This window comes from Rana temporaria, chromosome 4 (genome assembly GCF_905171775.1).
Source record: "Rana temporaria chromosome 4, aRanTem1.1, whole genome shotgun sequence".
In the NCBI taxonomy this organism is placed as follows: domain Eukaryota; kingdom Metazoa; phylum Chordata; class Amphibia; order Anura; family Ranidae; genus Rana; species Rana temporaria.
The window spans coordinates 426,595,275-426,739,453 of NC_053492.1; the positions used below are offsets into that span (position 1 = coordinate 426,595,275).

The window sequence follows — 144,179 nt, forward strand, 5'->3', positions numbered from 1 at the left end:
CTGGGGCAACATGACAGGCGGCTCAGCCACCTGACGTGTCGCGTCCCATTCAATGCAATGGAACCGTTCTAATAGGAGCGACGCAAGTCGCTCCGACTTAGAAAAAGGTTCCTGTACGACTTCGGGGGCGGCTCGGGGCGACCTGCATTGACTTCTATACAGAAGTTGTTTTGCAAATCGCCTCTGAAGTCGTCCTCAGGACGACTTGCAGAGTCACCCCCGAAGTCGTGCCGCTGCAGTGTGAACCGACTCTAACTTGCTCCATGCCATGTTTTCCACTTTAGGGTGATGCTATTCAGCTTTAATTTGAAAAAACTAGGCACTGTAACCAAAATCATTTCTAATTGACTGTGCAAAAGGCCAAAATCAACCAGCCAGCTTGTGTTTGGGCTTGGTTCACACCTGTGCGGCTGTATTCTGAGTGTAGGACAGCCCATTTATTTAAAAAGAAGTCCATGACCCTTTTTTTTTAACGCACCGCAGGGAACTGCAATGTGGAAGTTTTGGTGATATGTGGGGGTGCCATCAGGAAAATGGAATCCTCATGTCTGCTAAAGAGTAGCGAGTTTCTCTAGCAATTGTATGTGTGTTCCCGACATGCTATACTGTGAATCTAGACTTAGAAAACAAAGAATTAGGGCTAGGTGACATCTGAATCACACAGGTCTGCATTTGAATGGGCTGAAATCGAGCTGGATCGCACCAAAGTAGTGTATGCACTACTTTTCAAAAACACATTGCACTAATTCGCATGGCTCTGTGCAGGCCCGGATTTACTCCCATTGCCGCCCCAAGGCCGGGTCCTTCAATGCCGCCCCCCGCCTGCGCAGTACAGGGGGGACATTATCTGCCGGGGGACTATTTCGGCAACACACGAAGGAGGTGGGGGGGGTTTGCTGCCGAATATGACGTTGAGAGGCGGGGGGGTGCTGCTGCCGAAAATTAAGAAGCAGGGAGGGTGACATTGAACATTGGGGGGGTCTGACAAAATGACATTGAGAACCGGGGGGAGGGGGGGTTGCTGCTCCGGAATATTACATTGAGAGCCATCTCACCTCCTCTTCCCTCCGTTTTCTCTCCTCTCACCATCCGTGATATGACAGGGGGGAACTTTGGAAAGGAAAGTGAAAGTGTCCTCTCCTCTCAGCCGCAGTGCCGCCCCTGCACCCACTGCCACCCCAAGGCCTGGCCTTGTTGGCCTTGTCTGGAATCTGGCCCTGGCTCTGTGGTACCAATGCAAGCTGGTCCAGGCAAATGAGATCTGCATATCGGGTGTCATTAAGAATAAATTAACACTTACAGCAGATTGCACATCCAGTGCGTTTTGAACGTGGAGCTGGGAGCGCACCTTTCTGGTGTGGACCGACCCATAGTCTTGTATTTCTTACTAGCATTCTTTAACAATGTAAGAGTGTTTACTCAAAAGTGTAACAATTAAAGTAAACTCATAACTTGCAAATAACAAGTGAAGCAAGTTCATAAAACCCATGCAACTATTTTAGAAGGAAACAGAAAAATAAAAACATTTGGACAGACCTGACATTTGACATTCATAATTTCTTGCTTCATGACAGCTTCATGCATGCGCTCAGGCAGGATTATATAAAGAATACCTGTAGTCATGGAAAGGTAAACTTGTTTAAAGAATGGAATGCAAGCATAATAAGTTTCCTTCAAAAACCTTCATTGGTCTTCTCTACTCAAATAACCTTTAATGTTCTTCTCAAATAACCTTCACTGGTTTCTTCAAGTTCCCGGGATTTCTAAAACAAGGGGCATCTAACATGCACAGCTTATTTCTAGAATGCCAGGAGGCCCGTTCTACCACCTTGTTCCTTTTTTGGTCATGGAGGCCACCCTTCACAAGGACCAATATTAAGTTGTAAGAGGGGGTGCTTTTATCTCTCCTTTCTGTAGGTGATTAGTTATAAGTTTGCTATGAGTGTTACAGGCTCCTGGGGTTTTTGGTTTTGTTTAGTCTGTCCCCTGCTGGTCACAAGATGTCCATAAAGCAAAGAAAAAGCCAAATTTTTATAGAAATTACACCATGGCAGAGCAGAATTCCTTTCACAGAGGCCTCCAATCAAGCACCCTCTCCATGCAGCTTCTCAGGTAGGTTTCTCAATCTTTAGGGCCACATTGCCCTGTCAGTGTGCTGAACTCTATGAGCTTACTCACTCCTCGAAGGAAGTTGATTACATGCCAAACCACCCCTGTCACCTACGTCTAATGCCTTGTACACACGGCGGTAAAAAGACTGCCTGGAAAACCAAGGGGAAAACTGAGAACCTGCTTTGGAAGCTTTTTCCCCCCTACACACGGCCGGGTTTCCCGCCAAGAAAACTGCCATGAGAGCTTTGGTCAGGAAACCCGGCAATGTGTATGGTCCACCACAGGTTTTCCCCATAGGTAAACTGGCAGCTTAAAAATCGCAGGGAAGATGTTCTCGTTTTTCCCGCTGGGGTTCCCAGCGTTTTTCCTGTTAGGAAAACTGCGATGGAGCATACACACGGCCGGTTTTCCCGGCCAAAAGCTGTCATGGCAGTTTTCCCGACATGTGTATGTGACCTTCCGTCCGTGCAGGCTTCAATATTGGGTCGAACGAAAGGAGCTAGGTTGGGTGAACATGTTAATAACATAAAAAAGGGGTGAAAAAAGCAAAACCTTTCAAATCATTTTAGGCAGCACCACAATATGGATCCAAAACAATTACCCCTTTGTGGAAGAGATACAATTGATAAGCATTGGAAAGGTATAGATTTGAGAACGGTTATATCTCAAAACAAAACCTGATGGATTTATGAGTTAGGTACTCTAAATCCGGATGGTTTAAATATTGATATTTTTAATCTAATTATTGAAAGTTTATCTATATTTATAAATTGTATATATTTATTGATTATTTGGAGTTTTATATATATATATATATATATATATATATATACATATATATATATATATATATATATATATCGGTGCATTGTACACTTTGGTAATAATAGAGTATTAGCAATTCTATTTGGTATTATAATTTATTTATAAATTTAACATGTTTATATTTATATTTAACATGGAATGTACATTTATAATGCATATTCACCTTTAGCCTCTAGATGGAGTTTTTTCAGATGCATAATGCAGTGACAACGTATTTTTATTTTAATATTTTATATTAAAAAAAAAAAAATTTATTTGCATTGATTTATTTATTAAGGCATATGGTTCTTTATATTACATTAACTTGCATTCTAGGGGGCAGATCCACAAAGATCAGAGATACGCTACGCCGCCGTAACTTACTTGTGTTATCTTCGAATCCTTAAAGATTTTGCGCTGTAAGTTACGGCGGCATAGTCTATCTCTGGCGGCGGAATTCAAATTGGCGATTAGGGGGCGTGTTTCATTTAAATGAAGCACGTCCCGCGCCGAATGAACTGCGCATGCGCCGTCCCTAAATTTCCCGCCGTGCATTGCGCTAAATGACGTCGCTAGGACGTCATTTTTTTTAACATAGACGTGAATTACATCCATCCCGATTCACGGACGACTTACGCAAAAAAAAAAAAAATCAAATTAAACGCGGGAACGACGGCCATACTTAACATGGCAAGTCTAACTATACGCCGCAAAACACCAGCTTTAACTATACGCCGGAAAAAGCCGACTAGAGACGACGTAAAAGAATGCGACGGCCGCGCGTACGTTCGTGGATCGTCGGAAATAGCTAATTTGCATACCCGACGCGTAAAATGACGCAAACTCCACCCAGCGGACGCCGAAGTATTGCATCTAAGATCCGAAGGCGTACGAAGCCGTACGCCTGTCGGATCTAACCCAGATGCCGTCGTATCTTGGTTTGAGGATTCAAACTAAAGATACGACGCGGGAAATTTGAAAGTACGCCAGCGTATCAGTAGATACGCCGGCGTACTCTCTCTGTGGATCTGCCCCTAGGTCTTTTAGCTATTTATATGCCACACTGCGATCTATTATATGCTCCATTGCTTGTAAATATGGCAGCTGATAACATTGGGTGTAGTGGAGTGTACATGGAGGGGTTGACTTCTAGGGAGGTTGAGGATAGCTGGGTAAAGGGTTCAAGGAGGCAGAATCACAGAGACACATTTTTCAAACAGTGATGTAAGAAATATCTCCATAGTTAATTAAACAGCATAACCTTGGTGAGTAGCACAATAAGCAATGGAGCCAGTAACAGCCAAGTAATGGGTATTTTTTAGAAAGAGTTCACCCTCTGGCCTTCTTTTAGCTCATAGTATTGGTTCCCTTTAAGCATTCTAAAAATAAATAGCTCTGTAATGAGAAGCATAAATAGAGGAACAGATCTGTAACAATGAGTGCTGTAATGAATGAAAGCATAATACTATAGAAGAGGATGGATCGATATTTGTGAACCATAATACAATTACTTTCTCTCTCCCTCCCACACAGGAACTATATGAATTCTCAATGTTATCCTTAGGACTTCAGTCCTCAGGACAATCAGAGCTCTCAACAACACTCACATTGGCCAAGGACCTCACGTCTCTGGAGGGCCCCTGATCCCGCTGGCTGGTCAAGAAATCTGTGACCCCTGCTCTGCATCCCCAATGATATTGTTGCTACCCTGGGGCAAGGGTCACCAGAAGTCTCATTCACCCCCCTCACCTTCTTCTGTTTACTTCAATAGATATTTTCTGTCAAGGCAGAACATTGCTGACCATGGGCCAGATTCAGATACAATTACGTTGCTCCACGGCAGCGTAACGTATCTGATTTACGTTACACCGTCGCAGCGTAAGTGCCTGATTCTCAAAACTTTTACCTGTAAACTTGCAGCGGTGTAACGTAAATGCGCTCGGCGCAAGCCCGCCCAATTCAAATGGGGCGGGCACCATTTAAATTAGGCGCGTTCCCGCGCCGAACGTACTGCGCATGCTCCGTCGGGTAAATTACCCGACGTGCATTGCGCTAAATGACGTCGCACGGACGTCATTTGTTTCGACGTTAACGTAAATGGCGTCCAGCGCCATTCACGGACGACTTACGCAAACGATGTGTTTTTTTAAATTTTGACGCGGGAACGACGGCCATACTTAACATGGCTTAGAACAACTAGGGCTCAGCCCTAATTTTATGCAGCGTAACTCGACGGAAACGATGTAAAGTTAGATCGACGGGCAGCGCGGACGTTCGGGGATCGCCGTAACTAGTCATTTGCATATTCTACGCTGACCGCAATGGCCTCGCCACCTAGTGGCCGGCCTAGAATTGCATCCTTAAGATCCGACAGTGTAATTCAATTACACCTGTCGGATCTTAGGGCTAGCTATGCGTAACTGATTCTATGAATCAGTCGCATAGTTAGGACGGCCGTAACACAGAGATACGACGGCGTATCAGGAGATACGCCGTCGTATCTCTTTTGTGAATCTGGCCCAATGTTCCTGACTCCTAAGCTGGCCATATATAGATTTTCTTTTGAGCAATTATAAAAAAAAATCAGAAAAAACATTGCTCATGCAAAGGTTTTAGACAGGTGTTAAGAAATGCTGTAATATAAGGATGTTTTTAAAAATATATCTTTAATTATTATTTGTTTTTATCAATTTACAAAATGCAAAGTGAGCAAACAGAAGAAAAATATAAATCTAATCAATATTTGGTGTGAATACCCTTTGACTTCAAACTAGCATCAATTCTTATGCCGCGTACACACGATCGTTTTTCGGCATGAAAAAAAACATCGTTTTTCAGCATGTCCAAAAAAACAAAGTTTTTCCAACTTCATCATTAAAAACGATGTTGCCCACACACCATTGTTTTAGAAAAATTATGAACAAAGCGCGGTGACGTACAACACGTATGACAGCACTCTAAAGGGGAAGTTCTATTCGCCTTTGGGCTGCTTTTAGCTGATTCCTTGTTAGTAAAAGACGATTTGCGCTTTTTTGTCTGTTACAGCGTGATGAATGTGCTTACTCCATTATGAATGGTAGTTTTACCTGAACGAGCGCTCCCGTCTCATAACTTGCTTCTGGGCATGCGCGGGTTTAAAACGTTGTTTTTGCCCACACATGATCATTTTTTACAACCCAAAAACTACATTTTTTAAAACGACGTTAAAAAATGCAGCATGTTCGAATTTTTTTTTGGTCGTTTTTCAGAAGCCGAAAAACGATATGAAGCCCCCACACGATCATTTTAAATGACGTTTTTAAAAACTTCGTTTTTTTTCATGCCGAAAAATGACCGTGTGTACGCGACATTACACTTGCACACTTTGTACACTTGCACAAAAGCAGGAATTTTGTAGGATTAGAGTCAGGTGTATGACTAACTAATTATACTAACCAATTATACCAATCGCGTCACGAGTAGCCGAAAGAAGCCGACCGTCGGTGCGGCTCTATACGGCGCCTGCGCACCGACGTTCGGCTACTTTCGGAAAATCGTTACGCGATGTATGTGACCGTCGGAAGCCTGTCAATCAAATAGGAATGCCCAGTCCCGCAGCCCATACCCGGAAGCGGCGGAGAAGATCTATATCTAAAACGGTACAGCTTCGATTTAAAAAAAAAAAAATACCCGATTCCCCTTGACAAAATGAGCCTCAATCTAATGTTAAAAATTACGTTTTTGGGTGAACCTCCACTTTAATGCATTAAAGTGAAGAACCTTGAGACTTTACAACCCCTTAACAACATGAGATGGTTGGGTTGAATTTTGAAAATCAATGGTGGCACCATTAGATTACAAAACGCACAAATTTTCGATTGACAAATTATTTGAAATTTGACCCATGTATGGCAGGGATAAGGCTTCTTTCACACTGATCCATTTTTCTTCTGCTTTTGAGTTTAAAAAAGCCAAAGAAAAACGCATGACCATGAAATCCAATGTTTAACGGAACGTCCCACACTCCGCTTGAGGGCTTCCATCATATACCTCTTCCTTCAGTCTGAATACAGATATTAGAGCCCCATATTACAACCATGAACTAGGCAGGACTCATATGCAGTGGCGGTTCGTCCAATGAGGGCGCTGGAGCGCCGCCCCCTCTGGCTCTCACCGCCCTTGAGTCTAATAACATAGATTCATGCATTGCACGAATCTATGTTATTATCGCCGCTGCCGCTGTTCTATTCAGATGGTCGGCGCTCATGTCCGGCCATCTGAATAACGGCAGCTGGTTGGCTGTACGGAAGTGCGGCTCTGATAGGCTTTTCCGAGTACAGCCCTTGGGTCCCGGAAGCTTATACAAGGAACGCACTAGGGATGCGCTCCTTGTATAAGACTGACAGGCGTCTCAGCCAATCAGGTTGGCCTATTCTGGCTACCGGTAACCTGATTGGCTGAGACGCCTGTCAGTCATCGAGGGCGGTAGAAGACATCGAGGGACGTGGATGGCTGACTCCAGTAAAGGTAAGTGCCGGGTGGGGGGGGGGGTAAAGGGGCACTTTACAGGGCACAGCGGCGATATCAATGGGCACAGTGGCGACAATAGGCACAGTGGGGACAATCGGCACAGTGGGGACAATTAAAGGGCACAGCGGCGACAATTAAAGGGCACAGCGGTGACAATTAAAGGGCACAGTGGTGACAATTGATGGCACAGTGTTTGATGGCATGGCACAGTGGCTGCGTTTGATGGCATGGCACAGTGGTAACAATTGATGGCACAGTGGCTGCGTTTGATGGCATGGCACAGTGGTAACAATTGATGGCACAGTGGCTGCGTTTGATGGCATTGCACAGTGGCTGCGTTTAATGGCATGGCACAGTGGTGACAATTGATGGCACAGTGGCTGCATTTGATGGGCACAGTGAGGCTGCAATTTTATTTTTAGTTTGTGCCCCCCCAAAAATTTTGAGCACCAGCCGCCACTGCTCATATGGCTGCAAAGCTGGAACATGAACTGTTTATTTGAACAAAGGCACACACATATACACTCAGGGGACAATACCCCCTTCTTTGCATAATGTCAGGGCAGTAGTATGACACAGGTGTATTCAAACTCATCAGTAGACTGTCTTTGCGAGGGGCTGCTGGAGAAATCCCCCCCCCCCCATCCCCTTCTACAGCTAATCCACAGAGACATGTATATCCCATAATAGGTTGCTCTTAAGGCAGACAGACACGATAGAACATTGGGATACCTCAAATGATCTAGTAAAGAGTCTACAACAGTATATGAGATAATATACACAGTGAAACCTCGGATTGCTAGTAACGCGGTTAACGAGCGTTTGCAATACGAGCATTTATTTATTTTTTTAATTCTGACTCGGTTTGCGATTGTTGTCTCGCAAAATGAGCAGGATTCAAGCCTCTGCGGTGTGCAGTACCGCATTTGGCCAGAGGGGCAGGGGCACTGGAGCCGATCAGAACCGATTGGAGCTGATCGGAGCCGTTCAAAAATACCTGAAAATACTCCGTTCCTGGGCATTTTCTAGGGTTTCTTAAGTTCAGCCGAGCTGTTCCCGAGTATGTCCGATGCTCTCTGGCGCCCTGGATAGAAGAAGATCCTGGACTGCTGCACTCCTTAAACACTGGGCTAGATTCAGAAAGCCCGCCGTAAGTTTGTGCGGGCGTAGCGTATTTCAGATACGCTACGCCGCCGTAACTTAGTGAGGCTGGGGGTTGGATTCACAAAGAACCTGCGCCCTAAGTTACGGCGGCGTAGCGTAACTCTGTCAGCATAAGCGCGCCGAATTCAAATTGAGAAGAGGTGGGCGTGTTTTATGTAAATAAAACATGACCCCACGTAAATGACGTCTCTAACGAACGGCGCATGCGCCGTCCGTGAACGTATCCCAGTGTGCATGCTCCTAATCACGTCGCAAATAGTCAATGCTTTTGACGTGAACGTAATTTACGCAAGGCCCTATTCGCGAACGATCTTACGCAAACGACGTAAAATTTTCAAAATTCGACGCGGGAACGACGTCCATATTTAACATTGGCTATGCCTCATATAGCAGGAGTAACGTTACGCCGGAAAAAGCCTTACGCAAATGATGTAAAAAAATCTGCCGGGCGCACGTACGTTTCTGAATCGGCGTATCCAGCTCATTTGCATATTCTACGCTGAAATCGACAGAAGCGCCACCTAGCGGCCAGCATAAATATGCAACTAAGATACGACGGCGTAAGAGACTTACGCCAGTCGGATCTTATGCCGCGTACAGACGGTCGTTTTTTGTGATGAAATAAAATGACGTTTTATATCATGAAACAAAACGACGTTTTTGAAACTTCAATTTTAAAAAACGACGTTGCCTACACACCATCGTTTTTTCAAAATGCTCTAGCAAAGCGCGGTTACGTTCAGCACTCTTTTCCATTGAAGCTCGCTTCATACCTTGCTTCTAAGCATGCGCGGGTTTAAAAACGTTGTTTTAAACGTCGTTTTAGCTACACACGGTGATTTTTTATGACATAAAAAACGACGTTTTGAAAAACGACACAAAAAATTGAAGCATGCTCGAATTTTTTTTTTGTCGTTTTTCAGAAGACATAAAACGACGTTTTCCCCCACACACGGTCACTTTAAATTACGTTTTTAAAAACGTCGTTTTTTTTCATCACATAAAGCGACCGTGTGTACATAAGCCTAATTTAGGCGTATCTTGCTTTCTGAATACAGAAAGAAGATACGCCGGCGCAGCTTTGAATTTACGTGGCGTATCAATAGATACGCCGTCATAAATTCTTGCTGAATCTAGCCCAATGTCTTTATTGTACAAATGAAATAAAAAAAAACAACCAAAGCGATGCAGTCAAAATTAAGTGAACAGCAGGAAAAAGGTGGCTGACATGTTTCACATCATGTGATGCTTACTTATAGCTCTCTGGCGCCCCCCACCTCTGGCCACACGCAGTATTGCATGCCATAGAAATGCGGAACGTATTATTTTTGTTTCCATTGACTTCTATGGGGAAACTCGCTTTGATATGCGAGTGCTTATCCTGGAGCGGATTATGCTCGTAATCCAAGGTTCCACTGTATATGTATATACAGTATTCCAGTGTGGTTGTACGGTGAGTCTGGTTACGGTAGATCAGACTGGGGGGGGATTGCCCCTAATGACACAAGGTGATTTACACATATGAGGGGCCTGGGGAGCTGAACAAGTAGATTCCAATGCTCTCCAAGGTAAGCCCCTCCGCCCAAAGTGACTCCTATCACACTATGGAACTCTTCACACCGATCAGTTGCAGATCTGATTGCATTTGAAAAATAATACCCACCAAAAACGCACCTTATCAGTGAAATAAATGGAAACCGCATCAAAAACGCATAAAAAACTTCCTTAATTGCATTTTTGATGCAGTTTTTGAGTTAAGTGTCTTTTTTTCCCAGGTGCAAACTCAAAATGCACCAGAAACGCAGTAAAAGATGTCAATAAAGCATATGCATTTCTAGCGTGGTTTTGCAATGGAACAGTGGGGGTAATTTACGAAAGACAAATCCATTTTGCACTGCAAGTTCCGAAAATCGGAGGTTCACTTTTTGTGTGGACCTCTGCTTTAAGAAGTTGGAGGTCCAACCCCCCCCCCAAAAAAAAATTGTAAAGTCAGCAGCTACAAATACTGTAGCTGCTGACTTTAAATATTTGGACACTTACATGTCCAGGGATCCCGTGATGTTGTCAACCCAGACAATTTTTCCATCAGCTCTCTGGTGATGCCTGAGAGAGAAGATCACCGCTCAAGGTAGGTCTATTGAAGGGTCGTTTCAAAAATATAGGACTCCAAGGGTGCAGGCAATGCACTAAGGCAAATATTGGTAAAAAGATGAGGGATGGACAGCCGCACTCCAAACCAAACAGGTTGTCTTTATTCAAATCAACAGCAAGAACACAGCAGATCACAGCAATAGGAACAGGAGAATACCGACGTTTCGCACTGGCTGTTGATTTGAATAAAGACAACCTGTTTGGTTTGGAGTGCGGCTGTCCATCCCTCATCTTTTTACCAATCTCTGGTGATGCCGTTGCCTTGCAGCTTCACAGCCGGTTCCCTACTGTGGAAGTGTGAAGTGTGCTGCGCTTTGTGAATGATGCATTGGTGGGGGACAGAGGAGGGGGGCCGAACTTCTGGGGGACCTTGCTTCTCCCAGAAGCGGGTAGAGGTACCTGTCAAAACCAGGCACCCAATTCCCCCTCCCCCCTATTTTTATGTGATTGGCCAGGCTTCATTCACTATTGTGTGATTGGCCAGGCTTCATTCACTATTGTGTGATTGGCCAGGCTTCATTCACTATTGTGTGATTGGCCAGGCTTCATTCACTATTGTGTGATTGGCCAGGCTTCATTCACTATTGTTCTGTGATTGGCCAGGCTTCATTCACTATTGTGTGATTGATCAGGCTTCATTCACTACTGTGTAATTGGCCAGGCTATATTCACTATTGTGTGATTGGCCAGGCTTCATTCACTATTGTTCTGTGATTGGCCAGGCTTCATTCACTATTGTTCTGTGATTGGCCAGGCTTCATTCACTATTGTTCTGTGATTGGCCAGGCTTCATTCACTATTGTGTAATTGGTCAGGCTTCATTCACTATTGTTCTGTGATTGGCCAGGCTTCATTTGCTATTGTGTAATTGGCCAGGCTTCATTCACTATTGTGTGATTGGCCAGGCTTCATTCACTATTGTGTGATTGGTCAGGCTTCATTCACTATTGTGTAATTGGCCAGGCTTCATTCACTATTGTTCTGTGATTGGCCAGGCTTCATTCACTAATGTTCTGTGAACAGCCAGCATTAGGCTGGCCAATTTCTTATTCAATTTCCTTTAACTTTGTAATGCAATGACCTACCTGATTGCATACATATTGAAAGTGTTTAGGTGCGACCATATGGTCTTGGTAAATCTAAAGACAAATTGTACAAGAAAACTGTGTAATGTATGGTCAGCCTCAGATCGTTCATTTATCATCACATGTACAGCGATCCTGATTGCTCTGTGTATGGTCAGTCCCGCGTCCTCCATCCATCCTCCAGGTAAATAAATAGCAAGCAGCTGCCTCTCTCCGGCTCGGTCTGGCTGATGAGTGACGTCCCTGATTGGCTGACAATGACATCAGCACCCCCGTCCTAGAGAACCCAGCGGCTCGCTCCGTACACTGCCCAGGCCACGCCCCCCCAATGCTCCAACCAATCCAACCCCACCGGGAGCCAGCCGTCCCCTCCCCTCCCCGCCCCTCGCACTGTTCTAGCCCAGCGTCAGTCACCTCCGCGGACACGCCCATTCCGAATCTTTTCATTACTCTGTGCAAAAAAGAAAGTAAGTGTGTTGCAGCTGCACATGAATGGAGCCGAGTGAATGGAAGCTGGAGAGATAAATCAATAGGGGCAGGAAGAGAGCCAGCGGCTGGAGGAAGCTCTCCCAACAGTAAGTGCCTGCAGGAGGAGGAGGGGAGGAGGGAGAAGGAGGGGGGTTATCCTTTAAATGCTTCCCCAGGCACCTGATTGATTGTGGGAAGTCCTCTGCCAGCCTGTGGCTCTTCCAGCTGTTGTGGCACTACAAGTCCCAGCAGGTGATGAGGAGACCTGGCACAGCTGGCAGAGGAGAGTGTCTGTACTTCCAAGGGGTGTGCTCAGGCTGTGGGCAGCATGCTGCTGTTGTCTTATGTCTGCTGCAGTGGGAGTGAGATTATTAGAAATCTTGGATTTCTCTTACTTCACAGCCTGCTTTGCATTCATAGAATGGCGCAAATCGCCCGCCAGCTCATTTATTCTAATAATTCTTTTTTTTCCCCCCTTTAACCAAGATATATGGCAGCTGCAATATTCCGATCAGGACCATCCAGGCTGCTCCTGCTGCATGAATGCGGATATTTTCTGCCTTACTTTTGACAAGGGATCTGCTGGGAACTTAACCGCCGCCTGGCCGGAGGGATGCCATGCATTTAATGTGTTAATCAAAAGCTGCCCTTGTGGGTCACATGAGCACCATTTGCAATGCACATTAATCCGTGCGCTGGAAGGGAATGTTAACATGCATGGAGGGACATGGGACTGTCAGGGACTTGAGGGAAGGTCAGCTCGCCTGTCTGCATAGCTTAACTTTCACTGAGAAAAATCAGCCTATTCTAGGCTTTGATGCCTCGGCGGAATGTCTTCTGCAAGAGATTTCCGGAAAAAAAAAATATTGGCCTCTACGCTGATGTTATTCCGCTTTAACCGAAGAACTCCTTATAACCTGCAGATCTGTAGCAGAAACATAGACCCCTCGCTGCCCATTCGTGGCCAATATTTATCAGATCTGTAGCAGAAACATAGACCCCTCGCTGCCCATTCGTGGCCAATATTTATCAGATCTGTAGCAGAAACATAGACCCCCCCCGCTGCCCATTCGTGGCCAATATTTATCAGATCTGTAGCAGAAACATAGACCCCCCGCTGCCCATTCAGATCTGTAGCAGAAACATAGACCCCCCGCTGCCCATTCGTGGCCAATATTTATCAGATCTGTTGCAGACACATAGACCCCCCCGCTGCCCATTCGTGGCCAATATTTATCAGATCTGTTGCAGACACATAGACCCCCGCTGCCCATTCGTGGCCAATATTTATCAGATCTGTAGCAGAAACATAGACCCCCGCTGCCCATTCGTGGCCAATATTTATCAGATCTGTAGCAGAAACCTAAACCCCCCCGCTGCCCATTCGTGGCCAATATTTATCAGATCTGTAGCAGAAACATAGACCCCCCCCGCTGCCCATTCGTGGCCAATATTTATCAGATCTGTAGCAGACTTATAGACCCCCCGCTGCCCATTCGTGGCCAATATTTATCAGATCTGTAGCAGACTCATAGACCCCCCGCTGCCCATTCGTGGCCAATATTTATCAGATCTGTAGCAGAAACATAGACCCCTCGCTGCCCATTCGTGGCCAATATTTATCAGATCTGTAGCAGAAACCTAAACCCCCCCACTGCCCATTCGTGGCCAATATTTATCAGATCTGTAGCAGACTTATAGACCCCCCACTGCCCATTCGTGGCCAATATTTATCAGATCTGTAGCAGACTCATAGACCCCCCGCTGCCCATTCGTGGCCAATATTTATCAGATCTGTAGCAGAAACATAGACCCCCGCTGCCCATTCGTGGCCAATATTTATCAGATCTGTAGCAGAAACCTAAACCCCCCCACTGCCCATTCGTGGCCAATATTTATCAGATCTGTAGCAGAAACATAGACCCCTCGCTGCCCATTCGTGGCCAATATTAATCAGATCTGTAGCAGAAACATAGACCCCCCCCCCCCGCTGTCAATTCGTGGCCAATATTTATCAGATCTGTAGCAGAAACATAGACCCCCGCTGCCCATTCGTGGCAAATATTTATCAGATCTGTAGCAGAAACATAGAAACCCCGCTGCCCATTCGTGGCCAATATTTATCAGATCTGTAGCAGACACATAGACCCCCGCTGCCCATTCGTGGCCAATATTTATCAGATCTGTAGCAGAAACATAGACCCCCCGCTGCCCATTCGTGGCCAATATTTATCAGATCTGTAGCAGAAACATAGACCCCTCGCTGCCCATTCGTGGCCAATATTTATCAGATCTGTAGCAGAAACATAGACCCCCGCTGTCCATTCGTGGCCAATATTTATCAGATCTGTAGCAGAAACATAGACCCCCGCTGTCCATTCGTGGCCAATATTTATCAGATCTGTAGCAGAAACATAGACCCCCCGCTGTCCATTCGTGGCCAATATTTATCAGATCTGTAGCAGACACATAGACCCCCCTGTTGCCCATTCGTGGCCAATATTTATCAGATCTGTAGCAGACACATAGACCCCCCGCTGCCCATTCGTGGCCAATATTTATCAGATCTGTTGCAGACACATAGACCCCCGCTGTCCATTCGTGGCCAATATTTATCAGATCTGTAGCAGAAACATAGACCCCCCGCTGCCCATTCGTGGCCAATATTTATCAGATCTGTAGCAGACACATAGACCCCTCCGCTGCCCATTCATAGCCAATATTTATCAGATCTGTAGATGGGAACGTTGCTGATGCGGAGATGGAGGTCTGGTAAGGGTCGTTTTATTCCAGCTAGCATGACAGGGGCTGCAGAGCACGTCCGCTGATGATATTTTTAGCAGCTGTATATCCTTACCATAAAAAAAACCTGTGTCATTAGTTATCTCTCCGCTTGCGTTGAATGTTGAAAAAAGACTTGGTTAAGTTGAATAAACCGTGAGAAATCTCCGACTTACGTCACAGAAGAAAACTTCAAACATTTTCAGGTCTGGCATCGTATATAGATAGATAGATATAGAGAGATTTATATAGATATATATATGTGTGTGTGTGTGTATATATATGTGTGTGTGTGTGTGTGTGTGTGTGTGTGTATGTATATATATATATGTATGTATTTTTCTTACATACGCAGAATACTTTCTTAATCCCAAAAGGACTTAACAAAGTGTGTCAGAAAACATAAATGGTATGTAAATTTATATATATGAAAATGTTGTGTGTGTGTGTGTGTGTGTGTGTGTATATGTATATGTGTGTGTGTGTGTGTGTGTGTGTGTGTGTGTGTGTGTGTGTGTGTGTATATATATATATATATATATATATATATATATATATATATATATTAGAATTATTTTTTGTTAAATATATATTTTTATATATATTAAAATTGCGTATATATTATATACCTCCTCTCCTTTATCTTTTATGGAGCAGTGTCAAGGTGGGCTCCCAATAATCCACCAATATTCAGTAGAAAAAAAAACAACGACAGGACACATTCTCCAATGCAAATAATTTACTATTATAAAACATTTTGTCTTTGAAGAAGCAACCAGTAAATTTGCATTGGAGAATGTTTCCCGTCATTTTTTTCTTCTGAATATTGGTGGATTATTGGGAGCCCACCCTGACACTGCTCCAGAAAAGATAAAGGAGAGGAGGAAGTATTATATATATATATATATATATATATATATATATATATATATATATATATATATATATATATATATATATATATATATATATATATATATATATATATATATATATATATATATATATATATATATATATATATTTATGTATATATATATATTTATGTATTTATTTTAACATAATATTTTTTTAAATTAAATTATATATAATTTTTTTATTTATTATATATATTTTTATGTGCTTTCACTATCTTTTATATATATATATATATATATATATATATATATATATATATATATATATATATATATATATATACATACACATATACACACACACACACACTGTGGATGGATACCATTTCTGGCTCACCCAGTTAAAATCTAAACCATGGGTGCTCAACCTGTGGCCCTCCAGCTGTTGCAGAACTACAACTTCCATCATGCCTCTGCCTTTGGGTGTCATGCTTGTAACTGTCAGCAGCTTGCAATGCCTCATGGAACTTGTAGTTCTGCAACAGCTGGGGGGGGCACAGATTGAGGGCCATGATCTAAACCATACACAATACTGTCTATAGTGCACAATGTAATATTCCCTTTTTGGCCCCGTTCACACCTAGGCGTATATACGCCTGTAGTGTGAACGCCGCTGCCGCCCCGACACGCCAGAGGGATGCTTTAGCATTGCCCTCTATGGAGATGGTTCACATCTCCACGCCGGACGCCTGAAAAAAGGTCCCGGACCTTTTTTTCAGGCATCTTTCGGCGTTCGGCTAGGAGATGTGAACCATCTCCATAGAGGGGGTCACAGGCTGCATTCACAATCGCTGCGTTTTGTCACCGCGAATCGCGGTACAAAACGCCGCTATTTGCCGCCGCAATTCGCGTGACAAAATGCCGCGATTCAATACGCTATAGTGTGAATGCAGCCTTAGTGTGCGTCATTTAGATAATATTCATATCTCTATAATTTTTTTTATTTATTTTTCTCATTCGCATGTTTTTGCATTTTATTCCACTTTTTGGGTAAACATCATAAAGGACAGTTTTATAATAAAATAATACTGATGAACTTATCTTGTTTCTCTGTGCCTTTAATGATGGCCATGCACCCTTCAAATTTTTCTATTTGATCAAATCGACTGAATGGGCAACCTATCAAATAGGTTGCCCATTCAGTCGATTTGATCAAATAGTGACTTCCCCTTCTGTCGATTCGGATCAGATTCGATCAAACTCAATTCAACTCAACTGGCCAGGGTGGAAAATGATGGATCTAGTTGCATCAATCACTTAGATGTTTTGCTCATGAACTTCATTTTTGTTCAATCCAAATATGAGGCTGCAGATTCGCTAACTTTTGATTGTATCTTCCAACGATCAGTCAAAATCCACTTCCCACTGTGTGTCTTATCACATGGAATGGGTTGTGGACTACAGATCAATTATCCTTATCAAGGGAGATTGATCGGAAAAGCAAATCATTATTTATTGAAGCGTGTATAGATACCTCATGGTTTGATGATCGCTCAGAAATGATCCGACCACCCTTGAAACGTTCGTTCAGTTTTCTAACAATTGGAGGAGAGAAATCGATGATGATTTTTACATTTTGTGAGCTGAAAAATCAAAGGAGATCGGAATTTGCTTCTTAAAGGAGTTGTAAAGGAAATTTTTTTTTTGCTGAAATGACTGTTTACAGAGTATAGAGACATAATAGTTAACTGATTCCTTTTAAAAATGATATAAAAAATAGATAAAAATCAATCATATAATGTACCTGCAGTTCTAGTTTCGTTTTTGCATGTTGTTTCCTGCCTCTGTGCTGTACAGAGCCAATACAGGGCAGTGATGGTTTGGAAAACGAAACTGATTGGTGCTGTGGGGTTTTAAACACACAGTAATCACACCTCCTTGAGGTGACCACAGAGAGAAAGCTCCCAGTACTGTGGTTATCAGGAAACAGACAACCAGGAAGTGTGCAGATCAGAGAAGAATTACAGCAACTTGAGAGCAAAAACGAACAATGAGGACATGAAAACAGCACTGCATTAAGGTAAAGGAAGCCATTAAGATGAAAAAAAAAAATCCTTTACAAACCCTTTAACTAAAATTCTACAGCTGTCAATACGCCTAGTGAATTTTGTCCCCCGTCCCTGATGAACCATCCTAAATTTGAGCCATGGGGGGGGGGGGGCGGGGCAATGTTGACCCCCCTCCATCCAAGATCCTTTGATCTGAAAACTGTTCGAGGAATTGATTGATTTCTCTCAATCATCACACAGGGATCAATGAGCAAAATCTTACAGTGTATGAAAAATCGAAGTTATTACAGTGCGCATGGACATGGTCATGAACATTCGTTTGTTTGAATCGGGTCTCCAAACTTTTTAAACACAGGGCCTTTTTATACCGCATTCACACCTAGACGTATGTTACCGCGGCGTATTTTGCCGCGACAAATTGCGGCGTTTTGTCCCGCGATTTGCCGTGACAAAACGCGGTAAAATACGCCGCTGTAACATACACAGGAGGGGTGACAAAATTGTCAGCTATGGCCGAACGCCGCCTGAAAAAAAGGTCCGGGACTTGTTTTGGGCTTCAGGCGTTTCGGCATGGAGATGTGAACCATCTCCATAGCCGACGATGTAAACTCACCCCTCCAGCGTATCAGGGGCTGCTGCGGCGTCGCGCTACAGGCGTATATACCCTTAGGTGTGAATGGGCACTAACTGTCGTTCAAATGTTAGGGAGGCTGGACTGTGCCCAGTGAGAGTAAACAATGCCCCACCTGTGGTATTAGGGGGGTGAATAGTGCCCGATTGTTGGTGTCAGTGTAAGGAACTTTGAACCATTGTTGGTGTCAGTTGAAGGAATTATGTCCCATTGTTGGTGCCAGTGTAAGGTATTATGTTGCATTGTTGGTGTCAGTGGGAGGAGTTATGTCCCATTGTTGGTGTCAGTGGGAGGGGTTATTTCCCATTGTTGGTGCCAGTGGGAGGAGTTATGTCCCATTGTTGGTGTCAGTGGGAGGAATAGTGCCATATTTTTGGTGTCAGTGGCAGGATTAATGCCTCAAGGGCCGGATAAGTTTAGAGATCACTGATTTTAAATGAAGGTGTATGGTATAGGAATGTATAAAAAAAAATGCATAGAAAGGTTTGTGTAAAATATAGAAGTATATGTATAAATAGATTTATCAGTACTTTATATTCTAGTATACTTCAATATATCCATGATAACCCCATGGCTCCATATACAGACAACTTACATATACAGGCTCTTGAATCAACTTCTAGATCCAGATTGGAATGTTCAAGTCTTGGATGTGAATGTCTCAGTACATTTGTCTTCAGACACATAAACACAGGATCACATGTACTACAGACCAGATGGCATTAGGCAAGATTGGACACTATGGGCTCACACTAGTGCGATCACAGACATTGCATGTTATTCGCATTGCTGTGCAGATCACATGCGATGTCTGTGCGATGTGAATTCAGCCATAGCCATATCATGATTAAGCACTGACCGCAGTGTGAAACGCGTAGGCTGCTATCTCCACTGTTTTGCTGTACTTTGTAGTGCATTTGCCACCTCTTTAAAATAAAGACAACCTAAGGTTTTTTTGGAAGTGCGGCTGTCCATTCTTCTAGCCTTTACAATTTGCCTGTATGGCTAAAGTCGCATCGCATTCGCACCCTTGTTTTGGTCCACTCTGGAATCGGATTGCATTGGTGTTCACATCTATAAGATCTGATTTCACAGTTCGCATTGCAATCTGCCAACCGATCTGAGGGTATCATTAGCTTTCTATTGACATCCGCAGCAGTTCGCAGACGTCAGTGTGAACCGTCTGCAATTAGGCTGCATTCACACCTTGGCGTACAAAATCGCTGCGTTTTGTCCCGCGAATTGCGGCGACAAATTGCAGTGTTTTGTACCGCGATTTGCGGCGACAAAACGCTGTGATTGTGAATGCAGCCTTACCCCCTCTATGGAGATGGTTCACATCTCCTATGCCGAACGCCGAAAGCCACCTGAAAAAAAGGTCCGGGACTTGTTTTCAGGCGGCAGGCGTACGGCGTTCAGCGTGGAGATGTGAACCATCTCCATAGAGGGCAATGTGAAATCATCCCTCCAGCGTCTCAGGGGCGGCTGCGGCGTCGCACTACAGGCGTATATACGCCTAGGTGTGAACGGGGGCTTAAGGTGCGATGCTGGAACCTGCACAGGATTCGCAGGGTTTACCGCATTGGACCAGTGTGAACCCAGCCTATAATTATTTGATTGCCCTCAGAGTAATAAAACCCAATTTCCGTCTGTCTACTCTGTATTTATAACATTTTTCAGCATGGCGAGTGACGTCTGAAAAAAGCCAGAACTGCTGGCCAGAGTGCTTGTTATGGGTCAGCGACTCACCAGGTAGTGAACACAGGATCGGATGACAGATGATTGGCTGACGGATCCAATGAACCTGTACCTTTAACAATATCACCTGTCACAGCTCTCTTATCTCTGGTGCCACAGGTTCTCTCTAATGCTGAACTTTGCCACAAAAACTATTGTGCACTGCAAAACAAAATCCACACCAATGAAGGTGTCCCGTCCCGTGTGTCCAGGCTGCAGCGTTATGTACAACTGACTTTTATTCCCCCCCCCCCCCGCACAGTGCAGTCAACGCCCAACAATCTTTGCTAAAAGTTACAGATCTGGTTGGAGTTCTCAGATCCCAGTGGGTTGCTCACACTCCAGCTCCTCCATTCATTAAATGTCTTGCATTCTTTTCAATGAATGCATGGTGCTCTGTGATTGGAGGAGGGGAGATCATGACATTCATCTGCTCCTCCTCCAGTCTATGAAAAGAATGCAAGACATTTACTGAATGGAGGAGCTGGAGTGTGAGCAATCCACTGGGATTGGAGTAGTCCAGCTGGAACTCTCAGGCCCTGTACACACGTCCGAGAAACTTGACGAGCAAAACACATCGTTTTGCTCGTCGAGTTCCTTGTGAAGCCACCGAGGATCTCGGCGAGCCAAGTTTCTTCATTGACTAACGAGGAAATAGAGAACATGTTCTCTATTTGGCCCGACGAGATCCTCGTCGGTTTCCTCGGCCAAAAGTGTACACACGACTGGGTTTCTCGGCAGAATACGGCTCTGATCGAGTTTCTGGCTGAATTCTGCCTTATTCATACATGTGAGAGTTCCATGTTGAAACGATTTTCAGAGGCCTTTTAGCAAAAAATATAATTTGATATTTTTAGAGGAGGGGGGCCCTGTCAGGTAGGCTGTACGGGGCGCGTGATTTCTATCAGCAGCCCTGCAAGTCTGACAACACTGCTTGGGATTTCAGTGTAGTGTGGTCAGCTCAAACAGGGAGTTAGGAGCTCACTGGATTTCTGGCAGATTAACAGGTATTTTTATGCACTTGTGATGTATTTAAATGGATGCAACCAGGGGGAAATGTGTGTGTGTGTGTGTGTGTGTGTTAGATAAATACACTAAATATTTTTTTCTTATTTTATTTTGCCTTGACATACACTATATATGCTTTTTCTTTTTTTTTTTAACATAGTTTTTATTGGTTTTAATATTGAGCAGTACAAAATATGCATTCAAGAAGTGTAGCGGAAAAAGAAAAAACAAACATATATGTAATATCAAAAATGCATGGTCAAGTATCTATCTATCTATCTATCTATCTATCTATCTATCTATCTATCTATCTATCTATCTATCTATCTATCTATCTATCTATCTATCTATCTATCTATCTATCTATCTATCTATCTATCTATCTATCGAATGCAGTAATCACATACTTATGAATTTTCAGGCAAAACTGATCACACTACTACCTGCAAGATCATATTCATAGATAAAATATTAAGGAAGAATTATAACCCACTATATGCTTTTTAGTGATACTTGGATATTATATAACAGGATAATTAAACAGTAAGCTCCTCAGGGGCAAAGGGCCATTATAAGCTAGGCTCCTCGGGGGAGGTGACTCATGTGAATGGTCTTATGTTCTCTGTAAAATGTTGCAGAACTTATTGGTGTTCTATAAATGGATAATAATAATAACATAATTCTATGTTTTCCAGCCCATGACCTACCATTCTACTTGACTTGGCAGTCCTCTGGGGTTACTCATGCCTCCATCGCCCTTAGACGATAGGGTTATTGTGGCATTAAACAGACCCGTGAGACCGCAGGAACTTAACCTCTGCATAGACTCTTCCTTCCTTGATTGCGCCACGGTGAGTGGCAGCTGCAAGTCCCTACTCAGCGCAAGTGTTGCCTCCTTAAACGCAGCCAATCTGACGTATATGCCCTCTTCCAACGGGTCTGCACGCTCTTTGGGTTGCGGATGTAGCAGTGCAAGTTGTTGCAGTGTGGCATCGTATGACAAGGACACTCAGAGCCAGGCCGTCAGCAACACCACTCTTACCAGCAGTGTCGCCGGACCCTCCGCTGCTTCCTCGTCCAACCAAATGGTCAACAATAATGAGAACAGCGCCAGTCTAAGCCCATCTGGTGGAGTTAGCAGTCCAGTGTCTAGCACTACCAAACAGTTTGCCAACATTAAGATCATCTATCCTAATGACTTGGCCAAGAAGATAGTAAAATGCAGCAAAACCCACCTGCCCAACCAGGGCCCCATCATCATTGACTGCCGACCTTTCATGGAGTACAATAAAAGCCATATTCAGGGAGCCGTTCACATTAATTGCTCCGACAAGATCAGCAGGAGGAGGCTACAACAGGGCAAAATCACGGTGTTGGATTTAATATCATGCAGGGAAGGCAAGGACTCATTCAAGAGGATATTTTCCAAAGAGATCATCGTTTACGATGACAATACCAATGAACCAAGTCGGGTTATACCCTCCCAGCCGCTCCATACTGTTTTGGAGTCACTGAAAAGGGAAGGCAAAGAACCTCTGGTGCTAAAAGGTAATGTGATAGGTGTTTATGAGTTGCTTTATGTTGAAATCGGCCATTTTTAAAGGGATTTTTTCAGGGGAACGCAGAGGCCTTCGTCATTGACTTCTTATTCTGCAAATGCTAACTGCTTGGTTGTCGGGATAATTCTGTTGTTGTATTACTTTGGTTCAGTTACCCAGAAATAATATGCAGATAAGGACTTGTGACTTTTCTCTGACTTTCCTGGCTGGACCTGAGTTAGTTACTCAACCCACTCAAGTTGGAAAGTCAGTAGAAGAGGCATACAAATAGCATTCAAGAGAAGGCGGCAGTAGTAGCAGCCTCCTTGTTTTTCTTAAAGGTTTAATTTAAATAGACCTTCCATGAAAATTGACATTGTCTACAGTAGCATCCTGTCTGCACGGCTGCCATCAGGGGGGTACAGCCGATACAACTGTAAGGGGCCCCGGGGACCAAGGGGCCCACCAGGGCTAGAAGAAGGCAGGACGGATGAAGGGGAGCCGTGTTGTGCACTATAGAAACAATCTTGCAGCTTCTGCTGCCTCTCTGTGTCATTGAGATCAGACATTCAGCTCTTTACTGCCACCTCTGGCTACTATGCACATGTGCACCCCTCATGTGAGCTGCCTATACTGTGCTTATCTGTGTCAGCAACATGTCAGCTTTGTGAAAACAAGCTGGGACCAGGTAGGAAGATTTCCTTTACAAGTAGGGGCTGTGAAGGATAGGGTGGGGGCTGTTTGTGTACAGGGAGGGGCCAGAGGCTTGTGTTTACAGATTTGTGTATGTGTGGGGCTGACATATATACTGTGTGTGTGTGTGTGTGTGTGTATATATATATATATATATATATATATATATATATATATATATATATATATATATATATATATATATATATACACAGGTGTGGAGGGGGTGACATATATACACAGGTGTGGAGGGGGTGACATATATACAGGTGTGTAGGGGGCTGGCATATATACAAGGGTGAGGGGGGCTGGCATATATACAGGTGTGGGGGGGGCTGACATATATACAGGGGTGAGGGGGGCTGGCATATATACAAGGGTGAGGGGGGCTGGCATATATACAGGTGTGGGGGGCTGACATATATATACAGGTGTGGGGGGGGCTGGCATATATACAGGGGTGAGGGGGGCTGACATATATACAGGTGTGAGGGGCTGGCATATATACAGGATTGAGGAGGGGGCTGACATATATACATGATTGGGGGGGGGGGGGGGCTGATTGCATACAGGCGAGATGGCTGGTGTGCGAATTCGGAGGCATAGCCCATGGGCAAGCCCTGGGGAATGTTGGTGGTCAGGCTGGGGGGGGGGGCCCAGGTCTAAAGCTGTGTAAGGGGTCTAAAATGTTCTGATGGCTGCCCTGCCTGTCTGTGTACCGCAATTGAAACAAACACTAGAACAAACACCATAATATAAGGTCCTCTAAGGCAGCAGTCGACAACCAGAGGTCCGTAAGAAAATTTTGGTGGTCCCCAGGGGTTCTGCCGCAAATCAACATTGTGGTGGATGTATTGTTTCCAGTGTTGTTCTCAATGTGTGCTGACAGTCAATACTGACATTGCGCATTGATAAATGATGCCTGCTCTGTAATTCAAGCTCCTGTGAACTCAGAGGGAGGCAACGGGAGTAGTGCATAGAGTGGGAAATGAAGAAGGAGGGGACTTCCAACGGCAGCGCTAATCACAGCCTGTGGGAGGGAGCACAGAGCTTCATAAGGATGTGAGATTCAATGATGAGTCTGTGTAAGGCAGCAGTGTGATGCAAAGTGCAGGGGGGGGGGGGGGGCAGAGCTGCAGCATTGTGTGTGTATAAGGCATGTAAAATTCATGTTAGTGGTCTGCAGGATTCAAGATTGTGAGTTTAGTGGCCTGTGGTCCAAAATGTTGGCGACCACTGCTTCAAAGATTTGGTTTAATTGTAATACTTTGTCCTCAGCTGGCCCCAATCCTCACTGTTCGGAACTTGGTAATAAGTTGTACTTGCCTGACACTGGCCGCGCATTCTACAGTCAGATTCTATAATGTCTTTACAATCTTGTTTGGATTTACTAAGAACTGTGAGGACCTAAGCAAACAATTTATTTAATTATAGCATCTATTGTCATTATGTGGAACCCTAAATTTCTAGGGGTTGATTGATCTGTGGCAGAATGACCTCCCATCTGATGGTGCCTGCATAGTTTCACTTGAGAAAGGCTTACTTTAGGTGGACCTTCCATGGAAATGATCAGGGCTTTTTTTTCAGCAGGAACGCGGGGGGAACGCATTTCCGGCACCTCCAGCTCTGAATGTATGTAATGGTGCTCGGCGGTGGGTAGGGGGGTGGAACCAAGGAATGGTGCTTGGAGATGGGTAGGGAGTGGAACCAAGGATGGTGGGTGCTCTGAGGTGGGTAGGGAGTGGAGAAAAGGAATGGTGCTTGGAGGTGGGGAGGGGGTGAAACCAATGAATGGTGCTTGGAGGTGGGTAGGGGTGGAACCAAGAGATAGTGCTGGGAGGTGGGTAGGGGTTGGAACTAAGGAATAGTGCTCAGAGAAGGGTAGGGGGGTGGAACAAAGGAATGGTGCTTGGACATGGGTGGGGAGTGAAACCAAGGAATGGTGCTCGGAGGTGGGTAGGGGGTGGAACCAAGGAATGGTGCTCGGAGATGGGTAGGGAGTGGAACCAAGGATGGTGCTCTGAGGTGGGTAGGGAGTGGAGAAAAGGAATGGTGCTTGGAGGTGGGGAGGGGGTGAAACCAATGAATGGTGCTTGGAGGTGGGTAGGGGTGGAAGCAAGAGATAGTGCTCGGAGGTGGGTAGGGCTTGGAACTAAGGAATAGTGCTCAGAGGTGGGTAGGGGGGTGGAACAAAGGAATGGTGCTCGGACATGGGTGGGGAGTGAAACCAAGGAATGGTGCTCGGAGGTGGGTAGGGGGTGGAACCAAGGAATGGTGCTCGGAGATGGGTAGGGAGTGGAACCAAGGATGGTGCTCTGAGGTGGGTAGGGGGTGGAGAAAAGGCATGGTGCTCGGAGGTGGAACCAAAAATGGTGCCTCGGAGGTGGAACCAAGAAATGGTGCTCAGAGGTGGGTAGGGGTGAAACTTATAAATGGTGCTTGGAGGTGGGTAAGGGGTGGACACAAGAGGTGACTCAGAAGGAGGGAGTTCCTGCACCTATTCTCTGAGAAAAAAAGCCCTGGAAATGATGTCTGAATAATTCACGGTCCAATGCCACTTGGCAAAGCCAGAGGACAAGGAAAATAATTATCTTCACAGGCCGACGTTTTCGGAACCTCATTGGATTCCTTTTACCTTGCCTTGAAAAATGGAACCTGCGAGGTCCCAAAATGTCAGGATCCAATGCCTGTTGATCCAATGTGAATTAAGGACAAGACCTTGGTGTGCTGATGAAGATCCTTATTCTTCTGATTGCATGGTGGCACCATCCACCATTTCACATCAGCAGCCTACACTTCCTATACATGTGGTTGTGGATAGATGGACTATCTGGTCTGTTTTTCTATTTTTTTTTTTTTTTTGGGCATGGTATTGACTTGGTATCCTGAAATTGCAGTCCCCTGTACAGAGCTCTAGGTGCAGAAGGGAAAGTAGCACAAGGAGCCAATCACTTGCGTGGTAGTGAAAGGAGCATGTTTATAGGAGGAAAGAGCAGAGTGACTCCCCAAGGGGATTTGAATTGCAGCAAAAAATTAGGATGTAGTATAGTATAAAAACGTATTGAAAAAGATGTGTCACCAAGAAAACATCTGATGGAATCAGAACATGAGCTCCATGATATGTTTTTAAAAACATGTACATAATAATACAGCCGTATGAGTTCATATACCAAATAGCATGATAGTCTTATAATCAATTCATACCAAAACCTGACGCATTTCGACCTTAACAGTAGAGGTCTTCTTCTGGAGGAAGGAAAAAAGAGAAGCTCTAGAAAGAAATCCATTATGTAAATGAGATTGTTCAAACAACAGAGAACACACTCAACAATAATACATGTACAATCATTTATATTATTAACATTGGTGAGTATATTTACCATTAACGGCTGGAGAAAGGAACCTCCATCTGTGTAAGAAGTAAAAACCGACCGCGGACCCCATGACCATAGCAGGCACCCCAGAAATCCCACGTAGAAAGGGGGGGTCAATGGAAAAGACCAGGCTGCAAGTAGGTGGACATCCTCCAGACCTACGAGAGGGGGCACTCCTGACCCCGCACAGAGTGGGAGGGAGGATCCCCTGGAACACGAGAGCCCTGGAACATGAGGCCTAAATCAGGCACCCAACCCTAAAAGAAGTATATAATAAGAGAATTGTAACCATAATAGTTTACATGCAACTACAAAAAAGGGGGGGGGGGGGGGATAATGATGCTTTAAAGTGAAATGAGGAGCAGTGTGACAGAGAGAAGTTCAGGGTGGATAAGTGTTACTTAAGGTGGACCTTCTCCTTCCAAGTCTAGTTTAGGCTCCCTAGATTTCCTCTCACCTCTGCAACTGTCATTTTCACAATAAACATTGCAATTTAAATGCATTTTTTGCTGTGAAAATGACAATAGTCCCAAAAATGTGTCAAAATTTTCCGAAGTGTCCGCCATAATGTCGCAGTCACGAAAAAAATCGCTGATCGCCGCCATTAGTAGTAAAAAAAAATATTAATAAAAATGCAATAAAACTATGCCCTATTTTGTAAACGCTATACATTTTGCGCAAACCAACCGATAAACGCTTATTGTGATTTTTTTTTACCAAAAATATGTAGAAGAATACGTATCGGCCTAAACTGAGGAAATTTTTTTTTATATATATATATATATATATATATATATATATATATATATATATATATATATATATATATATATATAAATTTTTGGGGGATATTTATTATAGCAAAAAGTAAAAAATATTGCATTTTTTTCAAAATTGTCGCTCTATTTTTGTTTATAGCGCAAAAAATAAAAACCGCAGAGGTGATCAAATACCACCAAAAGAAAGCTCTATTTTGTGGGAAAAAAAGGACGCCAATTTTGTTTGGGAGCCACGTCGCACGACCGTGCAATTGTCAGTTAAATCGACGCAGTGCCGAATCGCAAAAGGGGGCAAGGTCCTTTAGCTGCATTTTGGTCCGGGTCTTAAGTGGTTAATGTACATAGATTTGCAAAACAATTTGGATAAAAGAATATTCCTGAACTTTGTTTTATCTCATGGGTACTGTGCCATTGTGTGAATGCATCAATGCAGTGCTTGTTATCTCAGCTTTCAGACCCCATTCACACCTGAGCGACAGCCGCGTTCGGCGGTAGCGGCGTATTTTGCCGTGGGTGTGAAACTTTCAATTTTTTTTTTTTTTACAAAAGTCTTCCCATTGCTGTCAATGGGAAAACGCCACTGTCGCCTGAAAAAAATGGCCGGGACTTTTTTTCAGGCGACAGGCGTTCTGCGTCTATGAGATGTGAACCATCTCCATAGACAGCAATGGGAATTCTCCCCTCTAGCGGCGGAAGCGTCCGGCGTCGGGCGTTTTGTCGCTCAGGTGTGAATGCAGCCTCAGAGCTTGGATTCATTGAATAAGTTTCCCAAAAATTTTAATATTGCAGAATATGCAGCCTCATGCTACATAACTAAGCTCCATTTCATGCTGAATAAACTAAATTATTTATGTACTGTATCTTAAATAGAAAATAGATTTTTTACTCCAAAAGCATTTTTATTAAAATAAATTTGATAAAAATGTATTTAAATCTAAAAAATCATGTTTTTTTAGATAAAAAAAAAAACTAAAAACATTGATTTAAATCAACACCTTGGCCGTTTCCCCCCAAAAAATGGCCTTGTCGTGAAGGAAGGGGGGGGGGGGAACCTTCCGGAGGGCAAGTGGTTAATGCTTGTATTATGTGCTGCAACTCCGGATTTTATTTCTTTTTCTTTTTTTTTTTTCTTTTTTATAATTTTTCCTCATTCCATTCTTTTCTTTCTGATTTTATGTAAAACAAATCTTTTTTTATTGCTGGGCTAATTTTGGAAAGAGGAAGAGACTGTTGTCATAAATATGTGGTTGTTGGGGAAACGTTTGTTTATGTGACCCTTGTGTAATCCTTCTTGTTTAAATTAGCAAAGTCTGTGCCGGAATCCTATTTTCTGTGCCGGACGACTTCTGTGCAAATGTTTCACTTCATAAGTTTAGCAAAAACAGATCCACTTGAAATAAACTGCTTTACGTCATTCAGCTCCGGTCCTGAAAGTTCACCAGTTCTGGTCACAGGCTAATAGGCGAGAGAATTTTGCTTCTTTCACTTTCTTTTTTTCTTCTTTTTTTTTTTTCCATACAGATTTGTTTTTTGCTTTGGATGGAATGTGGAAGTCTCCAAACTTTCTAAATAAAGGGCCAGTTTACTGTCCTCCAGGCTTTGGGGGGGCGGACCGTGCCCCGCGGGAGTAGAAAATGCCCTGGTGTCAGTGGGACTAAACAATGCCCCATCATTGGTTTTAATGGGAGGAATAGAGCCTCGCTGTTGGTATGAGTGGGAGGAATTTTGCCCCATTGATGATGTCAGTGGGAGGAATGGTGCCGATCATTGGTGTCAGTTGGAGGAAAAGTGTCTGGTCTAGGACAGTGGTCTCCAAACTGCGGCTCAGGGGCCAGATGTGGCCTTTTGCTTGCCTTTATCCGGCCCTTGAGCACTATGTCATCCTCTGATACCAACAGTGGGGTATAATTCCCTTCCCATGAGACCAGCAAAGAGGCACAATTCCTCTCATTGGCACCAACAATGGAGGCACAATTCTTCCCAATGACACCAATAATTGGGCAAAATTACACCAACGATAAGGCAAAATTTCTCTCATTGACACCAACGATAGGGCACAACTCCTCCAACCGACACCAATGAAGGGGCACAATTCCTCTCAATGGCACCAACAATGGGGGCACATTTCCTCCCAATGACACCAATAATTGGGCAAAATGACACCAATGATGGGGCAGCATTTCTCTCACTGACACCGATAGGGCACAACTCCTTTAACTGACACCAATAAAGGAGCAAAATGACGGCAACAATTGAGCCCAATGACACCTAAAATGGGACACGATTCCTCCCAATGACACCAACGATTGGGCCCAATGACACCAAAGATGGGGCACGTTTCCTCCCAATGACACCAATGATGGGGCAGGATTCCTCCCAATGCCACCACCAATTGGGCCCAATGACACCAATGATGGGGCTTGATTCCTCACAGCGACGGCAACAATTGAGCCCAATGACACCAATGATGGGGCACAGTTCCCACTGACACCAAGGACAGGGCATTGTTTGTTCCCATTGATGTCTGGACCTTTTTTACTCACGGTGGCCATTTTTTGTAATACGGCACTGTGCAACTGTGTTAACTGACAAATGCGCGGTCGTGTGACACTGTGCCCAAATACAAATTGTCCTTTTTTTTCCACAAATAGAGCTTTCTTTTGGTGGTATTTGATCACCTCTGCGTTTTTTTTTTTTTTTTTTGCGCCAGAAACAAAAAAAAGACCAACAATATTTTTTTACTTTCTGCTATAAAACATATCCAATAAAAAAAAAATCTAATTTCTTCATAAATTTAGGCCAATACATATTCTTCTACATACTTTTGGTAAAAAAAAAAAAAAAAATGACAATAAGCGCATATTGATTGGCTTACGCACAAGTTATACCATCTACAAACTATGGGATATTTTTATTACATTTTTACTAGTAATGGCGGTGATCAGCGACTTATAGCGGGACTGCAATTTTTTGGCAGACAGTCGGCCACTAACTGCCACTTTTGACACTTTTTGGGAACGAAGGACACAAATACAGTGATCGGTGCTAAAAATATGCACTGTCACTGTGCTAATAACAGTGGCTGGGAATGGGTTAAACATTAGTGTCAAAAGGTTAACTGTGTGCCTAGCTAGTGTGTTTGTGTGCTGTGGGAGGTGCTTTTACTAAGGGGAGACATGGATTCTAGTCCCTGCTTTGCAGGATCACAGGATCCATGCCTTCCTTACTGACAGATCGCCGTTCTGCCTCTGTGCTAAATGATCGGTGGGTGCCAGCGGGCATCAATTCTGCAGTACCCGCAGATCAGCTCACACTGTGTATAATCATGCACGCCCTAGAACCGGAAGTGTCAGATCATGTAGTAGGTAGGAGATCCGCCTCAGCAGTGCCATCTTGCTGCCATATAAATAAGTAATAAATAAGTTATACGGGTGGCAAGTGGTTAATGGCTGTGTGCCCCTGTACTTGTGTAAATGCAGAGGCTTTGATGCACCAGCGGTTACCCGCACATGTGCGTGATGTATTTTACTGAATGCGGAAGTGTCACATTCAGAAAAGTATGTCATGTGTGCATAGATGCATCAGATGTTTTTATGCTAGACTTATTTTGTGTCTAACCACGTCCAGATGCCTGAGGCCTTAGTCGGATTTGTTTCTACTTCATGGGGCAGATCCACAAAGAAATTACGCCGGCGTATCTACTGATACGCCGGCGTAATTTCAAAATTCCCGCGTCGTATCTTTGTTTTGAATCCTCAAAACAAGATAGGACGGCATCTGGGTTAGATCCGACAGGCGTATGCCTTAGTACGCCGTTGGATCTAAGATGCAATTTTCCGGCGTCCGCTGGGTGGCGTTCACGTCGTAATCCGCGTAGAGTATGCAAATTAGCTTTTTCCGACGGTCCACGAACGTACGAGCGGCCGTCGCATTCTTTTACGTCGTTTCCGTTTTTTTTTAAAATAACAAACATGTCATACTTACCACTGTGCAGTTCGTTTTGCACAGAGTGTCCCCAAACACCGTCTTCTGGGGGCTCTGGCGGCTCCTCCCCGCATCAGTAACCCCCTAGGAGAAGCACTCTCCTGGGGGGTTAACTTGCGTGCGCGCTCCCGTGTCCAGGATTCGGCTTCCATAGCTGCTGAATGCAGAACTCGGCCCCGATCCCAGCGCCCGCGCCATTGGATTTGATTGACAGCAGCGGGAGCCAACGACTGCGCTGCTATCAATCTATCCAATCAAGAGCCGAGAACCCCGGGCAGAGAGACTGCGCATCCTCGCCGTGGGACATTCCAGGGCTCAAGTGAGTAAAGGCATTGTTATCGACACCAGAACATTTTCTACTCCCACTGGCCACAGTCTGCCCCCCTCTAAAGTCTGAAGATTGTAAACTGGCCCTTTGTTTAGAACGTTTTGAGACCCCCTGCTCTAGAGAATAGAAGTCTTTGCTGAATTTACACTTTAGAGTCGGTTCACACATGAGCGGAACGACTTGCCGAGCGACTCGGCAAGGCGATCTGCACACGACTTCAGAGGCGACTTGCAAAATGACTTCTGTATTAAAGTCAATGCAAGTTGCCCAGAAGTCGTACAGGAGCCTTATTCTAAGCCGAAGCGACTTGAGTCACTCCTATTAGAAAGGTTCCATAGTACAGAGCCTGACCAACTATATGGCCAAAAGCCTGTGAACATCTATCTAAATGATTGCATTCAGGTGTGCATCCAACATCAGTACCTGACAAATGCTCCTCTGGCTGAATGGACACAAATTCTAATGGACACATTCCAATATCTTGGGGAAAGACTTTCCAGAAGAATGGAGACTGTGATGGGCAAAATGTGAGGGGCCAACTTCATATTCATGGTTTTGGAATGAGATGCCCAACAAGTTTTAATGGTCAGCAAACATTTGGCTATATAGTGCACCTTCAATTTTCTACAACAGGGGTCCCTGAACCTTTCAGTAAGAGGTTCATATCAAATGTTTTACAAATAATTTTCTTATTATAGGCTTACCTATAGGTACAAATTATGCATGGGAGTTTACTTCCACTATAAGAGGAAGAACGTACATCAGTGTCCCCATCAGAGCCCCCTTGCGTCAGGGTCCTCATCTGAGCCCCACTTACTTTAGAGCCTGTCCTAGGAGTGCCCCCTTCATCAGGGTCCTCATTGGAGTTCCCCTTAAATTAGAGCCCACCTTATAAGTCCCCCCTTGTTTTAAAGTCTCTATCAGACCCCCCCTTACATCAGAGTACACCTTAGGAGCCCCCCTTACATTAGAGTCCGCATCAGTGTTTCTCCTTACATCAGGGTCCCTATCAGACGCTTACATCAGAGTCTGTGTTAAGAGGCCCCCCTCATGTCAGAGTCTCCATCAATGTTCCCCTTTACATCAGGGTTCCCATTAGCATCACTCAGGCCTCGTACACACGACCAGTTTCCTCGGCAGAATTCAGCTTCCGACCGAGTTTCTGGCTGAATTCTGCCGAGGAAACTGGTCGTCTGTACACTTTCGGCCGAGGAAGCCGACGAGGAGCTCGACGAGGAAATAGAGAACATGTTCTCTATTTCCTCGTTGTTCTATGGGAGCTCTCGTCCCGCCGAGCTCCTCGGCGGCTTCAGTGCTGAACTGGCCGAGGAACTCGATGTGTTTGGCACGTCGAGTTCCTCGGCCGTGTGTACGAGGCTTTACATCACATTCCACCATAGGATTTCCCTCTGCATCAGAGTTCCCAACATATTCCCCTATACATCAGGGTCCCCATCAGAGTCGCTTACATCAAAGTCTGCCCTAGGAGTCCCTATCAGAGTTCCCATCAGGGTCCCCCTTTACATTAGGATTCCCATCAGAGTCTAGCTTAAAAGGGTTGTAAAGGTTCATTTTTTATTTTCTAATTAAAGCGGGGTTCACCCCAAAAAAAATTTTTTAACATGACATTCAGCCGAGTTGTTAAAATGACAATCGGCTGTTTTTTTTTTTTTTCAGTGCAGCACATACCGTATTTTCACGGCCACTTCCGGGTAAGTAATCTGCGGGACTGGGTGTTCCTAAGTGATTGACATCCTTCCGACCGGCGCATACATCGCGTCACTAGTTGCCGAAAGAAGCCGAACGTCGGTGCGCAGGCGCCGTATAGAGCCGACTCGCAGTCCGGCTTCTTTCGGCAACTAGTGACGCGCTGTATGCGCCGGTCGGAAGGATGTCAATCACTTAGGAATGCCCAGTCCCGCACATTACATACCCGGAAGCGGCGGTGAAAATACGGTATGTGCTGCACTAAAAAAAAAAAAAAAACAACCGATTGTCATTCTGACAACTCAGCTGAATGTCATGTTAAAAAGATTTTTTTGGGTGAACCCCTGCTTTAAGTTCCTTTAAGCTTGTGTATTGTTGGTTCACTTACCTTTTCCTTCCATTTCCCTTCTAAATGTTTTTTTTCTTTGTTTTCTTTGTCTGAATTTCTCACTTCCTGTTCCTCCTCAGTAAGCTGTTCTAAATGACTTTCCACCGCTCGGATGATGGTGGAAAGCTTACTGAGGAGAAACAGGAAGTGATAAATTCAAACAAAGAAAAAAAGCATTTAGAAGGGAAATGGAAGGAAAAGGTAAGTGAACCAACAATGCACTAGCTTAAAGGAACCAATTTAGAAAATAAAAGACGAACCTTTACAACCCCTTTAAGAGTTCCCCCTTAAATCAGCTGGCCCATCAGATTCCCTTATACATCATGGTCCCCATCAGAGCCCCCTTTACATTAGATTTCATTACATGTCAGTGGTCTGCACTAATCTTTCTTACAACATGACTGTAGTTGATGTAGCTGCAGGGGGGGGGTCAGGTATTGACGGAGGAATTTCCGTAACCCTGCTGGGGTAAGCACGTCTGGGACTTTGACTGTCCAAACAACCAACAGACTGTCTGACCACAGCCCAGCGGGGGTAACCGGACCCTAGCTGCAACCCTGTAGCAGGTCAGATTTGGCCCATGGGCCATGGTTTGGACACCCCCGTTCCACAGGATAGCTCTGTTTGTGATCATTTCCTGTTCTCACCATCAGTTGTATTGGTGCGTTGTACAGCGCTGTATTGCCTGAGTGTGAAGAAAACCCTTTCTGTTTTCTTTTGAAGGCTTCTTAATGATGTTGCAATTGCTGTGCGATGAAAAGTACAGTGACTACACAGATATACTGAGCTTTTACATTTTTGGAGACAGTGAACATCACTTGAGTTGCAGGCCACGCACTCTAAATATAACTCACCCCGGCCTGCTTTAGTTTCACCGAACAAGACGATCCAAGTTAGTGACACCCGGGTGAGCCTGTGACAGTGACCTGTCATACTCGCTGCCATCAGATTTTGCAATGGAGCTTGCAAGAACTAAAGGAGAAAAACCTCACTGCCCGTTCATAGTGAAAGCTCATTTTGTAGATGCCGCTGGTAAAGGCCAAGTCAGGCAGACATATGTGAAAATTCCCATTTGGTCAATATAAGCAAACATGATTACAAACTGTGCTATGTGAGGTAACCTCTAATGGTGCACAACCTGCGGCCCAAGGGCCACATGAGACTTTATGGCACTTTTTGTGTGGCACTCAGGGCCCCTGCAGACACTAATCTTATTGCCCTATTATAGTAGTGATTTCTAGCAGTCTCATGTAATGTGTCTCCTTAAAGCGGTGGTTCACCCTGCTGAACAACATTTCAGCATAAAATTCGGCATCGTAGCGCGAGCTACAGTATGCCGGTCTTACATTTTTTATCCCCGTACTCACTGTTTAATCGTACCTAGACGATTCCGTCTGCCGCGGGGAATGGGCGTTCCTAGCAAGAGGGAGGGTGATTGACGGCCGACTCTGGCACGTCACGCTCCCCGAAGACAGCCGGAGTAGGTCTCGGCTCTTCACGGCGCCTGCGCACATGCTATGCGCAGGCGCCGTGAAGAGCCAAGCCTATTTCGGCTATTTCCGGAGAAGCGTGGCGCGCCAGAGCCGGCCGTCAATCACTTTCCGTCTGGATTGGAACGCCCATTCCCCGTGGGCAGTCGGAATCGTCTAGGTAGGATTAAACAGTGAGTACGGGGATAAAAAATGTAAGACCGGCATACTGTAGCTCGCGCTACGATGCCGAATTTTATGCTAGAATAAAAAAAATATATATATTTTTTTTAAATAGGGTGAACCCCCGCTTTAAGCATTGTCCCAGTGCCCAACAACCCATTGTAGCAAATTCACATTCTCTGATCTCCTGCAGCATGCCCACAGTCTTCGACCATCTTTTGTTCAAAATCTCTGTCCATCTCTTGTATTGTGTCTGTAGTCTCTGATCATCTCTTGTATTATGTCTGCAGTCTCTGACCATCTCTTGTATTGTGTCTGTAGTCTCTGACCATCTCTTGTATTGTGTCTGTAGTCTCTTTTTCATCTCTTGTATTATGTCTGCAGTCTCTGTCCATCTCGTGTATTATGTCTGCAGTCTCTGACCATCTCTTGTATTATGTCTGCAGTCTCTGTCCATCTCTTGTATTATGTCTGCAGTCTCTGTCCATCTCTTGTATTATGTCTGCAGTCTCTGTCCATCTCTTGTATTATGTCTGCAGTCTCTGACCATCTCTTGTATTGTGTCTGTAGTCTCTGATCATCTCTTGTATTATGTCTGCAGTCTCTGACCATCTCTTGTATTATGTCTGTAGTCTCTGACCATCTCTTGTATTATGTCTGTAGTCTCTGACCATCTCTTGTATTATGTCTGTAGTCTTTGACAATCTCTTGTATTATGTCTGCAGTCTCTGACCATCTATTGTATTATGTCTGTAGTCTCTGACCATCTCTTGTATTATGTCTGTAGTCTCAGACCATTTCTTGTATTATGTCTGTAGTCTCTGACCATCTCTTGTATTATATCTGCAGTCTCTGACCATCTCTTGTATTATGTCTGCAGCCTCTGACCATCATTTGTGTCATGGCCATTTCTCCTCTGACTGTCCTGTGAGGATGCAGGACCCCTGACTTTCTGTCTTGATAGTGCTGATTGGCCCTGTGCTGATAACATGCACTTTCCCAAGAAAAAAAAACTCTCTAGCAATACACACCAAAGCATGTGCAGCTTGCCCCCAAGGCTCTGTACTAACAGCAGATGGATTGGGGACTGTGGAAGAAGGAGAGGATCAGAAAAGGCAGCTTTTGCTTTACTGCATGTACTGATTTTACTGTTGTGGGTTTAGTAACACTTTAACTAGTAGCCGACCAGCCACCGTCATTATACGGCGGCAGGTCGGCTCTCCTGGGCGAGAGCCCGTAGCTATACGTCCTATCGTATAGCCGCCACTAGGGGGCGCGTGCGCGCCGCCGGAGGCGCGCGCGCGCGCTCCCCGCTCGCCCCCGACTCCCGTGCGTGTGCCCGGCGGGCGCGATCGCCGCCGGGCACACGCGATCGCTCGGTACAGAGCGGGGAACGGGAGCTGTGTGTGTAAACACACAGCTCTCGTTCCTGTCAGCAGGGGAAATGCTGATTTTCTGTTCATACAATGTATGAACAGAAAATCAGTGTTTCCCCTAGTGAGGCCACCCCCCCCCCCCACAGTAAGAACACACCCAGGCATACTTAACCCCTTCCCCGCCCCCTAGTGTTAACCCCTTCACTGCCAGTGGCATTTTTATAGTAATCTAATGCATTTTTATAGCACTGATCGCTATAAAAATGCCAATGGTCCCAAAAATGTGTCAAAAATGTCCGAAGTGTCCGCCATAATGTCGCAATACCGAAAAAAAAATCGCTGATCGCCGCCATTACTAGTAAAAAAAATATTAATAAAAATGCCATAAAAATACCCCCTATTTTGTAAACGCTATAACTTTTGCGCAAACCAATCAATAAACGCTTATTGCGATTTTTTTTACGAAAAATATGTAGAAGAATACGTATCGGCCTAAACTGAGGAAAAAAAAATGTTTTTTTATATATTTTTGGGGGATATTTATTACAGCAAAAAGTAAAAAATATTCATTTTTTTCAAAATTGTCGCTCTATTTTTGTTTATAGCGCAAAAAATAAAAAACGCAGAGGTGATCAAATACCACCAAAAGAAAGCTCTATTTGTGGGAAAAAAAGGACGCCAATTTTGTTTGGGAGCCACGTCGCACGACCGCGCAATTGTCTGTTAAAGCGACGCAGTCCCGAATCGCAAAAAGTACTCTGGTCTTTAGGCAGCAATATGTTCCGGGGGGTAAGTGGTTAAGAATAATTATGGTTAGGCAGGAATTCCACTTTAATGCAACACACATTGCCATAACACACGTGAACACATCGCAACGGAGCGCTGTAGTGTGAATGGGCTCGAAAAATGTCCCAGCCAGGTGCTCTACTTTGTGCACGTGTGCTGATCACAGAGACTCCAACCCCCTGGTGCCCAATATGTGGCCCCATGCAGCCCTTTGGTATATGATTTGTGGCCCTCAGACTTTAGCAGTCTGTAGACCCACATTTCCTCTATTAGGTCTGCAGTTTCTGACAGTCCTCTCTAGCATTTTAGATATTGAACATTATTGAGGTTGATTTAGTAAATGCAAATAGACTGTGTACTTTGCAAAGTGCATTTGCTCCAGGGCTTAGTAAATCTTCACTTTGCAAAGAATACCCAATCACGTGCAAGGGAAAAAAAACAAAAAACAGCATTTGTGCTTGCACACGATTGGATGATGGAAGTCAGCAGAGCTTCACCCCCCATTTACTAAGCTCTGGAGAAACTGCCCTTGCAGAGTGCACAGTCTAATTGCCTTTAGTAAATAAACCCCATATGTGCGGCTCTTTGGTGATGTCAGGGGTCGCATTTGAGGCCCCCTTTAGCTCATAAGTTGACAAACACTGCTCTAACCCATCCCAGCTCTATCAATACCAAACTCTGGGGTTGGGCTTTATTGATTAGCAGTCAGTCATTGCACCTATGACCTTGATGAGCTGCATTCCGACCAATCACAAGCCAGAAAGTAAAGATAGGATTTATTGTCATTGTAGAAAACAAATTCACAAGTGACAACATCTGTCATGTGGGCGGTGGAAGATCACCAGTGAATGCAGAGGACACATCATGGGGTCAATTTATTAAAGGGGTTGTAAAGGATTTTTTTTCCCTAAATAGCTTCCTCTACCTTAGTGCAGTCCTCCTTCACTTACCTCATCCTTCCATTTTGCTTTTAAATGTCCTTATTTCTTCTGAGAAATCCTCACTTCCTGTTCTTCTGTCTGTAACTCCACACAGTAATGCAAGGCTTTCTCCCTGGTGTGGAGTGTCGTGCTCGCCCCTCCCTTGGACTACAGGAGAGTCAGAACGCTCACTAACACACAGCTCCTTTTTCTATCTGCAACGTAGAGAGCGTCCTGACTACTGTAGTCCAAGTGAGGGGGCGAGCACGACACTCCACACCAGGGAGAAAGCCTCGCATTACTGTGTGGAGTTACAGACAGAAGAACAGGAAGTGAGGATTTCTCAGAAGAAATAAGGACATTTAAAAGCAAAATGGAAGGATGAGGTAAGTGAAGGAGGACTGCACTGAGGTAAAGGAAGCTATTTAGGAAAAAAAATTGTACCTTTACAACTCCTTTAACCACTTCCCGACGGCTGTACGACTATATACGGCCGCAGGGTGGTTCTACTTCTCTGGGGCGCCGTCATTTGACGTCCGTCCCTTTCCGCGTTCCCCGAGCGCGCAACGGGGAACTTCTGTGCTGGCCGTGTCCCTTGGACACAGCCAATCACAGATCGCTGTGAACGGCCAATCGGAGTGGCCGTTTGCTAGGCGATCTGTGCGGCCAATGAGAGATGATCTCTTATGTTTACATATGAGATCATTTCTCATTGCCGGCTCTCGCAGACAGCGGTGCTGTCAGGGGAGAGAGGAGACCGATCTGTGTCTCTTGTACATAGAGACACAGATCGGTCACCCCCCTTCCCCCACAGTTAGAACACTATATATAGGGAATACATTTAACCCCTTCCTCACCCCCTAGTGTTAACCCCTTCCCTGCCAGTCACATTTATACAGTAATTAGTGCATATTTATAGCACTGATTGCAGTATAAATGTGAATGGTGTCAAAAGTGTCCGATGTGTCCGCCATAATGTTGCAGTCGCAATAAAAATCGCAGATCGCCGCCATTACTAGTAAAAACATAATAATAATTCTGTCCCTTATTTTGTAGGCGCTATAACTTTTGCGCAAACCAGTCGCTTATTGCGATTTTTTTTTTTTTTTTTTACTAAAAATATGTAGAATACGTATCGGCCTAGACTGAGGATAAAAAAAAAAATGTAAAAAAAAATTTAGCTATTTATTACAGCAACAAGTAAAACATTTTTTTTTTTTTTTTTTTCAAAATTGCCACTCTATTTTTGTTTATAGCGCAAAAAATAAAAACCGCAGAGGTGATCAAATACCACCAAAAGAAAGCTCTATTTGTGGGAAAAAAAGGACATCAATTTTGTTTGGGAGCCACGTCGCACGACCGCGCAATTGTCAGTTAAAGTGACGCAGTGCCGAATCGCAAAAAGTCCTCTGGGCAGGAAGGGGGTATATGTGCCCAGTAAGGAAGTGGTTAAAGACAAAGGGGGGGTTATTTACGAAAAGGCAAATCCACTTTGCACTACAAGTGCAAAGTGCACTGAAAGTACACTTGGAAGTGCAGTCGCTGTAGATCCGAGGGGGACATGCAAGGAAAATAAAAGACAGCATTTTAGCTTGCACGTGATTGGATGATAAAATCAGCAGAGCTTCCCCTCATTTCAGATCTACAGTGACTGCACTTCCAAGTACACTTTCAGTGCAATTTCAAGTGCACTTTGCACTTGTATTTTGCACTTGTAGTTCAAAGTGAATTTGCCTTTTTGCAAATAACCCTCAAATAGTCTGTGCACTTTTCAAAATGCAGTTGCACTTTGCATGTGCAATAGCTCCAGAGCTTGGTAAGTGGGCTGAAGCTCTGCTGACTACCATCAGCCAATCATGTGCAAGCATAAATGCAATTTTTTTTTTCCTTGCAGTGTGATTGGGTATTTTTTTGCAAAGCGAAGCTTTCCCTTATTTACTAAGCTCTGGAGCATTGACACTTGCAGAGTGCGCAGTCTATTTGCCTTTAGTAACTCAACCCCCAAGAGTCTGAAGTTGCCCCCGGGAGGCTCGGATACCTCATATAACCATGACAGGTTCTCTTTAGGCGGCGCCCCAATTTTGTTTAGCTTTTCTACACATCCAGAGAACAGCGAGGAACTTCCATTTTTAGCTGCCGTGAGTGTGTGCGAGGACAGAGCGCAGGGCGCGTATACCTCTCCAGCTGGAACCGCCGACTGTAAAAAGATCAACAGACCCCCGCGGCTGGAAGCTGCGTCAAGTTTCCGTCTCGCCCTAAACTTGACCCCCCCCCCCCCCCCCCCCCCCCCCCCCCACGCTTTAAGTGGAAAAACAAAACAAACGTATATCTCCTGTAGGAATGGAGTCTAGCCCCCGTGTTTCCGCGAAACGGGCAGCCGCCTGGCGGTTATTTTTGGGAGGTGTATTTTTACCCGTCGCAGTTTCAGGCATTAATATATTGTCAGGACAACTGATCCCCCCCCCCCCCCTGTTTTTGTGTTTATAAACACTGGTTGCTATACGACCGAGTCCAAGTTTAAACCTCCCGTCCCCCTGCCCCCCCCATCTGCTTTGCACGCTCCATGTTTGGTCCTGCTTCTTAGCAGAGCGCATGGTCTGCGTTTCATTACCAGGAGAAGAAATTGATCACAGAGTCCCTAAGCCACCGAGATGATATTACGCCCCCGTTTAGCGCGCTAATAGAGCGGCTTCTACCTAGAAATGCTATTTTTTTTAGATGGACTAAAGGAGAATTCGGTGCTAATTGAAATACAGAGCAGTGAGCTGCAGAGCTTTAAATGCCGCCGGTGAAAACTTTAACCACTTGACAACCGGGCCTATTTTGGCACTTCTCTCCTTCATGTAAAAATCACAATTTTTTTGCTAGAAAATTAATCAGAACCCCCAAACATTATATATATTTTTTTAAGCAGACATCCTAGGGAATAAAATGGCAGTCATTGCAATACTTTTTGTCACACCGTATTTGCGCAGCGGTCTTACAAGCGCACTTTTTTGGGGAAAAAAACATTTTTTTTAATTAAAAAAATAAGACAACAATAATTTTTGCCCAATTTTTTTATATATTGTGAAAGATAATGTTAGGCCAAGTAAAATGATACCCAACATGACACGCTTAAAAATTGCGCCCGCTCGTGGCATGGCGTCAAACTTTTACCCTTAAAAATCTCGATAGGTGACGTTTAAAAAAAATTCTACAGGTTGCATTTTTTGAGCTACAGAGTAGGTCTAGGGCTAGAATTATTGCTCTCGCTCTAACGATCGCGGCGATACCTCACTTGTGTGGTTTGAACACCGTTTTCATATGCGGGCGCTACTCGCGTATGCGTTCGCTTCTGTGCGCGAGCTCGTCGGGACGGGGCGTTTTTTAAAAATGTTTTTTTTGTTTTCTTATTTATTTTTATTTATTTTTATCATTTTTTACACTGAAATAAAAAAAATAAAAAAATGATCACTTTTATTCCTATTACAAGGAATGTAAACATCCCTTGTAATAGAAAAAAGCATGACAGGTCCTCTTAAATATGAGATCTGGGGTCAAAAAGACCTCAGATCTCATATTTGGGCTTAAATGCAAAAAAAAGAAAAAAAAATTAAACTGTCATTTTTTCAAATGACAGAAAAAAAAATGTTGCTTTAAGACGCTGGGCGGGACTGACGTTTTGACGTCTCTTCCGCCCAGCAGAGATATGGGGACGGGTGGGGGCGATTTTTCCCTCAGTCGCATCCCCACACAGGTGCCGAACAGACCCGATCGCCGCTACCGATGGTTTCGGTAAGCGGCGGAGAGCGGCGGGAGGGGGCCCTCTCCCGCCACCGATAACGGCGATCTCGCGGCGAATCCGCCGCGGAGACCGCCGTTATCGTTTACAGGACCGTTGGCACTAAAGATGGATACCTCGGTTGTGGCAGCAGCTGCTGCCGTTACCGAGATATCCATCTTTAAAGTGCCGCCGTTAATAGACGTAAGGCGGTTGTTAAGTGGTTAAAGAGGAACTGCAGTCTGCTCACATAATTTGTAATAAAAACCTCTTTGCCATTCTGAAGCTTCCCTCCAACCACTTTGCATATTATTTTATATATACTGTGATTCTGTACTTGCCAAATACAAATCTGTATCCACTAAGTCTGGCTGCATCCATTTTAACTGTGGGCAGCTGGATCTGCTGCCTGTTCACTTTCTGGATTTAGAGAGGCCCACCTCCAGTCCTGCAGCTCTCATTGGCCCTCTTATGACTCACCCCCTCCCTTCCTGGCAAACTCTCATGAGAGAGAGAGAGCTGTGCATGGTGTCATAAGCCTAGGCCAGTGATGGTGATCCTTGGCACCCTAGGTGTTTTGGAACTACATTTCCCATGATGCTCATCTACACTTCAGAGTGCATGAGCATCATGGGAAATGTTGTTCCAAAACACCTGGGGTGCCAAGGTTCGCCATCACTGGCCTAGGCTATTTACCAGACAAGAAACAGGAAGTGGGCTGTATAAGATAATTACTGGCAGGAAAAAAAATGTTTTACTATCCAAAGTTAAAACCACAAGAGCAGAAGATTTAATAGATAGAAAGAAAAATGACTGAAGGTCCACTTTAACCTCTTTGTATTTTATGTACAGCACAGTCATGATGTCACTGCTGCTCTTACAAGGTAATACCTTTGCAGAGGCATGAAATGCACAAAGTGGATCTCTTCCTTTGTGGGTATTGTGGCAGATATTTTAAATAACAGTTTTTGTGCCTGGAGTTCCGCTTTAAAGTGGTTTAAAAGCAGGGCTCAACAAATCCAGGTGCCAGGTCGCCATGGAATGTCCTGGCGCGTGGGCTGGCGCTCGAATGCTTTTCCCCCAGTGTGCATGCCCCCGGCATAGCAGGTGACCGAGGGGAGGGGAGCAGACACACGTTCTCGCTCTCCTCTCCTCCTTTTTGCTGACCTAGAAGTGCCGTGTATGACGTCACTCCTGGGCCACCTTTGGCAGTTTCTCTGGCCATTAAGACTAGGGTTGTCCCGATACCAATACTAGTATCGGTATCGGGACCGATACCATACTTTACCGATACCTGACTTTCCCTCTATCCTCCTTCTGTTCCCCCAGCTCTCTTCCTCCATGTTTCTGTGTCCCCCCTCCGTGCCGCTGCCGTTCTGCTCTCCCCCCTCCTTGCCCTGTGTCCATTCTCGGTGCCGCTGCTCTCGCCCGTCCGTGCCCTGTGTCCATTCTCCATGCTGCTGCGCTCCCCCCTCTGTGCCCTGTGTACATTCTCCATGCCGCTTCTCTCCCCCGTCCGTGGCCTGTGTTCATTGTCCATGCCGCTGCTCCCCCCCCCCCCCTCCGTGCCCTGTGTGCATTCTCGGTGCCGCTGCTCTCCCCCGTCCGTGCCCTGTGTCCATTCTCCATGCTGCTGCGCTCCCCCCTCTGTGCCCTGTGTACATTCTCCATGCCGCTTCTCTCCCCCGTCCGTGCCCTGTGTTCATTGTCCATGCTGCTGCTCTCCCCCCCTCCGTGCCCTGTGTCCATTCTCGGTGCCGCTGCTCTCCCCCGTCCTTGCCCTGTGTCCATTCTCCATGCTGCTGCGCTCCCCCCTCTGTGCCCTGTGTCCATTCTCCATGCTGCTGCTCTCCCCTGTCCGTGCCCTGTGTCCATTCTCGGTGCCGCTGCTCTCCCCCGTTCCGTGCCCTGTGTCCATTCTCCATGCCGCTGCTCTCCCCCCTCCGTGCCCTATGTCCATTGTCCATGCCGCTGCGCTCCCCCCTCCGTGTCCTGTGTCCATTCTCCATGCCGCTGCTCTCCCCTGTCCGTGCCTTGTCTCCATTCTCGGTACCGCAGCTCTCCCCCGTCCGTGCCCTGTGTCCATTCTCCATGCCGCAGCTCTCCCCTGTCCATGCCCTGTGTCCATTCTCCATGCCGCTGCTCTCCCCTGTCCGTGCCCTGTGTCCATTCTCCATGCTGCTGCTCTCCCCTGTCCGTGCCCTGTGTCCATTCTCGGTGCCGCTGCTCTCCCCCGTCCGTGCCCTGTGTCCATTCTCCATGCCGCTGCTCTCCCCCCTCCGTGCCCTATGTCCATTGTCCATGCCGCTGCGCTCCCCCCTCCGTGTCCTGTGTCCATTCTCCATGCCGCTGCTCTCCCCTGTCCGTGCCTTGTCTCCATTCTCGGTACCGCAGCTCTCCCCCGTCCGTGCCCTGTGTCCATTCTCCATGCCGCAGCTCTCCCCTGTCCATGCCCTGTGTCCATTCTCCATGCCGCTGCTCTCCCCTGTCCGTGCCCTGTGTCCATTCTCCATGCCGCTGCTCTCCCCTGTCCGTGCCCTGTGTCCATTCTCCATGCCGCTGCTCTCCCCCCTCTGTGCCCTGTGTCCATTGTCCATGCCGCTGCTCTCCCCCCTCCGTGCCCTGTGTCCATTGTCCATACCGCTGCTCTCCCCCCTCCGTGTCCTGTGTTCATTGTCCATGCCGCTGCTCTCCCCCCTCTGTCAGGATGGGGAGTGGAGGTAGGAGTCGCTAAACCTTGCTCCTACCTGAACAGTCAGTGATCACTGACTCTGTTCATTCATATAACTGAGCATCGTAAACTGTGTTTACGATGCTTCAGTTTATGAATGGAGCGGAGCCTCTGTCTCCTGTCCATTCATTTCCAGTGCAGCTGAGAAAGGGACTATGCCCTGTGTCCATTCTCGGTGCTGCTGCTCTCCCCCGTCCGTGCCCTGTGTCCATTCTCCACGCTGCTGCTCTCCCCTGTCCTTGCCCTGTGTCCATTCTCGGTGCCGCTGCTCTCCCCCGTCCGTGCCCTGTGCCCATTCTCCATGCCGCTGCTCTCCCCTGTCCGTGCCCTGTGTCTATTCTCCATGCCGCTGCTCTCCCCTGTCCGTGCCCTGTGTCCATTCTCCATGCCGCTGCTCTCCCCCCTCCGTGCCCTGTGTCCATTGTCCATGCCGCTGCTCTCCCCCCTCCGTGCCCTGTGTCCATTGTCCATACCGCTGCTCTCCCCCCTCCGTGTCCTGTGTTCATTGTCCATGCCGCTGCTCTCCCCCCTCTGTCAGGATGGGGAGTGGAGGTAGGAGTCGCTAAACCTGGCTCCTACCTGAACAGAGTCAGTGATCACTGACTCTGTTCATTCATATAACTGAGCATCGTAAACTGTGTTTACGATGCTTCAGTTTATGAATGGAGCGGAGCCTCTGTCTCCTGTCCATTCATTTCCAGTGCAGCTGAGAAAGGGACTGGGGAATCTGTGTCCTTAGTCCCTTTCTCTGTCTCAAAGGGGAGATGTGAGAGGTCTGTTAAGAACCCTGATATCTCACCAAACAGGGCTAAGGAAAAAAAAAAGTAGCAATAAATAATAAAAATAATTCATTGTAAAAAAGAATACATATTAAAATAAAAACCACACTAACACTTTGCCCCCCCCCCCCCAAGGAAGCATTGTAAAAAAACAACAAAAAATTGTGAAAAATGTTAAAATAAAAATACTGACACATGACATAAAAATAAAATAAAAAAAGTATCGGTAATCGGTATCGGCGAGTACTTGAAAAAAAGTATCGGTACTTGTACACGGTCTTAAAAAAGCGATATCGGGAAAACCCTAATTAAGACCGGGAAAGAATGTAATGCAGTGCAATGTGCATTGCATTACATTCAGTGGGGCACAGGGGAGACATGCATAATGAGACCCTGGATGTCTCATTTCAAAGCCGCATGTCACTGTGACTTTAAGTGCAACTTCATGTGTGACTTCAGGAGCTGAAATCTGTGCGACTTCAGGCGCTGACTTCAGGTGCAACTTCTTGCACAAATGTCTATGCACCTGAAATCGGCAGAAATTGTGCAGAAACTAGTTTTTCAAATCGGTGCGACACCACAAAGTTGGCATTGCACCTATTTAAACAGTTTTATTGCTGACAATAGGGTGCGACTTGTCATGCGATTTTGATCTGTCGAATCGCGTGACGAGTCGAACGGGGGCTTAAAATTACAAAATACAGCTGTTTTTTTTTTAATTCGAACTTCCGAGAATCATTTCCCCAGCTTTCCAGAGTGATAACCTTGCTTTCCTGGGTCCAGTGGAGCCCCGCCATACCCCTACCCTTTTGTTCAGGCTTACGTACATACACTGCCAACAATCCCTGGTAGCCCAGAGGAGTAGAAACCAGGATATCAATGACTGGGCACACATGATGAGACATGTAGTCTCAAGGAGAGGGTTAGGTGACTTTCTGAGTGTGTGCTTCCTGATTGGATGTTCAGGGTAGTGGCACAGGGAAGTTGAAGGACATTGTTGGGAATAATGAACTGTCCAATAATATGTTGTTAGCCCTAACTTCGGTAATCAGTGGGAGGAAGAATGTCTTAGCATTGGTGATCGATGGAAAGAAAAAGTGCCCCAGCCTTGGTGATTATTAGAAGGTAAAAATGCTCCAGCGTTGGTAGTTTGTAGAAGGTACCAGTGCCCCAGTTTTGGTGGTTAGTGGGAAGAAGAATGCCTTAGAATTGGTGGTCAGTGGAAAGAAAAAAAGTCCCAGCTTTAATGATCAGAGGGAGGAAAGTTTCCCCGGCTTCAGTGATCAGAGGAAGGAAAAGTGTCCCAGCTTCAGTGGTCAGTAGAAGGAAAAAGTGTCCCAGCTTCAGAGGTCATTAGAAGGGAAAAAGTGTCCCAGCTTCGGTGGTCAGAGGAGGGAAAATGTGTCCCAGCTTCGGTGGTCAGAGGAAGGAAAAAGTGTCCCAGCTTCAGAGGTCAGTAGAAGGGAAAAAGTGTCCCAGCTTCAGTGGTCATTAGAAGGGAAAAAGTGTCCCAGCTTCAGTGGTCAGTAGAAGGAAAGTGTCCCAGCTTCAGTGGTCAGTAGAAGGGAAAGAGTGTCCCAGCTTCGGTGGTCAGAGGAAGGAAAATGTGTCCCAGCTTCAGTGATCAGTAGAAGGAAAAAGTGTCCCAGCTTCAGTGGTCAGTAGAAGGAAAAAGTGTCCCAACTTCAGTGGTCATTAGAAGGGAAAAAGTGTCCCAGCTTCAGTGGTCAGTAGAAGGATAAAGTGTCCCAGCTTCTGTGGTCAGTAGAAGGAAAACGTGTTCCAGCTTCAGTGGTCAGTAGAAGGAAAACGTGTTCCAGCTTCAGTGGTCCGTAGAAGGAAAAAGTGTCCCAGCTTCAGTGGTCAGTAGAAGGAAAAAGTGTCCCAACTTCAGTGGTCATTAGAAGGGAAAAAGTGTCCCAGCTTCAGAGGTCAGTAGAAGGAAAACGTGTCCCAGCTTCAGTGGTCTGTAGAAGGAAAACGTGTCCCAGCTTCAGTGGTCAGAGGAAGGAAAAATTGTTTACCTTCGGTAGTCAGTGGGAGGAGAAATTCCCCACATTAGTGGTCAGTGTGGAGCCCTGCAAAAGTCCTTGGACAAATTAGTCTGGCTCCTCTTATGGTGGACAGCTTGGCCCAGAAGGCCATCCATTCACTTATATGGCAGGACACGCCTGACCTCGGGGAACCTTGGGATTTTGGTAAATTACTGGGAGAGTTGAGGGGCATGGAATAGGAAGATCAGGAATAAAGCTTTACATTCTGAGTTGGTTGGATGTCTGGCCTTCATTATCAGCAGCTTGTCAAATGTTAGACAGGGATTTTAGTAAATATTGGCCCCCCGTGTATTATTATTTATTTCACAGGTTTTATTTTAGTTGTTATTCCCCCTATCACTGGTGGCAGTAGAATATCTATACAACACACTGTATAGTATACACACACTATAGTATACACACACTGTATAGTATACACACACTATAGTATACACACACTGTATAGTATACACACACTATAGTATACACACACTGTATAGTATACACACACTATAGTATACACTATAGTATACACACACTGTATAGTATACACACACTATAGTATACACACACTGTATAGTATACACACACTATAGTATACACACACTGGACTGACCTAGTGACAGTGATGAGAGACAGCCGAGTGGAGGAATTTTCATGCTTTTCTGAGCTGAATGAATAATTGATTGCTCCCTGCCGCTGAAATCATAGAGAACGCCATATATGACTGTGCTGCGCAGCATGCCGCAAAAACAGTGACTACGCCTTGTCTTCTCAGCAGTCTCACGGAGACCCTTCTTGTCTATTTTACTACAGGGCCTCGGCTCTCCTTGTCAGGTGTATTTTTTGTTTATTTTTGCCTAAAGTGAATCTTTAGCCCCAAAAACATAAACTGTCATTTACTTAAAATAACAGGGACCTCCGGGTGTCTGTTTGCGGGCTTTGATTTCGTCTAGAGCACCTGGTGACCCCAAAACTTGAGTTTGCCATAGTGCAGCCATCTTCCATGCTGGTTAGGCGGACTGGATACACAGGACAGTGTCCCTGGATGGGAGCTGCACAGAGTATAGAGGGTGTGCAATATAGTGTACACCACGATGTTTAGATGTACATGTACAGCACAGGGTATAGAATGCAGCATTGTGTAGTATACAATGTACATCACAGTAATTTGTAGCGGAGAATTGTGCAGTATACAATGTACATCACGGTGTATATAGTGTAAAGGAAAGAAACAACCTCCAAGTGCCGCACACCATTAGGACCCTATAGTAGAAGCAGCCTGAGCTCAGCTCCAGCCAGACCAAACTGACGCGTTTCTCCCCATGGGGGTAAACGCATAGGGATGTTGCCTAGACACAGCTGGGCTGAGGCTGCTTTTACTATAGGGACTGTTGGGTCCTGATATTGTGCGGCACTTGGAGGTTGTTTATTTCCTTTATACTGCATGCTTTGGAGCCAGGACAGGCCATATGCATAAGTAACCAGACTAGGCCACACAGAAACCTTGACTGGGATCTTAGTTTCAGTGTGGGTTCACCATGTATAAAGTGGAACGTTGTGCTGTATACAATCAATGTACAGCACAGTGTGTATAGTGGAGCATTTTGCTGTATAGCACAGTGTATATAGTGGAGCGTTGTGCAGTATATAATGTACGGCACAGTGTATATAGTGGGAGTGTAGTCCAGTATACAACGTATGGCATAGTGTATATAGTGGGCCATTGTTCATTTATACAATGTACGGCACAGTGTATATAGTTATAAAGAATACAACCAAGACTTTGGGACTTTACATGTACCTCCTTAGGTTCAATAACCACTTGACGAAATGATTTTTATTTGAAATATTATACAATCTCCTAAAAAGGGAGTTACCGTAGTTTAAAAAAAAAAAAAAAACAAGATAACAAACTTGTTTTTCCAGGGTGCTGCTATCCTGGGCTTGAGATACACTTTTTAGCCAACGCGTTTTGTTGGCTGACCCACTTTGTTAAGGTGGCAGATCCTATTTTATACTCAAAGCTGGCAACAAGTAGCCTGGGAAGCCTGTGGGAAATTTCTTCAAAGGAAGACATTCTAACCCTAGCATGGGTAGTGCCAACAATCTGTAGTTTCTGTAGGTCTAGATTATATATACACAGGTGCCACAAAGATGGTAAAAGACAGCATAAGGAAGGTCCTTGGTTGTATATTCACTTGGTGGCTTCACTGACATTTCTGTATGTCCACAGACTTGGCACACCTCCAGCATGGTATGTAACCCAGTACCACTGGCAGGTGTATATAGTATACAGTTTATATAGTGGAGCGTTGTTCAGTATACAATGTACGTCCCAGTATATATAGTGGAGCGATGTGCAGTATATCATGTACAGACGTCCCGCTGCTGCCTTCGTGTTCTCCCAGATCAGGAAACCTATTGGAACACATAGCAGCCTAGTTAGAACGCATTGGCACATGCGAAGTAAGCATTTGTGGCTCAGAACGTCACTTCCCTAACTTTTTCTGGTGGGTGGCGGTATTCTGACCAGATACCAGCTTGAGGAGACATTGAATGTTAGAAAAGGGGGAGACGGTTTCAATTCCCCCTTTTCTCATGGGAAAGCGACAGGACATAGTTAAAATAAAAATAAAGAAATACTGACTGTTTTAAGGCCCCCCTTTAGGAGCCTACTAGGGCTCTCTAGGTAACACCTGGTCCTCACATGGCCTAGTTAGTTTAAAAACATGACTTTCCCGGGCTTTAGGTGAGCACCTGGTGCTCACATGGCCTGGGATCAGGGTACACGTGTTTTTCCCGATTTTTTAGGTGCTATGGGCCTGGTACCAGTTATTTCTGGTTGGAACCAGTACTAGTTAGGGGTATAAAAGTAGGGTTCAGTCAGCAGCTTTCAGTCGCCTCAGAAGACAGGATTGTGGTGTTCCCCAACTAAGTCTATTACAAGGCTTACCTGTAGGTAAGGAGAATATCTCCTAAACCTGCACGGTTTAGGAGATATTCCCCTCGCAATGCACTGCTGATTGCAGCGGCGCATGCGCAGGGGGGATCTACGGCGAAAGGACCGGCAGCCGCCGGACCTTGCCGAATTTAAATCTCCCGCGCGCATGCGCGGGAGTGACGTCATCGCCGCTCCAGCTAATCACAGCGCTGGAGCAGCGATACCCGGAAGACACGCCGAGTCAAGATGATATCTCGCTCTGCGTGGACCAGGTAAGTTCTACACACCTCGTTCCGAGATAAGTATTTCATAATGAGCTAATATGCGGTTCATATTAGCTCATTATGACTTTTGCCTTGGAGGAAAAAAATGTTGATGCGGGTTTACAACCGCTTTAACTGCTAAAATAAGTGTGAAATTTAAGACTTGCCTGGGTGTAACAAGATGTCTGCTGCCACCTTCGTGTTCTGTCAAGCCTTGTACACACGACCGAGTTTCTCGGCAAAAACCAGCATGGAACTTGCTGGGATTTTTATTTTGCCAAGGAAACCGGTCGTGTGTACATTTTTCGATGAGGAAACTGTCGAGAAACTAGACGAGCCAAAAAGAGAGCAAGTTCTCTATTTCCTCGACGGGAATGGAGAAACTTGCCTTGTCGAGTTCCTCGACAGCCTGACAAGGAAAACGATGTGTTTCGCCCGTCGAGTTCCTCGGTCGTGTGTACGAGGCTTCAGGAAATGCATAGCGGCCATGTTGGTACGCATAGCGCAAGCGCAATAAGCAATTTTGTTTGCAACATCGCTTCCATTGCATTTTCTGATGGGTAGCGGAATTCTGATAGAACACCGGTGTTCTGTCAAAATAGGCAATTTGTGGAAATTTCCAATCACGTCACTTCCGGCTACTCTAAAGCATCAGTAATTGGAGATTTTGACGAGTTGATGTTTTGACACAACACTGGCAAGTGTATACACTCGGTTACACAAAGAGTTTGCTGTTTTGACAGAACAGCGGCTAAGGAGGAAAAATTTGCCGCCGCCTTGTTGGTTAGTATCTGGCGGACTAGCAATGGGCGTTATTTACGAAAGGCAAATCTACTTTGCACTACAAGTGCAAAGTGCACTTGAAATTGCACTGAAAGTACACTTGGAAGTGGAGTCGCTGTAAATCTGAGGGGTAGATCTGAAATTAGGGGAAGCTCTGCTGATTTTATCATCCAATCATGTGCAAGCTAAAATGCTGTTTTTTATCTTCCTTGCATGTCCCCCTATGGATCTACAATTTCAAGTGCACTTTGCACTTGTAGTGCAAAGTGGATTTGCCTTTTCCTAAATAACCCCCATTGCATGCTATGCTGGAGTGGAAATGGTTCTAGGTGTTCTGTACCATAGAGGTGAGGTGAGGTATTCTATAAATTTTTACAGACCTGATGCCAATAAAAGACTACTCCACCATTGCTGATCTAGGCTTCCTCAGTGGCCTTGTTCAGGCAGTGCCCGTATTGCAGTGTGTAGCACTTGGTCTTCCTGTGGTAAAGGTTTGTTTTTTATTTTCTAAATAGGTTCCTTTAAGCTAGTGCATTGTTGGTTCACTTACCTTTTCCTTCCATTTCCCTTCTAAATGTTTTTTTTTTCTTTATCTGAATCACTTCCTGTTTCTCCTCATTAAGCTTGCCCCCATCATCCGAGCCGTTCTGGCTGGGGGTTAGTCAGCCAGAACAGCTTACTGAGGAGAAACAGGAAGTGAAAAATTCAAACAAAGAAAAAAAAACATTTAGAAGGGAAATCGAAGGAAAATGTAAGTGAACCAAAAATGCACTAGCTTAAAGGAACATATTTAGAAAATAAAAAACAGACCTTTACAACCCCTTTAACCACTTCCCGCCCGGCCTATAGGCGATTTATGTCCGGGAAGTGGTTTTTGAAATCCTGACTGGACGTCCTGCAGGATTTCATGCCGCGCGCCCGTGGGGGCGCGCAGCGCGGCGATCGGTGATGCGGGGTGTCAGTCTGACACCCTGCATCACCGATCTTGGTAAAGAGCCTCCGGCGGAGGCTCTTTACCACGTAATCAGCCGTGTCCAATCACGGCTGATCACGATGTAAACAGGAAGAGCCGTTGATGGCTCTTCCTCACTCGGGTCTGACAGACGCGAGTAGAGGAGAGCCGATTGGTGGCTCTCCTGACAGGGGGGGTTCGCGCAAAAAAAAAAAAGTCTGGGGAAAAAAAAAAGCATTACAAAATAAAAGATGCCAATCAGTGCCCACAAATGGGCACTGACTGGCAACATGGGTAAATCAGTGCAGCCCCACAGTGTCCATCTATGCCCAGTGCCCACCTATCAGTGCCCATCTGTGCCACCCATATGTATCCATCAGTGCCACCCATAAGTGCCGCCTATGAGTGCCCATCTGTGCCACCTATGTGTGCCCATCTGTGCCACCCATATGTATCCATCAGTGCCACCCATAAGTGCCGCCTATGAGTGCCCATCTGTGCCACCTATGTGTACCCATCTGTGTCGCCTATGTGTGCCCATCTGTGTCGCCTATGTGTGCCCATCTGTGTCGCCTATGTGTGCCCATCAGTGCCGCCTATGTGTGCCCATCAGTGCCGCCTATGTGTGCCCATCAGTGCTGCCTATGAGTGCCCATCAGTGCCGCATACCAGCGCTGCCAATCAGTGCCACCTCATCTGTGCCCGTCAGTACTACCTCATCGATGTTCATCAGTGCCATCTCATCGGTGCCCATCAGTGCCGCCATATCAGTGCCTGTAATTGAAAGAGAAAACTTACTTATTTACAAAAAAATTAACAGAAAAAAAAATCTCATTTTTTTTAGTTGCGCAAAAAAAAAAAAATCGCAGAGGTGATCAAATACCACCAAAAGAAAGCTCTATTTGTGGGGAAAAAAGGACGCCAATTTTGTTTGGGTACAGTGTAGCATGACCGCGCAATTGCCATTCAAAGTGCGACAGTGCTGAAAGCTGAAAATTGGCTTGGACGGGAAGGTGCGTAAGTGCCTGGTATGGAAGTGGTTAAAGAAGATGCCCAAATATTTGTCGTGGAGAATTTTTAGACCCAGCAGAATGCTGCGTCTGCGCAAACCCTCCTGAATTGACTGCGGAGAGACTCCCGCCACAACAAGCTCAGTTTTAATGTTGCCTGCAGGGCACAATACTTGGAGGACCCCGTACTGGTACAACAGAACAAGATAGTTAATGCGTGTCATTTAAAAATGTCTTCACGTCCCTGCTTTGGTGTGGCAGCTTTGTTGGAAATGTAAATGTTAGGCTGTAAATAAATAGACACATCTGGAAATTATCCTCAGAGATGTCGGCATGGTAGCACCTTCCACGCGCCATCATACACATCCCTTTGCCTACTTGGCAGCCGCCATGCCCTTCACGGCCTCCCACGCTCTTGGGATGGACCCAGGTCACATGGCACAGGAGCTATTCTTGTGAGGTCGCAGTTTGGGCTCTTGACCATCTTTAGGTGAGGGAAACTCCAACAAACCTTTAAAGGGAAACTGCAGTGGATTTTCAGTTAGCAGACATTTGATTTATTTTTGTAACATTTACTTATTTATTTTTTTCTTGAGATGTTCATAGTATTACTTGATGACTTTTTAATGCTTCTTCTTTTTTTTTTTTTTTTATATCGATTTTTAAATACGCCCTTTAGTGGCTGCCTTTTTATCAGGGAATGTGATTAGCATTCTGTCAAAAAGCAAACAATAAAGCCTCATACACACAACCGAGAAACTCGACGGGTGAAACACATCGAGTTCCTCGTCGAGTTCCTTGTGAAGCCGTCGAAACTCGACAAGCCAATTTTCTCCATTCCCGTCAAGGAAATAGAGAACTTGCTCACTTTTTGGCTCGTTGAGTTTCTCGACAGTTTCCTCGACGGAAATGTACACACGACCGGTTTCCTCGGCAAAAAAATATCCCCCAGCAAGTTTCTTGCTGGTTTTTGCTGAGAAACTCGGTCGTGTGTACGAGGCCTCAGACTTCTATCAGTGTCTGGTTAAAGCTTGTAGGAGGAGTTTTCATTCTCCCATGAGTGTCCTGTGAGGCTGCATGACTCCTGACCCTCTCTCTGGACAGTGCTGATTGGCCCTGTGCTGTTTACATGTACGTTCCCAAGAAAAAAAGAACTCTCTAGCAATACACACCAAACTGAGCATGTGCAGCTTGTCCCCTATCCCCTGTACCATCACGAGATATATTGGGGACTGTGGGAGGAGGGGAGAATCAGAGAAGACAGAATCAATCAGCCTTTTTACATAATGCAGAGGATTAACCCCTTGGCTTCCACAGTGAGTATAACAAGCATGCTTTACTGCATATACAGACGGGTTACTTTCAGTAAGCATTAAGCAAATAAAAGTCTAATTTTAGCTAAGGGCCCATTTACACTAGTGGTTGGGGGATGGTAAAACCCAGTGGATGAACTAAGTTTTATCTGCCTCTCAACTGCTTCCCTTTAGTTGGAAAGGCTGTGGACGGGGGTGTACACATGCCTTTGCTTTATGGTTGCAGCAGAAATTTTACCCCCCAATTTCACTCAAGTGAATAGTACTGCACTTCAACCACCCAACAAGAGCACACAAAGCACGTGGCTGGGGTAATCCAGCAATTAGGGGGTTAAAAAAGGAGTTAAGGAGGCAACGCCTGCTACAACGCCTGCTCACCACCTGTCAAAAGCGATCCAAACACAGATCGGAAAGTGTAAACGAGGCCTAACTCACTAATGGAACAGCAATACAGCAGGCGCCGGCGAGCCGGTGACTTGTCCTCAATGTTTCCCTATGGGGGAAGTTCCTTCACTGACTGCGCAGGCGCAAACTTCCCGACGGAAATCTCCGAACCTCGCCCGGCATCCAGGCTCATTCTTTAACATCCCCGTGGATTGGAGGATGTTAAAAAAAGAGCCAGGAGGCCGAGCGAGCGAAGCGAGCCGTCCGAGCGCAGCGAGGACGTGAGGCCGACTGGCCACTTACCTCAAAATCCACGTCGCCCTGGATGCCGGCCGCCGTTCGGGGATTTCCGTCAGCAAGTTTGCACCTGCGCAGTGCTTGAAGGAACTTTCCCGATAGCTGGAACCATCTCAGCGCATCAGTTCGCGCATGCGCTGGAACTTCCATGATACCTGGAACCAGCACGGCAGATCACCGGGATTATGTAAATTTAGCGCTTCTTTTTTTTTCCGGAGTCCCCTTTTAATTTGCTTCAAAATTGGCCTGTCAGAGAATGGAGAATTGACTCGTATTATACTCGGAGCGCACGCTCTGCAGCGGATTTAGCAAGGGATTGCAGATTTTTTTGGAAATAAATTAGAAATATAAAAAAATGAAAGATGAGTCAGTGTTCTGATTTTGTGTCGTGAAGCCGCGGCGGCCGTGAGAGATTTGCTTTAATCATCTATTTAAAAATAAACTTATTTTAGGATGGAATTAGCAGCCAGTTTGGTGTCAGTCAAGCCAAAGGCTCACCAGTGCACAGATGATGAACTGATTGTCTTCAGGGAACTCGCAGCACCGCTGGAGAATATCAAAGAGCGGCAGAACTTGTGAAATTATGGAAGAGGGTAATAAATCTGTTAAAGCTGGATAGACAGATGACGAGAAAGGCGGAGACATTTTAAAGTGAACCTGTACTAAACTTAACGTGGTTGTAAACCCTTACATATAGCAAGTGACTGGCCTTAGGTTATACACAAAGATGAAATACATCCTCCTACATAAGTTGTACCTGTTTATCTGCATCATTCTCTTCTCTACATTCATTCAAAGTACATAAATTGTACTGAGCTTTGAAAAAGCAGGGGGCAGGGAGCTGAAGTCAGAGCTCCATGAGAGCTTAGTGAAGGGAAGGGACCCCCCCCCTTTCACACAGCACACAGAAACAGAGCTGAGGTTGTCAATCACCGGTTGTGTGTTGGAGATCCCTCTCCTGTCACCTTTTTTCTCTTGGTGTCCGTAAAACTTGTCAGAAGTGACTCATATAGATAGCAGAGGAAGGAAGCAGCAGACAGGATACCTAATCGTTCTCAATCTCTTCGCTCCTCCCAAGACCTCCTGCTCTCTAAGGCCCCTTTCACATGGGGCAGTGGAGGTGCGGTGATGGTATAGCCGCGCTATTTTTAGCGCCGCTATACCGTCGTATTTACCGCGATATTCGGCCGCTAGCAGTGCGGTTTTAACCCCCGCTAGCGGCCGATAAAGGGCTAATACCACCCGCAATGCGCCTCTGTAGAAGCGCATTGCGGGCGGTATTACCGCGGTTTCCCATTGATTTCAATGGAAAGGAGCGGTATAGGAGCGGTAAACACCCCGCTCCTATACCGCTCCAAAGATGCGGCTAGCAGGACTTTTGGAGCGGTCCTGCTACCGCACCGCTTCAGTGTGAGAGCCTTCGGGCTTTCACATTAAAGCCTGCAGGGCACGATTTTTTCAGGCGGTATAGCCTGAACCGCCTGAAAAAGGCGTCAATGTGAAAGGGGTCTTACTCCCTTGTCACCTCCTTAAATGCTCGCCTTCAGGACTTCTCCAGAGCGTCTCTCTTGTCCTCTGGAATGCTCTACCCCAATCTGTCTGACTTTCTCCTAATTTGTCCACTGTTTTCATTTGCGTGCACGACTTATATATGGTGCACAAGCACACAGGGGCGCTTAAAAAAATTATATGTGTGTGTATTTATATATATAATATATATATATATATATATATATATATATATATATATATATATATATATATATATATATATATACAATTATATAATTTTTTTTAACACTGTTCCTTTAAAGTGGAGTTACACCCATAAATATAACATTACATCAGTAGTTTTAAAAAAATGGCAAAATGGGCGTTCCTTCTTGATTGACAGTCTTCCGAGAGGCTTCCGACGGTCGCATCTATCGCGTCACGATTTTCCGAAAGAAGCCGAACGTCGGTGCGCAGGCGCAGTATAGAGCCGCACCGACGTTCGGCTTCTTTCAGCTACGAGTGACGCGATGGATGCGACCGTCGGAAGCCTCTCGGAAGCCTGTCAATCAAGAAGGAACGCCCGCTCCCGCAGCCCATACCCGGAAGCGACGGAGAGGATGCATCTCGTAAACGGGTAAGTACTGCACATATTTTAAAACAAATAGCCGATTCCCCTAGAGAAAACGAGCAGGAATCTAAGGGGGAAAAATTTTTTTTTTTAAGAAATGGGTGAACTCCCGCTTTAAATGATTGCCATCCTGATTTGGCCCCCCACACAATCTTAATCCAGAATTCATGTAAAAAGTGCAGAGCAGTTGCCCTGCTCACAGCTGTCAAAAATATATAAAAAAAAAAGAAGAAAATATATATATATAAAAAAAAAAAAAGAAATGTTTATCAAAAACATTGCTCAGAGCTGAAAGAGACGGATAAAAAGAAACATTGGGCCAGATTCACGAACAATTACGGCGGCACGTATCCCCTTTATGTTACTCCGCCGCAAGTTTTCGTCGTAAGTGCTTGATTCACAAAACACTTGCGTGTAAACTTGTGGCGGCGTAGCGTAAAGCCGTCCGGCGCAAGCCCGCCTAATTCAAATGTGGCGTGTACCGTTTAAATTAGGCGCGTTCCCGCGCCAAACGTTCTGCGCATGCTCCGTTAGTAAATTTCCCGCCGTGCTTTGCGCGAAATTACGGCGCCCCGACGTGTTTTTTGAACGGCGACGTGCGTTGCGTCCTTTCGTATTCCCGGACGTCTTACGCAAAAAAAAAAAGAAATTTGACGCGGGAACGACGGCCATACTTTAACATGGCTGGTCTAAATCTAAGCCATGAAATAGCAGGCTTAAGTTTGCGACGGGAAAAACCGACTAGCGACGACGTAAGAGAATGCGACGAACGCGCGTACCTTTGTGGATCGCCGTAAACGGCTAATTGGCATACCCGACGCAGAAAACGACGCAAACTCCACCCAGCGGTCGCCAAAGTATTGCATCCTAAGATCCGAAGGCGTACGAAGCCGTACGCCTGTCGGATCTTAGCCAAAAGCTGTCGTATCTTTGTTTGTGAATTACAAATAAAGATACGACGCGGCAAATTTGAAAGTACGCCGGAGTATCAGCAGATACTCCGGCGTACTTTTTCTGTGAATCTGGCCCTTTGGTTCAATTTCAAGTGCACTTTCCACTTGCAGTGCACTTGTAGTGCAAAGTGGATATGCCTTTCGTAAATAACCCCCAATGTATCTTTATGTTTATTCATTTACAGATCAAAGGGATAAACTTCGGTCTGCAAATTAAGCCAGTTTAAAGCAACTTTGTCAAGTAAAAAATTATATATATATTTTTTTTAAATTGTTCCCCTGTTTAACCCCTTATTAATCCTTAATTTAGTCCTAATCTGCCTTTTTAATTCCTTAATCTGCTTCTCCATTTAATTATTATTTTTCTGCTTATTTTATTTATTTACTTCTGTTTTATAAACTACTAATAATTAAAACTTCCTTTTTTTTTTGGTTGCTTTGTTCATTAATATTTTTACACCTTTAACATATATTTACACGTCTCACATTGAAAAAAGCACAAAATAAATAATATTATTATTTTTTTTATTTTGTAAAATAACTTTTCAATGCTTTGAACCATTGCTAACAGCTGAAGTGTAAACAAAAAAGGTGCAGTAGGTAACACATCGGCCCGGATTCAGAAACGCCGTCGTAACTCTGAGTTTCAGGGTCGCATCTATGCGACTGATTCATAGAATCAGTTACGCATAGATTTCCTTAAAGCGGGGGTTCACCCTATGAACGAAATTTTTTTTTATTGTACCATAAAATCAGGCATTGTATCGCGAGCTACAGTATGCCTGTCCCGATTTTTTTACCCCCGTACTCACCTTGTACTCGTAGATCGAAGATACCGGGGAATGGGCGTGCCTATGGAGACGGAGGATGATTGACGGCCGGCTCTGGCGCGTCACGCTTCTCCGGAAATAGCCGAAATAGGCTTGGCTCTTCACGGCGCCTGCGCATAGCCTGTGCGCAGGCGCCGTGAAGAGCCGAGACCTACTCCGGCTGTCTTCGGGGAGAGTGACATGCCAGGGCCGGCCGTCAATCATCCTCCCTCTCCCTAGGCACGCCCATTCCCCGCGGGAGCCGAAATCTTTATCGTACAGGTACACAGTGAGTACGGGGGTAAAAAAATCGGGACAGGCATACTGTAGCTCGCGCTACAATGCCTGTCTCGATGGAAAAATGATGCAAGTGAGGGTGAACTACCGCTTTAAGATCCGACCGGCGTAAGTGTCTTACACCGTCGTATCATAGGCTGCATATTTACGCTGGCCGCTATGTGGCGTTTCCGTATATTTACTCAAGGAATATGCTAATTAGGTAGATACGCCGATTCAGAAACATACGTCCGCCCGGCGCTTTTTTTTATGTGATTTATGTTCGGCTTTTTCCGGCGTAAAGTTACCCCTGCTATATGAGGGGTATCCTATGTTAAAGTGGTTGTAAACCCACTTTTTTCACTTTTACCTACAGGTAAGCCTATAATAAGGCTTACCTGTAGGTATAAAGAATATCTCCTAAACCTGTACGGTTTAGGAGATATTCCCCTCGCAATGCGGGCAGCGCATGCGCAGGGGGGAATCCACGGCAAAAGGACCGGCATCCGCCGGACCCTGACGATTTTAAATCTCCCGCGCGCACGCGCGGGAGTGACGTCATCGCCGCTCCAGCCAATCACAGCGCTGGAGCGGCGATACCCGGAAGACACGCCGGAGCAAGATGACATCTCGCTCGGCGTGGACCAGGTAAGTGTTCTTCACCTCGTTCCGAGGTAAGTATTTCATAATCGGCTAGTATGCGGTGCATACTAGCTGATTATGCCTTTTTGCCTTGCAGGTTTTAAAAAAAAAAGTTTATGCGGTTTACAACCGCTTTAAGTATTGACGTCGTTCCCGCATCGAGTTTTGAAAATTTTACATCGTTTGCATAAGTCGTTCGCGAATAGGGCTGTTAGTAAGTTACATTCACGTCTAAAGCAATGACGATTTGCGGCGTAATTTCGAGCATGCGCACTGGGATTCTTTCACGAACGGCGCATGCGTCGTTCGTAAAATATTTTAAATACGCGGGGTCACATGAAATTTAGCTAAAACACGCCCACATCATCCCCATTTGAATTAGGCGGGCTTACGCCGGACCACATACGTTACGCCGTCGTAACTTAGGGTGCAAATTCTTTCTGAATACGGAACTTGCGCCCTAATTTAGGGCTTTAGAGATACGTTACGCCCACCCATAGATACACAATTGTATCTGAACCTAGCCCATCGTTTTCCTCCTCGAGTTCCTTGTTAGGCTGTCGAGGAACTCGACAAGGAAAGTTTCTCCATTCCCGTCGAGGAAAAAGAAGACATGCTCTCTTTTTGGCTCGACGGGATGCTCAACAGTTTCCTCGTCGAAAAATGTACACACGACCGGTGTCCTTGGCAAAAAAAAAATCCCAGCATGTTTCTTGCTGGTTTTTGCCGAGAAACTTAGTCTTGTGTACGAGGCCTAAGAGCCGGTTCTTACAGGACAACCCGACTTACAGCATGACTTTGCAAGGCAACTTCAGCGCGACTTTAGCACGACATGGAGCAACTTACGACGCGACTTAAAGTTGCCTCCAGGACAGGCGAAATGTTTGGTTTGCCCCTCTCACTATTTTTCCGCAGCGGCCATGATGTTTCTGGCTCGTTTCTAATGGTCAGAGGCTGTTCGCGGGGCACCAATAGCCTTGAGGGAAACTTGCTAGCAGTGCATGAAAATTGGACGCGAACGCAGCCCGGTTCAAAACAATCCCTCTTGCCACCCTGTCACATGTTATTTGTCAAACATCGCAGGCGGGTTAAAAATGAAAAGCCAAGGCAAATCTATTACCTGCTTTATTCAACATTATTTCAGCATGGGCGGACGCCGTAGCGCGGTTATATATTATGTATACATGGTGCGTTTGCTCGAGAGACTTGTGGAAATTTCCAGAGGACAAGTTCATTCCAGGCAAGATTGTTTTGCTTTCACACACTAAAGACATTATTTTTCATCTGGGTGTAATGGCGGAGCGGAGCCGGGCTTATTTAGTAAGGAAGGGCGATGTGCAGTGACAATGAGCACAATCCACATCAACCAATTAGATTTCAGCTGACTGCATTAAGACAAAAAGATCAAATCGGATTGGTTGTTAGGCATAGAGTCATTGTAAGTTACACTGCTTATGAAATATGATTTATTTGAATAATTGTTCTGAAACAAATGTGTGAATGTCGTTTTATTTTTTTTGGTTTGGCGAGACATTGGCCTCGGGCTGCAGTAGCATTTAGGTCTTCTTTAATGTACAATTGGGGGTCATTAAAAATACACGGTTGAGTTGCGTTTTTAGTAACTCTCCAACCGCCTCCCCTTAAGCTGAAGCGGCAGCAGACAGGGGTGATTGTATGCCGCAGCTGTGATGCCTTGTGGGCATAGTAAAAACTATCCAACATTTGCGATTAGTAGGCGGCAAGCACTGTAAACCCCCTGCAACCGCATGCAATGAACAGAGTTGCGGCGTGTTCTGCAAAAAGGAGGTTTAAACAGGCGGTGAGGTGGCGTCACATCACCTTCTCACCGCCTGTCAATGGCTTCTGAAAGGCAATCAGAACTTGGTTTGATCTTCAGTGGAGCACCAGTATAGACAGTGGTCTAAACTTAGCCATAAGGTATCTTAAAGCTTCACTGCATGCTGCAAAGCGCTCCCCCACACTGCATAGGTTAAATACTAGTTTGGTTGGGATAAAGGAATACATTGACATATTCACATTAGAGCTGCACGATTCTGGCCAAATTGGGAATTACAATTTTTCCGCGGCGTAAAATCGTTCACATTATACATAAAAAATTTGGGCTAACTTTACTGGTTAGTGTTTTTTATTTTTTTTATTCATTAAAATCATTTTTTCCCCCAAAAATCGCATTTGAAAGACCGCCGCGCAAATACAGTGTGACATAAAATATTCGTCGCAGCTCTTCTATGTCCTCATATAAAATGACGTAGGCCTCTCTATTTCCTGGGAGTGTCAGACAGCACAGGAGAACATAGGTTGCTGGGAAAGCGAGGCGTAAGGTTTGTATTCCTACTTATTCATTTCCCCTTAAGGAAGCCAGCATTTAACCCATGTAGGGGGGACTTTGCATTGGTACATTTAACAGAAGCCAGAGTCCAGAGTTAAAGTGTGTGTGCAAGGCATGTTAAAGTGACCTCTCAATCTCTCAACCGTATTTTATTTTAGAATGCCATGAGTATGGATGTGGAAGCCGTGCACAGAAATGGCAAGCACAGGACATATGAATGGCCTGTAGGCTCCCTAGAGATGATCCTTTTTCTCATTACTGACTTGCCATGCTTTTTTTGGAAGCTGCCATCTTGGTAGAGGAATGTTACTTTGCTTGCTTTTAACATAATGGGGGAATAGAAGCAGCAGGAGAGGTGAAGGAAGCACATATCCACAGAATGAACAGAGCAGAAGCAAGGAGATCTTTGCACTGCAGCTCCTCAGGTGCAGCTTCCTCTCCAGCAAGGAGAACATTAAAGGAGCACATTGGTGACATCACCAGATCTCACTCCAATCTGGTGAGAGTTGTAGCAGTGCCTTAGATCTCACTCTGCAGATATTCAGCTAAGGCAGAACAATAAGTGCATTTCTAGATGATCAATTTCTAGCTGACATAATATTTAGCCAAGAATATGGAAGATTTTTCTTCACTTTTTTTCTTCTTACTGCTTCTGTGGTATACTGTACACATGCATCCCCAATCCTGTGCTAAAGGTTCCTGCTTAGTAGTAAATGTTTAGGTGTCATTGGGTAAGAGAGCCACCAAACAGTGCATGTGGATTTGGAAACCCTGACTTTGGTAAAATTAATTTACTGAACAGAATTATAGTACGTCACACATGCAGGACAAAATGACAGGTTTGCTTTAATGCCCAGGGCCACATGCAGCCCTTTGGCATTTTTGTTTGGCCCTTGGGGCCCGTACAGACACAAATCTGTTTTTTTTATTGCCCTGTTATAGTAGTAAACTATAGTAGCAGTCTTGTATCTCTCCTAAAGCATGTACCTAGTGTCCAACAACTCCTATAGCATGTTCATAGTCTCTGACCATCTCTTGTAGTATGTCTGCAATCTCTGACCATCTCTTGTATCATGTCTGCAATCTCTGACCGTCTCTTGTATCATGTCTGCAATCTCTGACCATCTCTTGTATCATGTCTGCAATCTCTGACCATCTATTGTATCATGTCTGCAATCTCTGACCATCTCTTGTATCCTGTCTGCAGTCTTTGATCATCTCTTGTATCATGTCTGCATTCTCTGACCATCTCTTGTATCATGTCTGCAATCTCTGACCATCTATTGTATCATGTCTGCAATCTCTGACCATCTCTTGTATCCTGTCTGCAGTCTTTGATCATCTCTTGTATCATGCCCATTGTCTTTGACCATATCACGTGGTGTGCTTGCTGTCTCTTGCACTGAATATTTACAGAATTTTATGTGCGGCCCTTTGGTGATGTTAAGGGCTGCACTTGAGCCCCTCATAGTTGACCACCACTGCTTTAAGGAAAGAAGTATAATGAGCAGCTACTGATCTTCCATTTGTTCCCCCACTGCCCTGTTCAGAACCTGCTAAGGACCTGGGCCTACGTGTTAGCACCTCGGGATGCGATTTACTCATCACCTTCCCATGTTTGATGGGTAGATCCACAGATTGCCAAACCCCCATTCTCAAGGCTTGTGTTTCTGAGACTGTTAATAAAGAGGAGCTCCACCCAAAAGGGGAAGCTCCACTTGTTTGCCTCCTCCCCCCCTCGGCTGCCACATTAGGCACCTTTCGAGGGAGAGGGGGAGTGGGTACCTTTGATGGAAGTTCGGCCCCAGCGCCGGGCCATTAACCACTTAAGGACCGCCTCCTGCACGTATACGTCGGCAGAATGGCACGGCTGGGCACAAGCACGTACCCGTACGTCCTCTTTAAGTGACCAGCCGTGGATCGCGGGCGCGCGCCTGCAACCCGGTTCGAAGCTCCGCGGCCGCAGGACCTGCGGACCCGATTGCCGCTGGAGTCCCGCGATCGGTCCCCGGAGCTGAAGAACGAGGAGAACTGTGTGTAAACACAGCTTCCCCGTTCTTCACTGTGGCGCTGTCATTGATCGTGTGTTCCCTGATATAGGGAAGCACGATCAATGACATCACACGTCCAGCCGCGCCCCCCTACAGTTAGAAACACATATGAGGTCACACTTAACCCCTTCAGCGCCCCCTAGTGGTTAACTCCCGAAAAATCGTAGACAGGTAAGTGTCCTAATATTAAAACTCAACAGCTTCAGTGTTTGTAGCTTCGGACCTTTATTTTTTTCTGAAGGAGCCTGGAGCTCCGCTTTAATATTAAACCCAGGGAATTGTCTTTCTTACAATTGTTATTTTGTATTCAGCCATGCTGTGTTTATTTGTGATACAGTCAGGAGGATATGTACGTGCAATGTCACCATAAGCTCTTCTTTTTCCTGTATCCTTTTTTTTCATATTACTATCTTGTTTCTCACGAGATGGTTCCTTTTTGAAAACTTTAAAAAAAAAATGGTATCCTCTAACATTAGTAGTCAGTGTAGCAGTGACTCTCAACATTTATGGTTAGTGGAAAATTGTCCCCTAATGCCCCGTACATTAATGGGAAAAACGTCCGTCGTAAATTCCGACGGAAAAATTGAGAACCTGCTCTCAATCTATTGCTGTCGGAATTTCCAACAGAAAAAGTCAGATGGAGCATATACACGGTCGGAATTTCCGACCATAAGCTCCCATCGAACTTTTTCTGTCGGAAATTCCGACCGTGTATACGGGGCATAACATTGATGTTCAGTGTAGGTGGAAGATCCATCCACCACTGATTATTGCTCAGGCCTTGTACACACGAGAGGATTTATCTGGCGGATTTTGATCTGATGGTTGTACTAACCATCAGATCAAAATCCGCGCGGCGACGCGCGCGACGCTGAAGTATAAGGACTTCCACGCATGCTTCGAATCATTACGACGCATGCGAGGGAGGGAATCGGACGGATTGATCCGGTGAGTCTGTACAGACCACCGGATCAATCCGCTGGACTGGATTCCAGCGGATAGATTTCTTAGCATGCTAAGATATTTGTATCCGCTGGAAATCCATCGGCCCGAAAAATATCCGCGGATAAATATCCGCTGGGTCGTACACACCAGCGGATCTATCCGCTGAAACCGATCCGCAGATAAATTCCAGCGGATAGATCCTCTTGTGTGTACGGGGCCTTAAGGAATCTCTAGCAACCTCAGGAGGAACCCTACAGTTCCGGGGAAGCCAGGTTGAGAAATGCTCTTGTATAAGAAGCTCAAAACAATTTATGAAGCCAAACTCAGAAACGTTTTTGAAGTCTACTGTTCCTCCTTTGTTATCTAATGTATAAAAAGTGTGACAAAAATAACCTCAGCAGTTACAATAGTTCCCATCATTCATAGAATATTGCAGGCTTTCTTTAGGTGTGGTCATTATTTATGGTGATAGATAGGTGTGTTCCCTGCCTTCTACATTGGCCCCAGGCTGTATGCTGTGCTGGATCCCCGATGCCAGTCCATGTGATGTAGATCATTATAGAAGTGTGGGTTGGGTGCTGCGGGAAGTATGGGTACATCTCCCTGGTCTTGTACAGGTGCCAGTGTGGGCAGGAATCAGGATGTGTACATAGTACTGTACATACTGGCTTCCAGTCTGGCATGCCATTTGTCTTATGTAATGTATTACCTGTATTTCAAGTTCTCTGTGGCTACATATTCAAGCCAACCAGTTAAAGGGAAATACTGTAAGTGAAAATATTTTTGATCGCATTATCATACACAGCTTATAAGATGGAGTGGAATCCACTTGCTCAGCAGGGGGATCTCTGATCCCCACTGACCTGGCGGATGACAGGTCCGTGTCCTCTCCGCTATGCAGAGCGGACACGGACACAGCCTGCTGTTCTCTATGGGGAGTCAGATGGAAACGGACTGCCTATCCCTTTCCATCCAATTGTCATCCGATCTGCCGGACGGATGGGGAACGGATCTCCATCCTTCTGGTCCACTGAAAAAAACAGATCGGATTGGATGCCGGCAGATCACAGTGGACACCTGACATCCGCCACCCCATAGAGAACAGAGGGCCAGATTCACATACTTTTGCGGCCGTGTAACGTAACCTGTTTACGTTGCACCGCCGCAAGTTTCCAGTTTTAGTGCCCGATCCACAAAGCACTTACCTGGAAACTTGCGGCGGTGTATCGTAAATACGCCCGGCGCAAGGCGGGCCAATTCAAATGGGCGTGTGCCATTTAAATTAGGCGCGCTCCCGCGCCGGACCTACTGCGCATGCTCCGTTTCGCAATTCCCGTCGTGCTTTGCGCGCAGTGACGTAATTTTTTCGAATGGCGACGCGCGTAGCGTAATTCCGTATTCCCGGACGGCTTACGCAAACGACGTTCATTTTTAAATTTCGACGCGGGAACGACGGCCATACTTTATACAGCAATACGATTGCTGTGTAAAGTTAAGGCACCAAAAACGACGACTAACTTTGCGACGGGAAACTAGACTAGCGGCAACGTAGCGAACGCGAAAATCCGTTGTGGATCGCCGTAACTCCTAATTTGCATACCCGACGCTGGTTTACGACGCAAACTCCCCCCAACGGTGGCCGCGGTACTGCATCCTAAGATCTGACAGTGTAAAACAATTACACCTGTCGGATCTTATGGATATCTATGCGTAACTGATTCTATGAATCAGTCGCATAGATAGAAACAGAGATACGACGGCGTATCAGGAGATACGCCGTTGTATCTCTTTTGTGAATCTGGCCCAATGGGTGTTCCAATCTGGTCCGCCTGAAAGATCAGACAGGTGGACCCGATCGGTCTGGTGAGAAAGGGGCCCTAAACTTTAATAGAAAACTATCATCCTCATACAGAAAATGAGTAAAATGTCATATACATGAAGGTTACCTTAGCATACATACTGTACATACCTATTTAAAAGGGACCTTTAAGAGAATTTACTAAGATTGGAGCAGCCAGCATCTGGGGCAGCTATGCTTGTTATTTTTTCTTATGTGTTAATTATATTTTTAGTATGGATGTAGCGCCTTCCTCGATAGGTTGCTAGGTTTTATTTTGGCTCCACTGTAATCATTGGAGCAGTTTGTGATTGCTTTGGGCTTTTCTGGGCTCCACTGGTTGCAGGTTTGATTGTTTCCCCCTGCCTTCTGGAGGATTCTATAATGTAGTGGGCTGGAAATGCAAATCAGTTACATGAATATTTATGTTGTCTCGGTAAATCCCTAGGGATGGATGCCCAAAAGGTGGCAGGGGAGTGCATAAATAGTCTGAAATCTGGAGCCGCTCGATTCTTGTCCAGGAGGTGAAGTTCCCAGCTTGAAGGGCTACTGCCCTTCCAGGCAGCCCAGATGAAACTCTACTGGTGCTCATTGAGGTCCCAACTATGCTTAAGCTGGGAGGCCAGTTTGCTGAGAATCTCTGAAGCTATGTGAGGGATTTCACTGAGGATCCGGCCTGGAGAAATATCTGTCTGATGTTGAAAGGAGGCATCCAAGTTTTCAGGGACATTGTGAGAACCTGGTGACTATTGCTGCTGCCATCCATTGTGTGTCAGTACTAGTGCTTGTCTGACCTGGGCCATTACTAAAGGGGACTATCCTAAGGAGTTATGCCAAAGTGAAGAGTGTCCTCTCATTTCTGTTAAAGCGGGATTCCACCCGCAATTTATTTTAAAAGTCAGCAGCTACTAACACTGTAGCTGCTGACTTTTAATAAGGACACTTACCTGTCCTACTCGCTCGAGCTGATGGCCCCATCGCTATAAAAATGCCAATGGTCCCAAAAATGTGTCAAGTGTCCGCCATAATGTCGCAGTACCGAAAAAAAAAACGCTGATCGACGACATTACTAGTAAAAAAAAAATATTAATAAAAATGCCATAAAAATACCCCCTATTTTGTAAACTCTATAACTTTTGCGCAAACCAATCAATAAACGCTTATTGCGATTTTTTTAAACGAAAAATATGTAGAAGAATACGTATAGGCCTAAACGGAGGAAAAAAAATGTTTTTTTTTATATATTTTGGGGGGATATTATAGCAAAAAGTAAAAAATATAATTTTTTTTCAAAATTGTCGCTCTATTTTTGTTTATAGCGCAAAAACTTAAAACCGCAGAGGTGATCAAATACCACCAAAAGAAAGCTCTATTTGTGGGGGAAAAAGGACGCCAATTTTGTTTGGGAGCCACGTCGCACGACCGCGCAATTGTCAGTTAAAGCGACGCAGTGCCGAATCGCAAAAAGTGCTCTGGTCTTTGACCAGCAATTTGGTCCGGGGGTTAAGTGGTTAAACATACTTACCTATGTGTATGTAGCATCGATCCAATGCTGCATCTGTCCCCCTCTGGCTTTAACACTGAGAACCGAGCAAACTAACACCGCTGATCGATTGGTTCTCACCGCTCCCTGAGCAGAGAGCTGCCTGCACCCGCTCTGTGACATCATCAGACTTCAGCCCGCTGTCTGCTGAAAATGGTTCACAGGAGTGCAAAATGATCTGCAAGTACAAACAAATGAGCTGTGGCTGTACTTCTCCTTTATCTAATTAAAAAAATATAGCCAAGATATATTTAATGTTGCAAATGACTGTTTTAAAATAATGCCTTGCCATGATCCTGCCATGAAGGTCCTTGTTGAGGCACTTCCAGTTATAGGGCGACAGCACACTGTATCTGGCTCTTAGGTGTGTTCTTGTGTTTTAACCGTGTCACACAGGCTTCCAATGGAAATGATAGATGTGTTTTTTTCGAACCCACTATAATATAAGCAGATGTGTCACCGTCAGAAACCCATCATGAGGAAGCCAATGCAGCCATCTCTAGGATATATGTAAACCGAAAATGAGATGCAAAAAATGGTAAGAAAAACACAAAAACTATATTTTTCTTTAAAAAAAAATTGGAAAAGTTTATGATGGTTGACGTGAGAAAATATACCGCTCTAAAAGTTGCTGATCCCTTGGCTTTGCTTCCGTCCCACTGGACCAAAAGGATGCTGGCTATGCGCAGGTGCATTGGATAGAAAAAAGTCCTGGACTGCCGCACTCCTAAAACGATGTCTTTATTGCAAATGAAATCCAAAAAACAACCAAAACAATGCAGTCAAAATAAAGTGAACAAAAGAAAAAAGGTGGCTGACATGTTTCACATCGTATGATGCTTACTCGTAGCAGCATCATACGAGTAAGCATCATACGATGTGAAACATGTCAGCCACCTTTTTCCTTATGTTCACTTTGACTGCATTGTTTTGGTTGTTTTTTGTGATTTCATTTGCACTAAAGACATCGTTTTAGGAGTGCGGCAGTCCAGGACTTTTTTCTATCCAAAAGTTTATGATACACGGTGCTTTAGCAAACAAAATGCCATGCAGTTAGGGTCTATATCCAACTTAATGAACTATGTTTAAAAGATACCTGGTAGTCATCCAATCAGTTTTACAATGCTGATGTTTTTACTGTTGCTACCTCATTTGGTATTCATTATGGATCCAGTGGCATTTCCACCAGGTCTCTAGTGGATTTCCCTTTGGAATAAGGTGGAATATAGTGGATAGATATATAAGCAATGTATTCTTGGCAGGGAAGACAAGAAGTTTAGATCCTATCGTGTTTCCCCAAAAAATAAGACCTACCCCGACAATGAGACCTAGCATTATTTTCTAGGAGGGCTGCAATATAAGCCCTGCCCCCAAAATAAGCCCTAGTTTAAAATGTTTGTAACATCCTATAATCCACTCTATTACAGAAGTATATAATGTACAGTGTGTGCGTTTCTGTAATATAATTGCTGGGAAGAGAGCTCCGGCGGGTCACAGAAGTGCAGAGCAGCGCTATAGCAAAGGTATTTGGCGCAATTATATTACAGAAACACACACATTGTACATTATATACTACTGTAATAGAGTGGATTATAGGATTTTACAAGCATTTTAACTCAATTCACACTGAGGATTCCTATTAGGCAGGGAGAGAGAAGGGGAGAGAAGACAGCACATTACATGTTAAGACCTACCCCGAAAATAAGCCCTACTGTGTCTTTTGTTGCCAAAATTAATATAAATAGAAAGTGATTACTGCGCTAAAGGAACTACAAAATATATAAAGTAAAAAAGTGAGCTGCAACAAAATTGTGATATATACACAAAAAAATTAATATAAGACCCTGGCTTATTTTTGGGGAAACACGTTAGTAGTAAGTAATCTGGTCATTACGAAATATTTATTTATGGAAAGTGGAAATCTCCCCAGTAGGGCTCCAGTATTTACAATTTCTTCACTCAATCAATGGTTAGAGCTTCACTTTAATTAAAGAACAGGATGTCTTATTCATATTTTTTTATTGCATTTCTGAAGTGAAAGTGTTCCAGTAGAATAAGAAGCAGACATTTTGTGATGACTCCTGAGGTCCCCAAGGTTTGATCTGAAGCATCCAGTGCCCACTTCGATCTGAGGTGCTGTGATGAGCAGACAGCTTCTGTAGTTCAGCTTGAAAGCTTATTTCCTTACAGAAGCTTTTCTAACCTTTGTCTTTGATTGGTCTGGACAAAAACAAAGTTCTCGGCAGATATCAGAGGACAAGATAGATCATAAATTCTGCTGACAAATTCCTTCCCCTGGGTTTAAGGTTATTCATACATGGGAGATCTTTTTTTTTTTTAAAGTTGTCTTTCTAAAAAGTGTTGAAGAATCTACCCACTTGTGCAAAAAAATGTGTTCTTCATTTTAGACCTTCTACATCTGTTTTCAGGTTCCTCTGTGTATAGTGCATAGCGACTTTCCTGGGGTGGTAATAAAATTGTACAAGGCCGTAAAGTAGATGAGAGGTTAAGCAGAAGATTAGCATGAATATTTTCACTGCGTTCCCTAATTACCATCTTAGTGTTGCTTAGGAAGTCTTGTCTTAAGAGGTATTAATGGTGACCGTGATGTGAGCGAGACACTGGCGCCAGGAGGAAAACCATCCCCTATGGGAAGAACGTGTAGTCATTGCAAGCAGCCATTAGTACAACTAGTGAGTGTTATTTAGTTATCTTAAGCTTAGTCTTAAGCAGGGGCGATAATTAAATTAGCATCTATCCCCCTTTTCTTGTAAGGATCGTTATGTAATGTCTTGTTAGGGTATTGAATTTAGCCTCTGGCACATGTGCCGTCCTTTCTGTAGAATCTTTCACGTGTTCTCAGAAACAACTCATTATGAGATGTCTATGACGGGTTGTAGTCATCCAGTGGATACAATATATACATGATAGATACCGTTTTTGGTGCGGAGATGAACATACAGACCTAAACACTAGGGAGATGGAACAAATGCCTAAAGAGGAACTTGATAAATATAATGTTCTTTAGCAAGGAACATACATTTTACAATTACCGTATTTATCGGCGTATAACACGCGTTGGCGTATAACACGCACCCCACGTTTAGGAGGGAAGTTTAAGGAAAAAGCTTTTAGGAGGAAAGTTTAAGGAAAAAACTTACATTTTAAATGCCCATCAATGCAGCCTTATCAGTGTCCATCTGCAGCCTTTCCCATCATTGCAGAATGATCAGTGTCCATCTTGCCCAAAAGTGTGTCCATTTGCAGCCTTGCCCAAATTACAGCATTACCAGTGTCCATCTGCAGCCTTGCCCAAATTACAGCATTACCAGTGTCCATCTGCAGCCTTGCCCAAATTACAGCATTACCAGTGTCCATCTGCAGCCTTGCCCAAAAGTGTGTCCATTTACAGCCTTGCCCAAATTACAGCATTACCAGTGTCCATCTGCAGCCTTTCCCAAATTAAAGCATCACCAGTGTCCATCTGCAGCCTTTCCCAAATTACAGCATTACCAGTGTCCATCTGCAGCCTTGCCCAAATTACAGCATTACCAGTGTCCATCTGCAGCCTTGCCCAAATTACAGCATTACCAGTGTCCATCTGCAGCCTTGCCCAAAAGTGTGTCCATTTGCAGCCTTGCCCAAATTACAGCATTACCAGTGTCCATCTGCAGCCTTTCCCAAATTAAAGCATCACCAGTGTCCATCCGCAGCCTTGCCCAAATTACAGCATTACCAGTGTCCATCTGTAGCCTTTCCCAAATTATAGCATTACCAGTGTCCATCTGCAGCCTTGCCCAAATTACAGCATTACCAGTGTCCATCTGCAGCCTTTCCCAAATTAAAGCATCACCAGTGTCCATCTGCAACCTTGCCCAAATTATAGCATTACCAGTGTCCATCTGCAGCCTTGCCCAAATTATAGCATTACCAGTGTCCATCTGCAGCCTTTCCCAAATTACAGCATTACCAGTGTCCATTTGCAGCCTTTCCCAAATTACAGCATTACCAGTGTCCATCTGCAGCCTTGCCCAAATTACAGCATTACCAGTGTCCATCTGCAGCCTTGCCCAAATTACAGCATTACCAGTGTCCATCTGCAGCCTTGCCCAAAAGTGTGTCCATTTGCAGCCTTGCCCAAATTACAGCATTACCAGTGTCCATCTGCAGCCTTTCCCAAATTAAAGCATCACCAGTGTCCATCCGCAGCCTTGCCCAAATTACAGCATTACCAGTGTCCATCTGTAGCCTTTCCCAAATTATAGCATTACCAGTGTCCATCTGCAGCCTTGCCCAAATTACAGCATTACCAGTGTCCATCTGCAGCCTTTCCCAAATTAAAGCATCACCAGTGTCCATCTGCAACCTTGCCCAAATTATAGCATTACCAGTGTCCATCTGCAGCCTTGCCCAAATTATAGCATTACCAGTGTCCATCTGCAGCCTTTCCCAAATTACAGCATTACCAGTGTCCATCTGCAGCCTTTCCCAAATTACAGCATTACCAGTGTCCATCTGCAGCCTTGCCCAAATTACAGCATTACCAGTGTCCATCTGCAGCCTTTCCCAAATTACAGCATTACCAGTGTCCATCTGCAGCCTTTCCCAAATTACAGCATTACCAGTGTCCATCTGTAGCCTTTCCCAAATTACAGCATTACCAGTGTCCATCTGCAACCTTGCCCAAATTATAGCATTACCAGTGTCCATCTGCAACCTTGCCCAAATTACAGCATTACCAGTGTCCATCTGCAACCTTGCCCAAATTACAGCATTACCAGTGTCCATCTGCAGCCTTGCCCAAATTACAGCATTACCAGTGTCCATCTGCAACCTTGCCCAAATTACAGCATTACCAGTGTCCATCTGCAACCTTGCCCAAATTACAGCATTACCAGTGTCCATCTGCAACCTTGCCCAAATTACAGCATTACCAGTGTCCATCTGCAACCTTGCCCAAATTATAGCATTACCAGTGTCCATCTGCAACCTTGCCCAAATTACAGCATTACCAGTGTCCATCTGCAACCTTGCCCAAATTACAGCATTACCAGTGTCCATCTGCAACCTTGCCCAAATTACAGCATTACCAGTGTCCATCTGCAACCTTGCCCAAATTACAGCATTACCAGTGAGGAGGGAAAACAGACGTTCGTCTGAAAGGGGCCATACAGATTCACTTTGCACAAGGACACAAACAGCTATATCTTCAGAAAAAAAAAAGAAGGTAGGAAGCTACAACAATGTTTCTTAAAATTCTTGCAATCTACATAGATCACGCAGAGGGAAATGTTTTTTTCTTAACAAAAGTGGAGTTACTCTTTATAGTGCACATAAAGCCAAAAACATTTTGGAATAATTGGGCAGGCCATACATTTTACAATGTGGGGCAGATCCTCGTAGAATTGCATGGGCGCAGCGTATGGGAGATACGCTACGGCGCTGTAACTTACTTTTTGAAGCTTCGAATCCACAAAGAATTTGCGCCGTAAGTTACGGCGGCGTAGTCCATCTCTCGCGGCGTAATGGCGCGCAATTCAAATGCGGCGAGTAGGGGGCGTGTTTCATTTAAATGAAGCGCGTCCCCACGCCGAACGAACTGCGCATACGCCGTCCCTAAATTTCCCGCCGTGCATTGCGCTAAATGACGTCGCAAGGACGTCATTGTTTTGACGTGGACGTAAATTACGTCCAGCCCGATTCACGGACGACTTACGCAAACGAAATAACATTTTTAAAATTATACGCGGGAACGACGGCCATACTTAACATTGCGTACGCCACCAGATAGCAGCTTTAACTATACGCCGAAAAAAGCCGACTAGAGACGACGTAAAAGAATGCGACGGCCGCTCGTACGTTCGTGGGTCGTCGGAAATGGCTAATTTGCATACTCGACACGGAAAACGACGGGAACGCCACCCAGCGGACGCCGAAGAATTGCATCTAAGATCCGAAGGCGTACGAAGATGTACGCCTGTCGGATCTAACACAGATGCCGTCGTATCTTGTTTTGAGGATTCAAAACAAAGATACGACGCGGGAAATTTGAAAGTACGCCGGCGTATCAGTAGATACGCCGGCGTACTCTCTTTGTGGATCTGCCCCTGTGTTTTTTTTTTTGTTTTTTTTCGTTCAACCAGCACGTCAGCTTACTCCATGTATGCCTAACTTTACAATTGATTGATTTTTCTGCTAATGTCAGTCTGATGCATGGATTTGTTTACCTCAGTGTTTTTTTGGACGATCAATTTATTTAAAATTACACGTTTTCAAGACTGTCTCTGGATAACCTAAGGTCTTTCATAACATTTAAGACATGGCTTTGTGAGGATCATGGCATTGTGGTGATTGGATTATGGTGATTGGACTACATCTATTGGATTACACAGAAGAGCTTAAATTCTAGAGAATTTCTCACAGCTCAGCTAAATTGAAGAAGAGGTTCTTCTGAGAGCTGAAAGATCATCAATAGTGCACAGTTGTCATGTTTGGTTTTTTCAAGGGCTGTTACGGTGCCAATCATTACAAAGCATCTTTTTTAAACCTAATTATCACCTGTTTTGTGATCGTAATTCATATTCCGAGAGTGCTATCACTATATTCTGCACCTACTATATGGCCAAAGGTTTGTAGATTATTAGGGAATTCTGGGAGTTTCCAGTAAAGGGTACTGTTGCTACCTCATTTGGTAGCGTACAAAGATGTTTTAGTTAAATGCACATTTCCTATCGTGTGGTATTTGAAGAAGGCCCTTTTCTGTACCCCAGTGTGCAATGCCAGCCCCATAAAGACTTGGTTTGATGAGTTTGTTGGGAGGAACTCAAATGGCCTTTAGGATGAATTTGAACCCCAATGGTCAGCCAGGTCTTCTCGTCCAGCTTTAGAACCTGGCATCACAAATTCTTTTGTGGCTGAATGGGCACACATTTATACACACACACACTCCAAAATGTTGTGCAAAGCCCTCCCAGAAGCGTGGAGGCTGTTAAGGCCACAAAGGTGGGGCAAAAGGCATTTTCTTATTGATTTCTATGGATTTGAATTGGGATGTCCTCAAAGCCGGTAGAGATGCAATGATCAGGTTCCAAAAACCTTTGCTCTTAGAGAGTAATACAAATCTTTGAAAACCTTAAAGCGGGGGTTCACCCTTAGAGGGCACTTTTCCCCCTTAGATTCCTGCTCGTTTTTACTAGGGGAATCGGCTATTTATTTTAAAATATGTGCAGTACTTACCCGTTTACGAGATGCATCCTCTCCGTCGCTTCCGGGTATGGGCTTCGGGAATGGGCGTTCCTTCTTGATTGACAGGCTTCCGAGAGGCTTCCGACGGTCGCATCCATCGCGTCACGATTTTCCGAAAGAAGCCGAACGTCGGTGCGCAGGCGCAGTATAGAGCCGCACCGACGTTCGGCTTCTTTCGGCTACGAGTGACGCGATGGATGCGACCGTCGGAAGCCTCTCGGAAGGCTGTCAATCAAGAAGGAACGCCCGCTCCCGAAGACCCATACCCGGAAGCGACGGAAGAAGATGCAGCTCGAAAACGGGTAAGTACTGCTCATATTTTAATACAAATAGCCGATTCCCCTAGAGCGAACGAGCAGGAAGCTAAGGTGAGAATTTTTTTTTTTTTTTACAAATGGGTGAACTCCCGCTTTAACATATTGATATTATCTTATAGAGCGTTTCACGCTTTGATAGCCTTTCCATGTATAGCTGGAACTTGGCAGCCCGTGCCATTGGCGAGTAGGACTGTGCAACATCTCTCTTGCACTGATATATTACTCAGGCCTTGGCTGGGGTTCCCTATGCCCTCCACACTTGCATGTGGAGATACCTGTCTCTGGCTAATTTGGTGTTTCTTCAGGGTTCTCTCTGCCTTCTTGTCTGGTTTGGTCCTTACCGCATGGAAGTTTTTGGAGTGATGTACATCTGCATACGATTTAGTGGCTATTATCCTCCTGAGGAAGCAGGCAGGTATTCCTGAGAAACATGTTGAGGAATCGGAGCCATCTTTGCATTGGACAACCTATTTCATTAAGTCATTGCTTAAATAAATATATATATATATATATATATATATATATATATAATTTCTTTGTATTGATGTTATGTATGTCTATAATGAATGGCATCACACAGTGGGCTTTGCTGTATCATAAGAAGAGTATTCTTTTTCTCTTTAAAGAAACACTAAAGCTTTGTTTTTCTTTTTTTAAATAACAAACATGTTATACTTGCCTCCACTGTGCAGCTCGTTTTGCACACAGTGGCCCCGAACCTGGTCTTCTGGGGTCCCTCAGCGGCTGTCTCGGCTCCCCCCGCAAGAACTTTCCACCTTCATGCGAGCGAGCTTGCATGGTGATGAGTCCTAGTGGGCACGCTCCTGTGATACAGCCGGCGGCCATAGCCGCTCACTGTATCAATCGGCCCCGCCAATTGGTGCACCGCGTCATTGGATATGACTGACAGCAGAGCTAGCCAATGGCTGCGCTGCTTTCAATCAACCAATGAATGAGCCGAGAAGCCGGCCCAGAAACCTGCGCGTTCACGGCGCGGGACTTTCGATGGGTCAGGTAAGTACAGGGGGGCACGGGGGGGGGGGGGGGGGCGCTAATGCTCAGATGTTTTTTCACCTTAATACATAGAATGCATTAAGGTGAAAAAACATCTACCTTTACAACCCCTTTAAGCCCTTTAGTTGTACTCTATCTAGCTTTTATTGTTAATATGAATAAAGTGTAGTATGGGGGGGTGATTCTCCCAGCTAATTTTTAAACATGTGTTGTTAAGTGCGTTACTCTTTGGAGCACCTCAAAAGTCCACGTTGTTGCTCTTGGGATTTTTATAGCTGGAACTTCTATGCTGCAGCCATATACCGTATATTTTTTTTATATATAATGTTGGTTTTGTTACTGCATCTTATGCCGTGTATACACGGAATTTCCGACAGAAAAAGTCAGATGGGAGAATTTTCGTAGGATATTCCGACCGTGTGTATGCCCCAGTGGACTTTTTCTGTCGGAATTTCCGACGGACTTATATAGGGAGCAGGTTTTCTATTTTTCCTTCTGAAATTCCGACAGAGGTTTTCCCGTTGGAAAGTGTGTACGCTGCATTAGAGTCACGCCTGTCTTTCTTTTACAACCAAATCCTCCTATACCTTTCAGTAATATCCATCTCAACCTGCAGTTTTGGTTGTGAAATCCTGTCCCCAAAGATCATTCTCTGGCCAGTCTTATAAGACCAGTGTTGGCTGCTGGTCCTGCATTGCACATGATGACAAAGCCGTCCGAGCTCCCCCCACATACCGGTGATCTGACGATATGGTTTCGTCTATCGAGATGGTTCCTGTAAGGACTGCGCAGGCGCAATCCTTGCCGACGGAAATCTCCGAACCTCGGCCGGCATCCAGGGCGACGTGGAATTTGAGGAAAGTGGCCAGTCGGCCTCACGTCCTCGCTTCGCTTGGACGGCTCGCTACGCTCGCTCGGCCTCCTGGCTCTTTTTTTAACATCCTCCAATCCACGGGGATGTTAAGGAATGAGCCTGGATGCCGGCCGAGGTTTGGAGATTTCCGTCGGCAAGGATTGCGCCTGTGCAGTTCTTACAGGAACCATCTCCATAGGGGAAACTTAACGACAAGTCACCGGCACCAGAGAGAAGAAAAACACCTAGACAACTTTAACCTCAACAGCTTTGGGGGAGGGGGTTACATTTCCTTAGCCCTTCCCAGAGTTGCTCTTTAAGTATTTACACCCAACTGAAAACTCCAGTACTTTTCGTCTTGTTTTTGTTGTCTTAGTATTAGTGGTTGCAGCTGTCTTTGTTGATGTCATAGAGGAGTTGTTGTGTCTGCAATAATTGGTGATGTTTTAACCCGATTTCACCTCCATAGCCGAATGTAATTCACAATCACTGCCTATTGTACGTTTGTGTGGCGCCTATTGTGGAAAGGCGCACAGCCGTTGCATTTTGTGTGCAGCGCTATTGTAATCCGCCGCGTTATCGTCTATTTGTCTTCTCTATTCAGCTCATGTCTCCCATGAAGAAGAAGGCATCGCAGGATCGGTGATGGAGAAGTGATTTTTAGAGGCTCAGTTTCCATTTACTGAGAAAAAAAGCTAATCTTCTGCTAAACTATTGACTTTGTGGCCATGGCATAAATGAAAAGGATTAATGGGGAAGTGTGTTGACTCAATCCACGTCACTGTTATCACTACAAACACAAAAGGGAAAACAGGCAGCGTGTGATGTCGGTGTGTTTATATATTCTGGAGTCGGTGCGAGAGTCTGCATAGTTTAATAACGTGAAATGGGGTTGTGCAGCCTAACCCAATAAATATAAATCAATATGTTATAGCAGTAAATTGGTAAATAACATAAGTGCAAATGATCAATTCCTCATTAGAGTCCAATATAAAGCACAAGTGCTGGTAGGGACTTCAGTGGGGTCATAAACCAGTTGAAATTAAGGGCCAAATCCTCAAAAGAGATACGACGGAGTAACTGCTGTTACTCCGTCGTATCCCTGTTCCTAACTATGGAACTGATCCACAGAATCAGTTTCCCATAGTTAGGGAGAATATCCGGCATGTGTAATTGAATTACACTGCCGGATCTTAGGATGCAGTACCGCATCCGCCGCTGGGGGCATTTCGTGTCGAAATGCCGCCTCGGGTATGCAAATTAGCACTTACGGAGATCCACAAAGCTTTTCAGCTTCGTTTTTTCTCCGTAAGTATTAAGTTGCATACGCAAAATTAGGGCTGCTTTTACAAGGTGTAAAGTTAGTACACCATGTAAAAGCAGACCCTTCTCTCTAGCGACGCGTTTTTTTTTTTCGAATTAGAATTTTTTTTTTCGCGCCGTATCTTTTTTTTTTTTTCCCGACGCAACTTTATTGACCCGTCGCAATCCACAAAGCCCGGCGTAACGTAATTTCGCGCTATGCACGTCGGGAAAATGACGTCATGAGCATGCGCAGTACGGCCGGCGCGGGAGCGCGCCTCATTTAAATGGGAATCGCCCCCATGAAATGAGGAACGCCTTGCGCCGGCGGAATTTAAGTTACACGGCCAGAAATTTCTAGGTAAGTGCTTTGTGGATCGGGCACTTAGGTAGAAATTTTAAGGCAGTGTAACTTAAATTAGAAATTCGCCGTTACGCCGGGTCTTTGTGGATTTGGCCCTAAGTCTACGCTACGTGATATAAGTCGACCCACCTTCTTCTAATCAAGCAATATCATCCACGTGTATCATGAACAATGGTGAACCTCCACCTCTGTGCAATGCTGCCCACAGAACTCTCACCTCATGTAAAATAAAACCAAACCTTAGAATAGGATGTTCAATAGACTGGTAAACTTCACCAACGCTCTCCACCGCCAATAGGTAAAGTCCCGGGGTACTATGACACTGGTCAATTTAAGACACCTGCGATCCCTAAAGTGTTACTAAACCCAGTAATATGAAAATTGTTCATCCACACCCCCAGTGTTCACAGCTTATAAATCTTCTTTTTACAATCTTCTTTTTTAAAATACTGCCACTATATATATATATATATATATATATATATATATATATATATATATATATATATATATATATATATATATATATATATATGTTTAGATGAGCTGTGTATCACGGTTACATGATAAACTGCACAGTTTCTCCAGTGCTGAGAGTTCAGGAAGGTGAAGGTTTCCACTGCAGCCTATATACACGCCCACATGTGTAATGTCACTATCATGTGACCTGGCTAATAAAGAAAAAATAATAATTTGTGCTAACCCAAAAATAAGTGATACATTTAAATCACAGAAGGCAGCAATCACGTGACCTAACACAAGCATAAACAGAAAAAGAAAAAATTGCGCCAACTTAAAAGATTATCAATCAAGTCCTTATGTGAAAAACATAAAGGTGAATAAAGTCCAATAAATACGATGAAATATTCAGGACAGACAGCACCCCAGTGCACTTGCAAACTCGTGAGCCACCACCACATGGACTGAGGCTTACCAGAAACTAGCTTAATAAAAGCGTTATTAGAAATCCAGAGGGGGATATCCCAGAGTGTAAATCCTAATTTCACACAGACTACAGCTGATTGCGGGATGCACAGCGGAATATGACCAGGACACAGCGTGGGATACTCATCAGCCCCATAAGTCCTCTCCATACTCAACAGCGGTAAACCATATGTAAGGAAGGAGACCGCAACATAGTGTAGTACCGTATAGAACAATTTATTAAAAAGATAAACTACTTGCACAAGGATGTGCAAATCAAGCAGTTTAAAACAGATTCCGGCATAAACAGGAGCCCTTCCTCCTAGCGTAAACGCGGTGACATCACTGCACGCGTGTTATACGCCTGTGCGTGTTATACGCCTGTGTGTGTTATATGCCGATAAATACGGTATTTCTTTTTATAGGTACTTATGCACCATTAATTTACCCAGTGCTTTACATATGTATATACATTCACATGTTTAAAGAAAGATAGCTGAAGGGGTACCACATCCAATAAAAACTGTTAGAAGCCGTACGCCTGTCGGATCGAAGCCAGAAGCCGTCGTATCTTGGTTTGAGGATTCAAACTAAAGATCCGACGCGGCAAAGTTTAAAGTACGCCGGTGTATCAGTAGATACTCCGGCGTATTTCTTCTGTGAATCTGGCCCGTAGTTTTTTATCATGAAAAAAAAGTTTTTCAAACTTCATTTTCAAAAACGACGCAGCATACACACCATCGTTTTTCCAAATTGCTCTAGCAAAGCGCGGTTACGTTCAGCACGTACGACGGCACTCTGTTCCATTCAAGCTCGCTTCATAACTTGCTTCTGAGCATGCGCGGGTTTAAAAAACGATGTTTTAAACGTTGTTTTAGCTACACACGGTGATTTTTTTATGACACAAAAAACAACGTTTTGAAAAACGACATAAAAAATTGAAGCATGTTCTAATTTTTTTTTTTTGTCGTTTTTCTGAAGACATAAAACGAAGTTTTCCCCACACACGGTCATTTTAAATGACGTTTTTAAAAACAACGTTTTTTTTCATCACAAAAAAAACACTGGGCCGGATTCAAAGAGATTTGCGCATTTATTACGGAGGCGCAGGGCAACGATTTTGCCCTGCGCCCCCGCAATTTTTTTGCGCTGCCCTCGATTCACGGAGCAGAAGCTCCGTAAATTGCGCGGGCGCGCCAGCAAAATGCCCGGCGCAAGAGCACGCAATTTAAATGATCCCGTAGGGGGCGGGAATCATTTAAATTAGGCGCGTTCCCGCGCCGATCGTAGAGCGCATGCTCCGTCGGGAAACTTTCCGGACGTGCATTGCGGCAAATGACGTCGCAAGGACGTCATTTGCTTCAAAGTGAACGTGAATGGCGTCCAGCACCATTCACGATTCACTTACGCAAACTACGTAAAATTCAAATTTCGCGACGCGGGAACGACGGGTATACGTAACAGGGGCAGCCTTGCGTGAAAACCGCCGTACGTAAACAACGTAAATTGCGTACGCAGGGCTCGCGCAACGTTGTGAATCGGTGTTGGTATGCAATTTGCATACTATACGCTGAGCACAACGGGAACGCCACCTAGCGGCCATCGCAAGAATGCAGCCTAAGATATGAGGGCATAAGAGCCTTATGCCGCGCAGATCTTAGGCTGCAGTCGGCGTAACAGGGTTCCTGAATCAGGAGCACTCCTTACGCAGGGGCAAGTAAGCAATTGCGCTGTGTAACCTATGGTTACACAGGCGCAGTTGCTTCTTGAATCTACCCCACTGTCTGTACGTGGCATTAGAACAAGAACATAGTGGAAATGTAAGAATTGCTCTGGTCCATAAAGGGTATACTGGCACAAGAACTGAAGTGGTTAACCAGGAGGTGTCAAAATCCAGGAAATGATGCTTTGCAGGGCTGTGTGAATCACAGGACTGGCTGGACAAAATTGCAGATCCTTTGACAGGTACTTGACTCGTGTATTTAGCTGTTTGGAGTTCTGCTTTAACTTTCTCAAACAGCCGCCATGTAGCAGGTTCTGGCAGCCGTCATATTATCATTGAAGTGGTGACTGGCTTGTTATTCTGGGACTGTGTATATTAAATATTTGCTACAGGATCCAGGAACTGAGAAGTCACATGGGAGTATAAATCAAAGGACAACATAGATGTCTCCAGATAAATGAAGCGATAATTTCCCCTTTTGCCAATAGGCTGGGAGTTTGCGCCGTCCAATCAGCTTGCTGGAGTCAGGTGCTTATTTGTTCTACAAACACACCACATGGTCCAAAAACAACTGTAGTTGCATATACAGCTAGACAATACAAAAACTCCCTAGCACTCCATCCATATAGTCAGCAGGGAAATACCTGATTCGACGGTTTCAATATTAAAGTGATACTAAACAAGATCTCTATTTACCAAAAAATCATCCATACCTTTGCACTATTTAATTGCCTTGTAATCAATTTCTCAGAATCATGTACACGGGACGTTTTTACAACCTCTCCTGAATGATTGAAAGTGGTTGTAAAACTGTTTTTTCACCTTAAAGCGGGAGTTCACCCTAAAAAAAAAATTTGGGATTAGATTCATGCTCATTTTGTCTAGGGGAATCGGCTAGTTTTTTTTTAAACGAAGCAGTACTTACCGTTTTAGAGAGCGATCTTCTCCGCCGCTTCCGGGTATGGTCTTTGGGACTGAGCGTTCCTTCTTGATTGACAGGCTTCCGACGGTCGCATACATCGCGTCACGAGTAGCCGAAAGAAGCCGAATGTCGGTGCGGCTCTATACGGCGCCTGCGCACCGACGTTCGGCTACTTTCGGAAAATCGTGACGCGATAGATGCGACCGTCGGAAGCCTGTCGGAAGACTGTCAATCAAGAAGGAACGCCCAGTCCCCCAGCCCATACCCGGAAGCGGTGGAGAAGATGTATCTCTAAAACGATAAGTACGGCTTCGATTTAAAAAAAAAACACCCGATTCCCCTAGACAAAATGAGCCTCAATCTAATCTTAAAAATTGTAATTTCCGGGTGAACCTCCACTTTAAAGTGGAGTTCCACCCAGGAAAAAATATTTTCACAAAAAATGCTAAAAAAAAATAGAAAAACATTTTTTTTATGCTCACCCAAAATACCTGTTGCTATGCGGAAGTCCGTAATCTGCCTCTTCCGTAACCGCGGTCTGTCTTCTGCATCCTAGTGAATGGGACGCGCTGCTTTCTGGGAACTGTGTGTAATCCCAGAGAGCAGCCGCCCATTCACAAGTCGGCGCGAGACTCACGCATGCACAGTAGGAAACGGGCAGTGAAGCCGTAAGGCGCGGGGCCTGCATCGATCAAGGGATCGGCATTGGGGGGGCCATCAGCGCAGGCGAGTAGGACAGGTAAGTATCCTTCTAGTATTAAAAGTCAGCAGTGTTAGTAGCTGCTGACTTTAAAAAAAAAAAAAATTGCGGGTGGAATCCCGCTTTAATGCATCCTATGCATTAAGGTAAAACAGAATCGACAATTATTTACTGGCGTGTACCAACTCCATCAAGATTATGTTTTTTTACTGTGGAGACACACATTAAAGTGGAGGTTCACCCTAAAAACAAGTATATAATATTCAATCCAGCATACTGCCGACATGTACAGTATGCTGTTTTTTTTTTGTTTACATACCGTAGTATAGGTATTTTCCCCCCAGGCTTCCGGGTAGTGAATCCCGCGGGACTGGGCGTTCCTATTCAGAGACTAAGTGATTGACGTATGACAAAAGCTTTACCCCCGGCGCAAAAGGCACGTCACCAGTTTACGAAAAAAGCAAACGTATAGAGCCGACTCGCAGTTCGGCTTCTTTTGGAAACTGGTGACGCGCATTATGCGCCGTGGTTAAGCTTTTGTCATACGTCAATCACTTAGTCTCTGAATAGGAATGCCCACTCCCGCGGGATTCACTACCCGGAAGCCGGGGGGAAAATACCTATACTACGGTATGTAAACCGAAAAAAAAACAAAAAAAAACTGCATACTGTACATGTCGGCAGTATGCTGGATTGAAAGGTATATACTTGTTTTTAGGGTGAACCTCCGCTAATGAGTTCTATCTTTTTATCCAAAAATGTTTACAACATGAACTAATATGTTACTATATTATCATGTTACTATATATTCTGTATGAAATAAATCCTATGTATTATATTTCTTTGTCATACATTATGCTATTATGTAGTATATGTAGTTCTATTTTACCAAATACCCACCAGACACACTTTTGTTGTGCCCTCTCCTTGGCTGCATGCTTCATATAAAGTCCCAATTTTCCCCATATTTTGTATATGGTAAGTATTTGTGACCTGAAGAATGCTTTGACGCGTTTCGATAACACGGGTCGTAGCCTTCTTCAAGGGGGCTGCATTGTCTAAATACAAAAATATATTAGGCCTCGTACAGACGAGCGGACATGTCCGCTGGGATCATTTGGTCTGATGGCCGAATTCCCCGCGGACAGACGACGCGGTGACGTGGCGGTGACGATGACGCGGCGACGTGCGCGAACCCGGAAGTTTAATGCTTCCACGCATGCGTCTAATCACTTTGACGCCATGCGTGGGTTCTCGGGCCAGCGGACATGTCCGACGGACAGGCTTCCAGCGGACATGTTTCTTAGCATGCTAAGAAACATTTGTCCGCTGGAAACCTGTCCGGTCGGCCCTACACACGACCGAACATGTCTGCTGGCCTTAGACTTTTTTCAGGGCTGAAATACTTACCATATAGTTGGTTGCAGATTGGATTTGATTTAAATCAAGTCGATTTAAATCGCTAGTAAAAAGTCTTGATTTTAATCTTTTTTTTTTTTTAACAATAGATAAATCATCGTTTTTAAAGAGCAACTGTCATCTCTGTCCTGCAGTGGCTCCTCCTCTGATCCACTGTTAACTCACCGAAATCTCATTCACTTTAATGGGATGGCTGGTGATGTGGCAGTGACACAACAAGGTGAGGGACGTGGTGGCAGCAGGCGAGTGGATGCCCACTAACAGGTGCTGCCATGATGGATCTGAAATGACAGGTGCTCTTTAAATGTACGGACTCATTCCTGCAGGTAGTTAGAATCTTTAATATTTGCAAACAAAATAAAGGTTTTCGTAATTAGAATAATAAGCTGTCAGGTTGAGAAAACAGCGATATCAGAACCGATTCAATCATACAGTTTGCAATGTACATAGATTTGCAAAACCATGGGATAAAGGAATATTCCTGAACTTTGTTTTATCTCATGGGTACTGTGGCATTGTGTGAATGCATCAATACAGTGCATGTTATCTCAGCTTACAGAGCTTAGATTCATTGAATGAGTTTACTAAAAATGTAAATATTGCAGAATATACAGCCTCATACTACATAACTAAGCTCCATTTCATGCTGAATAAACTAAATTAATAATGTATCTTAAATAGAAATCTATATTTGGATAGATTTTGACTCCAAAACATTTTATTAAAATTAACCGGTTAACGCCCGCCGCATGTACATATACGTCCACAGAATGGCACGTAGAGGCATATGGGCATGCATGTACGTCCCCGCCTTTCCGCGGGTCGGGGGTCCGATCGGAACCCCCCCGGTACATGCGGCGGTCGGTAACCCGCGGGGAGCGATCCGGGACGAGGGCGCGGCTATTCGTTTCTAGCCGCCCCCTCGCGATCGCTCCCTGGAGCTGAAGAACAGGGAGAGCCGTATGTAAACACGTCTTACCAGTGCTTCACTGTGGCGGCTGCATCGATCGAGTCATCCCTTTTATAGGGAGACCCGATCGATGACGTCAGACCTACAGCCACACCCCCCTACAGTTGTAAACACACACTAGGTGAACCCTAACTCCTACAGCGCCCCCTGTGGTTAACTCCCAAACTGCAACTGTCATTTTCACAATAAACAATGCAATTTAAATGCATTTTTTGCTGTGAAAATGACAATGGTCCCAAAAATGTGTCAAAATTGTCCGAAGTGTCCGCCATAATGTCGCAGTCACGAAAAAAATCGCTGATCGCCGCCATTAGTAGTAAAATAAAAAATAATAATAAAACTATGCCCTATTTTGTAAACGCTATAAATTTTGCGCAAACCAGTCGATAAATGCTTATTGCGAGGAAAAAAAATGTATATATGTTTTTGGGGGATAGTTATTATAGCAAAAAGTAAAAAATATTGCATTTATTTTAAAATTGTCGCTCTATTTTTGTTTATAGCGCAAAAAATAAAAACCGCAGAAGAAAGATCTCTATTTGTGGGGAAAAAAGGACGCCAATTTTGTTTGGGAGCCACGTCGCACGACCGCGCAATTGTCTGTTAAAGCGACGCAGTGCCGAATCGCAAAACCTGGCCTGGGCATTTAGCTGCCTAAAGGTCCGGGGCTTAAGTGGTTAATTTGATAAAAATTATTTGATCTGATTTAAATCCAAAAAATCCGATTTTTTTTTTTTTTTTTTTAAATCATTGATTTATATCCACCCTGGTTGGCTGAGTAGATTTGCTTATTCTGTATATCATTATACATGATATAAAGGAATATTTAACTCTTTGTGGATTTTAATATTTGTACAATAAAATACTTTTTTTCATACATATGACAATTTTATAATCTATCTGCTGCTGCAAAAAAACAAAAAAAAAACCTTGGGGAACCTTTTGCTCCTTTCTTGTAAAATAATTGATTCCCGCTCTCTTATATATTCTAGAAGAATATTGGGGGGAATAGGTTGTCATGGGGGGGGGGGGGGGAATGGACTCGGATATTGTCATCGTGTTGCTGTCTGTTGTAGAGCTTTCAACATTCCCATCGATAATCTGCCATCTGTCAAGTCTACAGTGTAATGTAATAGTGTTTCTACTTGCCAGGGAGTTGTGTTTCTATATAAATACATGATCTAACCCCATCAGAAGGAACTCATTCTGTGTACACAAACCAACAGAGAAGCCTTGTCCTCCCTCCTCCGGCACACAATAGACCGCTCCTTTATGGATTTAATGGAGAGCTGCAGGAGCCACAAAATCCCATATTATGCATAGAAAGTGCGCCTGTAAACCCGCAAGTTCCCCCGGCCAGCAGTAAACGTTATGGCGTCAAAAATTTTAAGTACAACTAAGGCCACATTCACACTAGACTACTGAGGCGCAATGAGCCCAGGTACCCCTTACTGCACGCAGAACATACAGCACCTTTTTGGATTGCAGCATGAAGCATTCAAAGCCATAATTCAGCACTTTTCAGCGTATTCATGCTTATTTGCGCGTTTGCATACAGCGTCGTCCGACGTTTTTGTACTTCGACGTTTTTTATTTTAGCCAATAGGAAAAATGATCATCTTTTCATCACTTGTTGCTATGTTGGTAGATTTTTTTTATCTTCTGCCTGGGTGAAATGTTCTATTGATTAAAGCGACAAAACGCCCGTAGCAAACGCTCGTTGTCGCACTAGTCGCTTGAACCGAGCGTTTCCATTACTTTCTATGGGAAATAGAAACGCTCGAACGCCCAAACCGCCCGATTCGTGCGACAAAAAAGGGTCCGGAACTTGTTTGAGCTTCAGGCGTTCGGCGTCAGGCGTTTTGGAGTGGAGATGTGAACCATGTCCATTGAGAATAATGTATTTTTTCCCCTCTAGCGTTTTGGAGCGTCGCGCTGCAGGCGACAAAACGCTCAGGTTTGAATGGGGTCTAAGGTTCACATCAAATGTTTTACAAATAATTTTCTTATTATAGGCTTTCCTATAGGTACAAATGATGCATGGGAGTTTACTTCCACTATAAGAGGAAGAATTTGCATCAGGGTCCTCATCAGAGCCCCCTTGCGTCAAAGCCTGTCCTAGGAGTGCCCCCTTCATCAGGGTAATCATCAGAGTCCCCCTTAAATTAGAGCTCACCTTATAAGTCCCCCCTTATATCAGGGTCTCTATCAGACCCCCCCCCCCCCCCCCTTACATCAGAGTACACCTTAGGAGCCCCCCTTACATTAGAGTCCGCATCAGTGTTTCTCCTTACATCATTGTCCCTATCTGAGCCGCTTACATCAGAGTCTGTGTTAAGAGGCCCCCCTCATGTCATAGTCCCCATCAATGTTCCCTAATACATCAGGGTTCCCATTAGCATTACTTACATCAGATTCCACCATAGGAGTTCCCCCTGCATCAGAGTTCCCAACATATTCCCCTATACATCAGGGTCCCCATCAGAGCCGCTTACATCAAAGTCTGCCTTAGGAGTCCCTCTTATATCAAGGTCCCCATCTCCATAGGGAATAGGGTTGTCCCGATACCACTTTTTTAGGACCGAGTACAAGTACCGATACTTTTTATCAAGTACTCGCCGATACCGATTACCAATACTTTTTTTAAATCTCATGTGACAGTGGCACATGTGTCAGTATTTTTTTTTATTTTTTTTACATTTTTTTTTTTTTTACAATTTGTTAAAAAACATTTTTTACAATGCTTCCTTCCCTGGGGGGGGGGGGGGCGGAGGGGTGGACAGTGTTAGTGTGTTTTTTATTTTATTTAGTTTTTACAATTAATTTTTTTTATTATTTATTGCAATTCCTTTTTTTTTTTTTTTTTTTTTATCAGCCCTGTTGGGGGCTTTGGTGAGATATCAGGGGTCTTAACAGACCTCTGACATCTCTCCTCTGTGACAGAGAAAGGGAAAGGGGACGCAGATTCCCCAGTCCCTTTCTTTGCAGCCTCAGCTGTACTGAAAAAGAGAAAAGACAGCGGCTTTCTCTTCATTCATAAACTGAAACATTGTAAACACAGTTTACGATGTTTCAGTTATGTGAATGTACAGAGTCATCACTGACTCTGTACATTCGGAAAAGGTAGGAGCCGGATTTATCGGCTCCTACCGCCGCTCTCCATCCTGACAGATCGTCTCCATCCAGGACACGGCGGCAGCACGAGAGGGGGGGGGGACACGGTGGCATCACAGGGGGGGGGGAAACACGGCGGCAGCACAGGGGGGAGAAACACGGCAGCAGCACGGGGGGGGGGGGGGAGAAACACGACGGCAGCACGGACGGAGTGAGGGGGGGGGAGAAACTCGGCGGCTGCATGGGGGGGGGGTAACACGGCAGCAGCACGGATGGAGAGAGAGAGGGGGGGGAGGAGGAGACACGGCGGCAGCAGCATGGAGGGAGATGGCAGTATGGAGTGGGACACAGAGGGGGGGCTGGAGGAGGATACGAGGACAGTCAGCGGTGATCGGTGCTTGTAACTCCCCCACCGCCCTGACTGTCCAGGTATCGGCTGAAGCATCGGTGCATTTGCCCGAGTACAAGTACTCGGGCAAATGCTTGGTATCGGTACCGATACTAGTATCGGTATCGGGACAACCCTAATAGGGAATAATGTATTTTTTCCCCTCTAGCGTTTTTGAGCGTCGCGCTTCAGGACGACAAAACGCTCAGGTGTGAATGCAGCCTAAAGTTATATGGACTAATTATTCATACTTCTATATATTTTTATTATTCTTTATTTATGCACTTGTGAATTTTACATTACACCTGCAAGCACTACATGTGCACTTATATAAGGGAGGACACATCACTTATCATTATTTTCAAGACATTTATTTTAATATTCGTGTCATAATATCGCATATATATGCGTCATATATAATTTTCTAATTTTATATACATTTGTGATATCATACAGGTAGGCGCCAACACCTACTAATTTTTTCCTTTCATTTCATATTCCATTTTGGTGGAATACACATGTAGGGGGGGCAGCCACTTTAGCTATTCTTCCTCTCTGTACACCATTGTACCAGAGATCTTTCTTGCAGCATATATACCTACTATCCTTTCTTGCAGCATATATATATATTAAACTATTTTCCGTAGCGCAGGTTAATTTTTTTCCTTTTTAAATTTTAAAGCAAGTTGGCTTTTTTTTAACCTATGGGCCCCCCACACACGATCGGTTTTGACCAATGAAAACGGTCCATCAGACCGTTGTCCTCTGGTTAACCTATCGTGTGTACGAGGCCTTACACACGGATACACCTTATACAGCGCGTTCGCAAACCACGCTGCGGGAAGACTGTCAGTGTTCACTTTTCAAAGAACTGGTTAATGAGTTATGGAAGTCGGGCTCTCCCCCTCCATATGGAATCATAAAACGGTTTTACGATGGGGAAGAAGCGCTATCATTGTTATTTCCTTCTTTTTTTTTTTTTTTTTTTCAGTTGGGTAAATAAAATCCCCGCCACCTGTTCACATTACATCATCCCTTCTCCAGAACTTCGCCTGTGTGCGATAAGCACTGAACTGAGGGGATCTTTGTATTGTGTGCGCTCCCAACACTGATGTCATGCCAGATGATGTCACTCTTGTATGGTTTCCATGGTGTCAGAGCAGGTGGGAATCCTGAAGATGATGTCATAGTAAAAAAAAAAATAAGAACAATGTAGTTGTTCTTTGTGCAACGATATTCTTCCAGCCGTCATTAGATGGGATTAATATGACACCAAACTCCATTCTATTCCAGTATGTATAGAACTAAAAAAAAGTCCCTTCTATTATTCTCAGCCTTCTTCAGATCTTTTTTTTTTTCTGCTACTGTGATCTGACTTCCTGTTAGAGGGTGGCTACGTTCATTCTCCATGATCCCAATATATATACACTATGGGCCAGATTCTCGTAGAATTACGTTGCTTCACGGCAGCGTAACATATGTGATTTACGTTACACCGCCGCAGGTTTACAGAGTAAGTGCCTGATTCTCAGAACTCTTACCTGTGAACTTGCGGCGGTGTAACGTAAAAGCGCTCGGCGCAAGCCCGCCCAATTCAAATGGGGCGGCACCATTTAAATTAGGCGCGTTCCCGCGCCGAACGTACTGCGCATGCTTCGTCGGGTAAATTACGTCATTTGTTTAGACGTGACGGACGTCATTTGTTTAGACGTGAACGTAAATGGCGTCCAGCGCCATTCACGGACGACTTAAGCAAACAACGACGTTGTTTTTAAAATTTTGACGCGGGAACGACGGCCATACTTAACATGGCTTAGGACAACTAGGGCTCAGCCATAATTTTACGTGGCGTAACTCAAATGAAACGACATAAAGTTAGATCGACGGGCAGCGCGGACGTTCGGGGATCGCCGTAACTATTCATTTGCATATTCTACGCCGACCGCAATGGCCTCGCCACCTCCATGGGGGGGGGGGTGATTTTTCTGTCTCCTCCATCTCATGTCCCACTCTCTGACCTGTTGTGTCCTGTACCATATATGCCTTTATAGAATTCCCCTTCCCACTTTCTATGGTTTTCGGGCCTTTCCTCCCCATTGTTTTATTTCGTAGCTCAATGTTTATTTCTTGAGTTATTACACTGGATTATAACTTTTATTGATTTTTTCCTGAACCAATCCAACCTCCCTAATATTTAGTTCCTTAAAGCGGGAGTTCACCCAATTAGTTTTTTTTTTCTCTTTTCCCCTTAGCTTCATGCTCGTTTTGTCTAGGGGAATCGGCTATTTGTTTTAAAATAGGAGCCGTACTTACCGTTTTCGAGATGCATGTTCTCCGTCGGCTTCCGGGTATGGGTCTTCGGGAGCGGGCGTTCCTTCTTGATTGACAGTCTTCCGAGAGGCTTCCGACGGTCGCATCCATCGCGTCACTCGAAGCCGAACGTCGGTGCGGCTCTATACTGCGCATGCGCACCGACGTTCGGCTTCTTTCGGAAAATCGTGAAGCGATGGATGCGACCGTCGGAAGCCTCTCGGAAGACTGTCAATCAAGAAGGAACGCCCAGTCCCGCAGCCCATACCCGGAAGCGACGAAGAAGATGCATCTCGTAAACGGTAAGTACAGCGTCGATTTTAAAACAACTAGCCGATTCCCCTAGACAAAACGAGCTTGAAGCTAAGGGGAAAATGTGTTCTTTATGGGTGAACCTCCGCTTTAATTAATTTAGTGAATTTGGTGAGTTTATTTATCAATCTTAATGTGCTTAATGTGCTCCAATGTTATATTATATAATTATTATATAATTTACTCTCTAGGGTACCTAAAACTTGTGATATCTAATCTACCTACCCTTTTATTTATCTGTCTGATACCTTTTACTTGACAGTGTTATCTGTTAATAAACCACTTATATCCCATAAAATACACAAATAAATGAATATAAATAAATAAATATATATATATATATACACACAAAAAAAAAAGTTTTTGTTTTTAACCCTTGTACGTGCAATTGTATCAGTGTTCAGTGATCGTCTTTATATATACAAAGAGAATGTTTGTTGCACAGCAATTTTTTTTTTTATATAAGGTGACCCCCAAGTCATTCTTCCGGTTTTTTATTATTGATTTACTTTTTTTACTTTCTGGGCCTTTTTTTTTTTTTTTTTTTTTTGCTATCCTAGGTTTTACATGAAATTATTTCCTCCTAGTTCAGAAATTGGTACGGGGTACAAAATCATTATCTGTTTCTGCTGTCCTTATTTTATACAGTGCGCAGAGATCGCTCGGGGTCTCCATGCTTGGCCAAAATTCCCAAATGTCTGTCTTCTATATTTTATTATTGTTCGTGTTGCTGGTGATTCATTTCTATTGTTCTCTTAGCAACGTGCTGTCATTATTACTGTTGACCTGTGTGTCTTGCAGTTCATATGTCAGTCTCACAGCTGTATAACCACAGCACACAAATCAATGACTAGTCCATGGAGACGAGACCAACAGCAAACTCTAACAAACCACCTCTGATACATTTCTCATTTAACTTCTAGGATGGGCGCCCCCTAATGATCAAAAAGAATAGCTGGTTGTCTTTTGTCCTGTACCCAGGGCCGGATTTGCTCTCCCTGCCGCCCCATGGCCAGGTTCCACAATGCACCCCCTGCCCGCCAACCGATCCCCCCCCCCCCCAAATCAACGGAGAATGTGCGGCACGGTTAGATCAAATATGTTTTGTTTGTTTTTTTACTTTTTTTATTTTTATTTATTTGTAGCTTGTCGCTTACTTTTTAAATTTTTTGTATAATTTTCTCATTATTTTTCTTATTTTTTTTTTTATTCTTTACTTTTTTATTTTATTAATTTAATTATTATTTCTTATTTTATTTATTTTTTATCAATTTTTTTTCACTTAACTTTTTTGCTTTCACACAGGAGAAAACAATTTCCTGTGTGATAGCAATTGGAGGTGACATGTTCTCTTTATTGACCCTGTCACCTCCAAAACAGAAGTCCTAGCACTGTGCTAGAACTCCTGTCACAGCTGAGATAGGAAGAGCACAGCTCTCCCCTCTCACTGTGTACATCGGCAGCAGGGACAGGAGACAGTCTCGGTGGCCGGGGGGGGGGGGACTGAGTCCCGAAGACAGAGCCAGCAGAGAGAAGTATGTGGGGTGGGGGGGGAGGGGAGAACTGACGGGAGCACATATTTTACATGTGATTTCGGTGACATTGCCGCAATCACTTGTTAACGAGCGAGCGGATCCCTCCATAACTTACCGCCCTAACTGTATGTTCCGGGCGTCGGGGGACTCCATGCCACTGCCGCCCCAAGGCCTGGCCTCAGTGGCCTTGTGGGAAATCCGGGCCTGCCTGTACCCAAGTGCAGCATTATACTCACCTACTCATAGGACAAAATGTTTGTTTTAGTTTTGGATGGTGGGAGGAATGGTTAGAAGCATTTTTAGTCCTCATGCACACGGGGCGTTTGCTGTTCTCCTCTGAACGCCAGAACTCCTGGTAGGTGAAAAGCTGCTTAGAAAAACGCACCTAAAGTCGTTAATTGCACATTCGTTTAGGCGTGTTAGGTGTTTGAGCATTAATGAATTTCATTGGTCAGAATATTAGTCTATTCTGCCCATTGCCATGCATTAACACTCAAATGTTTAGGTGTGTTTACACACATTGGGACACGTCTACCGTTTTTCAGCCTGTAAACCATTCTCTTCTAATATGCCTGTAAACCCCTATGTTTACATAGACCAGGGCTCGACAAACGCCAGGCGCCAGGTCGCATTTGCAGCTAGAATTAGCGACCTGTCGCCTGGGGTGGCACAGCTGGGGTATCCTGTCTCCGTGCGCCCCCACGGCGCGATCGCGTTGTGCCACACTGGCCGATAATTGAGGCCGCGGCTTTGCGGCCTTCTGCAGTCCTATGCTTCCTTCTGGAATCTGGCGCTCTCTTGTGGTGGCCGTTGGTATGACAAAACAACCAGCAATGCTAATGGAGCTTCCCCTGCCTGTTTTCACTGCCCGCCCATTTCCTTCCCTTTACTTAGAACCCCAAACATTATATATATTTTTTATTCCAACACCCTGGTGAAAAAAATGGCGGTCGTTGCAATGTTTTTTGTCACACCGTATTTGCGCAGAGGTCTTACAAGCACACTTTTTTGGGAAAAAATACACTTTTCTTTCATTAAAAAATAAGACAACAGTAAAGTTAGGTCAATTTTTTTTATATTGTGAAAGATAATGTTATGCCGAGTAAATTGATACCCAACATGTCACGCTTCAAAATTGCGAACGCTTGTGGAATAGCGACAAACTTTTACCCTTTAAAATCTCCATAGGCAACGTTTAAAAAATTCTACAGGTTGCATGTTTTGAGTTAGGCCCCTTTCACACAGGGCAGATCCGTGATGATCCGCCCCGTGAACCTCCGCTTGCTCAGCGGGATAGCTCCGTTGATCCCCGCTGAGCCGGCGGATGACAGGGCGGTCCCCGCACACTGTGCAGGGACCGCCCTGTCTTTTCTCCGCTCTCCTCTATGGGGGGATCGGATGATAATGGCTCATGATGAAATACTTACCTTAGGACCGTAAAGGTTTAGGAGATATTTGTTTTACCTACAGGTAAGTCTTATTATAGGCTTACCTGTAGGTAAAAGTAAAAAAAATCACTATATAACCGCTTTAATATCCACTTAATATTTTACTCATATTTATAAGATTATTGTATATTGTTGAATATAGGGTTTGTATGAATTGCATTCAGGATCTGTTTTAAATTTGTTTTATGGGGTAGAGTCATGTTTTGCAGCAGAGATGTCATCAATCAGGATTTTTTATTGTTTTTGTATTGTTTAATTCAGGGCTCGACAAATCCCGGGCGCCAGGTCGCCATGGCGACTAGAAATAGGGTCCTGGCGACTTGGCTTGGAAGGGGGGGCAAAAAAAAAATATTTTTTTTTTTTTTTTGAGCTGGCACCATCTGGTGGTGAGCCATTGGTATTACAAGTTATTACCACCAGATGTGTGAGCTGGCGCCATCTGGTGGTGGCCGTTGGTATTACAAGTTAAGCATTACAAGTTAAACAGCAATTCTAATGTAATTTTTCACTATTTTTACTGCCATCTTCTTCCCTCTAATTAGAACCCCCAAACATTATATATATTTTTTATCCTAACACCCTAGAGAATAAAATGGCGATCGTTGCAATACTTTCTGTCACGCCGTATTTGCGCAGCGGTCTTGCAAGCACACTTTTTTTGGGAAAAAATTACACTTTTTTTAATTAAAAATAAGACAACAGTAAAGTTATCCCCATTTTTTTTAATATTATGAAAGATAATGTTATGCCGAGTAAATTGATACCCAACATGTCACGCTTCAAAATTACGTCCGCTCGTGGAATGGCGACAAACTTTTACCCTTTAAAATCTCCATAGGCGACGTTTAAAAAAACTCTACAGGTTGCATGTTTTGAGTTACAGAGGAGGTCTAGGGCTAGAATTATTTCTCTCGCTCTACCAATCGCGACGATACCTTACATGTGTGGTTTGAACACCGTTTACATATGCGGTCGCTGCTCACATGTGTTTGCTTCTGCGCGCAAGCTCGTCGGGACGGGGCGCGTTTTCTGGCTCCTAACTATTTTAGCTGGCTCCTAGATTCCAAGCAAATTTGTCAACCCCTGGTTTAATTGAATTGTTTTCTAATAAACAAATATTTTCATATTTTTCTACATGGTGCAGTTGCTGTGCTTTGTAGAGGGAATTGGGAATCATAATTTATAGTTGTCCTTCAAAAACCTGCATGCACAGGTGGCTCAGCTCCAGTATTATTGTAGCAATTCTAATTATTCATTAACAAAAATCCGGAATGCCATTGTTTTTTATTATTTAGCTGTACCAACCACCACAGAGCTGAGCTGCATTTTCTTTTTTGTATTTCAGGTGGGCTCAGCAGTTTTAAACAGAACCACGAAAACCTGTGTGATAATTCCCTCCAACTCCAAGATTGCCCGGATGGAGGCGGGGCCTCAGCAGTGACCATCACACTACCTCAGTCCGTCCCTAGCACTCCGGATATAGAGAACGCAGAACTGACCCCCATCCTCCCTTTTCTCTTCTTGGGCAATGAGCACGATGCCCAGGACTTGGAGAAGATGCAGAGAATGAACATAGGGTATATCGTCAACGTAACCACTCACCTTCCTCTTTTCCACTATGAGAAAGGGATCTTTAACTACAAGCGTCTCCCAGCAACAGACAGCAACAAGCAGAATCTCAGGCAGTACTTTGAAGAGGCGTTTGAGTTCATAGGTAAGCTTCTTGGTTCTTTGAGTCTAACTTCAGTTAAATCAGTATAATGCCCTGTACACACGATTGGAAATTCCGACAGCAAAAGTCCGATGTGAGCTTTTGAATGGAAATTCGGACCCGTGTATGCTCCATCGGACTTTTGCTGCCTAAATTTCTGCCAGCAAAAGATTGAGAGCTGGTTCTCAAATTTTCCGACGGCAAGTTCAGAGAACTTTTGTGCCACCGTGTGTATGCAAGCCAAGCTTGAGCAGAATTTCATCGCAAAAACCATCCAAGCTTTTTCTGATGGAAAATCCGATCGTGTGTATGGGAAAAACTTTTCCAAAATTAGCACTTTGGCCAAACTCTTGTGGACACCTGACCATCACATCTATATGAGCTTTCTGGACTTCCTATTACAAAAACATGGATATTACTGTAGAGATGCAACCCTTCCACTCCTTGTGACCATCACAGCCTCCACTCTTGTGATAAGGCTCTTCACAAGAATTTGGAGTGTGTCTGTGGAAATTTGTACCCATTCAGCAAAATATTAATTTGTGAAACCAGGTTCTGATGTTGAGAAGACCATGCTCACAGTTCCAGTCCACCTCTAAGGTATTCAGTAGGGTTGAGGTCAGGACTTTGTGAAGGACACTCAAGTTACTCCACACCAAACTTGCCAAACCAGGTCTTTGTGGAGCTGGCTTTGAGCACAGGACCACAGTCATGATGGAATAGAAAAGGGTCTTCCCCAAACTGTTACGACAAAGCTGGAAGTGTACAACTGTCTAAAATGTCTTTGTAAGCTGTAGCGTTATTTATTTATTTATTTATTTATTAAAATTCTTAAAAGTACAAAATGGTACAAAACGCAGTCGGTTACCCGTAGGTAATACAGCAACAACCAAAAAAACACACAGGCAGCGAAACAGATCAAAAAAGTAGTAGGACTTGGCTCTTCACGGCGCTATACGGCGCCTGCGCACAGACTAGGAGCTGACTGCGCAGGCGCCGTGAAGAGCCATGTCCTATTTCGGCTATTTTCGGGAAGCGTGACGCGCCATAGCCGGCCGTCAATCATGTTCCCCTCTTCATAGGAACGCGGGAGTCTGAAACTTAACTAATGGATTAAACTGTGAGTACAGCGAAAAAAATAAAGGCATACTGTAGCTGACGCTAGTATGCTGGATGGCATGGTAGACAAAAACATTTTTTTTTTTTTTAGGGTGAACCCCCGCTTTAAGGAAACTGGGGGGTTTATTTACTAAAGGCAAATCCACTTGAAAGTGCACTTGGAATGTGGATCTGAGTGCGACATGAAAGGAAAATTAAAAACTGCATTTTTGCTTGATTGGATGATGGAAATCAGCAGAGCTTCCCCTCGTTTCAGATCTTCTCCTCAGATCTACAGCAACTGCACTTCCAAGTGCACTTGTAGTGCACAGTGAATTTTCTTTAGTAAATCAATCCCACAGCCTCCAACAGTAAAGCAGACCTTCAAGCTCTTAAGGACAATCCCATCTCTCCACCCCTCCTCCCGTCCTCTGCAGCAATAGGGCTCTTTTTTTTACCGTAGGCGAATGGCATGCACACTGCCCGCTGTGCCTCCTGGGATATGTATGGGGGGTGTGAAGGGTAAAATTCCTCTTTAACCACTTGCTGGCCGACCGCCCGCCGTCATTATACGTTGGCTGTTTGAAGAGGAATATTGTTGTTAAGGCAGCAGCTAGCTAACCCCTGTATCCTCTTCAAGAGTGGGCGGTCAGCTTTCAGATAAAAGTGATCTCTCCGGCAGATTGTAATATCACTTTTATCGGTGGAGGGAGAAGGCCCCCCCTCCCGCCGCTTACCGGACCCAGAGGAGGTGATCGGGTCCACTCTCCTGTGTTGTATGGAGCTGAGTTAGGGGAAGATGGCCCCCCACCCAGCTCAGTACCAGTGCAGGGCGGAAGCGACGTCAAAACTTCACTTTCGCCCATAGCTCTTAAAGGGACTTTTTTTTATTTATTTTTTATTGCATTTTAGAGTAAAAATTAGATCTGATGTCTTTTTGACCCCAGATCTCATATTTAAGAGGTCCTGTCATGCTTTTTTTCTATTTCAAGGGATGTTTACATGTATTTTATTAGGATTTTTATGTGATAGACCAGCACAAAGTGGCACATAATTGTGAAGTGGAAAGAAAATAATAAAAGGTTTTAAAATCTTTTTTACAAATAAATATGTGAAAAGTGTGTTGTGCATTTGTATTCAGCCCCCCTGAGTCAATACTTTGTAGAACCTCCTTTCTCTGCAATTATAGCTGCAAGTCTTTTTGGGGATGTTTCTACCATCTTTGCACATCTAGAGAGTGACATTTTTGCCCATTCTTCTTTGCCAAATAGCTCAAGTTCTGTCAGATTGTATGAAGAGTGTCTGTGAACAGCAATTTTCAAGTCTTGCCACAGATTCTCAATTGGATTTAGGTCTGGACTTCGACTGGGCCATTCTAACACATGAATATGTTTTGATCTAAACCAGTGGTCTCCAAACTGTGACCCAAGGGCCGGATGCGGCCCTTTGCTTGCTTTTATCCGGCCCTTGGGGCACTATTCCTCCCACTGATACGAGACACGATTCTGCCATCTGACACCTACAATGGAGCACCATTTCTCCCACTGACACTAATGGGGCACTATTCCTCCCTATGATACCGGCAATGGGGCACTATTCCTCCCCCTAATACCAGATGTTTACTCCCACTGATGCCAGGAAAATTTCCACTCCTGCTGGCCAAAGTCCGGCCCTCCAAGAGTCTGAAGGACAATAAACTGGCCCTTTGTTTAGAATGTTTGGAGACCCCTGATCTAAACCATTCTATTTCAGCTCCGGGTATATGTTTAGGGTCATTGTCCTGCTGGAAGGTGAACCTCCCCCAGTCTCAAGTTTTTGCAGGCTCTAACAGATTTTCTTCTAAGATTACCCTGTATTTGGCTCTATCCATCTTCCCATCAACTCTGACCAGCTTACCTGTTCCTGCTGAAGAAAAGCATCCCCACAGCATGATGCTGTCACCACCATGTTTCACGGTGGGGATGGTGTGTTCAGGGTGATGTGCAGTGTTAATTTTGCACCACACATAGCGTTTTGCTTTTAGACCAAAAAGTTCAATTCATGTTCTTTGTGTCCCCCACATGGCTTCTCGCAAACTGCAAACAGGACTTCTTATGGCTTTCTTTCAACAATGGCTTTCTTCTTGCCACTCTTCCATAAAGACCAGATTTGTGGAGTGCGCGACTAATAGTTGTCCTGTGGACAGATTCTTCCACCTGAGCTGCGGATCCCTGCAGTCTCCAATCACACCAGTTATCTTCTGCTATTTAACAACATTTTCAGTTTTCGATTTTGAGTTTGGAGGGTTAAAACCCCTGTTAGGTTTTTTTTTTCGGGTCTGTGCCCCCAGTGGAAGTGAAGTAAAACCTCTTCAGTGGGGACACAGACTGCCGTAAAATAGGAAAAACCACTACTTCAGTAGCAATCACTCCCGTTGTTTCTTGTTCTGATTTCGCACGGACAGAATGCAAAAGGAAATTTTCCAAGTGGGGTTTTGAAAAGTAATAAAATGTTGGCAATGTACTCTTACTCTGGTGATTCTATCCAAAACTTAAAAAATAGGTGCTTTTATATATGCTGCAGGTTGGTTTAACTCTTTGGTCTAACCATATTTTTTTTCTTATCTTCCAGAGGAAGCTCACCAATGCGGGAAAGGCCTGCTCATCCACTGTCAAGCAGGAGTCTCGCGCTCGGCCACCATCGTGATAGCCTACTTGATGAAGCACACGCGGATGACCATGACCGACGCCTACAAATTTGTTAAAGGAAAGCGACCAATCATATCCCCCAACCTAAACTTCATGGGCCAGTTATTGGAGTTTGAAGAAGACTTAAATAATGGTATCACACCACGGATTCTTACGCCAAAGTTAATCGGTGTGGAGACTGTGGTGTAACAAACATTTTATCAATTAAGCTTCAAGATTAAAAGAAAAAAAAATCAACTCATCCGGATTAAAGTAATTTTAAGATGGAGGGTTAGATCTCGAGTCGGAGAAGCTTGAAATTTTTATGTCTTTGGATACCCCTTTGTCACCTTGGCCAAAAAAAAAAAGCCAAGGCTAAAAGTTTTTTTGAGAAAAAAAAAAAATCCATGGTGATCAGGGGTCTGTGCGGGTTCATGGACTGAAGAAAAGAGTGTTGTTTATGCAATACAGCTATGAAAATATGCATTTTTCATGCATAATATGCCAGACCATAGCTCCAAGGAGATTAAAAAGAAAAAAAATGAAGAATCTGCCATAAACAGAATATATTTAAATGGCAAAAAAATTGAAACTGTTGACTCTGGGTGTGTTATGTTCTATTTTTATATTTGGGCTAAAAGGGTTTCATTGACACAGAACTTGACCATTTCTTGCCCTCAGTGGCTTCTTGTGCAATAATTTTGTTTTGAGTGTGAGAATTGTAAGAGCTGATTGAATGTTTTTGAGATTGCCTACATGCAGAGTAGGTAACCATTTTTGTGGGTTTAACAAATAGTGAGGTATTGATCTGCTGGTGGCATCTCCAAGGCACAAGGTATATTATTTCTCATGCCTCTGTGGTGTTACATGCAACCAGCTCAATATTGTACACTAGATTGTAAAAGTTTGTGGAAACCTGATCATCACGCCCACTATACGGGCAAAAGTATGCAAAAACCAATCCAGATTATTAAATTAAAGGGGTTGTAAAGGTTCGTTTTTTCTAAATAGGTTCCTTTAAGCTAGTGCATTGTTGGTTCACTTACCTTTTCCTTCGATTTCCCTTCTTTGGCCCTGTACACACGATCAGTCCAAACTGATGAAAACTAACTGAAGGTCCGTTTCATCGGTCCAAACCGACCGTGTGTGGGCGCCATCGGTCAGTTATCCTTTGGTCAAAAAAAATAGAACTTGCTTTAAAATTTGACCAATGGACGCCTGACCGATCGGTCAAAACCGACGGTTAGTATGAAAAAGCATCGGTTATAAGCCCGCGCATGCTCAGAATCAAGTCGACGCATGCTTGGAAGCATTGAACTTCATTTTTCTCAGCACGTCGTTGTGTTTTACGTCACCTCGTTGGACTCGATCGTTTTTTTAACTGATGGTGTGTAGGCACATCAGACCATCAGTCAGCTTCATCGGTTAACCTTCAGTCCGTTTTCATCAGTTTGGACTGATCGTGTGTACAGGGCCTAAATGCCTGAATTTCTCACTTCCTGTTTCTCCTCAGTAAGTTTTTTAAGTACAGGATACTGCTAATGCTACAGCATACAACGATTTTATAAGATATTACAACTGTGCACTTCAACCTTGCAGAGAGCCCTGACCTCAACCCTACTGAACACCTTTGGAATGAATTAGATCTCTGATTGCGAGCCAGATCTTCTCATCCAACGTTAGTACCTGACCTCGCAAATGCTCTTTTGGCTGAATGGTCCCCGTTTCCTATAGATACACGCCACAAAATTTTGTGGAAAGCCTTCCCAGAAGAGGTGCAAAAGAGGCCAATTCCATCTTTATGCCCATGGTTTTGGAATTGGATGTCTAACAAGGCGTGATGGTCAAGTGTCCACAAAAATTTGGTATTTAGTGTACCTCCCAATGTGCTCAATCCCAAACTTTTACACATTTGTTTACCTCTATAATATTTGATGTGTGTTTTTTATTATTTTATTTTTTTCTGAGTTATATCTAATTCATTTTGTAATACCCTGCCTGCTTTTTTTTTTGCTGGTTGCCATGGCTGATCTGTCAACACAAGGAGCCTCTATGTGTACAGAACAAAATGCCTGCAGGAACAACCCTATCCTCATTGTAACTGCCAACCAATAGGTCTACTTAAACCCAGGTCGCATAACATAACTCTCAGAGGAGTATTCGTGCATGCAGGGAATTTTTTTTATATGTCAATTATAATCAGTCACAATTGGACTTATGCAAGAGTCAAAATACTCAAACTTAAATTAATATAACTTCCTTTTTTTTTCCCCGAAGCACAGTTTTGATTCAGGCATAGAGTTGAAGCAATTTTTTTTGGGGGTGGGCAGAGCTCTCTAAAATACAAGGTTATTGGTTGGCTTCTTGGAGCTTTAGGTAAAAACCTTATAGGAAGAAGAGTGTCACGTGGCTTTTACAGACCAGAACAGATCGCCCCCCCCCCAAACAAAAAAAAAAAGCCAACATATTTCTGAAGCTCTAAAACAGTGGTCATCAACCCTGGGCCCACTAACAGGCCAGGTTTTGTGTATTACCTTGGGGAGATGCAGACTAGAATACTGCAATCACTGGGTAGAAAATGATATCACCTGTGATGTATTTCAGGTATCTTGAAAATCTGGCCTGTTAGTGGGCCCTGAGGACAGGCTTGATGACCACTAATCTAAAAGACCCCCTTTAGCCCAGGTTCACACTGGGTACGATTTCCTTCGATTTGAGATGCGATTTCACATGTAAAATCGCATCTCAAATCAGCGGCATTTGCCGGCAATTGTCGGCAATGACACTGTCCTAATCGGTGCGACACCGCACCGATTTCAAAATCTCCTGTACTACTTTTTGCGATTTACATAGACATCTGTGCAGAAACCTGCACAGATGTCTCTTAAATCGCGGCCGAAATCGGGACTGCCGGCGGGAGTGAAATCGTGCGAGTTCAGCTGAACTCGCACGGCTTCACTCCCGCAGCCCAGTGTGAACCAGGGCTCAAAGTGATTGTAAAGGCAGAAGTTTTTTTTTTTATCTTCATGCATTTTATGCATTAAGCCTTCTGTGTGCAGCCTTACCTGAGCCCCATCTAGATCCAGCGATGTTGTAGGATTGTCTCAGCTGCCCAGGACTCTCCTCCTCATTTGCTGAAACAGCAGCACAGCGCCATTGGCTCCCGCTGCTGTCAATCAAGGTCAGCCAGCCAATTAAGAGAGAAAGGGGGCAGGGCGTGGCTCCGTGTCTGAATGGACACAGGGAGCTGTGTCTCGGCTTGGGTGCCCCCATAGCAAGCTGCTTGCTGTGGGGGCACTCAACAGGAGGGAGGAGCCTGGAGAGCTGAGGAGAGACCTGAGAAGAGGAGGAAACGTGCTGCTCTGTGCGATACCACTGCACAGAGGAGATAAGTATAAAATGTTTGTTATTTTTAATTTAAAAAAAAAATCGAGACTTTACAATCATTTTAAAACATATTTTTTGCCTGGGGAGAATCTGAAAAGAGAATTGATATATAACTGCAATTGTGTCCAAGGTTTATAGACCATGTTAGATCTAGCCTCTAGGCCAGCAACCTGAGCAAACAAGCACATTGTGGTGGATTTACTAAAACCAAATAGACTGTGCACTTTGCAAATGCAATTGCACTTATTTTCCCCAGAGCTTAGCAAATGTAGTAAAGCTCTACTGATTTCCATCATCCAATCAGGTGCAAGGAAAAGTGCTTTTTAATTTTCCTTGCACCTGATTGGGTATTCTTTAGAAAGTGGTCTTCACAACATTACTTCTACTAAGGAAAATGAGTGCAACTTCACTTGCAAGGAGCACAGTCTACTTGCCTTTAGTAAATCAATCCCAATGTAAGTCATGCTAAGGAGAAGCAAATATTATTGGTTTAGAGCAGGGATCCTCAAACTACGGCCCTCCAGCTGTTGTAGAACTACACATCCCATGAGGCATTGTAACACACTGACATTCAAAGACATGACTAGGCATGATGGGAATTGTAGTTCCTGAACAACTGGAGGGCCGTAGTTTGAAGACCCATGGTTTAGAGGTAAACTAGAATGCTATAATAATTGAAGGCTAAATATTTTAAGTCTTGCCAGGATCAAATATGACTGGTTCTCTTTAGGCCTGCCAAAAACAATACTGAGAAAATTGTAAGCACTTAATTGTTAATTGATTAAAAATGTCACGAGGGAAGTATGGAGGCTATTACTACTAACCTTTCCATTTGCTCAAATGCTATCATTTTTGTATGTTAAATATTCAAATTCTTGCCAAAACCAAATGTGGTTTGCGGTATCACTGGTAGGCTTAATTAAATGTTTAGAGGGGGGGGGGGTAGTGGGGTGTTCTTTTACCCCTTAATGCAGGGAATTCATGAAGGTAAAAAACACCAAGGCTTTGGAATCATTTTAAATATTTTTATTCTTGCCAAGATCAAATGTGACTGGTTCTCTTTAGTCCTATCTACAAACCGACAAATCATTATAAGCACTTAATTATTTATTAATTGTAAATGTTATGGAAGAAGTATGAAAGCTACCAGGGCTAATCTCTCCTATAATTGAAACACTGTAATAATTGGAGGTTAAATATTTTAATTATTGCCAAGACCAAATGTAAATGAATTCTACAAGACAGACAAATCAAAGAAAACTGTAAGCACTTAATAGTTAATAAATTACAAATGTCATAAGAGAAGTATGGAGGCTGCCAAGGCTAACCTCTCTATCTTAAAATGCTAGTTGCCTGGCTGCCATGCTCACCCTTCATTTTCAATACTGTGGCTTCCTAACTTTCACAAGTATAGAGATAGGGACTTCCGACTTTCCTAATTTGCATATTTCTTCCAGGTCAGGGATAACCAGAAAATCGGCAAGAAAGATCTTTAATGGCAGCCACCGTATTTCAGTACTGATGACAGAGGTGGTGGGCGCTGTACATCAGAGAACTACAAGGGGGTTCACTGGCACACTTTGAGCCCTCCTTGGCGATGAGCCAGGAAATCTGGGTAGCACAATATAGTTGAATGCTCGCCAAAAATGACAAGGACATTAAAGGGGTGGTTCCCCCTAAAACACATTTCTAACAATAGATTCGTAAGACCCGTTACACTGCGGGTAGGCTGGCTTTTTTTTTTTTTTTTTTTTTGTACATACCGAGATCTCGGCGTTTCGTCCCTTGTCAGTGGGCGTTCCTAGTTGATTGACGTTCCTCGGACGGGCGCATACGTGACGTCACGACTTCCCGAAAGAAGCCGAACGTCGCTGCGCAGGTGCCGTATAGAGCCGACTATACGGCGCATGCGCAATGACGTTCGGCTTCTGTCGGAAAGTCGTGACGTCACGTATGCGCCCGTCCGAGGAACGTCAATCAAATAGGAACGCCCACCGCCAAGGGACGAGACGCCGAGATCTCGGTATGTACGAAAAAAAAAAAAAAAAAGCCAGCCTACCCGCAGTGTAACGGGTCTTACGAATCTATTGTTAGAAATGTGTTTTAGGGGGAACCACCGCTTTAAGGTGCCTTGGTGCAAAAATTCATTGAACTGCTCATTCCAGCAAACACCTAACTAGGGTGCATGATACAAAAACAGGGCCCTGGATGAGCATCTAAAGCCAACACCAATGTGTACACCATATGCCAAACATTTGTGGACACCTGACATCGCATCTGCTGTATGGCCAAAAGTATTTTTGCCCACATTGCGCACAGAAGTTTCCAGTGAATGCCACAGTATACAAGGAGATTTTAGACAATTTTGTCCTTCCAAGCTTGGGGTAACAGTTTGGGGAAGGCCTTTGTGTCTTCCAGTATGTCTATGCTCCTGTGCACAAAGCCTGCTCCATAAAGACATGGTGTGACCAGTCTGTGTGGAGGAAGTCAAGGGGCCTGAACAGCACCCTGACCTCAAACCCATCGATTTCCTTTTGGGAAGAATGGGAACCAGATCTTCTCATCCAAGATTAGCAATTGATCTAAATGGGGGAAAAAATCCTACAGAGACATTTTCAAAATCTTGTGAAGAGCCTTCTCAGAAGAGTGGATCAATGTAAAGCTCCATAATAATACCCATGGATTTGGGATGTCCAACATGATCCTACACGGGTGATGGTCAGGGTTTTGACATATTAGCACATGAAGCCTAAATAAATTAGATCGGCACACAGGATGAACCAAAAGTTTTTTTTGTTTTGTTTGAACTTTTAGCTGGCCACACATGTTACAGTGTACTATCATAGAAACGAGAGGCATGATCAGACATGCACCTTTAAGGCCGCGTACACACGGTCGTTCCAAACCGATGAGAATGGTCAGACGGGCCATTTCCATCGGTTCACCGCTGAAGTGGTCTGATGTGCGTACACACCATCGTTCCAAAAACCGATCGGGTCAGAACGCGGTGACGTCAAACACACGACGTGCTGAATAAAACGAAGTTCAATGCTTCCAAGCATGCGTCGACTTGATTCTGAGCATGCGCGGGATTTTGAACCGATGCTTTCTGTACTAACCATCAGTTTGGACCGATCGGGCAGCGGTCCATCGGTTCGATTTTAAAGCATGTTTTAAAATTTTGGACCGAAGGAAAACAGACTGATGGGCTATACACACAGTCGGTTTGGACCGATGAAACTGAACCTCGGTCCATTCTCATCGGTTTTGTCCGACCGTGTGTACGCGGCATAAGACCCCTTTCACACTGAGGGCATATTGCAGGCACTATAGTGTTAAAAATAGCGCCTGCAATCTGCCCTTAAAAAGCTGCTCCATTGTCTTCAGTGTAAAAGCCAGAGGGCTTTCACACTGGAGCATTGCGGTAGCAGGACGGTAAAAAAAAGTCCTGCTAGCCGCATCTTTGGAGCGAATGAATATATCGCTCCTCCACCGCTGCTGCCCAATGAAATCAATGGGACAGCGCGGCTATACCACTTGCAATGCACTGCTTCAGCAGCGCATTGCGGGTGGTTTTAACCCTTTCCCGACTGCTAGCGGGGGTTAAATGCACCCCGCTAGCGGCCGAAATGCACCGCAAATCCGCCCATAGCGGCGGTGGTAAAAATAGCGGTGTTTTACCGCTGACGCTATGGGCGCCTCAGTGTGAAAGGGGTCTAAAAACACAAAAGTGAATAAGTGTTTTGCCATCCCTAGCTATACAAAATCCCCATTCCTTTGGTCCCTTGCCATTGTGTGTAGCCTTTGGGAGCAAAGACTTGCTTAAAGCTAAGGACTTTACCCTTTTTAAAGTACCAGGCCAATCGCCAAAAACAGGAAAGAAATGACTGAGTCCCAGACTCCCCCCTACCAAAAATAAACTGGATGGGCAAAACACGGGTTCATTTTAAGTTGGCTAATGACGTTTTTTTGTTAGTCTGCCAAAACTATATAGTATGTAATGCTACCTAACTTGATATATATAAATAAGACTGTTGTGGGGACTTGCACTGCATATGATTAGGTAAATCTAAAGGAGATTTTACAGTCAGATTGCATTGCAACCTATGTGGCCAGCTAAACACAACACTATCAAAAAAGGTCATTCTATGCCAAAAAGTGATTGTTTAGGCACGGGGGGTGGGTAGCGTTGCCACATCATCCCTTTAATCCAGAACACATATTAATTACACAGGTTCTGAGGATGATTTTATGCAGATAAGGCACCAAGTGAGTTTAATTATCACCTTAACCACTTCCATACTGGGCACTTATGCACCTTCCTGCCCAAGCCAATTTTCAGCTTTCAGCACTGTCGCACTTTGAATGACAATTGCGCGGTCGTGCTACACTGTACCCAAACAATTTTTTTTATCATTTTGTTCCCACAAATAGAGCTTTCTTTTGGTGGTATTTGATCACCTCTGCGGTTTTTATTTTTTGCGCTATAAACAAGAGAAGAGTGACAATTTAAAAAAAAAACACTATTTTTTACTTTTTTATTTAATAAATATCACAATTTTTTTTAAAAAAACTTTTTTTTCCTCAGTTTAGGCCGATACGTATTCTTCTACATATTTTTGGTAAAACAAATCGCAATGATCATATATTGATTGGTTTGCGCAAAAGTTATAGCGTTTACAAAATAGGTGATAGATTTATGGCATTTTTATTTTATTAATTTTTTTACTAGTATTGGCGGCGATTTGCGTTTTTTTTTACTGTCACCGTGACATTGCGGCGAACACATCGGACACTTTTGACACGTTTTTGGCGCCATTCACATTTATACAGCGATTAATGCGATAAATATGCACTAATTACTGTATAAATGTGACTGGCATTCAAGGGGTTAACACTAGGGGGTGAGAGAGGGGTTAATATGTATACCTGTATTGTGTTCTAACTGTGGGGGAAGGGGGGTGACTGGGGGAGGTGACCGATCTATGTACAAGAGACACAGATCGGTCTCCTCTGTCCCCTGACAGGACGTGGAGCTCTGTGTTTACACACAGAGCTCCACGTCACTGCTCTGTCGTTACCGATTGCGGGTACCTGGCGGACATCGCGACCGCCAGGCACGCGCATCGGCATCTCGGGGACGCGCCGGGCGCGCGCGCCCCCCCCAGTGGCCGGAGGAATACAGGACGTCAAAAGACGTCCTGTTGAATATTCAGAGTCACCGTGAAGCCGTCATTTGACGATGGCCCGGTGCCTTAAGTGGTTAATTAGCCACAGAACCTGTGTACTTAATGCGTGTCCTGGATTAAAGGGATGATGTGGCAACTCTAGGGTGGGGAGGATAATGGTGGGTCACCCTGGTTTCTTCCATCTCCAGAAGCAGCATCTGCACATTTGATTATTTGGTTGTGCCCTATTCAACTATGGCTCTTTATTTTTACATAAAGAAAAAAAAATGCAGCAATAGTGAGACTTCTGTTTCTTGGGGAAGGAGGGTGGAGCTGGGACCCAACTATAGATAAATTCCTATCCTGAGCTTCCTAAACCCCACCCTGTTCAACCTAGCCATTCCTGTTGCTACAATAAAATGGAGCCTGTATCTCTACTAAACTACCCCCCCCCCCCCTCCCTCCTTCCCATTATGTCAAGAATTGGATGTGTCCCACAGCACGGCAGTTGGGGAGTGTACAGACTGGCCGCCCGATGTAGGCTGCAGGTGCACTTATATGGTGAAATATGCCAGCACTAAGATAGAAGTATACACAGAAGCAACTATCATATATATATTTTTTTGTTTAATTTGACTCTGGTTATGGTGCCATAAACCTTGTTCAATATGTATATCAGAATGTAAGGAAAATAAAAAAAATAAGAGGTTTTATTTTAAACTATTTTTTTGCACAAAATATAGGCGTGTTCCTGTTGTCTGTGTAAAATGTCATTTTGACTATAAAACCGTCAAAAACTCATTTGTATCATGTGTTTGGCTTTTTATTTGAAAGTTGGAGAACCTTTTACTTCTCTTTTTTTATGCAGTCACAAGACTGGGTCTGCTGCAAAACTATTGCAAGGAGTAGTATTGCCCAGGGCAAGCAGATCAGATACGGTGTTAAAGCGGGGGTTCACCCAAAAATACATGTTTAACATTACATTCAGCCGAGTTGTCATAATGACAATTGGCTGTTTTTTTTTTTTTATCCCCGTACATACCGTATTTTCACCGCCGCTTCCGGGTATGTCTTCTGCGGGACTGGGCGTTCCTATCTGATTGACAGGCTTCCGACCGTCGCATACTGCGCGTCACGAGTTGCCGAAAGAAGCCGAACGTCGGTGCGGCTCTTTACGGCGCCTGCGCACCGACGTTCGGCTTCTTTCGGCAACTCGTGACAGGCAGTATGCGACGGTCGGAAGCCTGTCAATCAGATAGGAACGCCCAGTCCTGCAGAAGACATACCATCTGATTGACAGGCTTCCGACCGTCGCATACTGCGCGTCACGAGTTGCCGAAAAAAGCCGAACGTCGGTGCGGCTCTTTACGGCTCCTGCGCACCGACGTTCGGCTTCTTTCGGCAACTCGTGACGCGCAGTATGCGACGGTCAGAAGCCTGTCAATCAGATAGGAACGCCCAGTCCCGCAGAAGACATACCCGGAAGCGGCGGTGAAAATACGGTATGTACGATTGTCATTATGACAACTCGGCTAAATGTAATGTTAAAAATTTATTTTTTGGGTGAACCTCCACTTTAAGGGGATCTCCCCGACATCAGTGATGGTCATAAAGAGACCACTCAACTGCTCCTCCCTTGCAGGCCAAATTGTTGCAGAATCTAGATTGTCAGTGTTCTGTCAGATTAGGCAACCCCTCAGAATTGGTAACAGAAGTGACGTTCCATCGCCACCCTTTTGCTACACCCCGCAACTCCCCCACAGTAAGCATACACCGAGAAGGGGGCAAGCGGACATCTTGTTACACCCACCAGAGTTTTGCATCTCACAGTTATTTTTAACAAGAAACGGAGCATATATGGTGAAATGCAGGATTTAGAAATCCGTCGGACTGTTTACATGTTGAATTGTAAAAGTAGAGGTGTTCTGTCAGATTAGCAAACCTGTGACATCAGCAGGTTTGCCCCTGCTTTTAAAATTCAACATCTAAACAGTCCGTAGGATTTCTAAATACTGTATTTCCCCTTATAAGCTCTGTTTCCTGTTAAAAATAAGTGTGAAATGCAAAAATCCGGTGGGTGTATCAAGATGTCCACTTGGCCCCTTCTCAAGGTATCGTTACTATGGAGGAACGCGGGGTTTAGCAAGATGTCGGCAACAGAACGTCACTTCTGTTACCAATTCTGGCAGGTCGCCATATCTGACGGAACACCAGCAAGGGAGAAGCAATGTAACGGCACTTCGCTGCTATGGCTAGTGGGGGAGTGACGTTTTAGGAGCACAAGAGAATTCAGGTATTTCTAGTGAAAACAGTTGTGCACTTCCAAACTTATGGTAACAGTTTGGGGAAGATCCTTCTCTGTTTCAGCATGACTGTGTCCCTTGTGCACAAAGCCAGCTCCATACGTTGGCTGAGTTTGGTGTGAAGAAACTTGAGGGTTCTGCATGGAGTTCTGACCTCAACCCTAGCAACACTTTTGATATCAATTGGAACTCCAATTGAAATCCAGGTCTTCTCATCCAATACAGTACTTGACCTCACATTTTTTTTTTTTTTTGGCCTCAATCAATGGGTACAAATTTCTGAAGACACAGTGCAAGATCTTGTAGATGTCCTTCCTAGAAGAGGGAGGCTGTAATGGCGTCTACAGACGTTCGGACATTCCGACAACAAAACCCTGGATTTTTTTCCGACGGATGTTGACTCAAACTTGTCTTGCATTTACACGGTCACACAAATGTTGTCGGAAATTCTGAACACCAAGAACACGGTCACGTACAACGGCACTATTAAAGGGAAGTTCAATACCAGTCATGTTAGAAGTTTGGTGAGCGATGATTCACGTTTTTAAGCCTCGTTGTCACGTACCTTACCAGAGGCCAAAGTGCTGAGAGGGCTTCCCTTGCGACTAAGTGCAGAACGCCCCCTGGAGGTGACACAGGGGGTGCTATGCCCAGAGATGCAGGAGTTGCCAGCTGCGACTTGCTGAGTAGATGTTGAAGATCCGCTGTAGACCAGGATACGCAGTCAGGCAGGGGTACCACGGAAGTAACAGATGAGGTAGACTGGCAGGAAACCCAGGGGCGGAGTCAGGAGCCAAGCCGGTAGTCATACACAGAAAGCAGGACGTGACTGGAACAGGTCAGAAGGCAAGCCGAGGTCATACACTGGATCCAGCAGACAGGAACAGGACAAGGGATAAGCCGAAAGACAAGCCAGGGGTCATGCACGGAGAAGTCTGGTCAGGCAAGCCGGGTCGTCAACAGGAATACAAGGAGAACAGGAACAAGAACTCAGGATCACTTCCAGGGCTGAAGATCATGCAGCAGTTGGTGACTGCTGCAGCAAGCTTTAAATAGGGCACTGACGGCAGGAGTCCCGCCCGCATTGTGTGCGTAATGGCGCACGCGCGTGCGCAGTAAAGAACACTGCATTTACGGTGTTGTTGCCCGCATGCGCACTATGCGCATGCGCACTGTACTCGTTGGTCCGTGCAAGACAGGTCTGCCAGTCCTTCCACGGTTGGCTCTCTGACACTCGTGCTTTTCAGTCTGTACAGCGCGACGAATGTGCTATCTCCATTACGAACGCTAGTTTTACCAGACTGAGCGCTTCCGTCTTGTACTTGGTTCAGAGCATGTGTGTAATTTTGTGTGTCGGAACTGTCCACACACGATCGGAATTTACGAGAACGGATTTTGTTGTCGGAAAATTTGAGAACCAGCTCTCAAATTTTTGTTGTCGGAAAATTCCGACAGAAAATGTCCGATGGAGCCTCGGTCAGAATTTCCGACAACAAGCTCCCATCGAACATTTGTTGTTGACAATTCTGAGCGTGTGTACGTGGCATAAGAGCCGCAAATGAGGGGTGCGGGCAACTCCATATTAATGCTCATGGTTTAACAAGGGGTTAAATGTCCCATATTGTCTGACTTTTGGGTGGGCTTCTGTACATTCATTAGAGGTTATAACTACTGTTCCTTGCCACATCAGACCCACATCTTTGTTAAAAGGCAGTTCCTGGCAAAATGCTTACGGTTTCTATCCATTTGGTTCCTTGGTCAGATCACAACCCATTCTTCACATCTTCTTTCTCATCACTAACCCTACCTCACACCTCTTCATGGGTAAAGTGGACTTTAGTGGGATTTTTAAGGTGCAAATAAGGTACAGTGATCTCAAGAAATAATATAAAAAGTTTTATTTAAACACATATTAAAAGTTGTTTAAAAACAATTATGGCAAGTACATTAAACACAGTTTTATGGGTACAGCACTTTTAGATGGAATTCTCCACAGGTTTCGCCCACATTCTTGGCTTCCTCGGGGGAAGCTGTCCATTTGAGGTACAAGCCTGTATACTATGATCAAACAAATATATGGGTCAAGATGTCTGCCAAAGTCACAGAGATCAAGAGCTATAGGTGACCATATGGAGCATTCAAGGGCCAGAAAAAAAAGATTTTGCAATAGACTGAGTATCCAGGGATACAGACATGACTGGCTATTTAGCACTGCATCATACAGGGAAGAGTAGAGAGTCACATGCTTCCCTATACATGGAAACAGTTTTGTCGCTTCACTTTGGTGGGCGAAGGGAGCTGCCAGCCGACGAGCGCAAGGTGATTATAAAATGGGGGTAGTGGCCAATTAAATTTCTTTTCTCTGTCTGATCAAAGCACAGATTCACTTTAAAGGGGTTGTAAAGGTTTGTGTTTTTTCACCTTAATGCATCCTATGTGTGAAGGATGCTTCAGTAATTCTCCCTGCTCGTTATGCTGTGTGTGTGTTAGAGGATTTCAGGTGACTCATTCCTCGGCTAACAGGCTGTTGATATGGTAATGACCTTTCCTCAGCCAGTCCTAGTTCAAAGGGTAAATGGTCTAGTGTGTTGTGTGAAGAAGCCCTGTGGTTACGGTTACTGTTATTAGAAGGGGCTCATGTTAATTATTCTGATTGCTTCATTGTGGTAATTATCGCTTCTACATGCAGGGCCGGGCTGTCTAGATATTGTATTCTTTACAACTAGTAATTACCTTCACTGATGTCATTATCTAAAGAAAATGTGTTTTCAGAATCGGCTCCGTCGTGTCTGCCTAATCATCTGTATGGAAGCCCCAGTGTGAGGGGGCGGAGATTTGTCATTGTAACAGTTTTGGAAATTACATATAAGCTCTGTGTTATACCATTAAAGTCTGTCTTGTTCTAGCAGTAAGCCTGGACTCATGTGTGGCTTAATGGGCGATCTCAGGAATATTCCTCCTAGTGGAATATTGGGTGATGTTCTTATGGAAGAAGGGAATCTTTGACGGGGATATCATACCAATACCGTCACAATTGGTTGGCAGCAGCGGGATTTTCCCTTCTACTCTCCTTTACACCCGGATTCCAAGCAGACACTGGAAGAACTACTGGAAGTTCGTGGAAGGATTGCTAGCAACAAAACCAAGCGGGTCATCATAGCAGAATCAATGGAGCTAGACCAGGAGGACGGGATTGCAGCAACGCCAGCAGTACAAGAGATGGAGACACCAGTGATTCAGGAGGAGGAATCGCCAGCCAACAAGCTAATGAGAGAGAAGCTAGCATGGTTCGGTCCGAACCCAACGGCGGATGTGGTGCTGAAAGTGATGGACCTGTTAGCGGAGGAGGCTAAACAAATAAGAGACGCAGAACTACAGAAGGATAAACAAATAAGAGACGCAGAACTACAGTTAAAACTGGCAGCAGTCCAACAAGCAGCCGCACATTCTCCAAACAGTGAGTACAGCACAGCAGACGCAAGGAAGATTCCGTTTAGCGCTTTTAAAGCTTTTGATGAAAAGTACTGTGAAATTGATAACTACCTGGCAGATTTTGAGAGACAATGTAACCTGCACCGAATAGCTAGAAGAGAGTGGGTTGCAATATTGTCAGGCAAACTGTCAGGCAAAGCTTCTGATGCTTTCCGGACCGTGCCAGATCAGGATATCCATAGCTACACCAGGGTTAAAGAAGCGCTCCTGGCTCGTTATGCAGTAACCCCAGAGTCCCACCGACAGAAGTTCAAGGACTCACGCAAAACCACGGAAGACTCTTAGGCGGAATGGGCATGCCAGTTATCCCTGTCGGCCTCTAACTGGGTTAACAGCAGCCAGGCCACCACCGCAGAGGACATTTTGCAACTAATGCTCCTGGAGCAATTTTACAATCACATCCAGACGGATGTCAAAGATTGGGTGAGAGATCGCAGGCCCATGACTCTACCAGAGGCCGCGAAGTTGGCGGATGAATATGCGGATACTCGCAAGACAAACCAGGTCACACCACGGGTACAACCTCCACGACCAACGGCGCCCTCACACCCACCAGCCGCTAGATACCAACCTCCTAACAGACCGATGACATCTAGCCCTCGCTATCCACGCCAGGAGGACAACGAACAACGCTGCTTCCGGTGCAAACAGCTGGGTCACTTCAAGCAGAATTGCCCCATGAATGACAACACCAGGTCAAATTGGTCTCAACCTGGGTACCGCCCACCAGCAGCAGCCCATTGTGTAGACTCGGCTTGGGATCCCCAGGAGCTGGGTCCGGAAGAACCATTGGACACCCTTTACGAAGTCCTCACGGTACAATCTGTTATTACGGACAATAGGGAACACCATTGTCAGCTGGTCATGGGCGACAGCCATGAGCCGGAGGGGCCCTGGAGGGAGCTGGGCAGAAAGAGGCACTGCCGGCCACCCTCCAAGAAGAAGAGGTCCTGGAAGCCGTATAACAAGCTGACCTGGGAAGAGAAGAAGCGACGGGAGGAGAGAGAGTCGCAGCGGGCGTCCCAGATGCGGGCCGAGATGTTCGCCAAGGGCCCACCGGTGGCCCCTTACACCACCACCCAGTTCCTGATGATGAAGGACCACGTGGAGAGCCTGCAGGACATGAGCAAGCAGGAGCTGATCCGTGAGTACATAGAGCTAGAGGAGTGCATAAGCCGCATGGAGGACCCTATGGGGCACTGACCCCCCCCCCCCCCCCCGGACTCTGAGCACCAGTGCTACAGCATTTCAACAAATATAACTTTTTCTTTTTATGAATCTCCTGTGATTGTCACTTCAGAGCGATAACCTGCCCCTCCCATAGCGGGACACCTAGACGGGCGGCGCACAGACCCATTCGCCGTCTTCACACTGACTTCTGGTGACTCTGCAGATCACACAAAGACTTGGGGACTGACCGGCGTGTGATCTGACGACCCGGTGACATACCTGAGTCTGAAGCAGTTGCCAAGGGAGGTCAGTCACGCCAAACGGAGTTAACCTCGGACTAAAAGCTCTGAACCCGTCAACCCTACTGGACCAGGGAAGGTCCAACCGGGTTTGCCGGAGCAGGGAGAAAAAGGGGGGCCATTGTGAAGGATGCTTCAGTAATTCTCCCTGCTCGTTATGCTGTGTGTGTGTTAGAGGATTTCAGGTGACTCTTTCTTCGGCTAACAGGCTGTTGATATGGTAATGACCTTTCCTCAGCCAGTCCTAGTTCAAAGGGTAAATGGTCTAGTGTGTTGTGTGAAGAAGCCCTGTGGTTACGGTTACTGTTATTAGAAGGGGCTCATGTTAATTATTCTGATTGCTTCATTGTGGTAATTATCGCTTCTACATGCGGGGCCGGGCTGTCTAGATATTGTATTCTTTACAACTAGTAATTACCTTCACTGATGTCATTATCTAAAGAAAATGTGTTTTCAGAATCGGCTCCGTCGTGTCTGCCTAATCATCTGTATGGAAGCCCCAGTGTGAGGGGGCGGAGATTTGTCATTGTAACAGTTTTGGAAATTACATATAAGCTCTGTGTTATACCATTAAAGTCTGTCTTGTTCTAGCAGTAAGCCTGGACTCATGTGTGGCTTAATGGGCGATCTCAGGAATATTCCTCCTAGTGGAATATTGGGTGATGTTCTTATGGAAGTAGGGAATCTTTGACGGTACCTTTTTCTTCGATTTCCCTTCTAAATGTTTTTTTTTCTTTGTCTGAATTTCTCACTTCCTGTTCCTCCTCAGTAAGCTGTTCTGGCTGACTAACCCCCAGGGGGTGATGGGGGCAAGCTTACAGGAAGTTTCAGAAATTCAGACAAAGAAAAAAAACATTTAGAAGGGAAATCGAAGGAAAAGGTAAGCGAACCAACAATGCACTAGCTTAAAGTGGATGTAAACCCAAATGTTTTATTATTTTTTTGCTGTCACAATGTAGAGTATAAGGTTTCCTATCATCTGTGCCCAGTCTTACCACAAAGAGTTAATCCAGCTCTAAACAATCCTCTTTTTTTTTTTTTGTGAGATAAACGGACAAACATTTGTCTGTTCTTCCCCCTTGCTGTGAATGACAGTTTATTTACAGATCTCATGCACTAGCCTGAGACAGGCATTATTTTTTAATTCCCACCCCCACTTCTTTTCTGAGGTCATGTGGTTAATTTTCTGGATTTTGACTGGATGCTAGTGATCATAGCAGAATTTAGTGTAAGGAATACACAGGAGAAAATTCATGTTGACAAGGGGAGTGTAGAGGAGGGCGGGGAGTCTATTGACATCACGACTCCACCCACTGAGCTCCAAACAACAGATCCACCCACAGAATCTGCAGTTTTTCAGTTCTTATAACAGAGGGGAGACATTTGACAGGTAAGGATACATGCAGGAGGCATCTATATCCTTATAGATCAGCACTATGGCAGTAGTTTAGTTTATTTTCCTCAGTTTAGACCGATACGTATTCTTCTACATATTTTTCGTAAAAAAAAAATCGCAATAAGCGTTTATTGATTGGTTTGCACAAAAGTTATAGCGTTTACAAAATAGGGGATATTTTTATGGCATTTTTATTAATATTTTTTTTTTACTAGTAATGGCGGCGATCAGCGATTTTTTTTCAGTACTGCGACATTATGGTGGACACTTTGGACACATTTTTGAGACCATTGGCATTTTTAATAGCGATCAGTGCTATAAAAATGCATTGGATTACTATAAAAATGCCACTGGCAGTGAAGGGGTTAACACTAGGGGGCGGGGGAAGGGGATAAGTATGTTCCCTGGGTGTGTTCTAACTGTAGGAGGGGTGGCCTCACTAGGGGAAATGACCGATCTTCTGTTCATACATTGTATGAACAGAAAATCAGCATTTCCCTCCCTGACAGGACCGGGAGCTCTGTGTGTTTACACACAGAGCTCCCGGTCCCCGCTCTGTAACGAGCGATCGCGTGTGCCCGGCGGCGATCGTGCCCGCCGGGCACACGCACGCACCCCTAGTGGCCAGCGCGAGAGCTGACGTAGAGCTACGGGCTCTTGCGCAGGGGAGCCAACCTACCGCCGTAAAACGACGGCGGCAGGTTGGCAAGTAGTTAAAGTCTGCATATTTTTCCATTCTTCAGAGATGCTGGCAAAAGCGAAAAAAAAAAAAAACAAGGCTTGTGATTACGCTGTTAAAGGTGATATTTTAATTACGGCTGAATGCACATTCCCGATTTGCGTTTTAAATCTTATAAAGCGCTCTAGGCGACACACTTTTCTCCACTCTGCGTTTCCTCAACATGCCCCATTTGTGTCATAGCACATTAGCAATGTTTTCCCTTCATTAGGAAGTTACAGAGGAAGTTCGAAGTTGTAAATGACACATTGAATTAGGATCCTTCGCCAGGCAGGTACAGAGAAAGCTTTCCTTGTTCTGCATCTTGTATGAACTGTCACTGAATTTATTCAGTCAAGCTCAGATGAATTTTGTTTCCACTACAGAATTTTTTTTAGTGATTTTTTTTTCTTAGATGTGACCTCTCTGGAACCTCAAAAAGATTTTCTTACATTTTTTGCTTGTCTGCCTACAACATTTCTGTTCCCTGCTTTTCTGGTGTCAAGCTGTCCCTGGTTTCAATCAGAGAAGAGTCAAACCACTTGACCTGAAAACTGAATTCTGGTTCAGTAATTCAGGAATTATTGAAGTTTTTGGATCATCCAGGGAACCAGCAATTTCAAAAAGTGAGGTCAGCAATGGCACCTTTTTACAATTTTATCAATACCATATATATTAAAGTGTTTGTTAACCTCAGACATGAAATATGAAGAAGGCATGTCCCTCTATCGCAGGGGTCTCCAAAGTACGGCCCGTGGGCCACATCAGGCCCGCTAGTATGTTTTTACCGGCTCGGAGATAGAGTCATTAGATTCGCTGTAGGGATAGTTTCTCTGACAAAGCTTTGTCAGGTTGTGAAACCCATGATGCATACTCACCCCACACCCTTGCAGTATGCAGCACAGGTCCCACAACCACTCCCGACATCTGGCCTCAACCAATGAGGTATTTCACTGCAGACCGTCTGCACCTCCCGGCTCCCACCCCACTGTTTACATCAGTGTTCTTTGGTCCTGTAGTTTTACTAACAGCGTGCCTGTGTAACAGTGGGGCAGGACCTGAGACCAGGAGGTACAGTGGTAAAGTACAGGGAGAGCTGGAGACCGATGGGGAGGAAACAAATGTGCAGCATGGGGATAGATTGGCTCTGTTAAATGGCAATGAAGGGGACACAGTAGTGGTGGAGAGGGGGGGTTGATGGTACTGAAGGGGACACAGTATTGGGGGGGTGTTGATGGTACTGAAGGGGATACAGTGGTGGAGGTGTGTTTATGGCACTGAAGGGGATACAGTGGTGGAGGTGTGTTGATGGCACTGAAGGGGACACAGTGGTGGTGGGCGGGTGATAGGACTGAAGGGGACAGTTTTTGGGGGGGTTGTGGCACTGATGGGGACACAGTGGTGGGGGGGTTGATGGCACTGAAGGGGATATAGTGGTGTTAGGGGGGTGATAGCACTGAAGGGGACACAGTTTTTGGTGGAGATTGTGGCACTGATGGGGACACAGTGGTGGAGGGTGGGGGGGGGGGGGGTTGCTGGCACTGAAGGGGACAAAGTGGTGGGGAGGGTTGATGGCACTGAAGGGGATACAGTGGTAGTTATGGGGGGGGGGGGGTTGATGTCACTATAGGGACACAGTAGAGGGGTGATGGCACTAGGGTGAACACATTTCCAAACTACCATTCAAGGACACCCTCCCTTCACAAAAATCAGCTTGTGCTGTAATGAATCACAGCACAGTGATTGGACATTAGAGGCGTGATTTACGATTTCTCCAATCACAAGCCGAGGGCAGGACTGTGCTCCTCCAGGCATTCCCGGCCAGGACAAGTACTGTCAGTGAGTACAGCGGTGATGTGGCGGCCTCTTTTGGGGGCATAAGATTGGCCCGGGGGGGGGGGGGGGCTGTGTCAGTTTCATTCCGGGACACTGTATTGTCCTGGAATGAATGTGCCCGGGACAGACCTGCAAAATGCCTGGCAATCCGGGACACGTAGACACCCTAGATGGCACAGAAGGGGACACAGTTTTTGGGTGGGGTTGGTTTTGGTACTGAAGGGTCACAGTTGTGGGGGGGGGGGTGTTATGGCACTAAATGGGACACAATTGTGGGAGTTTGATGGCTGTGATGAGGACACAGTCGTGAGGCGGGATGTGATGGCACTGAGGATGACACAAATGTTCAGGAAGACACTGATGGGCACCCAAATGTGCAGAGGTGCACTTAAGGAGACACCAACTTGCGGGGATCCTCTGATGAGTGATGGGGACATAAATGTGTAGGGAGACTATGATGGGGACACAGATGTAAGGTCCTGAATGCACACTGGAATTTGAACCAGCTGCATGAGGCTGCAGCATTTAGCTGCAAGAGGAGGGTACAGGTGCACCATCCAGCCCAGCTTCCAGCACCCTGGCACATTTTATTATATACCATTGCTGCGGATTTATTCATAAATTATTTTTTCCGGCCCGCGAGAATGTGTAAAATATACGATGTGGCCCTCAAAATAAAAAGTTTGGAGACCCCTGCTCTATCAGCATGAATTACTTCTGACATTTTTTCCTGACACCAAGAAAAAAAAGTGACAGGGGAGGGACCTCCAGCAGAGTGACAGCCTTAGCTCTGTTCCTGTGTGAAGGGGGTGTGTCCCTTCCCTCCAATCAGCTCTCAGAGCTCTTTGCCTGAGCTCTGCAGAGTGTAACTTCAGATAGTGAATGCAGGTCCTGGGTTAAGTAATACTTGAAAATATTATTTTGAATGGCTGAAAGGGCTGTGGTGTTTTATTAGTGTAGCACTACCCCTGGAGGAGCTGCAGGATTTTTTTTGGGTGGCATGTTACCTCTATTTCCTCACCGTCCAGGGTGATGGATGAGAGTACAGAAAGTTCAATGTCCACACTTTGCACTTCCTTTTTAAAGATTTATTTTCTGAACTTGGTAAAAGAATAAAAGAAGTGGTTGAAGGGGTGGAAGGGTAATAGGTAAATAGATTCAGGTGCAATATTTCAATCCGGAAACACTCCTGCTTCCTGCGACACAGCTTTTTTTGCTGCTCTAGCCAGAGTGGGTATTGCGCACCCGGATAGGTTTCTCTCACTAGCCTAGCAGCCGGAATTGTTAGGGTGCAGTCTCTGCCACAGACCTTCCCACAAATGGAGACACTTTCGGTCCAAAATCCTCGTAGCACAGGATTCAGCACCCGGATCTCTCCAGACTAACTTCTTTCAGAGTGACGGAACTGACAGGCGATCCCCATCAAGCCTTTCAGTAAACGGTGCATCCTTCAATGAAGTTCAAGGCCTCTCTTGAGACGCCAGCCTTGTGCTTGGTCCTCTCCAAGATAGATCCTTCATCAAGCGGCTTCCTCCCTCCAGGATGGACAGCACAGGATCACCCTTGAAAAGGTAGACCCAATCTGCTTACTGGGCCTACTTAACAGATCACAACCCCGAACCAATGTGATCCAGAGCCACGATTACAGGAACACGCACCCCCGGCCAGGAGGGCCACATACAGGGTGGTGGGACGACAGACCCAGGATCGACGAACCAGGTCCAATGACGTCTGCCCCTTAAGTACCCTTCCCAGCATGCACAGCGGGATGATCAACCCCCACTGATTGGCTGCCGAGGGGAAATACCCAAATCACCTTGACCTAGCTGCTGCCACCCTTGGCCTGGAGTAACAATTACACCCCAGGCAAACAATAGGGGTCACTCACAGCACAGCCATGGCTGAAACAGAAGCCAAATTTGCTCAAAATCATACATGTCTGAGTCAATTAACTCTCAGACTTCCCCCTAAATTTAAAACAGCGCCAGCCCAACAGGAGCAGGCCGCTACATTAGGGTAACCCAAAATTGTACACATACCCAACCCGTTAAAATCCAACTCAAACTAAAAATTGACAGACAAATAATATTCAACTAAGATCAAACTGGAAGCGTTTAGGTCATACTCCATGTAGGGAGTATAATAGGACCAGACTAATAACTCCATTCATGGGAAAATTCCCTTTAAAACACTATAACAATAAGAGGAAGGAGGGCTTTAGAGAAGATGCAAAGATGATGACCTTGATTGACCAGACTACTTTCACAGCCATTCTAACATGGCAAAGTCCATTTAAACCAGCCAATCAAGACCTAGGCCACTCTGTCCTATCTTATGTGGTCCTTCCTTAAGTCCCTTTCATTAGGTAGGGAGGGATAATAATGTAAGCAGGTATCAGGGACCTCAGCACCCAAACCCAAAGCAGCAATGTATCAGGGCCCCTGTATTGTAGAGATGCTCTGGATCATACGTCCTACTTCAGGTCATGTAACCTAGAACCGCCACAGCTCCTAGTTTTTGCATACTTCATTTCCCCTACCTTCCATTTCTAATGCCTGATGAGTGAGCAATGTGAAACTGGCTTAACAGTTTAGATGCACTTTAGAAGAAGACATCATTTTGGTAAATGTGAGGGACACTGAAACTTTTACATGAGACAAGTGATTTGGGGTCAACCTTGTCAAAAAAGCCATATGGCCCAAATAAAAGTGTTTATTATCAGGGTCAATTTCAATGTAAACAGCCTCAAAGACTATTTTTGAAGCCAAAGAATTTGTGCTTAGTTTGATGGACAGGCTTAAGCCAGCCTGAAAGCCAAGCCAAAGCTTTTAAAAGAAAATCTTGTGCACTCCATTCTAAAAGAAGGCTAGCTGGGGATTGAGTTACAGTTTTTTTGCAGCTATATTTAATATAGTCTCTATTGCACATACAGATTATGCCTTGGCCTTGCATGAAACCGGCACCTTATGTCATGTTTTCAAAAATAGCAAAAATAGGAGGTGTTGTATATTATACAGGTGGTGTTAGGCCAATATATTTTTAAGCTGTGGTCTTTCTGAACCGCAAATAGCGGCTGAGGATCAACCAGCATTCTTTGTGCTTCTAAAATTGTCCTTTTGGCGGGCCCCAAAATATTACTGGCTACGGCCAGGAGCTTATTTTAATGGGGTTAACTTATGGTCCTTGTATTTAGTAACTTTAAGAGCCTCCTATAGCTACACAAATATTTTTTGGAATGGGTGATCAGACCTACATAAAGAATTTTTGGACCATTCTACATTAGAAAATCCAATCTTGCATTAGCAGGTCCCTGTAGGTCACGCTATAGCACATCACATGGACTGAGACCTGTGGTTTGATGAAGTTCAGTGGTCCAAATCCTTTCTTGATTAGGATCAATGGGTTTTATAATTTTTTTATACCCCTTATGGGGTCCTGAGCCCAGGTAAGACCTAACATTTTTTAAGCTTAAAATCTTTGACAGTAACACATTTCCTCATTGTGACTGCATTTGAGCGGCTGTTGGCTCTCAATCTTGGCTATCACTGACAACCCTGGTCCACGTTGACAATGGAAGTCAAAAAAAGAGATGCCCTGTCATGTGATCAGTATAGCAGATATGACATGGTGATCACATGCAGTCTGGAGACATCAGTGACAGAAAAAGCCTAAAGCCAACAGATGTCACGGCAACCTGAAGGTGGCTGTGTTCACCTGTTTAATACTGTAATAGTCAGATACAATTACAGTATTAAAAAAAAAAAAAAGGCAGGAAGCTGTGAACCAAATAAAAGCTTTATTTAGGACATCCAGGTATACTGATAAAAGAAGTCCTTTCTAAACTATTTTCCAACCAGAAAATCTTAAAGCTAGATTGCTAGAAGCACAAGAAATGTTTTAATGTATCAAACCTTCTGACAGAATCCATCTAATAGGAGCCCTAAATATATTGATTATTTATCCAAACCTGGGACAGTTAAAGCAGATCTATACCCTATCACTAAAATCTCCTAAAAAGTGAAAAGGAGGACTAACAACCTACACCTTCCCCACCCCCGGTCCCTCCGTGAGTGATAAGCTGTCAGTCCCCATGCAGCCAATGTAGCAGTCTGGGAATTTGAAAGCCCTGCTCTTCTTCCACTTCTTTCTGTAGGGCTTCTGAGATAGATCAGAGCAATTTCAATCAGTCAAATGTTGGTGCTGACCAATTAGAATAGCTTTGATCCGACTTGAAATCCTCCCAGGGGGTGGGGAAGGTATAGGGTGTTATTTCACCTTTTCATTTTTCTGAAAATTAAACAAACACTTTACCATGTTCATGCTACTTTAATAACTGATGATCCTTCCAAAAGGTCCTTGTTCAGGTTCTGTACTTTCTGTTATGTCTCCCAATCGTCGCATACTGTCCAGGCATGGCCCACCATTGTCACTTTCAGAAAACCAGTCCAGGAGAATGATGTGCATCTAAAGCAGGAGAATGATGTGCATGTAGACATGAAGTGGCTATAAGAGGCTGTATGAAATAACTGAGCTGTAGCAAAGCATAAAAAGGTAAAAAAAGTGTTTTATGGAAGGAAAAAAAAAAAACATAGACATTGTTTAAGATACACAGTGCTATGGCAAAGAAAATTCCCATTTTGGGTTTACATCTAGTTTGAAAACCTGATGGCCAGAGCTAATTTTACATTCACAATATAATGTGTAATGAAAAACACTTCTGATCAATCATATAGTAACCTCTATACACATTCAATGATGCTGAAACATAGTAAGTGTACCCCAGTGTAAGAACCACTGACTTAGCCATTCCACAACATAAATCTTGTGTTTAGGTCGTTCAGTTGATTGATCGCTGTGCTTTCTGTCATTGTCTGTATAAGAAAAAACTTTCCTTATACTCAAGATGATGAACTGCTACTCTTACATTCCCCTGAAAAATTGCTTACTACAGTTTTGAATGAATTGTTTCCTCTATGACATTATGCCATAAAGATCCTAAGACAGCAAATAAGTGCAATACTGTTTGTTCCTCTACCATCTTTTGCAATATGGATGGATGGGAAAAAAGGCTTATAACTTGTTTGGCCACTGGATGAGGCTTCAGCATTGCATACTAGCACATTATGAAAGACTTACCTTGAAACTAAGCCTTCCAGCGGCGCGCTGTCACTGCTACAGAGGCTTCCATCTTCACCTTGTATTCCTTCCGGGTTCGTGGGCTGCAGCCGCTTGAATGGCCAAGCTACGGTGACGTCACTCCCACACATGCATGCAGAAGTCACTGCATGGCACAGAGCTCTGAAAGAATAGCACGGGTATTCCGTTTTTTCTTCAGAGCAAATGAGCTGGTGACGTCACCGGATGCCAACCAAGTCAATATCTCTTAAACTGTAAGAGAAGTTCACATGTTGGAACGAGAAGGCTGGCTCATGCTCATACTTATGTGCATGCTCATAATTCTAAGCAAATGCTCAATGCAATACAGCCATTGTCACACAAATGCAAATGTATCAGCGTGTTTAGAAACCATATGTGCATGCGCACGTGCACACACACAGGTACGTGCAATGGCGCCAAATGACCTATTTAAGCCGTTCCTGCTTTTCCTGAGCCTTGTCCTGCCATACCTGCTTACTTGTGTATGACTTGGCTTACCCCTGACCTGTCCTTGGATTTTTGCCTGCCTGCTGTGACCTCAGCCTGTATTCTGACTCTGCTCCTGTCTTGCGTTCCTGCACCTCGTTGCCCGGCTTTGTAGCGTTCCCAGCTTGTGTCCTGACTCTGTCTCTGCTTGATGTTCCTGTACCTCACTGCCCAGCTGTGAAGCGTTCCCAGCTTGTGTCCTGACTTTTCTCTGCTTGATGTTCCTGTACCTCGCTGCCCGGCTGTGTAGCATTCCCTGCTTGTGTTCTGACTGTCTCTGCTTGATGTTCCTGTACCTCGCTGCCCAGCTGTGTAACGTTCCCAGCTTGTGTCCTGACTCTGTCTTTGCTTGATGTTCCTGTACCTTGCTGCCCGGCTGTGTAGCGTTCCCAGCTTATGTCCTGACTCTGTCTATGCTTGATGTTCCTGTACCTCACTACCCGGCTGTGTAGCATTCCCATCTTGTATGCTGACTCTGTCTCTGCTTGATGTTCCTGTACCTCACTGCCCGGCTGTGTAGCGTTCCCAGCTTGTGTCCTGACTGTCTCTGCTTGATGTTCCTGTACCTCGCTACCCTGCTGTGTAGCATTCCCAGCTTGTGTCCTGGCTCTGTCTCTGCTTGATGTTTCTGTACTTCGTTGCCCATCTGTGTAGCATTCCCAGCTTGTGTCCTGACTCTGTCTCTGCTTGATGTTCCTGTACCTCACTGCCCGGCTGTGTAGCGTTCCCTGCTTGTATCCTGACTCTGTCTCTGCTTGATGTTCCTGTACCTCGCTGCCCAGCTGTGTAGCGTTCCCAGATTGTGTACTGACTGTCTCTGCTTGATGTTCCTGTACCTCACTGCCCGGCTGTGTAGCGTTCCCAGCTTGTGTCCTGACTCTTTCTCTGCCTCATGTTCCTGTACCCCGCTCCCCAGCTGTGTAGTGTTCCCAGCTTGTGTCCTGACTCTGTCTCTGTTTGATGTTCTTGTACCTCACTGCCCAGCTGTGTAGCATTCCCAGCTTGTGTCCTGACTCTGTCTCTGCTTGATGTTCCTGTACCTCACTGCCCGTCTGTGTAGCGTTCCCGGCTTGTGTCCTGACTCTGTCTTTGCTTGATGTTCCTGTGCCTCGCTGCCCGGCTGTGTAGCATTCCCAGCTTGTCGTCTGACTCTGTCTCTGGTTTATGCTCCTGCACCATGCTGCCCAACTGTTGATGGCCTTTTGGCTTGTGTCCTGGCTATGGACATTGAATTACACTAGGAAATTTAACTTTAAATGGCACATGGGTAGTTCATGTAAAAATCTAAAGGTTTTTTATTATTATAGAATTTGATAAAATACAATAATACAAGCAAAAAATATTTTGTATAATAATAGACAATACACGGCCCAAGATAGTGCTCTAATATCACATCCAAAAACGATATTAACATTGGTACACTCAAATGAGAGAAATACACAACCAGTAAACAATAATGGTTGGATAGTATAAATATGGAGTGAATAGCCTTAAATATGGGTCCGATATGCAGAAGAATTTTCTTGCTCTGCTCTACATGTTTCGCATCTTATAATGCTTCTTCAGGAGCATGGTGATACACAGGTCGTATTGAATAGTATAATACAAACCTGGTTACCAACACACTGGCAATATAGCTAAACCAGATAGCCAGTTAGGGTTGTAGAAATTATAGTAAATACAGCAAAGTAGTAAGTGGACCACAGTCTGCTGGTAAGTAGAAAAGGAGGTTCCATACAGGTATGATTGGAAAAAAACACCAAGGTATACACACCAAAAACAAAGCTGGTGTATAGTTTAGGCAGGAAACAGACTGTCCACCGTGATGCCCAGTAGTAATGACGTAGTCAGATTCTTAGCACCAAGCTAATCGGTGTGGTGACGGACTTGTGAGGAACCTCTCCTGTGAGCTGTTGTGAGTTGTTGTGTCCTGGCTACACTCAGGTCTTCCAATCAAGTGTCACCGGGTTCCAGTTCCTGATTCCTGCCTGGTGATCTGTGGTCTTCTGGTTCCTGCAAACCACAGCTGCCGCTGTCTGCTACACTGGCCCTCGTGCCAATCTGCCCTCACACTTCCTGTCCCCTGTCATCACTACAGGACAAAAGGTGCAAGAGATGCCTCCCTCTCCAGCTCTATAAGCTAACCTGAGGGTAGAAATAAAATTAAGGGCCCAGATTCACGAAGCAGATACGACGGTGTATCTCAGATACACCATCGTATCTCGGATTTTTTCTGGTCCTATCTATGCGCCTGATTCATAGAATCAGATACGCATAGATAGGGCTGAGATCCGACAGTGTCACACTGTGTTACACTGTCGGATCTTTTTTTTGAAATAAAAATGGCGCCGGGGGCGTTCCCGCTGATTTACAATGAATAATATGTAAATCAGCGAGATACGCGAAATTCACGAACGTACGCGGACCCGACGCTGTGTTCTTACGTCGTTTCCGTAGCGCGGTACCCGTCGTATACTTACCCATGCTAAAAGCAGGGGTAAGTATTGTTAAGTATGGCCGTCGTTCCCGCGTCGATTTGTATTTTTTTACGTAGTTTCCGTAAGTCGTTCTCGAATACGGAACTACGTAGTTTGCGTACGCATCGAAACCACTGACGTCCTATTGACGTCAGTGGGAGCAATGCACGCCGGGAAATTCCCCGGACGACGCATGCGTATTTAAATCGGCGCGGGAGCGCGCCTGATTTAAATATGACACTCCCCTAGCCGCGGAATTTGAATTCCGCTGGGGGATTTAGGATCCGCCGTCGCAAGTTTGGAGGTAAGTGGTTTGTGAATTAGCCACTTGCCTCCTAAACTTGCGGGAGCGGATCTTAATTCACGTAGAACGAGCGGATCTATAGATCCGCTGATCTACGTGAATCTGGCCCAAGGAGTTTACTACAGCTTTAAGGGATTTTCTTTAAAACTTGTATGCCCTAGCAGGTTCCTCCTAGAGCCGCAGTTAATGTAGTATGGGTTCGTACTGCGGCCACAAGTAGTTCAAACTCTCAGAAGAGTCCAAAGAAGGATTAATCACGTCTTGACAGAACTTCTCACTGCTGAAAGATCCACCAGATACAGGTGGGCTCTCAGCCGCTCTTCATCTCCACTTTCTAGGCTGTCTTAAAATACAGCTCTTTAATAGTAGTGAGTCATGTTAATAGTATAGGGTTTCACAGGTCATCTGTGGACTAATTAGAATCGGGCCGGTTGGAGAGCCATACAGAGATTTAGTCACCTTCCCATTGGTGCTATTTTAAGGAGCCTGCACTTTCATCTGTCATCAGCAGACTCAAAGCACAAATCTTATTTATGCTACTCTTCTATGACACTGTCAGCTCCGCATCTTAGCCTGAGCCGTGATGAAGGTCACGTCTCTTGCAATTTTTGTCATTTTTTCGCAAGTGATCTCTCTTCAGCACCCTGATTTATTTTGACTCCATTTCTGTTTCACAGTTCTGGGGTTTCTTATGTATAAAGTGCTGGGGATTTAAATCAATTAGGCTTAAAGTGACAGAATGCTCATTGTCAAATGACATTTCTTGGTATCCAGTTACAGCTAAAGCACTGCATTCCGTACGCTTCACAAAAAGAGTATGATACAAAAAAGGAACATTGATGATTTTAACGACGTCTCTTATATTAAAAAAAACATTTTAGCTCTATTGATGAAGGAAAATATGTAAAAGAAACAATGTTTAGTTAAAGTGATTGTAAATGATCACCTTGTAAGACAATACATTGGCCCGGATTCACAAAGCACTTACGCCGACGTATCTCGAGATACGCCGCGTAAGTGTAAACATGCGCCGTCGTATCTATGCGCCGTGCCTAAAAACTGAGATACGCCTAAAAATAGGCTTCATCCGACCGGCGTAACTTGCCTACGCCGGCGTATCGTGGGCGCATATTTACGCTGGACGCATCTGGCGCTCCCATTGATTTCCTATTCAAATATGGAAATGAGGGAGATACGTCGATTCACAAACGTACTTGCGCCCGGCGCATTATATACGCGGTTTGCGTAAGTCGTGCGTCCGGTGTAAAGTTATTCCCCATATATGAGGCGCAACCCATGCAAAGGTATGGACAAGGGAACTCAAGGCGTTGTATTTTACGTCGTTTACGTTGAACGTAAATATGGCTGGGCGTAGGTTATGTTCACGCCGTAGGCAGTGTTCCGTCGTATCTTAGGCATTCATTCCAACGTGATTCTGAGCATGCACACTGGGATGCGTCCACGGGACGGTGCATGCGCCGTTCGTTATTCGTATCTGGCTGAGACTCTGCCCATCATTTGCATGGCTCACGCCCACTTCCACTTACGACGACTTACGCCTAAGAAACCCAGTGCAGATTTGGTGGCAAGTGCTTTGTGAATTCGGTGCTTGCTTCTCTGCGCTACGTCGGCGTAGCGTATATGAGATACGCTACGGCGGCATAAATATGCGCCGATGTCTGTGAATCCGGGCCAATCAGTTTAAAATAGAAATGAAAGGCAAAACATTTGTGTATAGATATAAAAAATATTTTATATGTGATCACATTCCCTCTCTTCTCTGCTGCATAAGAGCTGGGAGAGGTGAAACAGCAGCACACTGATCTTCCCCGTGGATAGCTGTGCAGGGGGGGGGGGGGGGGGGGGTAGGTTGCAACATCATCACTTTAATCCAGGACACATATGAATTACACAGGTTCTGAGGCTGATTTAATGCAGACAAGGCACCCAGTGAGTTTAATTACCACCTTAATCATCCACAGAACCTGTGTAATTAATGTGTGTCCTGGATTAAAGGGATGGTGTGGCAACCCTAGGAGCGGGGTGTCGGGACAAGTCTGATCATTGGAGGAGGGCAGTCTGAGTTCCCAGAATAGCTAGAGAACTGACTGTGTTCTCCTGCTTAGTGTGGTCAGATTTCAATAGGAAAGCAGAAGAACTGGCAGGAACATAAAGAAAGTAATACACAGAGAAGAGTATACTTTCTCATACAAGTACAGGATACAGCAGGCACATATCAGGAATATGAAATGTTTTATTTACATACTTGCCACCCGTAGGATGTTCATGGATGTCCTCGGGTTTAAGTAGTTATACCAGGATGATGCCTGCACCTACAGGCATCCTCCCGGTGTGGATCTTTTCAGCCGCTGATTCCCTTTCTATTAGAAGCAGGCCCGGACTGGGACAAAAAATAGGCCCGGGCATTTTAGACTGAGCTGCTAACTTTTCCAAGGACCGGGGGGTTGCGGTCGGTAGACATTCGCGGGGGTGGCTGGTGTCGGGCCTCCACACTGTAATGTGCAGGGACACTGTGATATAAAGGGAACTGCACTGTAAAGGGGCACTGCAATGATTACAGTGCCCCTTTACAGTGCAGTCCCCTTTATGTTACAGTGTCCCAGTCCTATTGTGGCCATACAATGCTAGTACTGTCTGTCTCCTATTGTGCCCACACTACCCACTGACACTGACCTGCTCTCTTTTTGGTGGTGCGGGTACAGCGTGGCTCTCTCTCTGGTGGTGCAGGAACAGCATGGCTCCCTCTGTGGTGGTGCGGGTACAGCGTGGCTCTCTTGCTGGTGTTGCGGGTACAGCATGACTGTCTCGCTGGTGGTGCGGGTACAGTGTAGCTCTCTCGCTGTTGGTGCCGGTACAGCGTGGCTCTCTCTCTGGTGGTGCGGGTACAGCGTGGCTCTCTCGCTGGTGGTGCGGGTACAGCGTGGCTCTCTCTATGGTGGTGCGGGTACAGCGTGGCTCTCTCTCTGGTGGTGCGGGTACAGCGTGGTTCTCTCTCTGGTGGTTCAGGTACAGCGTGGCTCTCTCTCTGGTGGTGCGGTACAGTGTGGCTCTCTGGTGGTGTGATTGTGCCCACACTACCCACTGACCTGCTCTCTTTTTAGTGGTGCGGGTACAGCGTGTCTTTCTTTCTCTGGTGGTGCAGGAACAGCATGGCTCCCTCTCTGGTGGTGCGGGTACAGCGTGGCTCTCTCGCTGTTGGTGCCGGTACAGTGTGGCTCTCTCTCTGGTGGTGCGGGTACAGCGTGGCACTCTCGCTGGTTGTGCAGGTACAGCCTGGCACTCTCGCTGGTTGTGCAGGTACAGCGTGGCACTCTCGCTGGTTGTGCAGGTACAGCGTGGCTCTCTGGTGGTGCAGTGCAGCGTGGCTCTCTGGTGGTGCTGTACAGCGTGGCTCTCTGGTGGTGCTGTACAGCGTGGCTCTCTGGTGGTGCTGTACAGCGTGGCTCTCTGGTGGTGCAGTGCAGCGTGGCTCTCTGGTGGTGCTGTACAGCGTGGCTCTCTGGTGGTGCTGTACATTGTGGCTCTCTGGTGGTGCGGTACAGCGTGGCTCTTTGGTGGTGTGGTACAGCACAGCGTGACTCTCTCCAGTGGTGTGGTACAGCATTTCTCCATCAGGTGGTTCTGGGGCTATTAGTTCCCCCAGCACAGTCCTCTCTTTTGTTTTTCATGTCTCCTGTAGTGCTGCTACAAGCACTCCTCAGCTTGTTTTCGCTATTCTCTCTGCCCCCCCCCCCCCTCTGCCCCAGCAGAGTGCATGCTGGGGAGTGTAGTCAGCTTCCTGCTGAGAACAATTGGGCCTATCTCTGGGACTACATTTCCCATAATGCCCCTCTAGTTACTTCCGATTGGCCCTCTGTTGTGGCCAATGGTGAGGGAAGAATAGGCAGGAAACTTTCTCGAGTCCTCGCATGTGCTGCCGACAAGAGAAGGGGAGGGGGAAACGTCCTGACAGCAGCCCGCAAGCTCTCCCCCTTGCTCCACCGTGTGGACACCTTGGCTGGAGGAGGAGCAGTCCCTGGGAGCAGAGAGCGGAACTGTCTAACAGACCCTATATCTCTCCATAAAGAAGACCCGTCACGGACCATGTTGTCACAAGGGACGTTGTCCATCCCTTGTGATAGCAATACAGTTGATCAAAAAAAAAGTATAAAAAAAAATTTTGTTGAAATAAAAAGTAAAGCGCCCACGTCCCACCGTGCTTACATGCAAATGACAACGCATACGTTACTCCCACACGCATATGTAAACGGTGATCATACCACACATGTAAGTATTCTTGAGTATTTTTTAAGGTATGTGTCAAAACAAAACATTTACTTAGTTTTTTGGACAGAGTTGAAGAGATCTCTCTGGCCATGTTGGAGCGATTTCCCATAATTTCCTGTATTGCTAACAACCTCTACTGAAAAAAGTATTTTTATTTCTGCCTGTGATGCCGCGTTCACACGATCAGTCCATCCGATGAGAACGCACCGATGGACCGTTTTCATTGATTTTCAAAAAACCGATCGTGTCAGAACGCGGTGACGTAAAACACAACTACGTGCTGAAAAAAAAACAAAGTTCAATGCTTCCAAGCATGCGTTGACTTGATTCGGGGCATGCATTGATTTTTAACCGATGGTTGTGCCTACAAACAATCGTTTTTTTCCCATTGGTTAGGAATCCATTGGTTAAATTTAAAGCAAGTTGGCTTTTTTTTTAACCTATGGGGCCCACACACGATCGGTTTTGACCGATGAAAATGGTCCATCAGACCGTTGTCCTATGTTTAACCTATCGTGTGTACGAGGCCTTACACTGTTCCTAGGGTGACCACATTACCAAACGGCCATTCAGGGACCCCCTACCCAAAAATCAGCTTGTGCTGTAATGAATCACAGAACAGCTGGGGCAGCGGATGCGTGCTCTACCCAGAAGAACTGATCATGCCCCCAAAAAAGGCAGCTGCATTGCCACTTTACTCATTGACAGCACTTGTCCTGACTGGCCATGACCCATTTTACCTTGTTCCACCGCTGGCTCTACACTGCCCTGCTGTGATTGGACACAAGAGGTGGGATTTATGATTTCTCCAATCACAAGCAGGGGACGGGGATTGTGCCTCTCCAGACATTCCCGACCAGAACAAGGGGGGTGGCTGTGTCGGCTTCATTCCGGGACACTGTATTGTCCTGGAATGAAGGTGCCCGGGACCTGGGACAGACCTGCAAAATGCGGGACTGTCCCGGGCAATCCGGGACACGTGGTCACCCTAACTGTTGCACGTTCCCCTCAGATCCTGTCTGGTAAAACTGTTGTCATTGGGGCAGAAAGTGGGGAAAAACGGAGCTCCAAATAGCAGTAAAAACAAGAGGTGAGAAAACTGTTACAGGGAAACCCAGAAAGCATTATTAAAGCGGAGTTCCGGACACAATTTCACTTTTTAAGTATAAATACCCCTGTAATACACAAGCTTAATGTATTCTAGTAAAGTTAGTCTGTAAACTAAGGTCCGTTTTGTTAGGTTGTTACAGCATTTAGACACTTTATAAAATAGAAATTGACTGGGGCCATCTTAAGTGTGGGCATCATGAAGCCAGACTGTATGACTTCCTGGATTTCAGCCTTGCAGATCTCGCACATGCTGCACAGTGCTGCACAAGCAGTGTCAGATCAGGTTTCAGCACCTGTGCTGTCCAAGTCACATGATTCTTTGAGACTGGGGAGTGCACAGACTCCTGGAAAGTTACACCCACTACATTCCCAGGAGTCTGTGCGGTGCATTAAGCACCTAGGTGCAGGAAGTGGGAAGATTAACTATTCTGCCTAGCAACAACACTTTAAAGGCATCCAAAAAAAAAAAAAAATTCGTAAAGGACTAATGACATTTTTTTAAAACTACTGATGTAATGTTATATTTATGGGTGGAACTCCACTTTAATAATGAAAGACTGCATCACATTTATGAATAATTTTGCTCATATTGCTACAGGTAAATATTGTGAAAAATGTGCTGATTGAAAATACAATGTACTTTTACTTCAACACCAATCATAATCCATTTTCTTCTATTATTCCACTGCTTCCTCTCCAGCAATATAGTAGATACCTTTTATTGGTACCCTCTTACTTAGAAAGAACGTGGCCGGCTTCATTGAGGGAGTACTGTGCAGAAGCGCCATCTCAGCACTATCATGAAATAGCCGTAGAAATGGCTTACCACGGAAATAAATGAAAGGCCTGCGCTTCTAGACGCCTTGATTTATCAGAAAATTACTGGAGCATTTGTCAAATTGTAGTTCTTCACATCAGCAACAGTAAGGTAAAGTGAATAAATTCTTAAAGAGGCACGGTGCAGTGTATTTGAACCGCGGTTGTAGCGCGTTACCTGCTTTTGCGGTGATGAAAAATGCAGCATGCTCTATTTTTTGTAACTGCGCTGAACTGCACTGCAATGATGTAAAATATGTCCATAGGATTACATTTATTTTTGTCTGTCTATGCAGTTGGAGTACAGCTCAAAAAGCATCTAACAGCGTGCGGAGTGAAAGAACCCTCATGCCGCGTACACACGATCGGAGTATCCGATGGTCTAAAATCCAATGGATTTTTTCATCGTAATTCTGTTCAAGCTGTCTTGCATACACACTGTCAGACTAAATTCCGAGCATGCGTCGACTTGATTCTGAGCATGCGTGGATTTTTCTCCGACAGAATTCCACACAGACGATTAAAATTTCCCATCGGATTTTTTTTTCATCTGAAGAATTTAAAACATGTTCTATTTTTTTTACTCCAAAGGAATTAGTCTGGAGTTAGGCTTTAGTCTGGAGTTATGCCGCGTACACACGACCGTTTTTCGGGTTGTGGAAAATTACATTTTTTTTTCTATGTCATTAAAAACAATCGTGTGTGGGCTCCAGAGCATTTTTCACGATGTAAAAAATGGGCATTAAAAATTTCGAACATGCTCTAATTTTTCACGTTGTTTTTAACATTGTCGTTTTTTACGTCGTGTGTGGGCTTTAATGACGTGAAAAAAACGTGCATGCTTAGAAGCAAGTTATGAGACGGGAGCGCTCGTTCTGGTAAAACTAGCGTTCGTAATGGAGTAAGCACATTCATCACGCTGTAACAGACAGAAAAGCGCGAATCGTCTTTTACTAACACTAAATCAGCAAAAGCAGCCCAAAGGGTGGCGCCATCCTCATGGAACTTCCCCTTTGTAGTGCCGTCGTACGTGTTGTATGTCACCACGCTTTGCTAGAGCATTTTTTCTCACGATCGTGTTTAGGCAAGGACCTAAAAACATCATTTTTTACAACACGAAAAACACGTGTGCACGCAGCGTTAGGCTTTAACCACCTGTGGACTTTTCACAGTAAATAGACTCGCGTGCGGGAGGTACAGGCAAAAGCAACATACATGTACGTTACAAACCTTCCTTCGGGTTTGCATGCGCCCCCTGCTGACCCTTGCTGGTATTGGACACAGCACAAGTTTGGCAGCAGATTTCAGCCGGTGATTTCATCTAAAACCTGTTGTCCAATCATAAAAACAGTGAACAGTGATCTGGCTGTTTCTTCTCCCTGAAAAGCAGGGAGAAAAAACAGCCAGATTAGTAAGTAAGCAGCATTCATTACACATTGGTAGGCACATAGTTAACCCCTTGATTGTCCTTTGATGTTAACTCCTTCCCAGTGTCATAGTACCGTGGCAGTGTATAGTATTATCACTAATAACTGTATTAGTGTCAGTAGTGGTATCAGTGTCAGTTAGTGACCCTCCCAGCCAGTGCCTGTTAGCGCCAGATTTCCCACCACCCTATCACAGTCACACTAAAAGTCGCTGATCACCACCATTACAGTATTGCCATAGCTCCCAACTGTCTCTGATTGCAAAGGACTGTGCCTGAATTGGAACAATGTTCCTCTGTCCCTCTTTCCTCTTCATTTGTCTCTCATTTTTGTCTGATCCATATAGTTGTATAAAAAATGCAAAATGTATCTTTCAAAACGTGTTTCCCCTGTGCTAAACCTTTAATCCAATTTCTAAATTGCTGCATTTGTAAATGTCAAATGCCAATATAAAGGAATAATAGTGGTAAAAAAAGCACTTGTGGGTATAACTAATGTTCATTTTTTTGTACAATTCTCTATACAGGACACAGGGTGTGTCCTATGCCTATATACTATTGCTAATAAGCGTCCCTCGTTCCGTCTCAAAAAGTTGGAAGGTTGTATATAGCATTTAAATTCCAGTATACATATCATAGTTTGTAGACGCTATAACTTTCACACAGACCAATTAATATACACTTATTAAGATTTTTTTTTTTACCAATGACATGTAGCAAAATATATTTTGGCATATCTTTTTGAAGAAAGTTGAATTTATCTTTTATAACAGAAAGTAGAAAATATAATTTTTATTCAAAATGTTCTGTGTTTTTTCGTGTACATCGCAAAAATTCAAAAACCCAGTGGTGATCAAATACCACCAAAAGGAAGCTCTATGTGTTGGGGGTACAGTTTTGCATGACCACACAATTGCCAGATAAATCAGCACAATGCTGAAGAGCAAAACAAAATCCTGGTCATAAAGGGATTAAAACCTTCTGGTGGTTAAAGCTGAACTTAAAGCGGTAGTTCACCCTCACCCACATGATTTTACCATCGAGACAGGCATTGTAGCGCGAGCTACAGTATGCCTGTCCCGATTTTTTTAACCCCGTACTCACCTTGTAATCGTACATTGTAGATTTCGGCTCCCGCGGGGAATGGGCGTGCCTATGGAGAGGGAGGATGATTGACGGCCGGCCCTGGCACGTCACTCTCCCCGAAGACAGCCGGAGTAGGTCTCGGCTCTTCACGGCGCCTGCGCACAGGCTATGCGCAGGCGCCGTGAAGAGCCAAGCCTATTTCGGCTATTTCCGGAGAAGCGTGACGCGCCAGAGCCGGCCGTCAATCATCCTCCGTCTCCATAGGCACGCCCATTCCCCGGTATCTTCGATGTACGACTACAAGGTGAGTACGGGGGTAAAAAAATCGGGACAGGCATATTGTAGCTCGCGCTACAATGCCTGATTTTATGGTAGTAGAAAAAAAAAAAAAATTTCCGTTCATAGGGTGAACCCCCGCTTTAAAGGAAACATCTAAATACATGGCAGAAATATACCGTATTTTCCGGCGTATAAGACGACTTTCTAACCCCTTAAAATCTTCTTAAAAGTCGGGGGTCGTCTTATACGCCGGTAACCTAACATCTTACCTTACCAGAATCGCGGCCGTACGATTTTTCAAAAGCCGCGCCTCCGACGTCTTCTGTTCCGTGATAGGCGGAAACAATCAGCTTCCCAGGAGGCACTGTGTTCAGTGTCCGCCTATCACGGAGGGCCTCTCGTCCTGTGTTTAGTGTCCGCCTATCACGGAGGGCCTCTCGTCCTGTGTTTAGTGTCCGCCTATCACGGAGGGCCTCTCGTCCTGTGTTTAGTGTCCGCCTATCACGGAGGGCCTCTCGTCCTGTGTTTAGTGTCCGCCTATCACGGAGGCCCTCTCGTCCTCGGACGAGAGGGCCTCCGTGATAGGCGAACACTGAACGCAGTGCCTCCTGGGAAGCTGAATGTTCCGCATATCACGGAACAGAAGACGTCGGAGGCGCGGCTTTTGAAAAATCGTACGGCCGCGATTCTGGTAAGGTAAGATGTTAGGTTACACGGCCGCGATTCGCATGGGATAAGGTAAGGGCACAGTCTGGTCATGTAATGGGGCAGGTCTGGTCATGTAGAGGGGCACGGTCTGGTCATGTAATGGGGCAGGTCTGGTCATGTAATGGGGCAGGTCTGGCATGTAATGGGGCACAGTCTGGTCATGTAATGGGGCAGGTCTGGCATGTAATGGGGCACAGTCTGGTCATGTAATGGGGCAGGTCTGGCATGTAATGGGGCACAGTCTGGTCATGTAATGGGGCAGGTCTGGTCATGTAATGAGGCAGGTCTGGTCATGTAATGGGGCACAGTCTGGCATTTAATGGGGCACAGTCTGGCATGTAATGGGGCACAGTCTGGCATGTAATGGGGCACAGTCTGGCATGTAATGGGGCACAGTCTGGCATGTAATGGGGCACAGTCTGGCATGTAGTGGCATAGTCTGGCATGTAATGGTGGCACAGTGAGGCGAGGCATGACTAGTAGGAAAGGGGGTAGTCTTATACGGTGAGTATATCCCAAAACCAACATTTTGGCTGGAAAATTAGGGGGTCGTCTTATACGCCGAGTCGTCTTATACGCCGAGTCGTCTTATACGCCGGAAAATACGGTATATATGTGAGTTGTTCTATCTGCCAAATGATTTTTATTTCTACCCCTCCATTCAGTCATGAAAGACCTGATTTTTTCCTTCAGTAACACTTATGACCGTGCAAAAGTGCGCCGTGACCCGTCGGAAGTTTAACGGACAAAAAGAGAACAGGTTCTCTATCTAAGGTCCGTCGGACTTCCGACAAAAAAAGTCTGATGGAAGCTACACACGGCCGGACTTTCCGTGAAAAAAAGCCCGTCTGACTTTTTTTGTCGGAAAGTCTGGCCGTGTGTACGAGGCATAAGGCCGCTTCACATGAGCATCGTTATGTGGCAAAAGCAAGCGGTTGAGGTACGTTTTTAACTTACCTCAGCCACCTGTCAAAACCAGGCATGCTGGAGAGCCCCATATGCTTTGCTGTGCAGCAACAAAATAGGGCATGATGCTTTTGGCGGATGATGACACTTGCCACCACACCCCATAGAGGTAAACGGGCCCAAACCACAACAGTGATGCACACAATACCAATGGACATGGTTGTTGTGATGCTGTTAAAAGGGATTTCAGTGTGAAATATCTCACTTTATGGGTAGCCCCACCCCTGGGTGCGTACTATGGGTTGGGCTATGTCTTTCCCATATAAATGTTGGGCCTGGGTGAGGGAGCATCAGAAGGTTGGTGGGAAGTGGTAGCCTGTTGTGAGCTACCATAAAATTACAGTCCATTGCTGAGATATGCCCTTTTGGGGTTGACCTGGAGCAGGGATAGGGAAAGAGCCAATTTCAGTAAAAACTACTAGAAGATTAAGCAGAAAAGCTGGTTGGCATACGACCCCAAAGCTTCCCGGGTGTGTTGGAGGTGTCGGGATGACGTTGGCTTCCACTTCCACATTTTCTGGGAATGTCCCATGATACAGCCTTTCTGGTCCTCCATCCAAACCCATCTATAAGAGCTCTTTGAAACTATTCTCCCTCTAGACCCGATCCAATATCTTTTGGCGACCTGTGCTTCCTACCAGTAAGATGGGCAAGTGGAGGAAGGCTAACGTTTTTTTGCTATTGGAGGGCTGAATGGAAGAGCGCCGTCTTACTAGTAGGAAGCGCAGGTCGCTTTCATAACTACATGCCTGCTTTTAATATTTTACATGTGAGTGCATCCTTACACCATTTAAAATAAACCTTTGTTTAATGGGATGTCTGCGCAATGAGCTGTGTTTTTGTTTTCATTTCCTACACATGTGTTCATGCTATTGGAGCCTATTGGGTTATATGCCTTGCTGATCTCCAAGCTCACAATGAAATTACAAGTCAACAGAAAGAGGAGTGGTGGATGGTTTTTCTTTGAATGATCTATTATCCTGTGAATCAAGAGTTCCATCTGTTCCTTGGGTTGGAATATCCTACATGTGCATTTTATATGTAGGCTTGAGGAAAGAAGGCTAGGACAGCCGCACTCCAAAGAAATCCTGGTTTATTAAAAGTTGATCACAAAACAACATGCCACGGCCAAAAAACAGAAAAAGCTGACGTTTCGCACTATAACTCAGTGCTTATTCATAGCATTTTATATGTACTGACGGTAAGGGTCAGTGTGTTTGGGTGTTGGTGGAGGCTCGGCTATTATCCTTGCACTTGATTCCTCCTCTCTTCTGGATTTCGTTTGGATTGGATCAATATTTCAGATTGTCATCTATTGGAGTGATATATATGAACTTTGGATTGGATCCACATTTCAATTGTCATTTATTGGAATGTTCCATATGAACTTTTTATTATTATTTTAGCATTACACCACAACTTTCAAAATTACATTATAGCTGGTCTGGATGAACATATGCAGCACAGCTAAATGTATTGTTAGGGATACCCTAATGTCCATGGTAGACCAATATAATCCGGCCTGTTATTTATTGGGAAAAGTGTGGATGAACAAGCCTATCTGATTTCAACATGATGGTGGCCCCAGTGGATGTGTGCTGTCCCCTCCCCATGTCAATACAGGGATATAACGTATCTTCCTCAAGGGGATTGAAGATATGTCATATCCCTGTATCGACACGCGTTGGGGAGGACAGGACGTGTTGGAGACAGCTGTCTGTCTCAAGGTGGAGGGACATACTATTTCAGCGTTTTGGCTTGCTGTAGGGTGGTGCACTGAAGCTCCAGTACAATGTGAGTACCCAGGAGAGGGCTATTGTTTAATAAATATTTTTATACTTAAAACAATATCACACTATCCAGCATTTTATACTGTATATCCCATATGTATGTGGATACAGTGCTATTGGGCATTCCAGGATCCCACAGCATTCACAGAACCCAGAGGTGGTTCACATGCGTGTTTTGACTGAACATAATTGTGAGGTCACACGCTCTAAGGTGAGCAAATTCACTTAGGGGGGAGTGTGGACACGTGAACACGTTTGGATCACCATGTCAAGATTTAATTATGATTATGTTTGAAATGGACTTTATGATTTAATCATGTTACATTGATTTATGAGATTCATTATCAGTGCAGTATATACTTGTGCACTATAGCATTTTTCACATTGTCACTTTATTTATACGTTTGGATTACCATAATATGTTTGTAATGGACTTTTTGATGTAATTATGTTGTTTTGATTCACGAGTGTCATTAATAGTATATTGTTCAGTAGCCAGGTCTCCCACATTCCCTCTGTAAGACTATTTGGTATATGGAACTTCCAGGTGTGTCGGATGACATTGTTCCCAGCTCTGTGTTGTGGTTTCATCCTCTGTCCTATGTCATTACAGGGCACAAGGAACAATGACGCGGAAAATTATTTCACCTGGAAAAGAGACAACAGTGGACTGAGATTTAGCAGCCGGGGGTGCTTTTTTATATTTATGAGCTGCTGAATGATTATTATTATTATTATTATTATACAGGATTTATATAGCGCCAACATGAAATCATCAGTAACCAGAAGTTACTTTACCACTCCTATGCAGACGACACACAACTGTATTTCCGCATCTGCAACAAAAAGGATCATTCTCTTGGACTAGAGAAATGCCTCACTATAATAGATAACTGGATGACAAACAGTTATCTTAAACTCAATGGTTCGAAAACAGAACTTCTCCTGTTTCACGCTAACCGGAAAAATCACCCCGCGTCAACATGGACTCCCCCACCCATTCTGGGTAAAACTATCACCCCTAGCACCAAAGTCAAAAGTCTCGGAGTCATTTTCGATACCTACATGACAATGGATGCACAAATAGGGTCAGTAGTCAGCGGATCCCACCATCTGCTGCGCCTACTACGCAGACTCACGCCCTTTATCCCGAAAGAGGACATTGCAGTCGTGGTGGGAACAATCATCAATTCCAGACTCGACTACGCAAATGCCCTCTATCTAGGACTCCCCAAATACCAAATCACTCGCCTGCAAGTCGTTCAAAATACGGCCGCTCGACTAGTGACTGGGGAAAAACCATGGGAATCAATCTCACCTTCACTGAGATCCCTTCATTGGTTGCCAGTAAAAGACAGAATCACTTTCAAGGCACTCTGCCTAATACATAAGTGTATTCAAGGCAACGCCCCCCAATATCTATGCGAAAAAATAAAAGCCCATAACCCCAATCGCATTCTGCGATCCACCAATCAAAACCTCCTCCAGATACCCAAGGCCAG

General features: G+C 44.8%; 1 protein-coding gene across 1 annotated transcript; it reads left to right on the forward strand.

The window, feature by feature from the left end:
- Positions 1–12,240: 12,240 nt before the first annotated feature.
- On the forward strand, positions 12,241–103,010 carry DUSP10 (dual specificity phosphatase 10). Its single transcript, XM_040351413.1, has 4 exons — positions 12,241–12,400; positions 22,072–22,924; positions 97,887–98,255; positions 101,961–103,010. Exons 2-4 carry the CDS (start codon positions 22,120–22,122, stop codon positions 102,224–102,226), a joined length of 1,440 nt encoding a protein of 479 aa, XP_040207347.1. The 5' UTR covers positions 12,241–12,400; positions 22,072–22,119; the 3' UTR covers positions 102,227–103,010.
- Positions 103,011–144,179: the final 41,169 nt, after the last annotated feature.

Coding starts and splice junctions, on each gene's coding strand:
- DUSP10 (XM_040351413.1), top strand. CDS start 22,120: ATGCCTCCATCGCCCTTAGACGATAGGGTTATTGTGGCATTAAACAGA. Junction 22,925..97,886: donor AGAACCTCTGGTGCTAAAAG/GTAATGTGATAG, acceptor TTTGTATTTCAG/GTGGGCTCAGCAGTTTTAAA. Junction 98,256..101,960: donor AGAGGCGTTTGAGTTCATAG/GTAAGCTTCTTG, acceptor CTTATCTTCCAG/AGGAAGCTCACCAATGCGGG.